This window comes from Nipponia nippon, unplaced genomic scaffold (genome assembly GCF_047370975.1).
Source record: "Nipponia nippon isolate SJK-2023a ecotype South Korea unplaced genomic scaffold, ASM4737097v1 scaffold_24, whole genome shotgun sequence".
Lineage (NCBI taxonomy): Eukaryota > Metazoa > Chordata > Aves > Pelecaniformes > Threskiornithidae > Nipponia > Nipponia nippon.
In genome coordinates this window covers 1,657,475-1,776,936 of record NW_028262341.1, presented here as the reverse complement: position 1 = coordinate 1,776,936, position 119,462 = coordinate 1,657,475, and the positions used below count along the sequence as shown (strand labels likewise).

Below are 119,462 nucleotides of genomic sequence, written 5' to 3'. Positions count from 1 at the left end.
AAAGGAATCACAGCACTCGTCATGGTAACACCCTGGTTTCACAGTAGACCTAACTTTGTGATATGAGTGGGTGCATTTTGCAGGGGGTTGGTATTGGAACATTTGGGGTTTATATCAGTATTAGAAAAAGTCTCCAAAGCTGAATAAAGTTCCATTCTCTGTCTAAATAAACAAGCATGGGGAACAGGCTTTTTTTGTTTTTTTGTTTTTTTTTTAATAAGGAATGTTGTCAGTCCTATTTTATTATGCGTAATAGAAGGAGGTGAAAAAAATCAATATAAGCACTGTATCTAACCTATTTAAAACTACAATCACAATGTTATCTGAATGCCTTACAACATTGTTTAAATCCAACAAGTAGACAAGAAAACAACAAATCTATGCAGGGTTTTTTATACATATGGTGAGAAAGTTTGCAAAGTGTTAAAATATATTTTCTGTTCTGTATGCTTCTGGTACAAGGAAGTGATGTGTAGAATACTGTATATTTATGAACAGAGCCTTGACTTATACAAGCAATAATGAACTTCAAAACATACAATGTATATCTTAAATATCCCCTAGAGCTGCTCATATAGTCAAATCCAGCACCTACTAAAGTTCAGCCAGCTGACTCTCTTTGACTCCAGTGGGCACTTGACTAAGCCCATGATAATTGTGAAGTACCTGACAGTCTAATTGTATTCATATGAAAAAAATCACATTGCATAGATTTAAACAGGAAGACATGCAATAACAAGACAAGTCACAGTATAGCAAAACCTTGTTTCTTTGGTGAAACAGAAGCAGATATAAAAGTTACAAAGATCTTAGACTTTCATTCACAAAAAACCAGACATTCACATTATACAATATACAAGATAATAATATAAATAGAGAAAACTATTATGTGCATTGTTTGGGGGTGAGAGGTGGGGAATGAACCGGCCAACACAGTGACGCATTGCCACGTTGAACGCACAAAGATTCGGTACACTTGATGGAGCAGTCGCTGCAATTTCTTAAGAGATGTTGTCTGGAACTGTTAATTGCTGTTCCCAGTGATATATGGCAACGTCACTCCATTGGCAGCTCTGCCTAGTACAGACTGTTACTTGTTGGCTGGGTTTCAATTCTTTTCCTTTCCCTTTCAACTTTTTGCATCATATCCCCACACTAACACAAAGGCATAAACCTCCCATCTGTGTTTGTATTTGTAATGTTATTTTAAAAGGTATATCATAGGGAACTTACTGTTCTTTATTTTCACCTTTTTTTTTTTTTTTTGTCCTGTGCCCAAAGGTGTGCAAGGCACTTTGCAGAAATAACAGTCCTTTCTGTGGAGAGGTCGTTTCAAACATTACCTTCTACACTTACTGTACACATCCAGGTCAGTCGTCGAGCTGACCAGTTTAAGAAATCATAATAGAAAACTCCTACGTACACACTGCACCAACTACAACCTATATTCTCTTTGTGCACACATTTCTTTCTAGAAAGCCAAGATTCTGATTCTTCTGTAAGTCACACAGTTCTCACCCATCTAACCGAAAACAAATGATCCTGTTTAGTAAGAATTTTGTTCTCCAGGGAAATAGCAGTTGAACTGAAAGATGGTTCCAAAAGTGGAGCTCAGGGGCTAATACTGCACTGGCGAGCTCTTTTAATCTTCTTTGCATGGGTAAAATAACATCCAATAAATTAAATCAGTATGGCTTACTTCATTTATTTATGTACGCTTCACAGCTGCAGCATTCATACACAAACATTCATTACTTTATAAAAAGATTAAAAAATGGTTATATATACAAAATTATTTACTTTTTTGATTTTTGTTTGTTTTTTACAAAAAAAATCCCCCAAACACCAGGTCTATCTCCATTTTAGAATGCAGAGACCTGTAATATAGACCTTGTGGTTAATGTCGTGAAAGTAATTTTTTTTCTATTTTTTTTCTTTTTTTTTTCTTTTTTTTTTTCTTTTCAAAAAAGTGGCCCTGGCTGATAAAGTTAATGTATTAGCACTTGAATTTTTACAGGCCCTCCTTGTCATACACAACTCCTCCATGCAGTCCTTTCTTATGAATGGTGAAGCTGGAATGGAGAGCAGGAAAAAAGTTCCAGATTGCAGTCCCTAGTTCATGCTTCATGCCACGTTTATGTGCTCTGTCTAAACTTTGCATCACATGGACACAAACTGTACCTTGGATGGGAATTGGCACAGTTCCCATTAAAAAAAAAAAAAGTCATGTAACTTGTGTGTTTATCTTCACCTGATAATAGCAAATTTCAGTCAGTGAAGTTATTTCAACCATTTCCAGCCTAAGTAAACAACATAAAAACAACGTCATAAATGACTGAAGACCTCTGAGGCCGTTCTAACCATAAATATGCCTGAAATTAGTGTGACTTTTCATTTTATATACAGGATTTTAAAAACAACACACAATTAAACAACATTAAAATCATCTTATTTACATTTTCATTGGTGCTAAAATTGAGCTGTTTAAATATTGCAGAAGGCTGGTATATATCATAAAATGGTCCACACCGATGGCATATAGAAAACTAATAATCTTTATAGGCTGGAAATGGTTTCCTTTTATCCCCATAAGCACTTCTCCTTTTTTTTTTTTTAATTTTCTGATTAACACCATATTTTTGCAAAATGCATTGTGAATACCGCAGTCCATAGTTTCAAAACAACTTGATAATACTCCTATAAGTGATAGAAAAGGCACAGAAAGTTATGACTTTGGCTGAAATGGTGGAAATTCCCATTCACCATTTAGCTCTCAGCGCCTTGAGTCCTGCCACGTCCTGATCCAGCGATGATAGTGTTTTGATGAATTTAATGGTGCTCCCTTTCCTGATGAAGAATGTTTATAGTAGTATTTCTTAGAGTAAGTCCTTTGGTATGTGGACGCTGCAATGAGAAGGAGGAAAAAAGGGAAATTAGTTTAAAATTATTTAAGTCTGAATGGACTGGCTACACTTCACATTACAGTTCCACTTATTCTTGATTAATTAGAGGGTTAACAAATTATTAACTGGTACTATGACCATGTTACAGACAGGAGAAACATCTCTTACACACAGTTAGACCACAGTTGCAGAAAGAATTGTTAGTATTATTAGGAACCTGTTGGTTTCAGGGGCTTTGTAAGAATGTTGTTGTTTACTTTAAAAGAATCTTAATGGTTTCTGTAAAAACAGAAAGGGAACATTTTCATTAATTTTGGAGGCCTGATGTTTTTTCCTACAGGTAGAGTGAGCAGTATTGCTGTCATAATTTGTCATACCAGATTTGCACTTCTCTTAAAATATATGTTTATTACTTATTAATCTTAAATTAGTCTATTGTTTCTGATCCAGCACTGGTTTGCTTTCAAAGAACTCACGATTCATGCAAGTAATTTTAGGCATATCCCATCTTCCATTCCCTTGACACCGGATGGTTGGAATATGACGCTGGATGAAACCATCTTTGCAGTGATATCTAATAAGGGAGTTGATCTCATAACGAGGTTTCATCTTCCCAAAGGTCTTTGCATTTTCCACAACAGGAGGCTGACCACAAGCAACTGAAAGGAAGAGAGAACATAAACCAAAACTTCAGTTTGCAAATGCACTTCTGAATATGGTACTGACCTCCTAACCCTGGCTAAGGGAAGATGTCAAGGGACCTCAGTTAGACTCCCAAGAGACGCATCCAAATAAGGACAGGGAGATCAGTCTTTTCCATAGTTCTCCAGTTTTGTAGACCAAATACGGTAATGATGAAAATTGGAACACAGCAGATGCTATGGGTAGTATTGCCTTTTTGGTTTAAATTTCTGATGTAAATTTGAGTCAAAAAGGTTGGCATACTCACACAAAGAAGTGATTTTCACTGGAAAGCTGCAAAACCTGAAAACCAGTGAAGTTATTACAGACATTTAAGAAAACAATACTTCTCATGTCTTCCTCAACAATAGGCTATTTAAAAGCACTTAGAACTGGTGGACCTGTCAAGGCCCAGAGAACATGTTAACAGAAAGTTGTAAATGGTAACTGGGAACAATGGAGCACACACAAGATTTTGGCTGCTTCTTTACTTTCCCAGTCTCAAGAGGCAGAGGCAATTCCTAAAGTATTGCTGTACAGCTCCTGGTAACAGTCAGGTTTCCTGTAAGTATCAGCTCTAACAGTGTATAAACCAAATGTGCTTTTCAGATTTCAGTGGTGCCATTAAACTAAATGGTTTTGGAAAAGAAGAAGACAAAGGTCAGCATTACTTGATGGGTGAAAGGTATGCTCAACTAAAGCTGAAAAGCTAACCACATACCAGTGGTGAGCTGCACACTCTTGACTGCAAACCAATATTCTGCTGCCCACATACTTCCCAGTGATGCCATCTTAGGAAAGAAGAGTTGGTAATATTTTCATGTTATGCAAGTAAAGCAGGCCTGCCAGGCACATGAATGCCTCTTTTGCTGAGATCTGTACCTAAGAAGAAATTTACCTGTCTTTAACCAAGAGTTTCAACTGTGTACAGTTTTGTGTCTGACTCAAGAACAGATTAGGTAGAGATGTAATATGTGGATACAGATGAAGGATGACTTTGTGAGGCTAACTCAGTTGAAGGCTCACTGTAGTCATCACCAGAGATCAGCTAGAATTTGTCATTTTAACTTTATAAAACAGGAATTTAGAGAATTATGCTATTGCTACTGGGAAGTTTGTACCTGTTCCTTTCTTGCAGGTATAGGTAAGGTGATAATTGCATGGTACGTCATTCCACTGCCCATTCTCATGCCATATTATAACAACACAGTCTTCTCCAGCAGAAAAGAAGCTGTCTGGCTGGTTCGGTCGCCAGTTCTCATATTGCTGCAGAAAAGAGGAGCAAAACCATTATTCCCAGTGCTGGAGTACATTTACATTCCATTTTACAGAAGAACACACAATATTACCTTTGGTGAAGAGCAATCTCAATTGTTTGATTCAGGCTGTTAAGCATAACCTAAACAAAGCTAGATTTATAATATCCTCCCACTTTATTATCAGATTATCTCAATGAGAAAAAATATTCTGATCTAACTTCTCACTTACTGTAAACTAATGTCAGGTGAACAAAACAAGGTAACAATTCAGTGCAAGCAAAATCTGATCCTAAGTGTGTTGAAACACACTCTTTCCTGCATAGACAGACATGAAGGGGAATGCCAGAAAATGCAGTAAATAGCCTATTACCCTCGTTAGTGCACGTCTACTAAATGGCAAATTACAGGCTAACTTCTCAGACTCAAATTATTTATTCTCTGACCTCATTTAATGAAGTAATTCAACGGGATGACGTGCAGAATTAGGTGTAAAATAAGTAAAGGTGTCAGAATGTACCCGCAGATCATTGCAGATTGATATTTCCATTAAAAAGGCCTAGGTGGCAGACTGAGCATATACAGCAGCCTTTCAGCTTTAGAAATGATGATCCAAATACTGCCTACTGTAGAAAAACTAACTCCAGACATCTATGAATAAATATGAATAAAACCAGAAACTGGCACACTAGTTTTAGAAGTAGAAATCTGATTGTTGGTATGTGACAAAAAAGAAAGAACCTTCAAATGGCTAAAAAATATCTTTAGCATAAAAAAAAAAAACGTTTCTTAGCCCTGCACCTGGGACACACATCTGGCATATTGATTTGGGCATCCACGCTGACTACATGCGGGTCTGCACTTACTTAGCTACACAGCTCTGCAGCTTTCAGCTCTTCTTCTACCTAAAGATATGCCCCTACAAAGAGCTGTGGATGCTGGCTGCTGGCAGGCTGTGCACGGCTCCATGCATGGGCTAAACCCACATTTATTCCACTGTAGAATGCACTCTTTCAAGCATGGGTAAGTTCATCATTGCACAATGTCATTTTTGGGGTGAAAATTAGGGAGGATTTAGTCATTTTTTTCAATCAATAAGCAGGAAAAATAGAAACAAAGGGAGTGGCACACCAATTGAAAATCTACGCAGTAGTCCTCGTTAGGGGACATATAGCTTACAGTCAGCAGAGGTGGGATAATCTTTATCCCACTTCCAGCTTCATCTTGATCCCAAATGAAGCACAGTAATTTGAGATTTGCATAACATTATGTAAAGAAAAGCAAGAAAAGATTTGGGAAACTATTCTTAGTGATTTTCTTTGGAATTTCTGTTGTGTCACTCCAAGAAGAATTTAATGAAGGATAAAATTAGATATCTGAATGAACTGGAATTCACATAAATGTGAGACATTAACCACGCAGCTAGCCCCTTGTATGGTCAAAATGACACAGTTTCTACAGTGCTTATAGTTTCCTCAGTGCTTACTTCTTTCTTTCTAGGGCTGGCCCATAAAATGTTACAAAAATTTAGCTTTCTATTTTCTTAACTTTATGAAATAACCACGATTCACTGACTGGGTGAACACATTTTAGAAATAAAGTTAACATACCCCATACAAGTAGTATTTACCTTACAATGAATCAAACTATGAAAAAACTGAGTTAAATACTTAACCTTTTCCTACCACGTGCCATCTTACCCATCACAGGTTTTAATTATCCAAGCAATTGAACAATCGTGGTCTAAATAAATTTGTTCTGCACTGAATTTATTACCTCTAGTAAAACATCCCCCTTTTTATGTGGAACTAACTTAATTCCATCTCTACATTTCAGTGTTTAATAGTCCTAAACTACAATACACACTAACTCATTTACTCAGGTCCAGAATTCAGCATTTCAAATTAGCTTATAAATCAGAGTACGAATTTTGCAAGCACAGTAGCCAAATACCATACGTATGAGTCAAATGGGATCTGCGATGTGGGGGGCTTCCTGCGACACCTAGTGAAAAGAAGAAAGGCAAGCTCTGTGCGTATCTCCTGAGCCAGCGAGAAGGAAAATGGGGAGGAAGGAATATGCCCATGCATAGTGTGCATTAATGTAACTCAGAGTGCTCCAAGACCTCTTTTCCAAAAGGGCATTTTGGAATGGCCACTGAGCCAAAGTTCTAGCACCTTTTTACAGCAGAGCTGGTTAAGGATGCAGGAGTCTGATCCAAAAAGGTCATGTTACTACAACATAGAAAGCTACTGCCTGCTAAACCAGGGATAGCTGAGTGCATGCCCACACTGAAGGCTTAGGCTTGCCAATGGTGCTGCACCAGACACCTGCTCCACCTTCTCTACATGGCGGGCTGTGATGCACCTTCAGGAGTACCACAAAGCACAAGGCATTGAAGGAAAATTGGTGTACAGGGAAGTCTGTATGTGTTGCAGAGGTGGGGTAAGCAGAAAGAAGTGATCACCTCTCACTTTCACCTCTGAATGGTAAAAACACAGCTGCTCGCTCACTCTCTCCCTTCCCCAGTGGAATGGGGGAGAGAACCGGGGGAAAAAAAGTAAAACCCATGGGCTGAGATAAAGTCATTTTAATGGGACAGCAAAGGAAGATAAAATAATACTAATACTAATGTTGATAAAAGAATATACAAAACAAGCGATGCACAATGCAATTGCTCACTACCCGCCAACTGATGCCCAGCCCATCCCTGAGCAGTGATTGCTGCTCCCCAGCCAGCTCCCCCCAGTTTATATACTGAGCGTGACATCATATGGTACGGAATAGCCCTTTGGCCAGTCTGGGTCAGCTGTCCTGGCTCTGCCCCCTCCCGGCTTCTTGTGCACTTGGCAGAGCATGGGAAGATGAAAAGTCCTTGACTGCTGTAAGCACTACTTAGCAACAACTAAAACATCAGTGTGTTATCAACATTATTCTTATCCTAAATCCAAAACACAGCACTATACCAGCTACTAGGAAGAAAATTAACTCTATCCCAGCTGAAACCAGGACAGATAGGCAGCAACTTCTCTAGCTGAGGCAATCCAATTGCTTTCAGAAATATGCCCAGACATACGGACACATAGAAAAATTAAAGAAAACATCCAGGTTAGTGGTAGAAAAGTTTGATCAATAACATCCTGACAGCAAAGGAAAGACTTCAACAAGCCTTGCAGCTGTTTCTTGTGGAAATGATACTAGAGAGCTGTTCGCTTCCATAGGGATCAGAGTGTGGGAATGAAGGATATTTAATGGCTATTGGGGGCATGTGAGCTGAAGGTGCTCAGCAGCCTGCCAGCTCCCACCCTAAGCACATAGACTCCACATGCTCTTACTTGCCTTGCCATAATGACTCCAAAATTTGTGTTTGCTTTGCTGGCAGGGCTGCAGCATAATGGCAAAGGAATATATCTAGGCCCTGTGGTTTATTCAGGAATGTCTGATATCCTCCAGTGTGGCTTGCTGTTACCTCACATCTGATATCATCATTGCACGGATTTATTTTGGCTGAATAACTCTGATTTTGCTGAGGTTTAATGCCAGAATTGCTTAGCAGAGGAAGTTCCAGACTGCTGAATTGCTTTCTTAGGTCTCCACCCAGCTCTTCTGTAGTTTTTCAATGCCTTATTTAGCCACTGATAATGGGATAATGATACAAAAAGATTCTCACAGTTTGAGTGGAATAAGTTGCTAGACAAATAAACTAATATTTTTGCTTTCCTCTTACAGATTACATTTTTGCATGACCATGAACATGATTCGGGTTTTCACTTACACTAGTGTAAATCGGGGGTGACTGCACTATCTCCAGTAAACCTACATCAGCAAAAAATTAATGGGAAAGAACCAAATCCCATAAGTCATGTACTGATTTGTGCTGTTTGTTTTCGAAGGTATACCTTACAATCTCTCATACCAAGTATGCTAAGTGTAAAGACTCCCCTGCCCTTGCAATAAGTGCAGTAAGTGCCTAAGATACTCTGATCATAATTATTCTGTTGGGAAACACTGCTCAAAATATCCTGACCAAGATGTCCTTTTTGAAGTGGCTATGTCATTGTATTGCCTATGTCTTTGTATTTCAATGCATTACAGTCTTTTAGAAAAGTATATTGTACAAAAAAAAAACCCAAACCAAACCAAACCAAACCAAACCAAACCAAAAAACCAAACTTCATTCATTGGTAACATGCACCATACAGGTGTGTTTAGTTTTTAAGATCACATCCAAAAAAGATCAGCCATATTCACAGATGAGCCAAAAACTGCTGGCATCGTTCCAGCCACCCTGCTGCTAGGTTGTATCTTCATGTAAACTGTTATTGTCTCAGCAGACCAATGAAACCACACTAAGGAGCACTGTGTTTGAATTGATAAAGCTCAAGACATCCTTTTGCCAACAACCAAGCTTCAATCAACACCTTTAGCAATACTCTTAGCTGTATCATTCATAAGGTACGACTTATGTTTCTGAAAACCTAAACAGATTCAAATGCTAAGTTAATACATGGAAGAAAACCGGCTATGACCCTTTTAGTCCTCAGCAGAAATATTTGCACTGGGTGATCGCACAGAGGGACCTAAAAACTATTACTACCCTGTTTTTTAAGCAACATTAACACAAAATATGTGAAGTTTTCCCCTGGATTAAAATGCAAAGCACCTCCAGACTGTACATTTTAGGACATACAATCTTAATTATGTACATGACTCAAAATATACTTCGAAGGAGGTTTGTCCCACTATACTTTTCTCCTCCAGCTATGAAGCATGCTTTGCTGAGGTGGCTGTGGAGAGGGAAGTTCAAAGCAATGCAGGGGGATAAAGGCTGGAAGCACACACCTTAGGCTCAGGCAGACACCACTGCACCAGCCACCCTGCAATGCTCTCTAACATCCATGATGGCAAGACACTTGGGTTTTTTTATCAGAAAACTGAGGTTTCTGTGTGACCAGGTAACTGTAGGACCTAGCCTTGGGGACAGGATTTTGGTCCCTGTACGTTCATTTGGTCCTTTGGAAGCCACACCACTAGTCTGTCTTGCCATCATTTCAGGCTGAGAACTGGAGCTCCTGTTATGCTCTTTATGCCATTAATTATACCATAATAATTAATTAATCTTTCTTGTACAGTTTTTTTGTTGAAACCAAAGCCTGCACTGACACATTGGATTTACTTGTTCTAACTTTCTCTGCTAAAGAGCACTGAAAATTTTCCTGCAGAAAGAGGGTAAATGGACCATGGGTTAGAGCTGCAGCTCAGATGGGGTTCAGTTCTTCAGGCTTAATACGTGGCATTAGACAATGCACTTGGCTGGCTGATTCCCAGTCTGTAAAACAGTGACAATGTATTCTTTTGCCTCACAGGAGGAGCTTGGATGTGACGGTTACAAGAGCCCTTGAAGACATTTTATTAAGTTCCACATTTTTGGGGAGGATTTCCTTATATGGCATTGAATTAACTCACAGCCATAATCTGCCAGTTGGGTGACAGGCTGACTTTTCACATAAATTAAATCTAAGATAGCCAGGACTATAGCAAGAGCTATAAAGCAGCTAACTTTATTAGCTATTCACTACTTTTTCTCATTCAGATGGCTGCTAATTAAAGTGAATGAGCATAGCCTTCCCTTCATGAACAAGATCCTACCTTGTGGGAGATTTGTTATTTAAATTTTCAGATAATCAGCCTTATTTGAGGGACTCATTTCCTTATTAATGAGTAATCCACTCAGCTTTTTCAGATGTTTGCACTGCCAAGGTGAATCTACGAGTAAGCAGTATCTCAGCTTCGTGACACTCATTTGGAAATTTCAGCCATTCCTTTATCTCCAAAAGGCACTCCAAGTGGCTGAGATCAACCACTTGGATTTTGCATTCCAAAATAGTCAACAAGCACTGTGTTTAATGAAGCACAACAACGTAAACTACTGATGCAAACAAAATTTACTGCTTGACTTCCTTACTGTGTAAAGGCCAATCATCTTTTGTACATAACTAAAGCTAGGAAATAATTTACTTGAAATACAACTATTTAGATTTACAGGGTTAATACTTTTCCTTCTGGGAAAAGGAAGCGTCTTTTCAGCATGTTTAAATAAGCTTAAAGTACAAATATCTCTTGGCACTTTTTGGCATTTGTAATTTCCGATGTGATTTTTATTTTCTTTCATTCTGGCTGCTTCCCTATCTGATTGTTTCTTAATGCAAGACTAATGAGGTGAATCAAAAAAAAAACAAGGAAAGATGTAGGAACTGGCTGACTGGATGCTCTCTGTTCCATTTCATTTTAAAGTGAAGCAACATTTCCTCCCTGGTATTTATCACTAAACAAGCTGAAACTACCACTGCAAAGCTTACTGGCTATCGTCCTTCCCCCTGCCCCCTAACTCTGCTAAGAATAGGAATACGCTTTTTTCACAATAGCAGACAACTTCTTAGAAATCTTTATCACGAAAGCCCCTGAACAAGTCCCTCGCTGTGGAGGTTCTGTTATAATTGGATAGCTTAACTAAAAATTACATTTCATTTTCAGTACGTCCTGGCAATTACCCAGTTTTATAGGTTGGCTGAACTACAACAAGATCAGCACAAGGTTACAATGAGTACATGGATCAGTTCAGAAAACTCTCATTTGTGGCTCATGGTGTTATACAGCACTGATTCTGTTACATGAGACACTCACGGGAAGTTTGAAAGGGATTGCATTTCCTTTCAACAGAAAAAAAATCAAACAGATTACTGTGAAGATTTGGCAATGTCTGAAATAATTCCATTAAGTTCACTAAGTATTCAAATGCATTTATACATTGGGGAAGACAAGAAACTACCTTACAGCATATGCTCTCTTTCACTTAATTTCACCCTAGTCCTGCAAAGGATTTTTCTGTTTAATTTTATGAACGAGAGCAGTCTGACAGAACTCACCAAAAGCACTCATGAGATTAGAAACTCCATTCAGTGAGTGCTTAAGCATATACTTTGCTTTAAAGGCATAGGTGGTGCCCTAAACTCTATAGGGTAGATCACATGCACAGTTCAGACACATGCTAAAATAACTTGCTGAAGGAGGGACCAAGCTAAGTGTGTTGGTAAATCTTTGCTGGGAGAAACTGTAGTCAATTTGAAGACAACTGCTATATTTAAACTTATCTACAAGTACACACAAAAATCACAGGTCATGATCCTGATATTTTTTTAGATCATAGTTGAATGGCTTCCCTCAAGCCCTTAATCTGGGCTTTATTTGCATGGGATTTGGGAAATGGGTAGGATTTGGATCAGGCAGGCACTCAACACTGCCCATTACAAAATCACACTGTGAGCAAAACAAACTCCCAGAAGGAGCTTTGCTAAGGACCATTGCAAAAGATTTCATTTGAAAGGGTTTTTTGGTAACAGAGCAGTGAGATGCACTGAAAAACTCTTTGATTTCCTATGCAACAGCTTGCAAGAAGAGGACTCTGAATAACATACACTCACATGTATATCCATGAATATCCACAAGCACTGATTGCAGATTGAATAAGCAATAAGATCTATGCAAAAAATAATTTGGGAAAGAAATCTAAGGAATACACATGAAACAAGTGAAAAAGGGTAGCTGATAAAGCTGAAACATAAAAGCACTGTCAGTCCTATCTTTTGAGGGGAGTTGATCATGTGGTGGAGCAGATGACTAGCTCTTTGACTTTTTTTTTAAACAATATCATAGTATGACTTTTCCATGAGATGCAGAAACCACTAAGTATGGCAAGAAGCTCCCACTAGATGGCAATGTCTACTCAGTACTGAGTCATGATACTAACTTTGAGTAGTTCCAAGATAATGATTGTTCAGAAAAGAGATCTCTTTTATTAACTCTTTAAAAGCTAATTGAAGCCAGTGGACACAACTCCATTGACTTTTATCTGCTCTGTACCAACTCTTCGTAGAGTAATAACTTTCATCATGGTTCACACACTGTATAGTTCAATTTTGTGGGTGTACTGTGTGTGCTGGGCTTTCAGGAGTCACCTTAGTACAGAGACTGAAAAACGAGTGGCAAAGAGCTGGTGAAATTCTCTTGCTAATGGGCAGGTGTTTTACTGTGGAAGAAAAGTATTGTAGGGTTTTAAATGCTGGTTGGTATAATACAAGTTCTTTGGGAGTCACACTAACATAATTATATATTATCAACACGATGCAAATTGCATGGGGTGTGACTTATTCTTTTTGTGCAAAACTACCAGGAGAGCCACTGAAAAAAGGAAAATCCTGCACTTTGTCATTTATGTCAACAATTACTGCAGGTTTGAAGCTGTCCAAGAGTTTAAGCCCAGAGCCAACTATAACGAGGCTCTGAAGTAACTGCTGACCCCCCAGGTAAAAATGAGACAAAAAACCACTTTGTCCAAGAGGCCCTCCTTACTGCCTATGACATACTGAACTAAAAATATACCTGTCGTTAATAACATTATATAGTTCTCCTCCATTTAAATGCAGGTCAAATGAGCATCTTAAAAAGAGGCTGTAATGACTGACTGCAGCACAAAACCAAAACATTTGGTAGATTTAAAATCTCCTTCTCCAAGGATCCTCTGGGACATGGGCACAATGAGCTTTTTGTTTGCAGCTGACTACAGTACTTTTTAGTTTGTTTGCTTTATTTAACCCTCAGAGGCAGGCTCCTTCCCTACAATACTCCATGCCTTTTGAAGGTCTTTGTGTTCAATAAAGTTACTCTTTCTGAGAGGGGTGCAGTTACAGATTTGCGCAAGTTAAAGCATTCTGATTCACTGACCAATAAAGGAAGGAAAAAGGAGGGCTTTGTTTTTGCCAGAATTAAACTTCTGTTTTGTTTTGTGTTTGTTTTTTTTTAATGTAGCTACCTAACACTGACAACCTGAGGTCCAGCATTGCAAAACACAAAGCATAAACGCTCCTATGCTGAAGGGAAGAAAAACTAACGTAGAGTCTCTGGACAGTTTTAAAAGTGGCAATATGCCCCATTACTTTCCTAGCTGGCAGCATTCTCCAAGTGACAGACAATCTGGCCACAGACACTAGCCAGCTCCTTATTACAGCACTAATCTTATGTAATGGGAGTGAGCTCACCGCCCTACAAAGCACTAATTATCAACAGCATTTTCCAAAGGATATGAATAACTCCCCTTGTGAGACGGAGGCCCAAGGCACAACCCCAAGTAGCTATATGCGCTTAATCCATAACATGAATAGCTCCAAAGGACTCCTTTACCGCTGTGCCTGCTCACAAGGGTCCTTAACAGTGAAATGCCAGCAATCCAAATACAATGGAGAAGCTGCCAAAAGCAACACCAGACTTTTTCTATTTGGATGGGTGTGCTTTACAGCTGTAAAAGTTACTGTTCACAGAACTAAGTGAACTATTTAAATTCAATTTCCCTAAGATATTTTCAAATGTCACATTGCGTTCACTCTTCCTTTGATCAAGCCAATTATTAAATGTCTCCACTGATAATGTAAGTTTTGTTTTTTTGTAGTTTGTATCACATCAGAAGTAGACAAAGATCCACATAGGCATGGACAAACTGTTTTCACACAGTTGTGTATTTAGGCCTTGCTTTCTTCTCCTGTATCACTCTGATTATTCCAAATGTATTTGTTTTTATTGCTTAGAGATTTTTATGATAATTGTGGGATGAAGACTGTCCATGATTCATCCACAAAGAGTTGTTCGCTATCATAGAAATGCTGGGAGAAAAGTCTACAGAAAAGTGCAAGAATAATTTTGATTCTGGAATTTTTAAAATGTAAACAAAGTCTTACTTATAGCCATTTTCATTCCTGTGTAGAATGTAAATCAGAGGAAAACTAATACTTTCCCACACCAAATGCCAACAGAACAGCCTTATAACTACACTGCAATAGAAGAAAAGCAGAGCTAACAAAACATGCTCTTTAAAACACTATATTATTTTCTTCTGCCTCTTGCATCTGTCAATGTAATCATACCTGAAATGTCTTGAACAGAAATTGGCTTGATTTTCAGAAAGTAATGAATAATGAAGCTCTAAAAACGTTGGGGTGCTGTGAGTTCTCTGAACACACTTTGGTACCTGCTTTCACTACCTTCACCTTTGAGACAAATTATCTGAAGTTAGGGACTAGGCAGATACGCCAAAGTTTGCAGCTTACAAATTCCCTTCCTACTGGTCCACGCAATCTCAGATGTTGCTGGTATTCTAAGCCCTTGCTTGTGGCAGCGGCCCCTAATCTCCAGCTCTCACTGAACTCGCACCACAAGTGAGGATCCAGGTTTCCTGAAAGAGTATTCATTTTTTATGTTGTACTAGCACAGCTGGAATCAACTCTTTTCCCTTGATATAGAAAGGGAATAGTTGCTGCTGCCAAAGTGTTTTTCATGTGGCCTATCAGCTCCAGAACACAAATCCACCTCTCCCAACCACCAGAAACACTGAAAAAGTCTTTCTTTCAAAAACAGAAAAAAGAAAAGAAAAAAAAGAGAGAGTGAGCAGGAACACACTGTAGATGAGAAAAGATTGCTTCCTGCCATACGGATACAGTACAGAAAATCAGACAAATGAGATTCATACAGGTGGCCAGCAATGGATTCCACAGTTTAGTATAATTATAGCTTATTTTGTTCTGCATATTGGACAAGGTAGCCTCAGCTTATCCAAGCAACTCCTTTGAAGATGTTCTCTGACCTTAGCCAAGAAGCTCCTAATTTGTTTTTTAAAGAAATTGCAAAAAAGACAAATATAAGCAACTTGGCTTTGCCAATAAAATTCAGTATAATGAAATATTACTTGGAAAGTAATTTGTTTATGGAAAAGTAGCACCTGGACTGAAAACTAAACTTTAGGGCATGAGAGGTATGACCCAACTACTTTATTCATGTTCTTTTGCACTTGTCAAGCCCAGTCTGTGTTTGGGATGTAGTGGGTACAGCATGCTGAAGAGGCATCTTTTACCAGGAGATAGTGAGACTTTATCTACACAACCCAATCCATTGCATAAGATTATGCTATTTTGCCTGAAAGGCAGGAAACTGCTGAGCAGTTTTAAATTAAAAAGCGTTTTACAATTAAGAAATAAACCTGCCAAAATCCCCTAAAAGCACACAGCTAACTATGCATCGAACACTTCAGTGAGATAGATCAAAAAGCCTCCTCAAATTTTCTTTGCAGGAACAGAGCCTACAATACTTTGATTTACGAGGGTGCCCATTTCTATTTTGTTAGGATAATTTTCCTTGACTTAAAAGTTCTTGTTATGGAAAACAGGTAGACTCAATACAGACACGGACAACTGTCACGTGGACCAAAATTTTAAAATACTATTCCTTGCTTTCCCACAGAATCTGATTGTACTTGCTTCATTATTCAAGACACCAACATTTTCCTTGAGGAACTCTGAGAATCAGAGCATGTATTTACAAGATCACTCTTCATTTATTCCAAGACTTACTTACTGGCATTATTTTTGCAAGTTAAATATAAATTCCAGTTGATACATGAAAAACATGCACAGGAATAGAGGGGCTTTTTTGACTGCTGCTGTTTTTGTTGAATTGCTAACTGCCAGTATTTTCTATAGGGGTTAAAAAAATGAATGCCAAGATATCGAAAGTGGCTGACTATAGTTAGTCCACCACTAGGCACCTAAATAATTGCCCTTGTTTTCAGTAAGGCTGTGAGCCTGTCAAGGGTACTCTAGGTTCAGTGTAGGTTTCCCAGTAAGAACGTTAATTCTATATGCTCACTTTTTAAAAATATTGGTTGCATTGTCCCACACGCCTTAACAAACAAACCAACCTTCCATCCCACTGAAGGGGCATGAACTGATCTCATCTGGACACTGCACAGAAAACTGAATGGCCCTTGCTTATCTGATTGGCGAAACTACCATCCACTGATTCATGAGGTAAGGGAAATTTCCGCAACCTCATCTGAGAATTTAAGCTTTCTCACATTACCAGACCAATGACAAAGGTGAGTTTATCACTCTCATCTCACATGAATTGACAAGAAGTGTCCTCAAAAAAAGCCCCCCCCTGTATTTTGGGAGCCAATGGAAGTGAGGCAGCACAAGATTTATATGCCAGGGCTACATATGACTACGAAGTCCACAAAAAATAGCTAAGGTGGGCATGTGTATTCAATAGCTCACTGTAGTTAGAAATAATGTGCAGTGCACTTGGAAGTACATTTGTTGGTTTTCATTAAGGAACTCATAAATGTGCTTTGTTCAACTATCATGTTTAATGGTGGCTGGCACTTAGCTTTTGGCATGAGCTGAAAATGTCAAAAACTGACTGATTTCCTTCCATTGAATTCATTGGTTGAAAAATCTTTTAGGTGCAAAGGAAAAAAAAAGGTATTTGATCCCTTTTCCAGAAATTGCTAATAAAATACATGCCAAGACCTGGAAAAAGAGTTCTTTTCAACATACTGAATATTTAAGTTGTGGGTTTCCTTATGTCCAGGGAAAATCAGTACCAAAGTAATCCAAACCTTGTTCCATAATCTCCAATGGTAGAGCCTGTGGTCCAATGATTCCCAGTTCTAGGGGTTTTCTTTTGGTTCAGAAAGAAATCTCATGGGAAAGAGAAATCACTAAAATGTATCACAGCTATTTCATCTGAGCAGTACTGGGTCAACTGCAGCACTGGGCCAACAATTCCATCCACAACATGTCTTGCTGTTGCTGTTCATTTGCTTTTTCTTTTAAGTCTACCAAGCATCAGAACTCTTTTTTTTAATCCAAAACCTAATAAAATCATGTAAACATGATTTTCAGATTAAACCAAGCTGTTATTGACAGAAAATTCAAAGATCAAGATAAATGTACATCATAAAAAAATAAAGATGAATGTACATCACTTGTAGATACATAGTCTAGCTGAGAGCTGGAGTGACTTTTCTGACAGTATCTCCAAGAAAACTCATATCAGGGGAATCCTCAGCAGACTTTACATTTTCCTTTGTGGAACTGTAGATAGATAATATTATTTTGGAGAAAGCATGGATCTGGGCAACAAAGTTAGAAACAGCTGAATTACAGATGCACCCTGATATGTAAAACACAAGAAGGCTATTTAGATTTTGGCTACACACAAGAGCTACCTCTAATCTCAGAAATTAAAGTTAGAACCTGAGTGTTGATGTAATAATGCTTATTTTTATGACCACAAATTATATTAACATATTTAATGCCATCATGGCTACTTACTGTTCACCTGCAAATACATAAATGATGTAATTTTTTGACCTACACAGTATTCAAATTCATTGGAACTTTAAGGCATCATCAGGGAAATATATTTGATGCATATGTTTAATTATGTTATTGTTCCTATTAATTACTAGAGAAGTAATAAATTGCTGTAACCAGAAGAGTGGTTAGAAAGTATGAAAACTAAGTTAAAAACTAGGGAGAGGGGGCAAATGAGGAAGCTGCTCAGAACCATTGTATCCAGAAACCATATGGAATAAGTTATAAGGGAAAGCTATTGAAGCAATGAACATAAATGATTTCAAGAGACACCTAAATTGTTTCCAAAGGAAGAGACAGAGGGAAGTTGTTAAAAAGAAAAGAAAAATAAAGTGGCAAAAAGATCAATCAAAAGAGAAATCTGTTGGACTGATGGTCTTATTCTGTTCCTAGAGTGTCCTCCTTTCTTAGAATTGAAAATTGAAGTAAAAATGTAATACCACATTTGCCCATTAGCCTGAATTAAAAAAACAGAATCTCAGCCCTAATTTTAATTTCCTTGAATTCATCATTCAGTGACACCCCAAATTTTTCTTTGGAATATATGCACATGTATCTTGTTTTACACTTCCCAGTGTAAGATGGGCTGCCCCTTCAGGCACTACATCTATGCCCTAATTTATCTCACCTAACTTTAGACCCCTTAGTGAAGTGTAGGCTCCTTGACCAACCACTGCAGACAGCCTGGACCACCCCTGAGCTCCAACCAAACATAAACCACCCTCAGAGGGTGCCTGTTACTGTCAGTGAGGTGCAAGAAGCCACATCAGGAGACAGAGAATGAACTCATCCAGAATGAGTACAGTTCAAGCCCATGGCCCACCTTGTGCTCCCAAAAATACATGAGGATAGGCAAGAGAAAACAAAGAAATGAAACTCTTCTGCTTACAACCTGCAAGACTTTGTGGCTCCAAGCACAAATGGGTGCATTGGTACCACCACAGATGCACTGAGCAATCAGTCAGGCAACAAAAAGTTTCATCATCTTTTTCCTCCCAGCTGTGCTGTCACCTGCCACACATGATAGTTTCCCCAAGAAACGGCTTATTTGCAACTCATTTTAGAGGACTTTAAACCTCTGGTTATCTACATGAAATGGCAATAAACAAAGCTTGCTTTATCCCAGGTGTCTTTCTGTGTAAGTTGCAGCCACGTGGTATGCAGCAATGATCATTGTGTGCATGTGTTAGCATGTGCATATGTGTGTCCAGATGCTTTCGGCATTAAGAATTTGCAACTGGAAAGGAAAATAATAGGCATAACCAGTTTGCGTTTATTTTTATGTAATGTTCTTCAATGGCTGTTAAACAGCAATAAATCACCTGTCCCTTCTACAAAAGAGACTGTTTTGAATTGGAAAGGGCTCTTTCCTGTATCCATCAGCTCTTTGATGTAGGTTAGTTAAAGGTGAGTAGACAGTGTTCTCTCTCTCCTTCTGTTGATTTTCCTTCTTGTTTTAAAGCAAAGAGGTATCCATAGCATCTTAAAATTTTATGGACAGATTATTGGTTACAGGCGTCCTGAACCACCTAAGGACGGCTGCTTCTCCATCCTAGCCGTAGAGCTGCCATACAGATTAGAACAATCTGCAGTAATACTTGAGAGGCTCCTTTGTGCACTCTCGCAGACCCAGCAAACGCAAGAGCTTGAATGCCATATCCTCATCCGAAAAATGCATTCTGCTCCATATACAGAAAGGAGAATTGCCATATGTGTGTCCTTCTGTAAGACCAGAAAAGCACAAATCAGCTCCAGCAGAGACACTGAAATTACAGTCTCAGATTCTTTGAGTTTTTCTCTTTGGAAGTTTTGAGAGCTCCCACACATACAATAATAACTAAGAATAAGATTTTAGAACTATACCGCAAAATATTAGCTATCCTGAAAAAAGAGTTTGCTGGCTGTTTGCTTGGGTGCATATTTAGTGACTGCATTTTTCCATGCAGCTTCCATCATTGCTGGTGGGAATTTGATAAGCCACCACAAAAAGAAATGAATGAGTTATTTCATTTCAAAGGCATCTTACCAGCGGGCTACCATCAGTCCAGCGGAAATCACGCTCAAACATCTTGTCATTGAGGCCAATCCACTGGTAGTCATGCCCAATACCTAAGGAACCAGATGGATATTTTTATTAACCTTCCCATAAATGGAAGAGATTTCACCAAAGAAAATAAAAAGAATTCGCGCAGAATGAATCAGACATCCTGTTCTGCAGATTCTTCTACTCATTATGCAAACAACTATTCACAGGCTGTTTTTCAGCTTTTCAATTTTAATTTGGGATGTCTATAAAAATGAAGATTCTCATGTAACAGTTTTAAACAATCCTGTCTCTTCCCTCCTGATGGCATCTCCTAAAGAAAACAGATTAGTTTCCCACCTGAGTGAGTATGAGGGGAAGAAAAAAAAACGAAAAGATTAAAATAATAAAAGCACGTATTTTAATCTACATTTTCCAAGTTGCGGTTAGGCTATGACCAGTGTTGTCTAGATTGTGCAACACAATGTACGGGAACCACTTCTTTATGCCTACCTAATACAATATGTGGTGGCATGGTCATTGATGTCAGGTGCACAAAAAATCTAAAACCTCCAGAAAAAAATGTTTCCTCAATTTCCAATGCCAAAACAACAGTTTGTGTTCTCTTCCTCTAAAATAAAGTATTTTCTATGTAAGAAAAAACAACTTAATAATGATAGGGAACCTGCACTGACTGCAAAAGTAAACATGAAAAACACAAAGTGTGCCTTGTAAACATTTTAAAAGTATGTTTTAAGATGGAGATGTAAAAGTTGAGTGATCAGGAGGATATTTCACTAGCTCTAAACCCTCAGTGACCACTCTTGTTTAGAGGAATCCTAACAGTACATACGGTTCACAAAGATCTGCTCCTCATGAGACAAGATGCTTGTCAAGTGTGCTCCCTGGAGACGGCATTCCCTTTCAGCCGTGTCCCATGTACGCCGGTGGGCAAAGTATTTGTAGCACTGTCCTTGGAACTTGTGCCAGCCATAATCACAGGTCTCTGTGTCTGGGACAAACAAATAAATCACATCTCTGTCAATGGGCATGAAACACAGGGATATTTCATGCAAGCAGATGGATTTTCTGCAGGGCAAAGGTTCAAGAAGATATCCACCCATCAAGCAGTACAAACAATCAACACTCATCCTTGAGACCTCATTACATTTTCAGGTAGTTCTGTTTACCCAGTTTCAGTACGAGCTGCAAGAATATTGCAACCAGCAACTTTGTGAGCTTCCACTGATCAAATTGTGCTGTATCTGGACAATCTCAGGAAGACATCTTCAGTCCATAACTCTGGATGAATGAAATGTCTGGATGTTGGACTGCAGTTAGTCTACATTTCATCTGAGTTTTCTGACTCTGTATATGGGATGGGAATTTTTACTTGCAGGGACAAATAGTTCTTTGAGTGACTTTGAGTTTTGGAAGAAACTGATAACTGAAAATAATATCAAGGAAAGTGCTTGCACAGATGCAAAGCTGCAGTATTATCTTTCTAAACTTACCCCTCCAAATCCTCCTCCAAAACCCATCTTCCTTGACAAAATCTAATTTAATAAACTTTAGGCATCAGTTTCTAAGGAAGGCTGGAAAGCTGAAATACAAAGTAATGAAATGCATATTGTCTGTGCTTGTATGAGGGATGGTACTGATAAGAATGCATAGTAGACAGAAGTTCACACCAGCCAGTATATCCTTTCATCTAAAGAGAAATAAACATGAGCCTTGGAACAGTAACAACCCGTGGATTTGACGTTAATTGTTTTGTCAAGGTTAAGCAGCTGTAAACAGAATAGATGGCAAGAAACAACAAAGTTCCGGTTCCAAGTTTGCTTCTGCACCAACACTGAGGGAATGAATTGCAGACAAAAATCAGTATTAATAAGATCAGCATAACAAACACAATGCCTGAATGTGCCTGAGATGTGCTTGAAAACGAGAAGAACTTGTCACTGAGAAGAGAGAGGTTTAGGGAGGAATGGGAGAAACAACAGGGAAAACTCAGACTGTTTTGAGTTATGGCAGATGAAATGGCATCACTTCAGCACAAGATTACAGCTTGTTCCGACTACAGCCGGTTCCGTCTACCCAAGTACATGATGGCTCACCCTAAAGGGCCTCATTTGCAGGATGCTTGAAGAACAGAAAGACAAAGTATGGCCTTCCTCACTCCATCCACCAAACAGGAATTTGCCACTTCCCACCAAATTTTATCAATCCCTAAACAAAACTGTGCCTGAAAGTAACTGTCTGGCCTTTCCAGACGTATAGATATGTTCTGGGTATGAAACTGGATTTCTTATTTTCAGTAAGTCAGTATAGTCAATAGTCAACAACATGCTTTGGCCAAAGGGGCTCTTTTGGCACTAGTGCAGAAAAAGCCAAGTATTACAGAATGTGCCAGCAGCATATGACTGCAAATTCTTTAACTATGATATTTCTCAGGTTTGAGCAGCTACCACCTGAAAGATAATTGTGGAATAATTTTTTCACAATACAAGGCTGGTTCTTAACTGATAGCAGGAAGAGGCCATTCACATCCTAAAGCACTAAAGTCTCAATTTTTTTTTTTAAGTTTTTAAACATCCCAAGATAAAAACTAGACTTTACATGTACATAAATGAATTTACAAGTGGAAACACATCACTTCAGAGGCTTACCAGAATTTCTCTGACAATTCCTGGCAACACTAACAACACAGCAGTCATTGTCTTAGGAGTCTGGTACCAAAATCGTTTGAAAAAGGAATGTAACCTATACTATCAACTTGTTAGTTTTTTATCTTTTCCCTCTTTGTATTCTGTATGAGGTGCAGGCTGCAGATACAGCTTTAATCTCTGGCATCTAGGCCATTTTAAAGTTTAGTCTGCCTTTGGCTTTCTAGAACATTTGTTTAACCACACGATGCTGACTAACAGTGCTATGTCCTTTGTGAAGGCACTTAAGATTTTATTATTAATCTTGTTCAGGGACTCCTTTGTCCCACAGGAAAGAAGTCAGATAATAACAAGCAGCATTGCATGCTGAGAAAATAATGGCCAGAGAGCATTTCCAGGCTATTCTAATCAAGCCTTCCCTGCCCTCTGCTAGGGAAGAAGTACATGATTTGAGGGAAGATCTGCTGAAAGGCAGATGAGGGAGGCAAAAAGGCTTGAAAACACAAAACCTAGAAGACTGGCTTCAAAGAATGCGATATAATGGCCTGAGCATGAATCATAAATAACAAAATTTCTCTTCTTAAGATAGAGGATGCCAAATGGTGACATAGGTATTCTTAGTTGAATGCATGCACTGCAGTGCACACACAACTCCTCTCTCCTATTCAAAATGGTATGGTGTTTTCAAAAAAAAAAAAAGTTGAATAACAACTTCTGCACCTGTTTATAGCCCAAATCTACAAAGACAGAAAAAGACAGGGCTGACGGCTACAAAATACATAGAATTTTTAGAAGGGGAAGAGAGGACTTTTTTGTGGTTTTTTTCTTTTTTTTTGAGAGGAGAGGTTGATGAGAAAAGGGGAAAAAGGAATGGAATGGGGAAAGGGAGAGTCAGGAGGCTAGAGGATGAAAATGCAATCCAGGCAAGTAAAAATGTGGGGACTGTTTCACCTCTGCAGTGCTTTGTCCTGACTGTGTGTATCTTACTACATTAACAAAGCTGAAAGGGTGACACAAAGGTAAGGGCTCCATATGGGTGTAAGTTTTTAATGCCTTTACTGAACCAGTAAGGTCTCACTGCAGGTGACTGTAAATTTTCTGACCCAATCACCTGTAAGCAGAGTAGGTGCAAGCACTTACTGAATACAATACTCCATGTTCATTGTATACTTATCCAGGGAGGTAATCACAGCTTTCTGTAACCTTATTCTAGAACATGATGGAAACACTGAAACATTTATGGTGTTTTAAAAGTTGTCTAACTAGTCCTAACATTTATGACAATTTACAGGCTTTTTCAGTGATGTGTGCAAGGAGTTACTTACACAGCTTCTGTTCTCTGTAACTGCAATGGTATAACAACATCTCTAAACATGGCATTAAAAAAAAAAGTTCTCTGTAGGTTTAATACATAGATAGGTACTGCTTTGTCAACAGCTGAAATAAGGTGCTGAGAATAGGTCCCTTGTCTTTAAAGAAATTCCATAAGAGGCTTAAAGAAAATAAAGACTGAAACACAGGTACTAGAACATAACGAGAGTCTTACTCAGCTGTGAATTTTATCTGTGACTTTCTGCCTTCAGCTAATGAACAAATGCCTGAGGCCCATTAGCCCACACATCTTGAGGAGAAACCATTTCTCTGGTAAATATTCAAAATAGTCCCTTCTCAGCTGAAAGACATCAGTTAGAGACCATCTGTTTTCAGAAAGTATCTTTGCACTGAGCCCTTCTCAAATACTTCCATCCCAAGCTACCAGGTCCTGGGAACAAAATGAATCAAATGAGACCAGAGTAATCAAAGACATTTGAACAATGAACTTGGGTTATAAAAAAACATTGTTCCTGATATGATGATTAAAAAAACTAGCTGTTTTGTTTTCAGAACCTGGAAGAGAACAGCTGGTTGTATTATCCCAAGGAAGCATGTCCTGTAACAAACACATACGTGCCATTTTGGCACACAGGTCCATGCATGCAGCTGCATTTGGTAAAAAGGCTAGCCTAGGTACGCCTGCAGAGATCCTGCAGCAGAGAGAGCCAAACCATGAGTTTAAAATACAAACACCATTCCTTGAAAGTAGGTAGACACCAGTTAGAATAGCAAAAAGAGGAAAAGAAAAGGAAACTCTAGCCAGCCAAGGAAGGAAGAGGAAAATCTAAACAGGTGCTCATCCAGTTCTCATAAAGAACACTTATTCTTGAAATTGAGGTTCACATTGGAAGTCTCTACCATTTTGTTGTTTCCCATGTAACTATTTATGCAGTAAAGTACTCCTCACCACAAATATAGATGGCTAGATAATGCAACAACAGCCGTAGACTTTCATACACCTCACTATTCTCTGCAGTTGGTTCCAACAGCCCAGTGTGAGACAGGGTATCAAACAACCCTCCTCTCCTCTTTTGCCAAACATGCAGCTTGCAAACCAATGCTTCAGGCAGCAAAATTGGGAGGATCTGAGCTCTGGGCTCATTTATCTGATCACCGAGTGCTCTCATAAGGGCTTTTCACAGAGGGATGACAATGGAAAGACGGATGGCTCCCCCAGGATAAGACTAGCATCAAGATCTATTGTAGCCGGCAGTCACCCTTTGAAAAAGTGTTTTTGGGATATTTCTGTATTTTAAGAAGTGATGTTAAAATGTCACCAAGCGGCATGCAGAATATGCATCTGTACTTTGAAAAAGTACATGTAGTAAGCAAAAAAGGGTATTATCTACGGAAGTACACCACTCACTTTTAGTCCAGTCTGAACGAGAAGCAATGCTGACTTACTGAGCTACCAATCTAGTTTAAAAAGGAAACACCCTCAGCTGCTCTATTTCCAACATCAGACAACTTTAGCTCTCTTCAGGAAGAAGTTCCTGGGCTCAGATTGTCTGCTGAACTGTTTCCACCTGGCAAGAAAAATGTCTGTCAGGGAGCCAATTACAGCTCATTGAGTCTCAGGATTGATTTCCCTCACCCTAGGTTAGATCACCCTGAAGGCTCCTCTAACTTCTATCACCTGCCGGAGCTCCCTGATGTGCAGCTGCACTGTCCTCTGGTCACATCCCCTCCTGATGCTGGCACAGGCGTAATACATCAGCTGAAGATTGCTTAGTCTAGAAAAGTCTCACAGGGACGTTTGTGAGAAATTCTGAGCTCTACATTTTTTCTACACCAGTGTCGTGGGACTAGGACATGGTGGAGTTGTCTTGTCCTTTGAGCTTCATTTCCAGAGGCAATGCACGCTCGCTATGTCCATTCCCTTCCATGGTATTTTGAACACTCAGCACCATGCTTAAGAAGGTCCTTCAGCTTGATTTTTTTCAAAGCTTTCTAAAATGAATAGTATATATTGGAGAGAAAAAAAAAAAAAGAGTAATGAAATATAATCCTGGTGTGTTCAACTCCACCTTTCCTGTGGCACTGAGGTACACATTCTGTCGTTCTGGCTGGTCTTTAAATCTAGTGAGGTCAGGACTGGTGCCTTGAAATAAAGCCTGCTTGCCAGACAACCGTGTGTGAATTGCCAGCACAGTTTTATTTTGTCTGGTGGAGTGGAAATTTGGCACTAAATGCTTTTCCCAAGTCCCAAACCACTGCAGGACTTTAAGTGGAGGAAATTTAAATTCCAAAGCTGAGTGAGCAGGGCTCTGGTTCTGATTGACAAACTAGGAAATGTTCCCATTAACCACCTAAAATGTGCTCTCAGGTTGGTCATAAAAAGTAGCTTAAAGCTACCACAGTACTCAGAGCCACTCGCTACTATGGATTTGCTGGAATGAAGGGGAGGAGGAAGGGAGTGAGAACACTTATTTCTTTTGTTGTGAAAACACTGTCAACTTATAATTTTGGAGAACAGATTCAGAAAGTCCTTTCAAATTACGTTAGCCAGACTACTGAAAAAGTTAAACGGTGAAAAGTGCTGGAGCTGGTCAACTTTGAGAGTCTTCAGCTCTAACAAACAAATCTCTATAGGTTGAGCTGGAAGAGTTTGCAAACTGCCTTTCCCTGAAGGTGAGAAATAAACATGAAAATACACAATATTAACTAAACAAATCCAAAGAGCTAGTTCATTCACCTGTGACCAAAACCATTTGGCTGAAGAAAAAGAAAAAAGTATTTTCATAAGCTTTAGAAAGTACTCTTTAAAACACCATTTCTTTTTCCCATGGAAATGCCTTCATTAATTTTACTGGCAGAACAGATTTTGCTACTCTATTCCTCCTCCTACATGCACATATTGAGTGAGCATCTTGCACTGTAAATATTTCTTGCAAATAGAGTGGGATTTCTTGCAGGCAATGTTCTAACAATTACAGGGACTTGGATGTTTAATCTGATTTCAGTTGTCCAGTTTAGAAAGCCTTTTACAACTTCCTTGTAATTGTGATCCTGCACCTACTTTTCCTAAAATAATCACAGAACAAGTCAATTTGACAATTCTGGGATAAAGTTGTCAAGCCTATGGTCCCCAGTGGATGGAGACATAATCTGGCATATTCAGTAGACTATTCCTACTTTCCAGTGATGCTTGTTGGAAGTGACAGGTTCTGATATGTCTTTCACACTCCATATAATTTTTTAAGACAGAAGCTTGGTCAGAGAGTAACTCTGCTCCCAGTCTTTATCCCATAAGCATCACTACAGTAATGAGAAAAACTCATCATGTGTCTTCCCAGTAGTTTGCAAGCCAATATAAGCAGGCTGTGCTTGCCTTGGAGCTACCTGAAAACTGTATGGCTGTTGTTATTTTGGCACAGAAACTGCGCAATATATCAGTTTATATTTGGTACAGCAGTAACGTGACTTCCAGTCAGGTCAGCATGTGAATAGAGTTTGCTCTCATCCATCTGCAAAAGATGGTGCAGATGTAACCTTAAACAAAAAGTCCTGAGCCACAAAGCATGTGAGTCTAACATACTCAAAAATTATAATTTCTCCTCATCACTGATGACTTCCCATAGATTTTGACAGTTTCTTCCGTCCCCTCATTTTTAAGGAGGCTTTACCTAGTTACTCCAGAAGGGTGTTGAAATGGAAACAGATGACCTCAATCACCACTGATTAAAGAATACACCTTACCTTGTTCACAGAGAGCACCTATATAGCTTGGCAGACACAAGCAAGTAAAGGTATTGAGGCCATCTATACATGTGGCTCCATTCCGGCATGGGTTAGACTGGCATTCATCAATATCTACAACATAAAGATAAAAGTGTTTTTATAATCCACCCACCTCCTAGAAGGGAAATGTTCTTCAGCCTTAGTCATATTTATTACTAGGACCAGTTCAATCCAGAAGAATGAAGTATTGCAAAAGATCCAAGTGACCAGTTTATTTGCATGATAACTGATTTCACTATGCACAACCTTCCTTTCTTTTCATCCACAAGCCAAGAAGCAGTTTCCTCAGGAAATGTGACATTACTGATCCACAATTTTATATCCTGCACTCTGATTCCTGAGTTAATTTCTAAAATCTAGACCTTCGATTCCTTATTGTGTAGCTGAGAAAGAAGTGATACTGTGCAATATGTGGTATTTTCCTGTACTGGTGGAAAATTTGACTTGAGTGTGTGACCATGGCACAAAAAATTCTCATCAAGTACTGCAGATCTCAAATATCTTCACGAATCTCCAATATTGGAAATCTTGTCATATACCATCAAACAGACTGCTAATTTCAGTCTGCAAAGCAGCGTGCCCCAGCATCTTATTGGTTTGCATTGCTCATTTCTTCCTTGTCTAATCTTATCAAGATAAGGACAAAGCATCATAAAGACAATCTCACTAAATGACCAGATAGTAACATTCATAGCCATGCACAGGTTTACTGCTGAACCTATGGCTCTAGAGTAAACAAATAACATTTCTCTCCCCGACTCCTCTGGCTGCTAAAATACCCTGTCTTCACCTTTTAAATTGGAGCACTAGTTCATGTAATATAATTGCTTCGTGCATGTATTTGGAGAGGTTATGAGCTAGTATGTCTTTTTATAACGATCATATGGTGTTTTCTAATGAGTGCTGTTCCTCTGAAACAATCACAGCTTAAATTTCAATGCAGATTTTGCAAACATCTTAGTCCAAACCAAACTGTTGGTAGTGACTGACTATTAAAATATAAGAAAGAATTTAAATATATCTACAAACCAACAAACAGTTGTGCAATTCTAGGAATAATTGCTGCATCATGTGAAAGGCTTTTTTAAAATATTTTTTTTTTTTTTAAAATTATTTAAATATTTTTATTTAAAAAAAACTACTTCTGCTCAAATTTTATGCTAGGTATTATTTATTCCAGTCATTTGGAAAGCTCTCAATTCAACTTTTTATGCCTTATATACAGAATATCCCTGAATCTCAAGTCAACGTTTTATGCCTTAGATTCAGAATATCCCTGAATCCAGGGCTAAAAATGTTGAGGTTTACTTTCTTAAGCACCACAGAACATATTTCTATATGGCAACTGGCCATGGAGTGTCTGACTCCCATTCATTAATAAGCCACCAAGAGTTCTAGGGGACAAGAAGTGCCTAGATTATTCTTTTATAATCTGAAAAGAAAAAAAAAATTATCTCTGACCTCTGGTTTGCAACCAGGAGGTGCCATATTCCTTGACAAAGAAGAAGATTTAAAATGCAACATCTAAAACTTTATATCTACCAGCAACAGCCCACTAGGGAACTACTAAACTCATCAAAATGAGCTAGGAAAGCAGAGAAAAACATTGGCTAATTATTTTTTTAATCACATACTGTCTTGCAGAACACAAATAAAACCATAGTAATCCTGACAATTATGCTGCACTGATATCAACCTTTGGGTGGGGTTGGGTTTTTTTCTCCCAAGCTATATATGATGAGTTGAACTCATTTTAGCAACATTGCATAAGTTTTGTTCTTTCAAATTTGGCAGGGAACTGTGTAACAGGAAAATCCATGCTGTTTATCAGGGAATGAAACTTATAACTTTTCAAAAGCCTAAACCAGCTCTACACTAAACAGCCAAGCTACCACTTTTGTCATACTTTGTCTTGCTGGTTGGACGGAAAAGCTGATTATTCTGAACAGTACTGGTAAGTCTCTTGAAACCCAGTCATAGCAGGTAAACACAGATGTCAGAGGCATCATCTTCATCACAGATTAAGAAGTCCTCAGCTAGAAGAGTTACCAAAATACTAATTTATACCAAAGATGTATATGATTATTACCATATTTACAATTTCCTTGAAAAAATATCAAGCTGGCATTCAGTGCTCAGCTTCCCAGTCCCAGTGGGATTAGTTTATTTTACCACCCTTTCAAATAATTACACAAAGCTCTTAAGAACTATCCCAAATATTAATGTTTATTTGGTTTTATCTGATGTATTTATGAATTTAATGTTATGAATTCTGGGTCATGTAGTTCACTTACAGTTCTCTTACATTCGTGTGTATGTACACATCTGTGCACTTTATGAGGAGAGAGAAAAGGGGTAAGTGGACCTCCTTCATTGTATTGTTCTCTTCTTAAGGCCTCACTGTAGAATTTTTCAAATGTCTATGTATTCTTCAACTTCAAAACATACCACTTCTGCCAGTCTCATGTATGAAAACTTTATACTCGACTTAATCAGTATCTAGATGGCATCAGCTTACCTAATTCACACTGCTCGCCGTTGAAACCTGGCAAACATGTACAGATGTAAAATGAACCACGTGGATAGCAGGTACCACCATTAAGGCAGGGATTGCTTTTGCATGGATCTTGGCCTGTTAAACAAGTAGAAAAACAAAATTGACTCTGTGGTTTCAGGGAACTGGTGTCTTTCATTTTTTGGAAGAAGAAATCTCTTTTCATTTCTGCATTGATGTTGCAGACTTTACTGTAGTTACAGAAACTCTATTTACATAATAGACTACTGAGAATAAGATACTTTTGTATAATAGTAAAGCTTATTTTCAGGTATCACTATTTTCAACTTTAACAACAACATGGAATTTACTATGAACCAATATAAATAATTTTCAGAATTACATTTTGTCATAGCAATTTGTACTATATATGGCAGTCATGATATTCTATTGAGGATTTAGTTTGCATGACATGACAATTAATTATAGCTGAAAACAGTTAAACATATGCAAAATGAATGGAAAATGATTTTTTTTTAACTGAACAGGGTTAGTTTATGTAGAATGATTGGGTACGCAGAACATACTGGCTGGCTGCTGTTGTTTCACTTTGTTATATTTAATCAATCAATGCCCACAAAGTCTTATTTCTTTGAAAGGATGTTTTCACACATGCATATTTCCCACTTGTCTTTCTTAAAAACATATTTCAAGAACAGAAATAAAGGTACTGAATACATTTGTAATTGAACTAAACATTAAGATAAAAGCTTACCTGGTGTGAAATCTTCAGTTGTTATGGGAGTTATCATTTAAATAGCTTTTCCTTGAAGAGCTTTATGCCTTCTAGTGATGTTTATTTCAACTGAGTTTAGACACCTAGGTATTTGCATTTGATTTAATGCCTAGGAGCAATCACTCACACAAACAAGTATGTACTAGATAACCATTTCTAAGTATTAGCTTCTCAGAGTTAGAGGAAAATCAGGAAGACAGTCTACTGGGATACAAGAAGAAAGCCCTGGCTTTGAAAACTTACAAAATGGGTAAGAGAGTTCTGTAACCTAAGTTAATTCAGAGACATGAGAGAAGTTTAGATTTTTGGTTACATTTTTCCAAAACAATCTGACTATGGTTTATGAAATAAAAGATAAGTAACATCTATTTTACCCTTGCAAGTTAGACATTCAAAGAAGTCTTTTTAAAGTACCAAGTACCCTATCTAGTCATCAAGCAGAAGGTTCAGTTGAAAGACCCCGGAAGAAAATCCCATCTACATAACTTTGGGATTGTAATTAAGTGGGCAGGATCTCACTTTGGAGGTTTTGAAAAGAACCTGATCATATCCATAAAATAGGGTGCTTGTTTTAGGACTGCTTCACTGAAAGTCCCAAATGTAGGGCTATGTTAAGCACCTAACGATGTTTATTGTGTATTTACTGTCTGTTTGTCCTCCTGCGGACTGGATATTTTCCCAGTAAGGATTTTCAAATTGACAGCTACCTGCATTATTTGAGGAAAAATAATAGAAAACTCTATAAAATTAAGCCAGTTCAGTTCTTTCCTCAGCTATATCTAGATAAAATATGAATTGAAGCGACGCTACTCATACTGACCCTACCTGCATCATCTGTGCATTTGGTGAAATAGTGCCTAATAACCATTATGTAAACAAAATACTGTGCCAAATGACATCGAACAAAAAGATCCGTAATTTATAAGAGACAGACACTGTATCAACCAGTTAAAGCTACAGACAGGCTGAAAATGTGAAGTCTCCATTTTCTCTTGTCTGGAAAGTTATCTTGTAGGTTAGGAGAAGTTAATTTTTATAGAAAATTCTGATCCTGAAATGCGCACTACATCTGCTCTCTAAGTCAACTGCAAGATGTTATAAAACAACCGTACCTATAAACCAATTGTATAAGTACTATCATCATGCCAACACAGAAAAGCTATCAAACAAAATTATCTGTTGGAAATTGGAAAATTAAATAATTACAGATGAATTCTCTATCATAATCAATGTTACCTTCCTGTCTTTTAGAACTGGCTGGTCACCTCAAGTCTGATCCAGAGCTCCACGATGCAAACACTCAGGAAAAGTCACTGAGCTTGATTTTTGGTACCCCCATCCTCCTTCACTTTGTAGGGGTTACAATCATGCTGATTTCAAAACTTGAGGCTTACAAGTTCTGTTGTTATTTCACACAGTGCTCTGATTGTCACACCTCTTACCAGAGTTAAGACACACATTTAGAAGTATCACAACAAACATATATGACAGTCATCATATTTGGAAGTTACCTGGAATTTGCACTGCTGTGCCTTCAACTGAACCCACACTGGTGCCAATCAGGAAATCTGATCCATTAGTGACTTCCGGAAGGGAAAATGATGAAGTTACAAGTTCAGTAGTATTTGGCTCCTCAGAGCTTATCGTTGACTGTTCATTTTGATACGGACTGTTTCCAGGGGCAGTGCTGTTTGTTGCAATGTTAGAAGAAATTGTTGTGATCTCCTCTTGACGAAACAAAGCTGACTGTGTTTCCGTGCTTCTATCCAAAGGTTGTGAAGATGAAGCTTGCATTGTAACTGCTTCCTGGTCAGGCTTAAATATTTCACTTTCACTACTTTTGGGTGAATCTGAAACAGGTGTGGAAAAAAGCCATGGGATCTCGCTTTCATTACTCCTGTCATCTTCTTGATGAGGGTTGTTCACTCTCCCTGAGGATGCTTCAACTTTTATTGTACTAACTTTCGAAACATCTGTGCTCACTCTTTCTCCAAAATTCAGAAAAGCAGTAGGCAAGACATATATTGATGGAGAATCTCCAGAAACAGTAGCTTCTTCCTCAACAGCCAAATCAGTTACAGAGGTTTCTGTTGCCTCTGTCCTGTCTGTTACAAGTCTATTAAAGTGAGGAGTACTTTCAGTAGTTGTGCTTTCTGAAACAGTCTTGGGAGAAAACTCCAGCAGAGAAGACTCTGTTCTGTCAAGAAGGTCTGTAGTGGGTGGTTTATATGTTGCCGCAATATCAGAACTAACCTCTTTGAAGGTTCCTTCTGATGAATGATTGGACTGATCTGAATCCTTTGACGATGATGTACTTGGAATGATTACCTCAGGATACTCAGATACTCCATTAACTAACTGAACAGTTACTGAGGATTTAGGAGTTTGAGGTACAGGATAAAAGCTCATTGAATCTATTTCTTCATACTCTGCTGATGCTGATTTTGTGTTTGTGTATACTGTAGGATGTTTTTCCTCATTCTTGCTAGATGATATGGTTGTCAGTTGCGATGTACGCTGTGTGGTGTCAATACTTACATCAAGCATGTCAGTTGTCAAAGCTTTTTCTGTCTCAGTAGTTAAACCTGGTGTAAGAGAAGGAACCACGGGCTGCTTATCATCCAGTTCTTCTTGGCCCATTCCAGAAAAGCCAGAGACAGAGATTGTTTCACTTTGATCTGCTATTACTTGGTTGTTTGCTGAAGTATGCAGCTTGTAGGTGTCTTCTGTTGTGCTTGTGACAACATGTTTAGACTCACGAGGCACATGAGGGCTTGCCAGTGATGGTACTGTAGGAAGGAAAATGCTCAGTTCAGAGAGTTCAGTAGTGATGAGAGTTTCTGTTGCAAACTTCATGGCATTCCCTGAACCCAAATCCTTGTTGTCTGATTTTGGTCTGTGCCCAGCTGTTACTGATTCACTGCTTGGCTGACTGGAAGTAGTCAAAGAAAGACTATCACCAGATCCAAGTGTCTTCTCTTTGGTTATGGAAAGTGTAGGTGTTGAATCATATTTCTCCCCTTCAGCTGTCACGCTATCATCACCACCATATGTTGATTGTATAAGAGGATTTGGCATTGTCTGCACACTTATTATATCTTCAGGCATTGATTTTGAGTGATCCATGTCTATAATAATTGTTTCTTCTGACGGGATTTGAAGTCGCTCTTCAATTAGTGTAATATCACCATAAACAGAAACATTCAATATAACACTTCTTTTATCATCATCAATCACGGGAATAATTTTCTCGTATATCCCAGTATCACTTGTTAGTTCTTCTGATGTAGCTGTCTTTGGTTGAACAGCAGATGGGTTTGCCATGATCTCTTTTTCTTCTGTAAAAAAGGATGCTAGCCCTGTGATCACAGTCTGTGATACATTTATTGGTGCCTCTGTTGTCATAACTTCAGAATAACCTTCCCCAGGAACACTAGATGAAGTGTTTAGTTCTACTTTTGACACGGGGGGTAAAGACAAATGAGTAAACATATCAGGAGATGATGAATCCAAAACACCAACCCAGCCAGATCCTTCTCCAGAGCTTTCAGGTAATACACTGCCTGGCATTTTCGTTGATGATGTTACAAGAGATTCTTCCATTTCAAGATCAGGAGTCCCACTCAGTATTACAGAAACAGGAGTTATGCCATCTTTAATCAGCAAATGTGAAGTTTCCTCTTGAGAAACAGCTTTAGAAGTAGCTGTCATCCTAGCTGTTTCATTTTTTCCTCTGCTATAGTTAGTTTCCTTATTGTAAGGTTCTTCAATCACAACAAAATAATGCGTCATCTCTTTAATCTCCTTAGAGCTGAAGCTCTTGGAACTCTCTTCTGCTAAAGCTGGGGAACTGGTGATCACTGAACTGGGGAACTGGTCTTCTGTTTCTGACAGCAGCTCAGTTACAACACTTGCAACTTCTTCATTAACTTCAGCATTTGATTCAGTGCTTCCTCTTTCAAAGTCTTTTGTCTTGTCAGTTGAAAGTTTGGTTCCCATATTTGCAGGATGAGAAGCTTGAGGACTTGAAGTACTCATGATTTCTTTGACAGCCAATGGCACTACAGAAGGAATAATAGCAAGGTCATCTCCCGATCCTTGTCCTGAAAACAATGGATCACCGATGAGCTCATTATTTGTTAGCTTTTCATCTTTAGGTGTCAGGAGTGATCTGGGAATATCTTTTGTAGGGAAAATATTTTGTACCAACTCCTCCTCTTGCTCTATATATGTAACTGGAGAGCTTATGTATTTCCCTTCAATCTTGACAGGCTCAGTTACTCTGTCATCATTAAATGGCAAAAGTATTTTTTTAATAGATTCAGTTGCTAATTCCTTTTCTTCTGAATACGGACTGATAGTTGGAATATTCAAAAATCCCAGTTGTTCATGGTTAGCCTGTGTACTTTTAAAGAATGGGTCTGTTGTTGTTTCTTCAGAAGATTCTATAGCTTTTGGTGAAATTCCCCTTGGCCTGTCTTCCCCAGAATGTATATCTTCCACCAAAGGAATCTTTGTAGTAAAATCTCTCACTGTCAGTTCATCAACTGTTTTCTCTTCCATTCTTATGTCTGTTACAGTTCCCATTGTGGTTACTTCACGTTCAGTACTTGTGACTAGCTCATCATGTTCAGTAATGAAGGCATGATCCATAGATGGTGTGCTGACAACTTTTTTGTCATACTTTTCTCGTGTTTCTGGTCTCCCAGTGGATGAAACTGCTGGTTTTGTAAATGACTCAATGAATGTGTCTGCTTCTCCAGATCCCTGATCAATGAATGAGAAATTACTTCCAAGTATTCCTTCAGTAGGTCCATTAGACATTAGTTTTGTGGTGCTGCTGTCACCTTTGAATTCTTCTCCAGAGCCATGCTCAATCAGGAGGATCTTGCCTAATGAGACAGTTGAAGAACTAACTTTTGCATTTTTGCTTTCTGTAGATTCAGCTGCTGCTTTTATACTGCCAGTACCATGTGTCATCATGATGTTGTGAGTGCTGTTACTAACCACTGATTCTGGAGATGATGTGACCTCACCTGTTTCTAAATCTTCAGTTTTAACTCCTGGTGCAACATGAGATGTTATCTCTTTTCTAGAATCAGGACTAGATTTTACTTCAGAAGGAGTTGTGTAAGTTGATTCTGTTTCCTGTTTTTTTTCTCTTGGGTTTCCTGTACTAAACACATCCTGGGGCAACTGACTTGCTACTCCAGGCTCCTTTGTCAAGCCATCTGACCCAGTACTTGAAACTGATATTGCTGATTCATCTGTTCTTGCATGTTCTTCATATTCTGTTGTTGCGTTCCTCAGTGAAGCATCATCTACGCTGTAAATTTTTCCTTCATGTTTTTTTGTTTGTGTTTCAGTGACAGGCCTTAATGGAACTGAAGTCAAAGTAGCAGACTCAATGATAACATCTATGTCTCCAGAACCTGGATCAATAAACAGGGAATCAGTGCTTACCACTTTTCTTGTGGTACCCCCTGAAAATATGTCTACTGGTTCTTCTGCTGATCCTTCATTTATAAAAAGCTTTTTCTCTCTCATGAGAGGAACAGTGGTGACTTTTTTGATTTCAGAACTTACGGTACCTGTTACTGGTACTGTTTTTCTGAGCGGGGTGGGCTCTTGACTTACAGTTCTGAATTCACTAGCAGTGCTCCCAAGTTCATTCAATTCCAGATTTTCCTCTGCAGCAGTAGCTGTATTTTCCTGACTTGAATAAACAGTGGTCTGTATTTCTTTTTCATCTTCAATGTTCTTTTCAGTTACAAGAGAGCTGGCAACTACTTTTTCTGTAATAAACTCAGACACAGAACTGGTGGCAACAGTTACTTCAGAACTTTGATCAAAAGCAGAATAAAGAGTGCTTATTCCTCTGGGCAAAACAGAGGTGATTCCTGAAATGGTTACAGAAATTTCTGTTGGCAGTAGTGTGCCAGAGCCCAAAGAAATATCTTGCATTGAAAGTGTTTCTGTTACTGATGTTTCTGTTGTCATGGCTGAAGTTATAGTGGTGTCCTCTTCTACATCTCCAGAGCCTTCTAGAACTATAAAAGAAGAAGCACTCATCTCAGGCTTTGCTGTATGACTACTTGTTTCCAGAAGATTTTCAACAGGGAAATTTGCATGAAGTTTAATAGTTGATTTATCATGATCTCCTGGAGCAGGCGTTGCCTCTTCTGGAATAAGGTCTTGCACACCTAGGCCTAACGTAGCAGTATCAAAAACTGCATCCAGAGAAGCAGTTACAGCAGAACTTTCCACAGTAAATGCATCAGGAGCAGAAGTTATACCTGAATTTTTTTCATCATCTCTCTTTCTTGACATTGTCACAATTTCTGAGAAGACAGAACTGGATAAATCAGATTCAGTGGAGCCATCTCCAGAAGATTCACTAGTAATCAAAAGCAAGTTTTTTGTATCTTTAGTAGAGCTCTCCTCAGTTCCATGCCATGCTACAGTCTCTCTATTTTTTTGCAGAGACTGCTCATATGAAGAAGTAATGGCTATTGATTTATCTGTTGTGGCAAGTTCTGACTCACCACTATAAACAGGTTCTAACATTGCAACATCTGCTGTCGGTTGTGTAACTTCAAACGCCCCTACTACTTCTCCAGCTTTGCTTGGTTGCATAGTACCAGAGGCTTCAGTTTCAGGTATTATAAATGTGTTCGTTTCATTGATTTGAGAAAAGGTTACATTTTTGGAATGTGCAACGCTTTCAATTTGGTCACTTCTCGCTTCCTCAGCTTTTGTGCTCTTAGGTGCACTAGTAACTTGTTGCTTTCCATTGATGAACTGCAAAGCTGGAGGAGTTGTAACGTCAGTAGTATTTTCACAGTCTTCCTCTTCTTCAAACTCTATAAAGTTTGGAAAGAAAGGATCCAGTATTATATATTCAGATGAATCCTGCACTGATTCTGAAGTACAGGGTTCAGTCTGAGCTGATTCTGCATCAATGTGGGGCTCATCTATTGCATGAGGAAGCATGTGGCGACTGAACAGATCCAAAAATTCATTCACCGGATGATCTGCAAAAAAAAGAGAGCTTTTCATAATCCCTAAGTGACACCGACAGTTGCGCATTATAGTAGACATATGAAGTACAAGAAATCCATAGGAGAAAAAAAAAATTAAAAAAAATTCAAAATTAAATATATTAAATTCAGTATGTTCTTCTACTGACACAAAGTTAAATGCTGCCACAGTGTTTGACTTTTGAGTTGAAGCCTTTGTGTACATTGAACACTGATTATGTAATACTGTCAATTGCCATGTGTGTTTAGTCCCAAACCCACACCTGAGCTAGCTTATCCTACACTATTCAGCAGAGATAAGAAATGGAGAAGATGAAAATCATTTTTAGACCAAAAGACTCTGGTCCCAACCTGCAGCAACTGCTTCTGTGGATTTGAGACACTATCTAACCTTTACTAAAAATTGAACTTAGGCAAAGCTAAGGAAAGCAAAGTCTAAAATAAAATAGGACATACATAATATGCCCCTGCAACTCCATTTATTCTCAGTATAGACTCATTCAAATTACTAGGAATACCATAAAAACTACACCAATTGCTCTATTCTTTACACTTGAACCCTAGGTCAGTAAATAAAGTCTCATTTTACAAAGTTGTTGCTATTTGGCACTATACAGCATTATGAAGCAAATAAGAAAAAATATCCCAGATTAAAAAATCAATCACCATTCAGACAGTAATGTGAGTAAAGTCCAGCTATTTTCTTTTGCTTACCACTCACTTTGAATTACTTATCCACTCCCACAGATCGCAAACCTCTCAAATTTTTTTCTAGGTGGCCAAGTAGATAAAGAGGAGGAAGGAAGGTCTAAGTAGACAAGGTTTTAGCTGCACAAGCCCTCATGAATTCCGTTAAGATTTATGATCCCAGATTCCACAGACACTTTTTAAATGTGCCATCTCAGCACAAACATTACTTCAAACCTTCTGTTCCAGACAATAGATGCTACCCTCATTAAAAAAAAAAAAAAAAAAAAAAAAAAAAAAAAAGGGATACAACAGACTCAGATAAAGCTAAATTTCAGGCTTGACTGACTGACTTGAAGCTGGGAAGTTTGTGAGTTTGTGCTGAAATCTTACTCCATGAATGAATCTTTCTTCTGGGTATATGTTTATAACTACTTTGTCCAAAGCAAAATTACTGTTTGCTGGTATAAACAGGTGTAGCTAATGGAGATTTGTCTACATCTGCCAGTAGAGGATCTGAACCAACATACAGGACTCCCATCTTACAGTACTGTCAGCAATGATTGCTCCCCAAAGAATATTTGCAGGTATTCTGGCATACCCAGTATATGACAGAGTGCAATTTTTAAGTAAATCTTCCTCATTAAAGCTATTTACAAGACGTAAAAAAATTAGAACCTGACAGGTAAAGTATTTCATTAGTTTGAAGTAATTCCCCTACATATGAACATCATTTAACCTCAGCGACTACTGAGCCCTCAGAGAGAGAGTAATCAGGTGATCATTCTGGAAAAGAATGTGTTAAATCACATTAACTGATAGAGCACTGTGAAAGGCTTGTGATTCTTTGGCTCAGGGTGCCTTGTGTGTGCAAATTGACTGCAACATGCGTTTTGAAAAGGTCATTGGAACTGTATTGAGAATTAATGGTCTAATATCTCACACTGTGTTTACAGCTAAACTCACAAAGTATTACTGAATCTTCATTTTGCTAAACCTCCAGCTGAAGAGTAAATGTCAACTTCAGGTCTGTTTTACAAAGAACACGTAATAAGGTGCCCTGAATCCGAGGCTTCGATCTAATTGTTAAACAATTTGGGAGAAACTAAGATCCATGCCAGCCTTAGAGAGAATAAATCACCTTCAGCATTGTGTATTTTCACTAAAATATTCAGTTTGTACAGTACTAAGCTCAGTGTTCCCAGTGCAACAAAAAAAAGGTTATTTTTAACCTCATTTCTGCCTGGCTATACTATATTGCCCCAATGCAGCCTTGTGTTCACTTTGTGCTATGACAGTTCTATTAGATGACTACAGAATTGAAACTCCTTCTCTCCCCTTCACATGTGTTTGTTGGGTGTTGTTTTATGCAATGCTTCTGAGGCAAGAATTTCTCCCTGTTCCTTCCTCCAGTAGGTTAGAAATATTTACAGAGGCTGCCCGATGCCACAGAAAAATATAGCTTCTGCAGCCATTTATTTGAGTCTTCCCAGATCTCCCTTTCAAATTTTGTTCAAGCAGAAAAGGAAGAATTTAGTTATTTGTCCAAGGTTTGCAATATGACATGGAAAAGCATGTCTAGGAACATCACTTTCAGAATCCACAAATTTTAGCAAACAGCAATGCTAGTCATACTGAGGAATCATATCTTCATAAAAGCAGAAGCTCTAACTGAGTGAGTGCAAAAATACATGGGAATTCAATAACTGAAAGGGGAATGGCAAGTCAAAGCTGCTAGGGAGCTTTGAGAGTTTCTGATTCTCAGTAAATTCATTATAAAATAACTGCACCAACATACAGAACCAGAGAACTACATATAGAAATGTGCATGGGCAAGAAAGATGGCTTGTACTGTGTGCACAGCTTAGGAAGGAATATGTATAAATAACGTGGCATATAGACTAATGTGACATAAGGATTAACTATGATTTCATACACAGCTTTTAGGACTGTGGGCACAAAGCATGTAGCATGCTTTTGCACAGAACTATACATTAAAAAAAATTATAGAACCTGGATGGGACTGGATAGGCTCTAATTTGTAGGAGGGTACCATGACTAACAAGTTCTGACCAGTGTATTATTTTTGTAGCAGTGCACACCTGGGAGTCCCTCAAATTACTAGCTCATGCTAAATCATTTATGGTAGGTAATAAATTTAATGAACAACATCTGTTCCAAATTCACCTAGAAGACATATACAAATTCTTACACACAGAAAGATCTCTATCAGACCTTACTTTTACTTTGTTAGCTTTTTCAAGATCTCACATGCCACAAAGATCCACATAAAAGAACCTTAGCTAAAGGTATGATGTTCCAATAATAAACTTTCAGGAGGCTCTTTCATTAAATACTAAGTGTTTTTGTGTTGGGCTTTTTTCCAAGAAAAAAATAACCAGCTTTTAAGAAAATAGTAAAGGATCCAATTGAATTATTTTTTTAATTGGAATTTCTTCTCCTTTCTAGAGCTTTGACTACTCAGCATTAGCAATCAAGATGCCAATACTCAGAGTTAACAGCTATGGAAAATTCTCTTAAACCCCAGAGATGTCCAATAATCTACATAACAATATAGCCTATATAACATATAACCTTGTCCTCTAAGAATAAGCAAGACATTAGGATGAAAACCTAAGTGCTACCATAAAATATGAATAGAGGAGGGAAAAGTCTTATCTGTTGAACTGGTTTGTTAGATCTGTAGGGCAGACACACGAGCACTTGCAATAGTTTTAAACTGGCTAGATGCAGGTGACATATGTTGCCCCTATTTATAATCATGTCCATTCCAGCTGCAGGTAAAGACATATGTACCTGAGACTATTAATAAGAGATGAAATGAAGACTTTAAAGGAAAGGAGTTTGGCTCCTCAATATGTTTATCAATAGTTCACGTATTTTCATGTAAAACAAGCCAAAAGGAGCACTTGTTCAAAGACATGCTTTGTTACTATGAATTCAAGAAAAAGAAAGTAAAAACAAGCAGGTAAAAAGTAGTAAACCCAAGGGTTGTCACTTCAGACTGCCAATCCAAACAAGTCCCAAATGAGATTTATCAGTAAAGCCTGTTACTGGGGAAAGTGATGAGATACGCACTGAAATAGAGATGGAATAGATAGGTGGATAAGTGTATATGAAGCATAGAGTATTTCTTAATCCATTTAATATGTCTAGATGTTTTAAATTACCTGTATGGAATAGGCATCTATCTCAATAACAGTCAACTATGTGTAAGAAATGGAAATCTCTCTGGCTACAGGGTGTTTTTAGCCACAAGAGGACTTGACTGTTACTACATAGAACCACAGAGTGAGCAACTGAGGTGACATAAATTTCCATTACAACCCTTGTAATGACAATTGGTTCTAAACCCACATTAATTTTTCACTGGATCAAATATAAAAGTTGCCTCCATGTTACTGATGGACAAGGTAACTTCTGCACATCCAAAAATGTGTAAAGTGTAGTAACATTTTTTCTTGAGAAGACTTTTAATATTCTGCAAAGAATCCTAAAGGGCTTTTCCAAGGTCATTTTTGAGGGGGCAGGCAGTAAAAAGCATTTTGTCTCTCATAAAACCTTCAGATAAGCAGCTGAAGAAGAATTAATAGGGAACAAAATAGAAAAAAGTTTCTGTCATTTTCCAAATTTTCAAAAACCAAAATATTTCATTCAGAAGACTTATGGATTTAGCATGGGTTTGTGAAGTCTCATTCAAAATGAGACTGTTAACATCTAATCTGGCATCCTGCAGATAACAGAATTTCACCTATAGATTCCTACAATTTGTCCATTTATTGCTTCAGAACAACATGCTGAGTTGTTTGTTGACTATCAAGAACCCATAACCACAAGACAGGTTAGCATGAAAAAAGAAAATAGTTTGCATTAGTCAAATTTCTTCCTGCACTTGATAACCAGAAAATTTTGGTTTTGGCTTCAACAGAATTATATCAGGGTGAATTTAGACCATAGTATGACTAAAATGTCATTAAAATATTGTATATATGTGTTTTTGTATCAAATTTCTGCAAGTGTAACATTTGGTGACTGTGAAAAAGGTAATGCAGTAGCTTGCAATGAAAAGAAAAAATGTTTGGCTCAGAGAGAAAACAGTAAACAATTTAACTTAAGATAAAAATTGAGAAAATCTCTTTTTTTTTTTTCCCTGTGCACACTTGTTAACTACTCTGTTTTCCATGTTAAGTCACCTTGTTTCTTTCCCACAGATATGTACTCTACATTTATTTTTATATGCCTCCTCTTCTTTACTACAGTTTGTCTGCACAGTACCACAGTCATCACCTCCTGCAGAAGACTTCCATCACACACATGATGATAAAATTGCACTCCCTGGCAACAGCCTTAAATGTCACCTCCAACTGTTGGACACTCTGATATCAAGGTCAGAGGTGTCTAGGACTAGGACCAGGGGACAAGCGAAACACCTAATATCTAGCAGTTAGCACAATAGTTCAGCTCATCATGGAAAAACAGACCATCAGCTTAGGTAAACTGTTAAATGACAATTCAAGTCAGATGTCTCAAGCTTCACAACAGCTATTGATCAGATCCTTACTCGTTCAAAAAATATTATTTTAAGAAAGTCATTGCAGGAACAGATTGTAAAAATCTGCTAAGAAAAGCACATTGATAGCAATGAGGACCAAAGCCAGACACATGAGTTGTCGTCTTCCTCATTTTTGTACATTCATAGTATTTGCTGCAGATTGAAGCTGTTATGAAAAGCGGATCCAAACAGACAATCCACAGAATAATTCAGTAAACATGCACACTGTGTTTGATTAAGACTCTCTGAATAACCTGAACAAATGGCTTTAATGTGTTATCTCAAAATCCCCACACACTTGTGGGACACTCCTGATGGGTTTGCAAAGGTGACCTACCAAGAGCAAGCCTAGAGTCAGCAGACTTAAATTCAGCCAACAGGTGTCTCCACTTCATCTGGCAAATATTTAGAGTCTTCAAAGTAGAAGAGGTTCGAAATGGTTTATTTAAACCCTCTGAAAGTCCAGTGAAACCTTGTATCTGGGCTTGGGAGAGGATCTAGCATGAGGAAGGACTTAAACAGCTTTATGTCATGTATTGATTCCCCTGAACCTCAGCTCTGCCAGGGACCAGATTTGCAGTTTGGGTGGATTCAAGCAGTTTTATGACTACGGCTTGCTGAAACTCTTCCAGAGAAACAAAACTCAACCAATTCCACAGGAATGTGTCAGTCTCATTGAATATATTTTGTTTTAAAAGCATACTGAAGAAGTAAAGAAGTGATCTGACAAGATGGCCCCCATACAAAAAAAACCTACTTAATTTTTTTTGTTTCAAAACCTTTGTATTTAAGGGCTTTTTTTTCCCTTAAAATATTACATTTAAATTGGAACAGAAAGCTTCAATTTTGCAGAAATAAAACATTGTGATAACATCTTTTGGGCAATTTTGTTTCATAGAAAAGGGATTTTTTTATTGTTCTTTTCATCTCATTTCAAAAGAAATAAGATTTTGAAATACAGATGTTTCCTGCTGAAGGAAAATTCCAAGTGTCAGCCTTCGGTACATGCAATTCCTCTAACTTGTGCCATCTTGTAATACCATTAACCTACCTAAGCACGGTCAAAGAGCAACAGTGCTTCAGGCATACCCCATTTTCCTCGTCAGGAAAAGGTGGGAATACTGCCAAGGAGCTGGTCTAAGGTGTTAAAGAAACATGGCTACTATTATACACACCTAAGTAACAGACAACAAAGAAAGGTCTAGAAATAATTAAATTTTTGATTATTTTAATCCTTCTACCTCACATTAACATGACTAGCATGTATGATGAGGTCCAGTAAAATCCAGTTCTTGATTACTATTCAGTCTAAGTAAACAAAAGGTTTTATTTAGTTCACTTAAAAATGCTCCCCAGCTGGACATATATTTCTAAAAGTTTTGTTAACTTTGGCTCCCTTTAGAAATGCTTAAGGATGTAGGGCATGTTTCAATAGGTTTATTTTTTTTACTTTCTAAATTTTATCAAAATTTATATTTTGTTCTCTCTCTGATAGTCAAAAGAGAAGTTTGCATTTTTTAAATCTCATCAGCAGTAAAATATATATATAAATATATATATATATAAATTGACCTTGCATAAAAATCTCAACTACTCAAGTAAATTTCTGGAAGAAAATATTTGAAAAGAATGATTTTTGCACAGCTGGCTGGGTAGGAGTTGAAAGTAATTCAAGGTGGGTGGTCAGTCTTGCCTACTCAAATTCACTTATCCAGTCTGCTTTACCATATTTGGGTGTCTCTGTTTCCATGCAAGATACAGCCCTGTTGAAAACCTGAGTATCAATTGCTGGCATGTTCCTAAACTGCAGCCTTTTTACAGCTATACCATTCCCCCAAGCTCCATCTTGACAGAGTTGTTGGCTATGACCAGAAACACCTGTGGAATGTGGATGTCGCTTATGCGGACATCTGTTTTGCACAGGGCTCTAGCCTACATGGCTGTGCTTAAACACTCCTGCCAAATTGTTAAGTAATAGACATGATGATGCAAAAACCATGTCAGAAATAAAGGAACCATTTCATTATAAAAGCATATCATGAAGCCTTCTGGCAATCTCTGGTGTTTCCTTCAGCCTCATTGCTTCCTGTGTTGCCCCCCTGACGCAGCGGTAAACTTGTTAAGAAAAAACAGATTGAGTAAAATGTCAAGTTGTTAAAAATGGCAGCCCTGCAGTGTCAAGTCTGAGCCCCAGCAAGTGCAGGATACAGTTCCCTGGATAATGACTGAATATTTGTCATACAATATTCTAAGGACAACTATTCCCACTTCCTTTCTACTTCAATATTTCATTAACAAAATGACACTCCAGCCAGCAGTGTCTCCTCCTGAGCGGGCCCTGACACGAGCATCCTTCCAATGACAACATTTTACTTACTGCCTACGGAGAAGAAAATTCTAAAACTCTGCAGGGCTAAACAACCCAAAACCAAACAGCTGACAAGTAATAAATCATTTTCGCCAGCTGCAATCCTAAACAAAGCAAAAAGACTGTGCAGTCACACGGTATCTGCATTAGTGGGTCTGTCGGGATATATATATATAAAAGTCCAACTCCACAGGACAAATCACCAGGTCAGGTGGTAAACAGAAGAGCTGGCTGGGAAGGAAAGCAACTGCTCACCAAAACAACTTCAGCCTTGATCTCATATGTGGTATTCCATGACTGAGGTGGAAACAGTGAGATATCAACGGGTCTTCCCCTTTCCTAGCCCACTTCACCACCATCCCTTGGTTACACTTACACTGTGTAAGACTGGGGCAACCTCAACTGCTTCTGTCATTGCACATATGGAACAAGAAGGAATCAGTTCTGGCCTTACTAACATGGGAAGAGAGTGTCCTCTGCCAGAAGAACCAACAAAAATTTGGGGCAAATTCAAAATACTACAGTTACAATGTTGAAGCAGATGTCCACCATTTGACTGCTCCTGTGGCTGCTCAGATGTGAAATGTCCTGTAATGGATATTCCTTCCCCTGTCCCTTTCTCCAGCAATGTCAACAATATTTGGCTTTAGGAGCAAACTTACAGTATACTCCTTAATGTGGCAGTTCTGGAAAAAATCTGGTTGATATCATATCAGTGTAGGAATAATAAAGGTTGGTTTACATAGTAGGTATGCTAAATTTTACTTTCTCAGTCAAATTAATTTGTCTCAAAGGAGGAATTTTATGTGGCAAAAATAAAACCAGAAAATATGCTGATGCTCAAGTTCTAAGACAGACAGCAGTGTTTATATATGTAGCTGTATTATTTATGAGAAGGGGGAGGAAGATAAGACAGATAAGATAGATAAGGAAGGAAGGCAGGCAGGCAGGAAGGAAGGCAGGAAGGAAGGAAGGAATGAACGAACGAAAAGAAAGAGAAAAAGCAAACATACATTTTCAGAAGGATCGTCCCTATGCAAAATGGCTTCATTCTGAATAACTCTGTTTAAAGAACTAAAGCTATGATGATGATTACCCCACCTGATCTACCCCACAACTCTCTTTTTACAGATATCTGGAGAAGTTTAGGTATCTATACTGCCACTTAAACATGATGCTTTTCAGACATTTTATCTCCTACAATTTTCCAAGCATCTTTCAAGTACCTCATAAGCACACTTTTAATTTAATGTCTGCACAAGCCTACTGGTCGTGCAGCCAGCACTCAAAATCACAGTTGATTAGATACACTGTTTGGCTGCAGTCCCTGCTCCTGTTGGGGAGATATTTAGAGCTATTAATCATGTGGCTACATACACTCATTCTGTCATGGCAAATCTTTTTTTAAGCTTCAGTTTTCTTTATTGAAATATGACCAAAGCTTTGCTGGAATAGTCCATTGTGGGGCAAATCACCATTGTCCTAGACCCATCTGCTTGTGGAAAATGACTTGAGTTAGTACAGCTGTAGCAGCAGTAACTCAAGTTACTACAGTATCTTCATAATATCTTAAATGCAAATATTTGGTTTAGAATATATGATTAGAGTGATTATGCACATAAATATTGACATACATAGAACATGGATTTTTGCACATAGATCTGAGTCTTGTGCTTTGGAAATATTTGGAAGACACAGAGTAGATTCTGTAATTGCAATTTTAATGGAGTATTCTTAGCATCATCCCTCGATTTGTGGAAAAAAAAAAAGTGAAAAAATTTGAAATTTAGTTATGGGGGTTAATAAACATGATTGCTTTGGGTATTAAAGATCCAAAGCAGCCTAGGGATAAACCAGATTCTCAGTTAAACCAACATAAGATTGTAAAAACCCCACTGCTGCAGATGGAGCACACTTATGTAAGTGTGCCTCTCTCTTTCAGACACAATTTTAGGAAAAGGACTGCAGTACCATGTGCTTGAAAGCCTTTCAAAAATCAAGTACTAAACAGTATTTTCATACATGATTTCTACCTGGATCAACTTTTGGGGTGCCATCAATCCTCTTACTTTCCTGAACTCTGCAGAGACATGTGAACAGCAGATGAAATAGAAAGAAGAGCAAAGGAGAAACGGATCTCAGAGGTCCTTTCCAACCTTAACGATTCTATGATTCTATGAAGCCTGATGCAGCAAATAGTCCAGAATAAGCTTATAACTGGAGCAGACTTATCTGAGAGCAAGCTGCAGTATACCTGTAAATATTTAACCATTTAATTGCTTGTAGCTGGGAAAAGACCATATCATGCATACAGAGCATAAGCTTCTTTTTAACCATGTAATTACATGCATATATAAAAATGAGAAATAGCTTCATTTTTCTTTTCAAAGCAGAATTTTTTCCATCTAGGGTTTTTTTTTTTTCTTGGCAAAACTAGATCATTTGTTTTGGAAAAATATTAATTTGTTTTTAGAAACACTTGTTTTTTGAAAAAGACATTTTTGTTGGACCATACTTGGGAACAAAAGTTTTCAACCAACTATAGCTAAAAATAGATGCCTAGCTGTGGCAATCTTGGTGCAGCACTAAAAAAACAGCATAGGAGGACAGACTTTTGACTCTAAACCTATTAACACAAACCCCATCCTATACTGACGTGGTTATATGGCTACTGACTCAGAATTAGTTCACATCTGACAGGCTCTGAATGTGGGCAGAATGAACTCAAAAAAAGCATATGGCCCAACAAGCCAAATAATTCAATTAAGGTAAGAACAAGTAAATACTTGAGTAACATTTTGGAGATGTAGAAATACTGCAGTTTCATTGATTTCCGTAGTGTTCCTCCTTCACATAGGGTAGAGTATATAACTAGCTTATGCCCTCTTAGGTCATCTGGTAATCCTGGTAACTCAATACCATCCTAAACTGCTATCCATTGCATGCAGTGCAATGCTCAGCAGTGGTTCGTACTTGGCAATGCTGGACTCCTACATCCAGCACCCACCCACAAACAGCAAAACCAAACATCAGTGTCTTTGTTACCTATTGCAAATTAGTAATTTCCAAACTGTGATCAGTTTGACATTAGTGCCCTTCTCTCTGATGGCATGAAATCAACCAAATTTAGTTGTTGGTCAGATGATTAGTCCCTGAAATTTTGTGGGAACTTTTACACTAACTTTGGTTTCTTCAAGCATGAAAAGGATTACCTGCACTAAGACAAAAGACACCGTGACCACTGAAAAGCTGTTTCCAGGTTCACTCACCACTACAACCCCATTATCACTATCTGGTTTGACCAGAGGATATATCCTGTGGTCTTTATCCTTGACTGTCAGTTGGACCAAGTGTACACAAGCATTTCCAAACGACTCAAGAATTTTGCTGGTAATATTTAACTAAACATGTCACTGGAATCTCACTACAAGCCTGAGTAGTAAATGCATGAGTAACCCAGGAATCATTTCACTTCCCACTTCCAAGAAAGGAAAAAAATACTTTAGACAAAATCCCACAATAAAATCATATAAAAAATCCCAATGCTACCCTGTGTACACATAGGCATATTCTTTGCTGTTATTTTGGCAAAAAAAATACATCAAATATGTGGAAATTCTTTTCCTAATGCCAAAAACCTCCCACTGAACCTATGGAACTCTCATTTGATGAGGTACTACATGAAAAATCCAAGATTATTGTTAAAAAAGTTAAAAATTAGTGTTCTTTATGCACTCTTTCAGCTAATGTTGGGTAATAAAAAAATAATGAAGTGCAGCAGAGGTAATACCAAAGCAGGCACGGATTGCTGAAAGATAAGATTGCTCCTGGTCAGGAACAAAATTCCAACTGCATTTCACCTCCTCAAGGATTTCAGCTCTAATCATTAATGAAGAGAAATTTCTATACAATTTTTTATACTGAGTTCTCCTCATTTAAGCAAATATAGTAATACGGGACTGGTCAGACAAGTCCTAAAACAATTCACTGAGCGTTTTTTAAAAACATATGAATTACTCCATAGAAAAAGATATATAATATCAGTCCCATGTTCCCAAAGGCGAGACAAAATATGCAGCAGGTGCTCTGAACACATCCTGACTTGTGCCAGGAAATAATTCACAAGTACCTTGAAAGACACCAGCAGGTATTATGTATATTATTGATCAAATTTATCACCTAAACACTTTCAAAAAGAGGGAAATAGAAAAAGACTAGCTGGATTAGCAAGGATTAATTCAATCATTAAATCTAAAATGTGCAAAGAATAACTGCAAAAAAGACCACTGAAAACTACACACTCAAAAAGAAAGGATAGCAAACAAATATTTGTAAAATGCTATTATCAGACTAATTATCAAGTGACCCATCTTAACGGAATGACTCTCTATTAAGATCCTTAGCCTTTGAGCCACTTATAAAAATATCTTTATTTACATTTTCAGGATCACATTCTGTATTCACTCAGAGTTTCACTGTATCCAATGAATCATTTCATGTAAAGTAAAATGGTATAGATAATATTTTCTGAAAGAGGCAAAAAAGATTATATCCATATGATAAGTACTAAGATTTGTTACAATCTGGACACATTCAGAAAACTTTGGTACAGAAACCTACTTTCCTCAAAAAAAACCCCATCTTTCTGAGTTTCCATGTAAAAGACAGCTCATCTTTTCTGCAATAGGATTTCTTAAGACTTTCTTCATGTGTAAACAAAACTTCTAAAAGGATTCCTCTCCTTCACAACAGAAGTATGAATAACTGCATTGTACCTATGAATAAAATTCCTTCATTTCTCTCATGAATAAACAGAGAGCTATAAGAAAGCTAGAAATGTGTAATCCCTATGTCTAGATCTGAGACGTTTCCTTGGAAACAATGCAAAAAACAGCACGGAATGTGTAGGCATCCTCTGAAAAGTATTTAATGTGAGGGCACTGTTCCTTGTATCTATGGAAGTCTATAAAGGAATGTGAAAAAAGAAATTATTGTTCTATAATAAGTCTTCAGGAAGAGCCAGCAATAGTGGTCTAAAGACTACTTATTAATTCACAGTCTTAGCTTCTTGTGAAACTTTCCAAGTATCAAGTTTCAGCTCTGTTGGAATGGGTTTGCTTTTTTTCTTTTCCTTAGTTTTGGAAAAACGAGCAGTGTACAAAAAGCTTGAATTTATTACAATTACTTGTTTATTAGGGCTTTCTTTCATACAGAGCATCATTGCTGTTGCATTTTAAATATGATTTATATGTGATGTTGTCCAACCTATTTTAAAAAGCCCTTCACAGCACCAGTACAACATGAGTATTCTAATATAGAAAAATTCCAATTGGTTTAATTAAGCAACAGGTCTATCAGTTTGGGTTAAACATGTGACACAAATTTGTTCTGAAGAAAAAATCACCTAATTATAAAATGAACCAGAAGCTGTAAATGTTATGAAGACATTCTGGTATCTACTATCCCCACTTCCCCATAACAATTCTGCTCTCAATCACCTCATTGGCATGACTACGGTGTAATTACACTGGGGAAGATGATATCAGAATCTGGCCGTGTTACTTAGCATTTAACACTTCAGTTACTCTAGACAAAATGAGAACTTGGCTGTCTCTATGCCAGGTTTTATGAATAACACAGAAAGTTCGGTCATCCAGGGCATGCAAATGACTTGAGTAGCTATCGGACATTGACAAACCTGTTTCATTTGGAAATGTGTTTCCAAACCAGTAGGAGGTTTTCTTTCTTAGCTGAACACACAAACCCAGGGCTCAAAACAAAACACTACCAGGAAGGACCGCATTACTAATTCAAACACTGAAATAAGAACATGTCCATTGACTTCAGTGCAGTCAGGGCAGTGGGGAATGTGATCTCTCTCCAGGGTTGATGAGGAGCAGCAGCTGCCATAGCCTTAATGTCGCCTGGAACATTACAGTTAATAAGGAGCCAAGCCCAGCCCTCCAAAATAGGAGATTTTGTATTGAATAAGATGGGAAGTTGGTTCAGCCCATGTAAGGCCACTTTTACTATTGCTTCAACATCCCACCAGAAATGCTTTCAGGTCAATCTAGTTGCACAATACCAATAAACCATGGCCACAGAACACCACGTGCAACTGCATACAAGCAGAAATGTACTTGTAAATTATATGGTACTTTGCTCATTGCAATGTTTGGGTAAATTTGGAACTTTTCTTCTCTTAAATGCATGACAGTGATATCAAGAACTAAGCATTTGTCAAGAAAGCTGAACAGAGTGCACAGGCAGGGAAGTCCTATTCATACACATCCACTTGGGCGTGTTATCGGTCACTGAATAAAGCAGCAGAATGCAGTGAATGCAAAATAGCACCTTTCCTTTACAATAAACTTTGATTTGAAATATGTCCTATGAATAAACAATAGGTTTCAGTAGCATATACTTTTCATTTGAGGAATAACAAATGGTGATTTCAGCACATAAAAGACAAAGTGTCCTCACCTTCAGCAGAAGTCTCTCTAACATAATAATTAATACACGTAATTTTTGAAAGGTACACCAAAAATTGCACATGTGTGTATTCTACAAAGAACAGTGTCCAGATAGATATTTGCCAGCGAGCATAAATAAAATAACTTAAAAGAGAACAATGTGGATACAGGTGCAGACAGATACAAGCCTACATGCTGCATGCTTTTAAGCTGGCTCTACAGCAAGTGAGGTGCTGCCTGGAAATGGTGTTGCGAGGCATGCTGCTTCTGTCCCTCTGCACCATCATCTGACCTGGTCATAGCACCACCCTGACACCCACAGCCTCCGGAACAGAGCTAGCGCCTTTCCTCCCAGCGTGCTCCCAGAGCACTTCTGCTCTCCCACACGCACATTCCCCTCAGAAGTCAGCAAAACGAAGGCTGAAAGGGGACATGGTTATTCTCTATAACTGAACAGAGAAACAAAAGTACCAAGGGATAAGTGTCAGGAAGAAAAAAGACCTATTCAAGCTAAAGACAATGCTGGCAAGAATAAACATGGGTATAAACTGGCCAAGAAGCAATTCAGGCTAGATATTAGAATCAGACTTAAAGAGAGCCATGATGATCTGGGACAGCCCTCCAGAAGGAGCTGTGAAGACAACAGGATTAAATGAATTTTAAGACAAGGCCTAAGATGGACCTTAAAAGACTCTATTCTGCCTTCTTTGTTAAGGTTTATGACTATGACTCATTACCATTCCACATTTCATTCAAATTTCACATGCCCTCTTACACTGCTAAGACAGAAATATGCATGTCAGAGAATTACATGTTGAAACACAAAGGTTTGTAACCTCTTTCCATAAAATTCCACATCTACAAAGCACAAGTTCCTGCAATTTTGTTCTGTTCAAAGCTGGAGGGGACAAGAAACCAGACAGAGCTGGTGTGAGTCCCAGGGTCCAATAACCACTTTGAAACATATTCACTGAGTAAAGACTTTTAAATGTCTCCAAAAAATGCAGGTGTGCAAATTAGTCCTGATACAGACAGGAGTTATGTTTCCAGCATCCCCTCAACCACTGTTAAACAACACCCCCACAAGCATTTTTCAGCTCATAAAAGCTTTATGAGCTGAAAAGTTCCTTCAGGTTTGTTTTGGGTTTTTTTTCAGCTGCTAATCCATTACCTTCCAGCAACAGCATCAGCCCTCACCACTACAATACATAGGAGCTATGAGCACATAAAAGGGCACGAGGTGGCAAGTTTTGCATCTCTGCAGTGAAAAACACACTCCTCTGTCCTATTTGATGCAATGGAAAGCTGCTAATGCGATAACACATTACAGTGCAGGGTTATTTTGCTTTCTCACTTTCACAACACAGTCACAATCCCAAGGGAATAGCCTGTTGTTCCACTCAAGTGAATGAAGTCCCAAGCTCTTTCTATTATGAAACCTGTGCCTGGTCCTTTTTGCAGCATGAAAAGGGATGTTTCCCCATGCACAAATATATTTTCCTCATTAATAGGAACACCTGCCCTATATCTGCCCATGTGCCATAGGCTGTCAGAAAAACCGTGCCTTATATCCCTCATTAATTTGTGCACCTGCCTCACACTTGCTTACATGGAAGTATATGGATTGTTTGTACCATATATTTTCTCAACGAAAACTGCTGTATTCTTGTACAAATAACCAGCTTAATCCATTCAGAGCTGTGTTCTTTCTTATCAGCACTAGAGTGCATTTTCCAGAATTTAAGCTAATGAGCTTGACCTTCCACCAGGACCCCAAATTACTTCTGTTTCCATGGGTAAATTTTTTTATCTAAAAGTAACTGAAACTTCCTTTATGAAAGTTTTAATTGATTGCATGCATTTTAAAAGCTAGGAGTATAACTATTTACCTCTTGGATGGCATAAGAAAAGAAGTCCTCTAGGAGAAACCTTTTCTGGTCTATAAATTTAAGGGCTTATTGTATTAAAAAAATGAAAATATTTAATATCAACTTTCAGTTATATATTGTACTACTTTATATTAAGGGGGCTGTGTGTGTCTAAGACAGCCTGAGATCCTTGCCACTATATTTAATTGAATTTAACCCAGTCAACATTCAATGTCTTTCAAGTGCAGCTTGAGTCTACAATAATAATGAAGAATAATATCCCCCACATTCCATACATCCATAACACATTCCATACATCGACAGCACATTCCAGCCATAGACTTCAAAGCACTTCAGCAAAGTTTGTGCCAGTTTAGCAAGGGTTTGAGACTGAGAAGAAAGGCACAAGAAATCCTTCCCGCTTCTCCCTCTACCAGCACATGGCCACAGGTGAACTCACCAGACCCAGAACAGCAATGGGCTGCTCTTTCCACACTTCAGCGGGAGGTAGGACACCCACCGATCACAAAGAAACTCCTGTGCTGCAAGGGGTACGCTCTACCTGCTTGCTGGGAGCTGCTAAAATTGTCTGCATCTCTCAAAACTCCATTTCAGAGTTTGGCATGACCCTTCACTTCCACATGCTCATAACTAACAAAGCCTAACAGGACCTCCATGGAGCACTTAAACATTATTATGCCTACGCTACGCAGATGGTAAATGGAGCTGCAGAGAGTAATATTCAGCTGTGTTAGTATAATAGCAAGTTTTTACTGTAATTAAGTGATACGGCTGATAGAAAAAAAACATGGTACCATATTTCTGCTGAGCCCTGCTTCACTATTAAACTGTTGCTTCTGGCAAAGGCTGACTAACAAGGAGGTGAAGAAAGATGAAAAAAAATTAATCTCATAAATCTTTCCAACACTTGTGCATACATAAAAAGGAAAATATATTCAGTTATACACAATACCTTTTATACAGCAAACCTCTCATTATTATTCCTATTTGAAACAGCTATTATTTGAAGGGCTTTGGAAAGCAAGTTGTCATTTCTTAGGAGGCACTTTTGGACTCTTGACTTGAAAATCATGAAGACCTTTGCTTATAATCCTCACTGATTATTCTATTTAAGAATGCTAAGCTATATTACCTTGAAAACATGCCAAAGCAAAGGAGGAAAAGCCTTTGTTTTATCAGAGAGATGTAATGATGAAAACTGCATTTCTTGTTCCCATTTAGCTGAGAACAAAAAGCGAAAGGTACAGTTTATGTACGACTGTATGACTGTGGATCAATTTTCAAACAAAGAGTGACAGAATAAGAAGTTGAACTATGTCCTAGTGAAAGGCATATGTTAGTAATATTTGCCAAATTCATTCCTCTTCAGCACCTCCTATGTACATTTTCTTCACCACAAAGAAAATTTATGGACTGAGGAACAATGAAGCAAAACTGAGCTTGAGAGGATTTTTCAGATGCAGTCTTTCATCTCTGAAGAAAGAAAAAACACTAATCCGAATACTCAGAATAAATCTTCAGCAGCTCTAACTTAACTTGTGGTAAGTAGATATAGAGTGCCTTTTCTCTGTGGAGAAAATTCCTCTAAATGGAGGAATATCCACTGACAGATTCTGAAAACAGAAAAATAAAGAAAACTCCTTTTGGACCTTGCAGTAGATACATGATAAATACCTTTCTTATTAAAGAGAATACAGATACTGCCATATAGAGAATTTAATAACATTTCAAGAAAAAGAAATATTTTTCTGTGCTGACAGACTAAATCATTCCTAAAGGCAGAATTTTAAGGATTTTAACTCTGCTTATAAACACTCTCACACATATGCACATCTATACCTGGAAAACACATGCACAGCTTTAGAAAGTTTGTAAAGATGCAGAAGACAAATCCAGAAGAAAGTCTGTCCTAAGGACCTGATCACCCAAGTGAAAGCAAGAGTAGCCATGAAGAGCAGCTATGCATTGATCCACTGTCCTTTAGATAATACAGCTTGAACTAATTCCTGATTTAATGAATCACAGTACCCACACCATTCTGGAAAAAAGTGTAAAATAAGACTCTCCTTGATGTATATGCAATTAAATCCTGAATCAGGTACTTTGTTCACTGTCTGAAGAAAACACCAAGTTTCCACACCCTCCCAAACCATCCTACTTCTTTCCGTCCACCTGGAACATGCAACTGCCCAGCACAGCCCACTCTCCCATATGCAATAAACCATAGTATAACTCAACAATGTAACAGGGAAAACTAGTTCACTATTACACAGTCCAACTATTAATTATTAAGCCCAATTAACCAAATTTTCAAAGGTACAAAAGTATTTAATATGTGGCATAAGTCTAGTCTTCAGAAATTACCCTTCTGTTCTGACTTACCGGACGTGTCTCATTTAATTGAGACTTCCAAGACACTGGCAACATCTAAAGCTTTAGACAAAAGAATTATAATATACCACAGAAAAAAGTAGTGTTTAAATGTTAAAGTAAAAGAACTATTATTTTCCAAAATAGAAGGTTAAGCTACCACTGATATGACTTGTTCAGTTTTACATCTTGTAAATATGAAGTAGGAAAATAAGCATAAAGTGAATAAAAATACAAAATCTACTGTATGAAAAGTCCAATAATGATATGGCATATCTCAAGGAAAATACTTCTGTCTTTTGATTTTGCAGTGAAACTCTACCAAGCACAAACCTGACAAAACCAACCAAAAAACTTCCATAAATTTTGAATTCTGTTGGATAAGTTCTTCAAATATATGGATGTTATGCCTGAGAATCAATGAGAAAACAGTTTCTTATATAACCATTCAAAAGCATTGCATATAGTTAAGGTATATAAGACATAAAATGAATTTTCAGTGTGTTCCTTGAAAAAAAAAATTATAAAATAACTGTAAAATAATTAAACAGAATGCAACATTGAACAGAACAGATATTTTGAGCTTTATCCTTTTTGTCAGTTCTTTTACATTTCATTTTAAAAAACAAGATTTTACCAAAACATCTTAAATAGTAGTCAGTTGACAGGCTTCTTTAATGTAGAATTGCATAGCCTTCAGCTCTTGCATTATGGAGATATATTCATCATAAAACTCAACATTCAGTAGTTCATTGCTACTTCAGGAGTTTCTGTTCTGGATACCCATGGAATTGAAGCTATATACACATGTACAGTGCCATTAGCTAAAAAATGCAACAAAACTAAAGATTATGTCAATTTGCATCACAGGTTCTGTAAAATGGACTAAAAGAATATTATGATATGCTACGAAAATGTGCAAAAACCCTTCCCCCAAATCACAGGAGGTCCACTTGTGGACACAGTAGAGTGCCTCAACCTTTTTTAGCTGACTACACTGTACATGGAATTGTTAATAGCTACAGACTAATGGAATGTTAAAATAATCTAGTGCTTCGTTTAGGACTAGTAATGCATGGAATGGAAGCTGTGAAATTAAAATGCTTGTTTCACAGATAGCTGAAGTTAAATCAGTGACTTGACAACATTAAATAAGAAAACTGGACTATAGCCATCATGAATTTTAAGAAGAAATAAAACAGTTTCATATTCATTCTTACATAGAAATTAATCTTACCCCAAACCATATCTATATATAACACATTTCTGAGTTTTTTTTAATGGATAGAAAAATAGACCTACCAATATTTAGTAAGTTGCTGTCTAGATAAAACTTGTACTTTGCATCCTTCAGTGATCCAAGAAACATCTCCAGTATATTCTAAAGTACACGAGTTTGTTATGATAAACTGTCCATTCTGATGGACTGCAGGTCTAAAAGGCAAAATCTTACCTGTATCATTGCCTGTGATTTGAATAACATACAATCTTATGTCATTTCCACTATCAGGGTGTGAAGTAGAAGGAGACACCTCTTGAGGTTGTAAAGCCTCTGTGGCCACCTTTGCTTTGGGTGGTGCAGTAGGTCGTGCAACTGCAGTAGCAGTTGATGCTGTGAAATATTCCTTATCGATTTCTGGTTCTAACATCTTTCCTGTCAGATCATCATCAGCAGTGGCTTTACTGGGAGAAACAGATTCATCAATTATGATGATGTCATTGCTTGTCACCTCCTCTTCTTCCTCAGGAATGATATGTGGTGACTTTTGAGTAACAAAAGGTTTGGATGCTGATGTAGGCTGAATTTTGTCTACAACACTAATGGAAGGTGTTGTTACATCGCTGAGAATTGTTGCATTATCTGTTGCATTAGCTGAAAATATAGCTGGTTTGATTTCTTCATGTTCTTCTGATATTCCTGAGCCTTCCAGAGTCTGGCTTGGAGAAGCTCCCAAAGTCAGATGAGTAATGCTTTCCACCGTAGAATGACCTGTCGGCATCATACGGGGAGGCAACACAGATTCCCAGCTTACTACCTCACTGGCTTCTTCCCTGGCAGGGGTTCCTCTGCTTTCATATGTCTTTGCTTGGGTACTCGCTGTTATAGGCATCACTTCAGTGACCTTCTCTTCTTGATCAGTAGCAGTTTCGACTTCTGGAGTCACTGTTAGGTGCAATGTCCTGGTGCTAGTTTCATCAGGTCCCAGAATGCTTCCATAATCTGTGAGCTTCACTTCAGGCACTGATACTTCTGTTGCTGGATATGTCTCATCATAAGCTGAACCTGTCTCATCCTGTTTTTCCTGAATAGCTGTTTGAGATGATTCAGATCCTGGTGCTGTCTTTTGTTCATGTATTTGGACAGATGTAACAGATAAGGTAGACTCTGTGGCAGTATCTGTTTCCTTATCTTGATCTTTCGTGGAGAGTTCCTCTGGGAACACCTCGCTACCTTTTGCAGTTGTTCCTGTTGCTTCTGTATGAAAGATACCATCAAAAGGAGTCTGATCAGTAACTGGCATATCTCTAGTGACCTCACTCACTACAATAACTGGAACTAGGGAAGCATCATGCTCTTTCTGTGGAACTGTAGTATCTACCTTTGTTACATCTGTAAATATAATAGATTCATTTGTCCCTCCAAAGCCAGATGATGGTGTTCCTTTTCTCTCTTGAAGTGTTGCCACTGACTCCTCCTCAGTTGATGTCGCAATGCTTGTCTGGCCTTCCTCTGTCACTGTGTATTTTGAGGCCTCCATTTCAGTAGAAACTTCTTCAGTAGGCTTTGCTACCAATGTTTCAGTAGCCTCTCTTTGTTCAACTTCTGGGGTAGGAATAGATGTTTTTAAAACATACCCTGATGTTTCATCTCCGTCATGTTCAGTTACCTCCATGACTGTGGGCATAGCAGTTGGTAATACAGTAACACTTGAGGAGCTAAAAGACTTTATTGTTGCACTACTTTCATCCACTGGTATTTTGGATACTGTGATCATTTCCAAATCCAAAGAGCTGCTTGTGTGGGAGACATCCGTAGTATCTCTACTCTGATCAAAATCAGCTGATACAGCTTCTTCATCACTTTTCGTTTCCGCTGGCTCCATGCTTGTCTCAGTTTCATCTGTAACTACTGAAATCGGAGCTCCTGGATGCTTTGTATATTCTGTAATTTGCCCTGGAGATGATGTAGGCTCCATCCCAGAGATACCATCTTCTGTATCTAACTCATGTATTCTTTTAGTATGAGATGACTCTTCTGTCATATACTCCTGATCTTTATCTGTCGGCAGCCACATGCCAGAAGCTGAAGGAGCCTGTGTGAACTTCTCACTTGCAGAACGTCGCTCAGATTCTGCTGTAACACTAGTAGGAATGATGGTTGTGGCATGAGGGATCTTAACATCCATTGTTCTCATTTCTGGCTCCTTTGCTTTTTCCTGCTCTTCTAAAACGGCTGATCCTTCCGTTTGCTGAGATGAGTGAGTAACAGATGTGGTGCCTCGTCCAAAGTTTTGTGGGGAAACAGTACTTCCTGAGAGAGCGATGGCCTCAGATTCTGTTTGATTAACAGTTGATACAGAAAAGAATACAGGTATTCCAGATGACATGGTAGGCTGCACATCTCTCAGGTCCTCTCTGCTTCCTTCAGCTGACGCCTCATTATCAAACAATGTTGCAGAACTAAATTTAATTAATGGAGTTGACTCATCTGCTGTAGAAAATTGTCCAGTAGTTACTGCATGCTCGTCTACGAGTGTCTCTGATGCAGCAGGCACATCTGATTCCAGGACGCTATCAGTAGCCACACCAGAAACGCTATCAGGCATAACAGTGTACATGCTTTCTCTGCCCTCCCCCTCTGTAGTAAGATCATACTGATCAGTGAACAAAGCTTTAGGGTTTACAACAGTTGTAAGTTTCTTGTCAGATTTCACCTCCATTGACTTTTTTGTGGGTTCTTTTGTTGAGTGGGCACCAAGATACATATTCTCTTTTGTTTGTGAAACTGAAGTCCCTGTCCTGGGAAACTCTCTCCGAGAAGCTGGTAACAAGCTATCTGTAGCTGTCATCATGGGACCCACTTCTATTTGTTCAGTCTGGTTATCAGCATCATGTTTTTGTGTATCTCCTGTTTCAGTATCTTCCCACGAACCAGTGGAACTCTTAGCTACAGCTGTGCTATCCTGAAAAATTACAGAGGTCAAGAAAGCGTCCTCAATGCTTTCAGACCTACCTTGTTCCTCGGGCAATTCTGCTTCAGAGTAAGTGTGCTCCAGTTCCAAAGCTGCAGATGTGCTCTCTGTTAGCCTAGGTGAAACATCATATTCAGTCCTTCCCAGTGTATCATAAGTGCTTATTTCGCCATCTGTGACAGTCTGAGGTAGAAGGGTGGTTAACTGAATGTTCTCCATAAGCACTTCCATTTCCCTTTTTTCCTCAGCCACGTCAGTAGTCATTTCTGTACCTTCTTCAGTCTCTAGGGTTGTTTCCTCCAAAGCAGGGACCTCTGTTTTGGTGACAGCCACTTCAGTAATCGAAGTCTCAAAAACAGGAGGTTTAAGAGTAACTTTAGCAGATGACGATTTCACACTGTCAGTTTTCAGAGATGTAATCAGCTTAACAGTGGTAGGCTCTGATATGATTTTCTTACCTTAAAAAAGAAAAAAAATGTTAAGTCAGAACATTCAGTCAGAACACAAACAAATGTTATTTTAATTCAGTTTGAATGATCCCAACAAAAAGTAAATGCTACACTGAGAAATAAGTATAAAGGTCAAAGCTTACAATGACATAAAATAACTCATTATAAAGCTGTAGAACATCTAACGAAGTCAGATGAAATGAGAAGAGTAGCAGTATTATTCATATTCATCGTTTATATAATTACCCCTAGAAGTCCTCATATTATACAAATACCCATCAAAGAGCTAAGTACCGATAAGGGAATATAAAAGTTTATTTCATGATGTCATGAATGAGTGGCACTGCAGACCTGTGGGTTTTCTTCAAAGCTTACTGTTGCATACAACTGAAATGTATAAAGGGAGTGAAATACCACTTTAGATTATTTTCAGCACATAATTACAAATTGCGAAAAGCAACCCTCACAGGAGTGAGAGCATGCTTAAGCAACAGGAACAAACATGCCATCAAAAAGTACTGTTTTATAATGCCGCAAGAGCTGCTGCCCTGCATTTAAATTATACTGAGAGAAATTTATTATGGGGAAAGGTGAGAACAGTAAACCATAAGATCATAAACTTAATACTCTAATGATGTTGATCTTTGGAAAACACTTCAAAGATATACATCTGAAACTCCTTCACACAAAAAAAGTTCTTCTATGTGAGTGCTGAACATGAAAAGGCAGAGTGTTGAACCCTCTGAATGATGGGAGGAGTAAGGGGGTAGCTATCCTAGATTCATCCAGTAAACCAAATTGTGATGTTTTAAAGAATCTTCCTGCCTTATTCCTTGTCCACTCCTTCTGCCACAGATTTCCATCCTATCTGATGAGGAAATATGTGCCAACAACGATGACACTGCAAAGTCTGGTATCAGATTTTAAACTCCTGAAGAAGGTGAGTTTGTGCTGAAAAAACAGGATTTACTTGGGAAAATCCCAGGGTGGAAATGTCTCCCCTTCTGCCAGTTCTTCCAGGTCAGTAATCTTCAGAAGGGCAATGGCAGCAGACAGGTAGAAGATGTGAATGTCTTAAATCAGTGCTGTTAATTGCTGAGTGACTGAGTCAACAGCCTTACATGGATGCCAGTTAAGAGCAAAATATGGTCCTTTAAATCACACTAAGCATATGAAGAATGCATTAAACAGATTGTGTATATGAGGACTAACTGCTTACCAGACAGACACAACTACACATATAGCTTCTTGCAAAAGAAAATATTGCTCAACTTCTAATAAAGCAAAGAAGTCTATTCCCCTATCATGCAGAAATCAAAACAGTTACAGTACCTTACAAGGAAATATTGAAGCCAAAGGCTCATTATTATATCTGTGAGTTAATAAAAGAGATCAAGAAACTTTACTCAATGTAAGGTATGAATACAGTTATCAGGTGAAAAAGTGAGTTCTGAGATTGCATTTTTACTGCCTGGCATATGGGGATGAAGATCTTCTAGATGATGGTGCAGCCTCTGACTGACTCAGGACTTGCAGGAGCTAATAGTATGAGCAAAGAAGAGGAAGAAAATAAATGAAAAATACAGAAAGACTCAACTTAGTCACATATTTGTGCAATGACAGTTTATACTCAAGCATATGCAGTATGTGTGCACAAATCAGTTCTTTTCACACACCCATGTCTAATTAGGTACCCCTTTGATATTTGTAGATATGAATTCCTCATGTGTAAGTTAGGGTCACGCAAATATTTGTTTAGTTTCACACACCAAGCTTTGAAAATGCCACCTTTGCAAGAGAGCTATTTGATTTACCCTAAAGTAGCTAGGCTTGCCAGATGATGGCTGCTTAAGATTTCTAGAAGAATGGGTAGATTTACAGAGTAGGAAAATGTGGAAAGAGCTGATATTTCAGCTTTCTTGAACAAGAAGTGAAAGTGAAAAGGAAATCGTGACGGTAAGAAAATATGACGTCGCTGTGTTTAGAAGTGGTGGTGTTCTTTGCCAGCAGAAGAAGGAATGAATTCTTTTCCATACCAAATCTTTTAGTGGTTTTACAAAGAAGACTTAGCTACTTATATGCTCTTTCTTTGTAGGTTAAAACATTCTGTTGAGCAAGAAGAAGTAAAGTTCTTGAAATCCCACTACGCAAAGCACAGCCTTAACACAAGTAACTTTTGTGTTTTGGGGTTCTACAACCTAAAGTGGATGTTTATTTCTCTTGTCAATGCCTATGTGGTCCAAATGTGAGATGGTGTTCACACAATCAAGTATCAACAAATTTTTACAGTTTTTTTCCCTCCCTGCTTGCATGAGGATGGTTTAAACCATGGAGTTTTACTTCACAACTAGGGAGTGAAGAGCGCACACAAGTAAGTTAGCACTGTCCTCCTGAGTGGTAGTTGGTAACTGTTAAATTTCTACCAAAGAATCTGCCAATTTGCCTTAACAGCTCTTTTTTATGGCAAAATGAAAAGGAGACAGCATAGTCTCATATTCTCCCCTTCATATTCTGAATTTGTTTTGCAGCCAACATCAAGTGCTCATTCAGACCCCAATCACCTTATTTTAAGTGACTATCAAGATCACTGTTTGAAAGAATATGAAAACATAATACCCACTAACAAAGCTAGACAAAAATGAGGGCATGAGAATAGATTTTAAAACTTGTGGGAAAAAAAAGGTAACTTTATTTCATCACCGTTGGGAAATTGTGTATACTTAATCACAACCATTTATGTAGCTTCCCGATTTCCAAGAAATGTATGGAAGTCACAAAAGTTCACATATTTATGCCTGAGATGTAGTTATTTGTTGTTCATGACTCATTATCTGCTAATTACTTGATAAAATAGGTACACATTTATGAAGTAAACCTGAAAAAACACCAAGTGTATTTGATTTACTTATATTAATAAGTGAATAAATAAATATTAAATTCATATATTGGTGTAAGAAAAGCACATATCTTTTAAGAGTTTATCAATAAACAGTCAAATTTTCTCTTGTGGAAACTGCCATGGGATTACCAGTGTGCAAAGAGTACTAATGGTTAAAATCAACTACAGGGCCTCTAAAACTGCTTTGTCATAAATATGATACATAAGATTTTTCATACGGATCATTCAGGTTTGCAACTTATTTGAGTGGATCGAAAAAAGATGCTTCTTCAAAGAGAAATCTATCAATGCTATTTCTTTTTCTGCGGGAAAAGAAAAAAAACAAAGAGAAGGTTGCTTTTTTAATAGACTGAACATCAGTTTGAACTGTCGTCCTCTCCACCCAGATGTTTTGCATTACTGTACTCCTTGCATCATGCATGCAATGTGCTATCTCTTTTGTCCTTCTTCTGATTCAAGACATGAGGCAGATTTTCCTAATAAAATTTACAAACAGAGTAGCCACAAGAAAGCAAATTATCTCACCAACAGCTGCTCATATCAAAGAGTATCTTGTCATTTTTTAACTGATTCCTTTTATAGTGAACAACCTGCATGAAGTTGATTTTGAATGGAGTCTATGACTTTGCAGAGATACTATATTTTTTCACTGTTTATTTTATGTTTTCACTGTACATTCAGGATATCTGAGTGTACTTTCTGGAGGAGAAAATGCTTATTTTAAAAATTATATGTATTATATATATGATAATTTATATATATGCATTTTCAGCATAACCAGTTCCACAAAATTTTTAACCATGTGTCTAACTTGAACCACTTGAGCAATTTCCCTGCACTCAGAAATATTGTTTTGTGTTTACATTTAGGTATGTACTTAAGAACCTGAAGGAACACAGACCCTACAGATAAAAAAAGAAATTGTTCTGAGTCATTGCCAATGGCCAAAACAACAAAAAATCATTTTAAGTGAGAAGAAAACCTGGAAATAGTGAATTCTTTCTGTGAATAACAGCCAAAATAAATTATTCCAAATTATCAGTAATGTTAAGACAGTCAAAATTAATGGTTTGACATCTTCCAGCCCATTTAGAGCATGATGTCTATGCAGAGAGATTGCTTTGCTTAATTTTTACATATTGTTGTATGTTAATTCCTGTTTGTGCATTGTTAAGTTTGTTCCATGTGTCTGTCCCTTCCCTGCTACCAACCCTGGCAGAGAGGACAGTCTTGAATGTTCCCCTGGCTCTAAGAGTTATGCCACCTGGAGTTTAAATTACTGGCAGAACTTCCCAAACTGGACAAGACTAAGAGTAAGAACAGATCAAAAAAAATAAAAATTTGTGCTCTGGGTTACAGACTGAGCCAGAAACTTCTCATTACTACACCACCTCAGTTCCCGCTCATTCACTCATTTCAGGAAGCAGAAAGGTGGACAGGGGATGTGGAGTTTGGCTCATTACTTATGAGATGAGTGGTAGCATAAGGAGGATTCAAAATATGATACTGCAGCTGTAAGAGTTTCTCCGTAACTTCAGGTGTACACTGCCATTTACCTACACTGTGTTTTGACATCAAAACATGAGCCAAATGCAATGAGAAAAATAATTTAAAAATCTAAACGCAGTATCCATTTCCACTTACAAAATATGTGCAATATCAGAGAATATGAATGTGATTCTTAATAAAAATAAATTTAAAAGCTATTGGTCTATCTTATTTGTATGGAAAAACTTAAAAACATGACAAAAGGTCATGCATCCCCTTCACACCATTGCCCAAGGTTCTTCTCTTCCAGCTAACAAAACAGCAGAGGCAGCAGCTCTATTAGCTCTGTGAACACAAACACTCCTAAGTAAAACCACTTGCTATTTCATAACTTCTGAAGTCAGGCAGTTAAAGGGGGAAGGATATGTTATCTCCTGATTTATCCACATGGAAGTGTAGTTCTGTGAACAAATTATAGCCTATCCATCTATCCACAAAAGAACAATAGCAAAAAGCATTTTTCCTTCCACATTATTTATAATAAAAATGCCAAAGAGGACAAAAAAAATTATCAAGCCTCTTTAGTCAGCTCTTCCTAATGAAATCTGTATCCCAGCACCAAATAAAAGCAACAATCTTTGCTTCCTGACTGCAAAAACCAATTGAAGAACAAAGAAAGCCAAGACTGTCACTCGGGTCAGGAACCAACAGCAAAAATCTTGCTGCTTTGCTCTCCCCACCTAGTGTGAAAGGAGGCAAATCACCCGTATGTCCCATGAGTGGTACCCAGTTCCCACAGCAGTGAGCAAAGGTAATAAAGAGCAAAACTACTTTATCTTTCCTGTAGTTGAACACCTAAAGGGATAGATCTTTTACTTCTTCACTTTGTTGCTCCTAATCCAATCCTTGTTACCTGACCCATTCAGTGATCCGAGGGAATAAAAGAAAAATGCCTTTGACTGTGTCCTCTTTTCTTTCTTCTTTTCCTCTGTCCACAATGTTTGCACTTACGGACTATTCTTAAGGAACCCAGTTTTTAATGACTCAGATAAATGCAAGTTCACTTCCTCAGGCAAAAGAAACATGTCCTCCTGAAGCTCCACCTCCTGAGGCTCCAAACAGTTGCCTCACATACATCAGCCAGATTGATAAATCAGGTTCTCTGTCCATACTTTATGTACCATTTAAAAGGTTAAGCTGCACCCAACCACCTCCTCCTCCTTCTCAGGGTGAGGTACTAGTGAGGTTTATGGCACAAGATTATCTGAAGTGGATTGAAATCCTCTTGCCATTTTCAGCATGGTCTGACTGACTTCTCAAAATTCCTTCAACATGCAACTGAAGCAGAGTGGGGCAAGAAACATGCTGCGAGCTGTTAGTGTGCACAGCCTCTGTGGTGTTTGTCTGTTGCTATAGACCCAGCAGAGAGCTTCAGGGATTTATTCCTCCTACACCTGGTCCAAGATATTACTGGAGATCTCTGCAGGTATGTAGGTCTTGCTACACTGCATATCTGAGAGAAGTACAGAGATCTACCTTCTAAGCAAAATAATAAAAGCTAGAGAATTGTTATCTGGTGGTAGCTGCCTCACTAAGGCAGCTGAAGCCCTTCGCATAGCTTCACCTTCACAGAGGGGAAAGGCAGCATGAGCAGAGCCAACAGCTCTGTATACACTGTGGCCAGTACCATGACCTTGAGATGCTTGCCTGCTCAAAGGCATTTTACCCATTCTTATACTGGACTGTGAAATGGTAGAGGACACTGGCTTTATTATGTTCAGCACTCTATTGTGTTTCGTTTTCTTCAGATAGACAATTTTGTTCTCTGGGTGTCACCACGCCCAATGTCTTCAGTATTCTGTGGGCATTCCCAACCTGAACAAAAATCTCCTGTAATGCAGTCCCTGACATCAGGCTGGAAATAATTTTCTCATCCAGGAAATAGCTGAGACATGTAGCTACCAACGGTTGCTGTGGAGAAGGACAGAACTGCCTAGTTATTCAAAGTTTTCCAAACTAAGTCACATGCAGCAAAAGGGAAGACAACATTTCTTCTGCCAGCTTTTGAGCTATGCCTAAAAATCTTATCCTTTCTGCTGCCGGACAAGTGGAGCACAGTTGATGTTTTCTGAGCCTTAGCTTGCCATAATGGTGGCTCATGCTGTAGGACCTCCAAAAGAAGGGGCTTTTTTCTCTTTCCCTGCTCTGAAGTCCTCCATAGAAGAACACTGCTTACAAGTTGCCTTGCATTACCGAACACCCCTGTCCTAGCGAAACACTCTTACTTGAACTGACAAGAAACAGAGGGTTTGTGTTGGAGGGGTTTTGGGGTGGGCAGGGGACATGTTTGCAGAGAGACAATTATTCTCCACTTTCATCTTGCAAAGGTCTGTCCTGCTACATACTATGAAGCTTGCTGCTTCCTATATTTCTTCTATAAAAGTGTGCTCTGATTTTGAGCTTTAGACAGATGAAGCATCAAAGAAAGAGGTCCTCAGTCACAACCAGCAGTTGACTTACATACACTCCTGATGGGGCTGTATTGAAACAATCAAAACAACGTGGACTCCATTCATGACAAACACATATGGAAATGCTGTCTCAGAACTGGAATTTTCCAACCTCCAGCTAAAATGAAATCATAATGCCAAACCAAAGTGGCATAACCAAAGAGAAACAACAAAGGTGCATGAAACAAAGTCAAAATGAAAGAGCAAATCTAAAACAAAATGGTCAAATCCAGTGCAAAATGGTCAACACGTGTTTCGAGTCAAGCAAAAAATGTTTTGCTGAAAGATTTGCCAAAATCAATACAGGTCTATGAAAGAATTCAGCATTAATAAATCAGTGTTTCTCAGCAAAACATAGATTTATGTTTCAAAAATTCAACCACCTCTGTGTATGAAGTTCATCGAGTTCAATTTTGTTGCAGGTATGTAAGACAAAAACTGCACACATTTTGATTAGTGCATTTCTGGAGTGCAATTTATTCTACAGATACTATAATATAAAATGCTCCACCCAAGGTCAGTTGAAGCCTGCAGCAAAATTCCCACAAACTTCAGTGAACTAGACCTGGCAAGACTGGGGGGCTGAGGGATGGAATTAAATAAATACCCTATAGCTCTATGCAAGAACTAACTATTAAATAAGTACCCATTAAAAATGAAAATTTTTTTTGCTGATACAATATTTTATTCTCTTACAAATAAATATAAGTATTCAGCAACAGTTGTTCTACCTTTTTTTTTTTAATTGTAAATAGAAATTCTATATACTAACACTTGAAAAACTTTTCTTCTGACAATGGCCTCCAAGGAGCTACAAGTACTTAATCATGTGTCTAACCTGAAACTTTTTCAAGCCCCATCAGATACATGATTAGGTACCTCTCAGACAAAAAGACGAACTAAAAAGTCTGGCAAAAGGCTTGGAGGGATGAGAGGAAACATGCGGATAATGTTTCAGAAACTCAGAGCCATGTGGTTTCTGTAGAGTAAAAAAACCTTGTGATCAAAGTGAAGAAGTTTTCTTATTTTTTAACAAGATTTTTAGATTTTAAATCATGTATTATTAGTCTGGGCCGCTTTTATTTTCATAAAGTCAAGACACTTTGTACAATATAATTTTGTAACCAGAACACTGCTGAAGTTAAAATCTTGAACTTAACCGTACTATTAAATGTTGTCCAGGTTGGCTGTTTTATTGAAACTAGTGCATATCATTTGTAAGTTGAATTTTCTGCTTGGGTTACTGTTTTTCATTAATTTTAATAAATGTGATTCCTTTTTAAAAGTAAGTCAAATGTTCAAAATATAGATTGAGGTTTCTTCTAACTGCAATTTAAAATTAATATTTTCCACCAAAGAGACTTTTAATCACAGGATAGGAGTGAAGACTCTAAGCAGGGCTACAGAAAGAGATAACTCCTTTCTTAAATATACGATTTGTCTTTGTAATGACCAGAACACATGCCTGCTTTGCCACAAATCTATTGCTTCAGAGTATGTGTAAATTCAAGCACTGGACTCATCCCTTCTGTGGCTGGGAGGCATTTGTTTTGGTGGCCTTACTCAGGGAGTGTGGTATTACGCAGCATGAGTAAAAGTGGCAGATGCAGGTCCTTCATCATTGCCATTTCACTTCAGACTAAATGTGCAACATGTGGCCATAACCCTCGAAGCTGAGTCAATGGGAACTTCACTAGCTTTCACACAGGATGCAGAGGAAACTTTACAGGGTTGCTGTAAAAAAACTGAGATCACCGCATGAACATCTGCGCTGCAGACCTTCAGTGCTGGTGCTACCTGGGTAGCTAGCTTAATCCTGCCCTGTTCACAGAGGCACTCTGCATTTTTCCCTTTAGTTGACTAAGATCTCATAAATACAGGTAATGACCTCCCTTCTTCCTTTGTCAGTAACAGAAGTTTTTTGCTGGTGTGACTGGGTACACAGGCAAGGAGGGAAACATAACAATGTAATGTGAGACACCTCATGAGCACAGTAAGAGCTATAAGCACTGCATTGGAGTTATGTGGAAAGAGTCAAGATCTTAGGGAGAACTGACACGGTGGGAATCGCTATGTAAAAGCTTCATATCAAGCTAAAAGCAGTCAGAGTTTGGGGATAGTGGACTTTATGTGATGGACTACTACACTGAAACTTTGAAATAGAGATACTAGTAAGTTTTGGAAGAAACTTCCAGACAAAAGACAATTTGAAGCAAGGACTTAAATTCAAGCCTCCTGCTACACTGTAGAACCATTTTTTAATTTCTGTCCCTTCTTCTGCCCCCAAAAAGGGACTGGCTCCAAGGGTCCAACAGGAGACTGTGACTCACTCTACAGCCGCTGCTTCAGGCAGCTGCTTGAGATGTAAAAGACCAAGATGCTAGGCAGCAAGCCTCATTACTCACCACTTGCATAAGTTTTTTAGCAAAAGCAATGATTCCTGTGAAATCCTGAGCACCTTCTGAGAGGGAGAGAGCTTTCAGTAACTTCTGAAATATGTGTCAGACGGGCACCCTGAAGGACGGTACACAGTTCAGCATTACACTTCTGCGTTTCCCTACACAAAACCAGATGTATTTGGTAAAACCTGAGTCATCTAGCTAGCAGTATTTAATTAATTCTGATGTAATGTTGACTGAAATCACAAACTGCTAGAGAGCAGCCCACTGTCTACCAATTTGTGTTGGTTCTGTTTAGTCTTTCTTTTTTCTTGTAAAAGGGTTGACAGTCATAGACCGTCTACTTCCTGGCTTGCAAACTGATGAAATATTTATTCTCCATGTATCGAGGGCAAGAGTTTGCAGAAAAAGCAGTTATACAAACGGCAACAACCCAATACTTATCAAGGATGTTTTCAGAACAAATAGTATGTCACTAGAATTTGTTAACTAAAACTTCCGGAAAGAACATTGAAAAGCCACATGTTGTCTGAAAGGGGTGAAATTCACACAAATAAACAGAAAGTTGGAATTTTTCCTAACTAAAGATTAGATTACAGGCAAAATGTCCGGTCCCTACTTCAGTCTTTTAGAGGAACTGATGAATTTCATCCTTATTAAATTCAATTTGACCCACAACACTTAAAACTGATCATAAACAATCTGGGGGAGGGACAAAAGGAGTGGTATGACAAAACTCTGCTCTGCAGATTAAAGCACATACTTCTGAACTTAACTAGTCCTTATTCCTGTATGCCGTTCCCTTGAAATCCATTAGGACTACTTTCACATGCAAAGTTTTGGAACATCTTACCCACAAGCAATAAAGGAAAAAAAAAACCAATCCTATTTTAAAATATTGCAGAGAAGAGTGTCTGAGAACAGCCAGACTGTAACGTTACACCAGATGTTGGAATTTGTTCTCAAGCAGTAAGGTTTGTTCATAAATGAGCCTTCAATGCCTGAGTTAGAAAGATCTGCAGCTGCAGTTGGTTCATCATCCACAAAAATGGGGACAGTACAGGCTGCATATTTCAAACAGTTCTGACTGACAGTCACAGGACTGAGCCCAAAAAACCTAGATATTCACAGTTAAAGACCAAGTTCTGAACTTTTAACTCAATACAAGCAGCCTTTACACCTTAATGTCAATTGTACTATTTGCAACCACAGGAACTTCCTTGAACAGAGAGGCTTACAGGAAAACTGTTGAGCGGTCCAACCTGCCTATGCTGCCAAGGAGGCTGTAAGTCTCAGGGAAGCAGGATGTTCAGCCGGGAAGAAGCAGTCTGATCTCTTACATGTGATGCACCTTCCAACAATATCAGCGTCCTCTTGCACAAAGAACACTCCTGTGATGGAGGGGATCTTAAAGGATAGAAGTAAGGTGATGGCATCCTCTTTTAACAGACAGAGACAGCTGGTCTGTGGTATTTGAAAGGGCTACACAGAAACTTATATGTTGCACATCATGAGATGCATGGATGGGTTTCTGGAAGTGTAGGGAAAGAGTAAGTAGTCATCACGAATGACAGACAGAAATGATGCCTCTGGAGGAGGCAAGGCAGATGAGACCAGGACCTCCATGGTGGTGGTCTATGAAGCACTGCCAGTTCCCGGAAGGCCTGGAAGACAGGCAGGGATGTGGAACTGAGGCACAGGTGAGATGACATAGGGAAGAGAAACTCAGGTACACCAGAAGCTGCTGAACCTTTTGGGACAAAGGAACCTATGCAAGGATAGGCTGCACCATAATAATAGCAGAGCCAGGCTGCTGGCACTGAAAATGGAAGAGGTTACAGAAGAATATTTAACCCCGAAGCCAAAGGAAAGCTGACAGATGTGAAGGAGATCTGGTTTAGACTGATGCAGCCTACCAGGTGAATGTGGCAAATGCTTGATGCGCCTCTGAAAATACCAGGAAGGAAAGAAGCAGCGGTAAGAAAGGTAATTTAGACCATCCATGTTACCAGCTGTCTGGCATGTGAAACACTGAGCGAGTTAGAGTAGAACTTACAACTGCCTTAGAAGCCTAAAAAATATGATGGGACAAAATGCCTGGAATCCAGAGATAGCACCCAAATTACGGGCATCTCAAACACCTGAAAATAGCCAGGCTTGTATGCAGTCTGTAAACAGCCTCTCTTGTTGCCATGACTGGAGACAGAATATCAAGTTAGATCACAGTCATCCACCCAGTCAAGTAGGACATTTCTTCTGTTCTTACATTCATTGACGTGACACAAAGATACTAGGGTTCACTCAGGCACCGAAATATGTAGCATCCACAGTCCCAGGGTGACTGTGGATATGGTGTGTCACTCTGTATAAAAATACTGCTTAGGCTGAAATCTTACCATAAAATTTTGCCTGTCTTTATCTGCCAACGTTACTTTAAGACATTTGTTTTAGTTCGGTTTTTCTCTCTTTTATGTAAAGCCATAGTGATAAAAGAATTTTTTAAAAACTCACACGCACCACAAGAACTGAAACAAAACACATATTAAAGAAGACACTTTTCAGGATTAGCATGGTGAGCATACTGAAAATTATAACTAAAAAAAGCTTACGTTCATAGCAGTAGGCATCAAACTTGCTATCTGGGTAAGGAAAGCCTGTTTGGTTCTCATAGCGATACAGGGTTCTCACCCCAAGTAAACCTCCACCACACTGGGGCCTTGCCACCGAGGCTGGGTAACGAACGCTGCCATCTGCCAGCCAGCCATAGTCACACTGGTCAAAGCCATTCCTCCAGGCGACATACAGGTTCCCAACAGAAGCAAGAACGCCATCTCTTTTCCGACACAGCTCTTTAGCTTCCTCAAAGGTGAGCTTCTCAGGGACTGAGACATGAACCACTTCATCTAGAGGAAGAAAACAAAGATAATAAAGACTAAGTATCACATTCCACCATCAAATCAGCTTAGTTCCCCTCTTCCAATATTTTTGTTCTTAAAACAATCAGATAGGCAGAAAATCAAATGTCTCAGATTTGAATATGAAAATGAGCCTACCACAAAGCATGAACATTTATATGCAAACTTTATGCGATGAAGTACACTGTGATAGGAGATTGAGTCCCTCCCTCAGTATCTAGGCAGAGGCAACAGCAGCCTTGAAGGTCCTCTGTGACCTCAGTTGGAGTAGACTTTGCAACTCAACCGCATTAATTAAATCCAGTCCAACAGAATTTATTTTCTCAGTAAAACAAATCATTTACATCTGCAAGCCTCCTACCTGACCTTTTTAGTCATCACTAGAATCTCACTTGAGACACATAAAAAAAGCAAATGGTCTTCACTGTCTGCTCCATAGCAGCTTCTAATGTCATATTTCCATCAGTCGTCATCTTGCCTCATGGGGAAACAAAGGTGAGGGAATGCAGTAGATATGTTGTGGGCAAAAAGCCCTTTTTGTGTGAAAAAGCTGAATTCGTCTAAAATGCTGCTAGAATGTTTAGCTTCCATGGAATAGTAATTTGTAAACAACAGTCTTCCAGCTGGAAACTGAAACAAAACAAATAACACATCTAATATTTTACTTCCAAGCTAAACCACCATTGTGGAGTTGGCTTGGTTGCCTCATTCACCCAAACACTATAAAGAAAATCAAGGCTCTAATGTTCATAACGTGGGAATGAAACAGTAAACCGACCCCTTTCTAATTTTTGCTCAGACTTCAGGTAGAACTGATGAGACCTAAAACCAGCGTGTTCAGCTCTAGAAAACAGACCAAATTCAAAATATTTTTTATGAGACACTTATTCTCTTCTTTAACTACAGTAGGCCAGAACACAACAGTCAACTGTTGCAGGAGAGCACTGCTTATTCATATTGGACATGCAATCTGTCTTACCTCTGCAGTTGTCTCAAGGCAACCTAGCAAAAGGCAGAAACTACATCACCCCAAGCAGTTTCATTCACATGAATATTAAGCTTGTTTCAGGCTTGAAAGGAATGCAAGTGTGAAAGGAGGCAATGTGCCAATTTTCTTTTTCCTCCTAGGTAGAAACTCTGATTTGTTATTACAGCTGTAGTATCAATTCCACAGTGTAAGTTTCTTTATACATGTTGTAGGGAGTTTCTAACTTAGAGGTAAAGGGACAGCACATGTTTACTGGACACATTTTAAGATAAGGAAAACAAAGAATCATTCACCCTCAGAAGAACCAGAATGCTTCATTCAGCTCTTCAGACCACACAGATAACATACTTTTTTATTAAACACTTCTGCAGAAGACAACTTTTTTTGCATGAGGGGGCAGATCTGGTATGATGGCCAATACAGTGGATGCAGTTATCCTACCACACCATCCCAATGAAACATCATGAAACAATGGAGCAAAGAAAGACCTCACCAGGGCAGCCCCCTCTGTTGTGAGGACACACAGCAGCCATGATGTATATGAAAATTAGCAGTTAAAATGATTGCAATTAAATAGCAGATAATATTGGTCCAGTTAGACAAGAAAATGAGACAAGTAAGAAAAACAAACAAGTATGATGGATCAAAAAGTAAATAATGTCAAACAATCCCACAACATTCTTTTGGGGAGAAACTTATTGAAAACATAGGAAAATGGGTAAACAGTGCAAGATTAATAGCAAAGCAATTTTTACATCAACTGATCTGGATCACTGCTTCCAAATGGAGCTTGTGCGTAACACCATTAAAGTTAGCTCTGAGCTGTCATCTGCACTCTGCTAAAGCAAGGAAATTTAACGCATGGCTATAAGACTTCGAAATACAGGGTTCAATCAGTACTTGTGTGAAAGTGGTCACTTTAGCTGGGAACTTGCTAATCCAAGTTGCACAAGAGCATTTCTACATGGAAATCTGCCTTAAATTTGTCTCGGAGTATACCTGTATACACATTATTGATAACACTGCACATTTAAAAGATGGGTAGCATATCTTTCTTTGTACTGATTCTGTTCTACTGACTCCACATGTATTTATCTGATTCATCTGTTAAAGTCAGCTGCTGTCATACAGATACCATCTTTGTCAAAGGGTGTTTTACCACAAAAACTAAATTATAAAAAACGTCATGTGCTTAAGGAAAAATGCAGCCTAACCAGAACAGTCCAATAAGTTAAGTCCAAAGTAGCATTCTTTGCCACCTTTGTGGTATATTAAAGAATTTGGAGGATAAATTCACAAAGAATGCAAAAAGGTGCCAGAGCCATCAGCAAAATGCCCTTATTGTCATTCCACCATATACCAAGTAAATATTCATTTATTTCAGGAACACTAGCGATAAGATAAAGGGTACGAAGATGTTAAAACATGGCAGCTTGCAATTGCTCTAGTTAATGAGTGTTTTGCTATGATTCCAGAATTTCTATTAAAAAAAAATCCAGTAAAGTGCAAAAGTCAGATTCCAAATAGCAGTCATTTAGCCTAGGAGATATGACTCTGCAATTTGTCTGTCTAGTTTGAAAATAAATTAAAATTCTGTATGACTGAGGGTGCATTTAATGTGCATAATAATTGTTGGGATGAAACGTAAAAAACAAAGCAAGAGCTTAATAAGGGCCTTGCTATATAAATCCAAAAACACTTAAAAGTTGTCCTGCCATCTTCCAAAACTATGTCACAAAGAAAAAAAAGAGAAAGGTTTATGGTTTTTGTTGAGCGCTTGGGAAGAAAACAGTGCTCAAAACACTTCTTCAGCTGGATGGCATCAGTTTGTTTTCAGCAGCTCTAAATTATGTGATGAGAAAGTTTGCACAACCTTTCCTGCACTTCTCACCTGGAGTGGACTGTGGGCATGTATACTTCATGCAAAGCAGACTTAGCACTTCAGGGATATGGCGACCCATACAGCACAGAGACAGCTAACCAGGAGCTGCTGTTTGTGTGCAGTAAGTGCAATCACTTGGTAGGTGCAGGGATGACATTTTACTCTCCATGTCACCTCTCTCACATGATTAGTGCTGAGACGCTTGCTCACCACCAGTCTCCTTGGTCAGAAAGAGATGGCTGCCAAACCATTGATATTTTGGGTGCATGTTCTGGAAGCGGTACTTAATAATCCCACAGCTCTTTATCCTCACAGCAATGTGGAAATTCAGTCTACCGTATGTGAAAAGAGCGCTGGTCCTACTTCACTGTCAACATGTCTTTTTCTCTCATAGTAAGAACTTGGGCTGGAAACCTTACTGTTCCCCAGTCAGCTTACACAAAAGCTGGGCGATAGAGCAGGCAGGACAGATGAAGGCATATGAAGAAAGGTGTTGATCGCTGAAGGAAGAACAGCAAAGAGCTCTGGGAATTTCCTCTGGCACTGCTAAGCACTTGAGGAAAAACTGTACAATGGAGCTTAGGTTCTGCTGAGTTCTTTCATGGACTCGGCCTCAAAACTGACAGAGGCTTTCAAGAGGCCATGGAAAAAGGATTTATGCTCCAATCCTGATTTCCAGCATGCCAGTCAATGTAGCTTAAACATCCTGACTCCTTCAAAGTACCAAAGAGAAAAGGATTTGACCCTTGCACAGAAACTTCCTCTAAAAAGCAAAAAAGTTAATGGTGAATCTAATAAAATGTATTTAATCCATGCAGTCTCTAAAATTAACTCCTATTTTTGGAAGCACAACGGGCTCCATATTTAGCAGGAAGATTCATCCTGTCACACTCTTACAGTATCTTTATTATGATGTCTGAAAGCACTTCAGTTTCCCAGCCAAAACACTGGAAACAAGGAAATTAAGAGAAAACTTGTCTGGTCGATAAACAAATGACATAGCCACCAACACCAGCAGGGCAGATTCAATTTTTGTGTGGGTTAAAAGCCATGTGCAATGTTTTTATAGCTGGAGTACACTCCGAGTAACTTAGCAATATTATTCAGGCAAACCCCAGGGCTTAGACCAGCAGATGAAGATAAACTAGTCCTACAGTACCAGGGGGTGAAATGGAGACCATGACAATGTTTAGACTGCAGACAATAATGTAATGTATATTATTGCTGGCTCCTGTTTAAAACCAAGCTTCAGGTCGAACATCCAGCCTCAGCAGTCAGAGCACTTGAAGAATCCCCAGGATTTTCCTGTTACATGTGTTTGTTTCGCTTGGTTAAAAGAGACACCTGATGAAAGTCATGCTTTTTCCCTCTCTTTCAAATATATCAAGATAGATGAAGAAACCAGTTTTTTCTCTTGAAGACAAAAGCTGATTCACTACAACCCCCAAGGAAAAAGCTTAAGATCTACAGACTTATCAGCCGGTTTTGTAGCAAGCTTCATTCCTTTGAAGGTTAATTCATTTATTCTCTCTCATCAGGAGACATCTCACTGAGCTGGGCATGTTTGTAGATGTGAATTTCATGAATCACACATCTTAAAAGCAAACACAGAAATAAGGGCAGGCTAGAACCATAGCTGGGGGTCAATACACAACATGTATTGACTAGGGCAGAAGTAATGAATCTCGATGTAAGCCCTCCAGCACAGACCTCACCAGTAATTTCTTTTTCCATAGATGAAAACACAATTAAGGGACTGGTGGGCTGCTACTTCCTAGAGGAGATCTTTGAGCCTAACTATGTGGCACTCTCTTCCCAGAGCAGAACATCATCTCCTCAACTTCACATACCATCACCCACCATGCCAGGCACAACAAAATGAGCTACAAGTCACTTGGATCTGGCAGCTGAAGGCATCACATGCAAGTCCATGACAAAAGTTTTACAGATGTCTGAAGGATTCTCCCAAACTGCAGAAAAGCTTAAGAGTGAGTCACTCACTGAATGCTTTTGACACATCTGGTAACACACCGACTGGATGGTGGCTGGTCAACCACCCGTGACATGTCCTCACTATTATCCAATCCATGTGAGAGAATGACAAATACTAAGAAGACATTTATATTTTTTTGGTTGTAATATTTTTAGTCTTTTTCCCCCATTTTGCTCTGCCAGAGCAACAGGAGCCTTCATTATTAGTGTCTTAACTGGAATTTGTTACTCACAAGCTTTACTTTGTGGTTGGGTGCTCAGATTCTACAACCTCCACTACCTTCAGCGTCAACTAAAGAAAGACATAAGAATATCCAAAATTATATTAAATACACAAAAAGCTAATCATTCCCATAGATGGAAATGCTTAACTCTAACAATTTTAAATAAAAACAAGACAAAAAATTTCCAGTACCTTTCCATCTTAGCTTCTTCATGGTATTCTTGCTTGAGAAGAAGAAACATTATCCCCCACTAAGAAATTTGCAGGTCTCCTTTTTTGAGCATAGTGGGTCTGTGGTGAACTCCATACTGTTCACTAGCTGTTTCTGAAATGAGAGTTCTTTCTGGAACCCACCAAGCTCATCAAGCAAAGATGCCCTTATGGGGATATTAGACCTCCAGGACTCTGTGGCTGCAGTTGCAGATCAGGGTGCCCTGAGTCAGGCATGAAAGATGTCCAAAAGTGACAAAATTTCATCTTTTCTGATGTTATATGGAACATCCTAAGGACATTCCCCACCTGCAGCTGTAACCTGATGTTACTGCTCCTTATTTTGTCACAGCCACATGGTTGGCAGTTCAAAGATCAAGCAGTCATAAGACACTGACATCATGATTTCCTTTTCCTCAGAAATATGGTATCTGTCCAAATCTTCATTTCTAGAACAAAATCAAGTGTGCCAAGAAGCAGGAATATTGTGGCCACTTTAAGGACTAAGGCATTTACCTTTGCACCTGGAGGACCACATGTCCCAAGAATTTCCATTTCCTCCTCCTCTCTTTCCCTCTTTGGCCAAAAGGCCCACAGAAAAAGGCAGTAGCAGCCACCAACAGGACTGCCAGACTGCTTGTGCACCAAAGAGGAAAGAGATACTGCCCACATCTATCCTTCCTCTCCACACATGCGTGAAGATAATGGAGACCACTACCCTCATCTTGAATACTCTGGAAAAAACAAACAGATACATTTGGGCCAAGACAGACCTGAAAAGTTTCATCTGTCTTCACCATAGGCAGCAGCCTTGGAGGCTACATATAGTTAGCCCATTTATTAATCCAACTCATGCTCCAGCATTCCCCCTCTTTCTCAAACTGCACAGACAAGACACCTTGTCTCAGCTGTAGTTCTCTTTGTCCATCCTGCCGCTGTTAAGGGCTGATTCTCTGACACACCAGACTAGTAAAGAGGTATCGTTAACAAAGTCACAAATTACTGTGAAACACTCTCTAGGACTGGAAAACCACAAAGACCTAAGCAGCTAGGTCCAACTTTAAAGCAGAAAGCTAGACAAGCTGAAGAAGTCTCTTTCTCTCACACGTTAGAACAAGCTAGTTGCTTATTTTTGATACACATCAGCAATGATTTAATTAAATTCTCCTGAATGTCTTAGGTCTATTCTATGCAAAACCATAGGCTGAACAGGAATCCACTGCATTTGACAAGACTGGAAGTGTATACTTTTCCCACAGGCTTGCTCTCAAGCATGAACAGTAGCATGACAACGACTATACCCTTAGAGAGCTCTGCTGTAGTTGCAAAGTGACACTGGTTTTTACTTATATAGAGAGGGAAAATGAACTTCGCATTCTTTATGATTCTTTTTTTTTTTTTTTTGTGCCTCACTCTCACAAAAATCATTTAGACATCAGGATTTTCGGATCTCCCCAAAGATGAGCTTTATCACATTATGACTTCAAATACAATGTCATGCATAAAAACCACCATGGCGATATTTCTTTTTTGGTTTACTCTATTTGGGCTCTCTACCCGTCTTGAGAACTCTTGGATCCATGATGCTGCATTAGGTCACACAATTCAAGGCTGGAGAAATGTCCAGTGTAAGCCAATGCAAAGGATGTGACCCTACCAGAGGCCCTGAAACAAGAAGAAAGGAAAAGACCCTTTTCTCTGCATCCCTGTTTTAAAAACTAATCTAATTGTGGCTCCAGAATCAGAATGGACTCCGGAAAAGATCTTTAGCTGCCCAAAACACAGAAGAAACTTCTCATCTGAAGCTATATGTTAGACTATGACTTCTTTATTCTTTATGATTCTCACAGAAATTTCCATGACAATAGCAAAACTGCATGAGACTAGGTGGAAAGTATTTAAAGGACATCTGGTTTTGTTTTTACTTTTTCTTCCCTGCATCACTGTGGGGGGGGAAACAGTGCATGGAAGGGAGACTGTATAATCTTCCCCACAGCCACCCCAAAATAACTTTCTTAGCATGAGTCCCCATCTGCATGTTACATATGCTTGTTAGACATATATGGCTTCTAACTGGCTTTGGCCAGAAGACAATGCTGCATGGGGTAGTTTGTGCTTTGGCTCCATACCACACACTCACAGCCCCTCACTTCATCAGTGGGCTTTGGCAAGCAGATCTCACTTTGTCTCCATTTCTGACACCACAGCACTGTCAAATCAATCACATACACACTTATCTGAAGACAGAATGGAAACCCCGCCTTCCCCATCACCCATTTGCATTCAAGGGGTTATTCCATAGAAGGCACTGGTGCAGACACCGCTTCAGTTGGAGGTGTTAAGAGAACCTCAGAGTTATACCCAAATATATTGCAGGTCAATCACTTTGGATTAAACTTTTTATTAGTAAATCATCTCCCACAGTTCAGGTATCCTAAATGTTTTTGTTAGTGCTTAGTACACTGAAATATGCAATGAAATATGAGGAATGTAAATCGGTTTGTAACAAGAGACCATGGCCAGTACCTATTTAATGATATTTTGACTCCAGATTCTTATTTTTATCACTAGGAGCTCAGAAATTTTAAATCCTTCCCATAATTATTCTTCCGTGTTTTTTAGCAAAACTCAAATATTTAACTTATAATTGTGCAGGTTTTAATTTATCTGGCTTTCCTCAGAACAAGGAAATGGTAGAAGTTCGCCTCAACAAGTGGTTTTAATTTAAGCTAATAGTTTGTGTTTCAAGGAGAAATCCATGTTTCTGGCTAACTTTGTGATTTCATATGGCCAGAAAGGAAGAAAACTGAAATGATGTTGCTCCTACAAATCCTTAGTGCAAGTACCCAAATCAGTACCGTAAATTCAATACATATTTATGTTAAGATGTATTGCAAGAATTCCTACCACCATTTATGGCCTTCTGGGGTAACATGCTAATAGCAGCCAACAGATCAATAACTGTTCAATGACTTCCATGATGACATTCTCATTATGGCCCAGATTTCGATATTGTTAATCAAGCACCATCTTATTCCATGAATAGTCATCCCACTGACACAGGCTTTCCAAATAAGGACCTATTTAGTGCAAGTAAGTCTAATAGATTTGGCATTGAATCAGAATAGGCTATGCAGATATGAACTTTCAAATTCACATGGAAAAAAGCATGTTTAAGGACAGTTCTACAGTATACTAAGTACCATGAATATCCTTTGTTATTAATGAAGTGTTGAGAGTGTTCATTACAAGAGAAAGTTCGTACCTTGCAGAATCAGCCTTCGGTGGACAGAGTAATCAGAATTTTGGCATAACCTTAAATCTTGAACTGTAAGTCTCCTACCAACATACGAATGTGTTACAAAACAGCAAACAAAACACAGGATCTAGTTTACTGCAATGTTTGCTTTCCAGTAACTTCTGTTGACATTTTATCTAATTCTCTGTTTTTTGTGGATGAGTGGTTCCAAAGTGTAATCTCATTGATGCTATGTAACTTCAAACAAGCTCTGCATTTGAAATTAACCTTTGTTCTTACAGAAACTGCTTCAGTTATATCAACAAAGCCATCCTGGTTCCTTAGTCCCATCTTGAAAAGGAAGTCTGGCTCAGAGACTCATGTTTCTGTGAAGGCACTGAAGAATAATTTATCCTGTGCTATACCTTGATGTGGTATTGTGTCTTCCTAACATGCATCTGTTTCTTTTCATCCAAACAGAATAAACTAACTCCTCTGCATGTCAGTGTAACATGCCTATGCCCTATATCCATAAAACCATCTCTCCTTCTGAGTCCTAGAAGTTATTTTCTGACCCCAATTCATTTGAAAACTTCTGAGAAAATAGGCAAAAAAAAAGGGGGGTGGGGGGGAATTTGCCATTAAAATTGATCAATATAATCAGAAAAAAAATTTCCTATGCAGCAGGTTGAGGCTGTACAGCTAATTGGCAATTATCTCGTCCACAGCAGTCACCTCTTCACAGCACATACATAGATAGCTTAAGGATGAGTTTTCCTATGTGCTCAGTGTTGCCCTGACTCTGCTTTCTTGAAGTCAATGGTAAAACTATAAAGGGAATTCTCCACTCTTCTCAGATTCATCTTACTGCCACAGTAAAGTGCTTCTAGTAGCAATGCCATTATCTATTAACATAACAAAACACGCAGCCATCATTTATCACACTGTTTTGTCTCACACCCTCTTCAGTGAAAAAAAACCATACAATATGTACCAGCCTAAGATGAAGTGTTCTCTCCCTAATTTGAGAGAAAAGATTCTAGAACATCTTCATAAATCCATATTCTGAGAATCATTTAGATAAAGGCTAGGTGAAACACACTTTGCCTTTGGGAAGGACAGTAATGAAACTCGCAGGCATCTTTACCTCCTGCAGAGTTTCATTCTGAATCTGTACCCATCTCTATGAGCATTCTGTTACCATACAATGGGCTTTGTAACCGTCCTGGAGAGTTTCAATGGATCCCAGAGGTGAAGTGGTCAATCATAGTCTTCAAGTCAGACCTACAAGCCCTTGTCCTTGTAAGTCTTTAACCCTGGTCCCAGGCTATGGAGCCTTTAAGATAAAGGCTGAAACTGCATTTGCTTTAATCAGTTTTCCACAAGAAGTTACTGTGCAAGGAAGAACGTAAAATGAACATGCATATTGTTACCTGGTTTGAGAGACCAAATCTCCCCAATATTCTGTGCTTGCTTATATTTCTTAAATGCTGAAAGTTACATATCCAAGCAGATCACATTACGGCAGCCCAGCTGACAGGCCACGAACACATGCATATGTTTAAACAGATCATCACCCACAACAACTGGACAGAAATGTATAGCTATCCAGTGAGACAAGGCAGTTCATAAATCTTGGTAAATGAAATTTTGTAACAAAGAAGAATCAATTAATATTCATGAGAAATTGAAATCCTATGCATGTGCATCTTCACCAAAGAAGACGGCACAGTCTCTGCAACCTCTTTGAACCTCGTGACCTGGTTCCAGGTTGTTCTGAGCACAGAACACTAGCCTTAGTGAAACAGGCTTCAATTTTGACTTTTTTTAATTTTTATTTTTAAAAGCTCAGTGAAAATAACTGACCCTGAGAAATTGCTGGCTCACATTCATCCAGGATAAGCTTCTCTATATTAGTTACACTTCTCTGTTCTTAAGAGGGAAAGGAACAAGGCATTGCTCTTCATCCAGGAACAATACAGATTAGTGAAAACATCTCTTTGTAAGCTAGGAAAGACCCAAACTGAATTTGAAAGCCTTGATTCAGAGATGATTTAGTATTCAATCCCATCAAGGATTGATGGAGGATCAATGTTATGAACTCTACGTGTTCAGATGTGCTGCTCACTGACAGATATAGATGGAACATAAGTAAAATTAAGAAAATGCTGAGCACTAACAAAATTCTGTCACTTAATTTTCAGAGTTCCCAAGCTTATATGTTCTTTGAGTCTTTGCAAGTCCTGTATTGCTTGTATTTTATAACTCTCCAAGCTGACAAGAGCACTAAACTAAATGCATATCAGTCAATGATCAGCCCAAAAGATATTTAATTATGAACTATAAGTATTTTGTTAGAAAGGAACAGTGAAACTGGTATGGAATAAAAACCTGTCAAGACAGAAGCAGTGTGACACACTCAGGTCACTACAGTAAATGGAAAATGTACTTTGGTCCTGGTTGCAACGTATTTCTGTACCAGAATGAAGCTCCTATGTGTATAACCAGCACAAAGCCAAAAAAAAACCAGGCTACAGGACAGGAAAGGCTATTTCTGCATTTATATTTTAAGTATACGTATTTAACTAGTCACAGTAATGTCTAAGCATAAGGATATCTGGTGTCTGGAACATAGCTATAGGCCCAGTGAAAGGACATAGTTAAATTCACTTCCAGAAGAGAGATTATAAGAAACAATTACAACATCACACCTGTAACACAGAGATTTGTGCATGCTAGAACTGCCCAATCACAGAAAAAAAATGCCGTATTTTTCGTTTTACCATCAAACTCTTCATTGAATAAAGACCAATCATAGACCCTAACCATGGATCACAAGGTACCATGGGGTTCACAATATGATCCATGGTTCACAGTCACCATGTGGCAGAATCATAATCCCTCTGCTGAATTACAGGTGTTTAATTAGCAGCTTTTGCAAAGACTATAGTTGTACTATGGAACTGCAAAGAATTTTACTAAAGAAGATCCAGATTCCTCACTGGGAAGTTTTTGCTTGTTTGCTACTTTTTGATGCTGAGATGCCCCTTTTTTAAAGAGATATTATTAAACTTGGATTGCAATTAAATATCTGTCTAATTTTTGCCACGGACATGTAAAAACCTTAATTACATGCTTCACGAACTGTAATACAGTTAGCACATGTCCTATATCCATCTTTATATATATATATTTTGTATATATAGTTTCTCAAACCTTAAATGCATTTCTTCAGAAATCCTTTTATAACATTCAAAAAATAAGATGCTTCAACAGCAACTTTTGTGAGATCTACTGCACTAACTATAGCAGCTTTAAACCTGACTGTCTCTTTGTAGACTCCACATTCTCCTTTAATTAAGGCCTGCTAGACCACAAACTATAGGTTCACTTCATTCAGCAGTTCTCTTCAGATTCAAAACAGCCAAAACTTATTTTACACAGAATTTCTTATTTCTTTGCCTTTTTACATTAGAATCTCCAGTCATTTTTAAATTTTGCAGTTCAGAGTAAATATGGACCTATCTTACCTTCCATGTGTTCCACATAGCAATACACATCATAAGTTTCATTAGGAAAACGGCGCCCATATGTTCTGACTCCTTTCTTTCCCATTTTATCTCCAAAGCAGCCAATTCTTGGATGTCTAATTGGATACCTGAAACGCAGCATGCTCGTATTATCATAAGTCAGCATTTTAAGTCTATACAGGCTAAGCATATTAATTTTGCAAAACTGTGTCAAGGGGCCTTTTAAACGTCTCACCTAACAGTCTGGTCAGACAACCAGCCAGCATCACATTGCTCAAATCCATCTTCATAGGCTGCTTTCAGTTGTTCTGGGCTTGCTATGACAGCACCGTTGTCCAGACAAGTCTGCTGAGCTTGTGTAAAATTCAGAGTATACCTGCTGGTTGCTGCACGATAGTGAAATACAACACCTGAAAAGACAAAAAACTTACATTAGTGACACATTTTGCATTGTTTCTGCAACCATCATCACATTGTAACTTTACCTAGGTATTGTTACAATGCTGAAAACAGATGGGTACAATAAAAATAGTAAAAGGCTAAGAGATATGCTGTAATATAAATGATGTCCCCCCCTCTAGTGGCTGCTACCAGTAATTATAGAACACCTTATGTTAATAATAGTTGGTGAAATTATATTCACTGCACACACAGAAAAAACTAATTAAACCATATGCGCATTTTCACTGCTGTATTACAAAAAATCGTGATCAAAAGGGAGAATGAATGCTAAAATATGTCTATGATATCACACATAGTTACCTGGACTCTTCCAGGTCCCAGCGCTGGTCAGCTAATTGCACTGCAGGCAAGGTTGCTTATGCTAACAGCGCTACCTGACATGTTGGCTTATTGGCCTACATGACACATCCAATTGCGAGTCAAACTGCGTGACCAGAAAAAGACTAAGCACACCTAGTCCTTGGAAAAAGTGGGCTTAAAAATAGACTTTCTGAAGCAGCCAGCTGCAGTAACTGCACGCAGAAGTGCCAATAGCGACTGGGGGATCCCTTGAGTGCTCGAGGTCTGCTAGCTGCAGTGAGACATGTGACCGATAGGGACACAAAAAAAATTGTGCTTTTGATGCAGATTTGATAATCGGTGATGGCCCTGATGTCTGCTCCTATGCATCAAAGCTTATTACAAATATAACATTTATAAATATATGGCTGTTGGTCAGTTTTTCATAACTATGTTTTCCTGCACACACTACACACGACACAGACAAAACAAAGCTTGCTTTTATTTGGGGCCTTTCTGGTTCTGGAAAGAATCTCGACAATTTCAAAAGTTACTTGAGCACGTCAGACATTTGGAGAGGGAGACCTAGAGTTAAGATGGTTTTGGTTAGGACAGGATCTCTCTAGAAGCCACATTCTGTTTTCTATATATACATAATTCCCACTGAATTCGGCAGCAGCTGCACATGCACACCTAAAACAAACCATAAAGGGCACCAACTCTGAAGGGGCAGAAAACAGATATCAAAATCACTTCCCCCCTATTGCCAGTGTCTTTTGGCATCAAAACGATGTGCCCTGATGATCTCTGAAAAATAACATTCAATCTCATTTATTGAACTCTAAAATCTTCAGAAGCATTGCAACACCATAAAACATCCACTACAGAGAATAGCTACAAAGCAAGAAAAATAAACCATAAAATGTTCCTTCTCTCTGATGATTTTATTGGAGTACTTCACGATGAGGAAATAACATATTGTAATACAGTTTGGGGAAAATGGTGGCATTGTAGCAATAATGAATTTAAAAACCAGTCTTTGTTATTAAAGCATTGTTGAAAGATGGAAGAAGTCTGCTAATTTACGAGTAAATAGAAATATGGGTAACTTAATAAAATGTTGATTCAAGAGGTTCCAACATACTTATAAATACTTTTTCTCATGCAGACAAATTCAGTAAAATTTTGCTACTTATCAAAGGCCTGGATATGGCCAATAAATAGAAAATACACATTTTTCTTCTTGTTGTCATTCACTAAGAAAGTTTCTGAAATTAAAATAAAATACGTTATTGGAAAACTACTCACAGGTAGGTTAAACCTCAATCATCAGACACCAATTTTATCAAAGCTACGGGCAGAGAAACAGGAAATAGAAGATGAAACCCTGGGAATCCCCATATTTCATCATTTAACATGGAGTCACACAACAGCTGCAGCCACTAACTGGAAGTTTACAGACCACTAGCATCCCCATAAAATGCCTTTTCAGAACCACTGACAGAACCCATCATGAGCAGTACTTCTTCCAAGCAACAGTGTAATTTCAGCTTCAAATGGATCCAAGCGGTATTTGGCAACAGTGACAAGTGAAGCATACACCCTGAAAAATTATGGCTGTGTTTATATTACTAAATTAAACATTCCAGGTGTCTGCTATTCAGTCATCAAGACTGTTAAATTGTTAGATTTGTTCACTGCATTATTTGGCCCAGGCCCCACAACACCCTTCCAAACAATTTCTGGGCAGACTTCAGGAGCTAGCAAAGACCAGGGACAACTTCCAATGGGCATCTTCATCCTATGCTGGGAGCCAAAGGAGCATAACAGCATGGATGGGAGCCACACTGCTCCAGACAGCCTCAGTGCTAAAGCACAGCCTCAAGCACATTTTCTTATTAATATGAAGTATCTGTACCAGGAGAGATTGAAAGGGAATGTCAGAGAGTGAGCTTTACTAGCTCCTGTATCCCTGCATTTTCTCTGTTATAGGTCATCCTCCATGGCCTGTTTAGGGCAAAATTACATACCATTTACATTGTCTTAAGATGTGCAAAACTTTATTTATACATATATGTATACATTTATACATGTCTGTGTGCATATTTTGGTTTTGTGTACCCTAAACAACACAGTCCTTTACCACATGTCCAACACAGAGCACTACCTCACAACATAAAAAGAGTTAGGCAACAGCAACTAATCATGTTTGGAATTTAAAAGCTTAAAATAACAAAAATACGATTTGGAGATTTTTTTTTAAAGCTGTGGTATGCATTAAAATACTTATTTTAATATATTCAGAATTTAGTAACATTGGTTGACACTGTGAGCAAGTTATCTGCTGGTATAAATGAGCATTACTATATTCAGTGGTAGAGTAGTAAATAAAAACCTGAGTTCAAGTGACCTGCTTGGTGTTCTGGGTCTAGAAACAAGAAATGGGCAAGTTTTACAGAGCTCACAAACAGAAGCGGATAAAACATTTACCCTGAATCATAAGTATGAACCCATAATAATATTCACAAGCTGGGAATCTGGCTTTACTGCATATTATAGCTGAATATATACAAACATTTTAAACCTTTTTTTTTTTTGTAGAGTTGGTGTTTCTGTAGGATACAATGTTTGACATTGTATAACTCAGGGTCAAACCAGAAATGCGCAAATATGTGAAGCAATTTGTTCATTTGATTTGTTGTTTTAAACGTAATTAAAATGTATTTTATATGAATTTAGATTAATTGCCTCTTTTTGTTTTTGTTTTTTTTTTGTTTCGTTTTGTTGGGTTTTTTGTTTATTTGTTTTTTCCAAGATTGCTTAACTGATCCTATATAACTACAACTGAGCACAAGAGCACTGCTTCTCAGTACAGCCACAAAAAGGTTCATTAACTTAGCAGGAGATGGGAAAATATTTTTCTGAACTTGTATTTTTTTAAGGCTCCCTACTGCTTAAATACAGGAGTGCATTCTCCACAACCAGCTCTCTTGTCTCTCTTTTCTTCCATGTTGGAAGTAACCACTGCCCTTCCTAACTGGCATAAGTTTGGGATCCCTGTGATATCTGAAAAAGGCAGGACTAAAGAGTTAATATCACCGCCAATTTAAAGTAGCTTTTGCAGTGCTGAGAAGAGCCTTTGGTCATTTGTAAATCCTGGAAAGGAACTTGGAGAATGCTTTGTTCTCCTCACCCTGATCCAAAAGGTAAACTTCACCTATTCTTAGAGTTGAAGGCTCTTCCATTTCCAGTGAGGAGCTAATGGACATAAAAGAGCCTCCAAGATGAATGGGAAGGAGGACGTCAGTATGTATAAGCCTGTGCAACAGCTGCAATAATTAGAATACCCCCTGGGGCTAAGAAGATTAAAGTGCAGGACTGTCATTGTTTCAGTTAGACAGAAAGAGAGGGGCAAAATCCATTGTCCGAGTTTTTGCACTTTAAAACATTTGTAAAGGATTTTTTTCCCTTAGTCTATTTCCTCTCTGAAAGAAAGGGCAAGAAAGGAGTTGTCCTAGGAACAAACAAAGCAACTGGAAAACAGACTACAGCAGTATAATGTTGTCACTGAACATCTGGCAAACAAAGTCAGTGTAATTACAGGAAGGAGTAGCGGTGTCTGCAAGAAAGAGCACTCACAGGAAAGTAATTTGTAGCATCCAAAAATTCACTTCTGTCTGAGCAAGAGAGAATGTCTTTTAATCATTTATATCTGTCTTAGACCAGAAAACAAAAACATAAAGTATTTCACTTTTAACGAACTAGGGCTTCCACAGGTTAGAGCCTGGTTCTGTGGTTTCACACCTTTGGGTTGCAACTTTGCTTTATTACTTGCCAGGGTATCATGCAGCAAAACCTCGTGGAACTGCAGGGGAAGGCCTCCTGATATGGCTAATAAATTACAGTTCACTAGTGAGCTCACTCTGCTGCAAGACGCACCCTTGGAGTCACATAAAGCCTGAATTTCAGTTGCATCACGCAGCAAAGATTATCTAAAGAGAAAAGATTATGATGGTAGTAGTTGTTATTCTGTTAATTTTTATGTTCAAACTTTAGCCATTGTGGTGCAGATCACTGAAATAACCCCCAACCCACTGCCAAAGCTACCACACGGTTTGGTGATCCTCCTTGCCTTTAATGCAGAAGACAACTCACATTACAAGTACATGCCAAAATAGAGGTTACAGGACCGAACACTGTATGAAAGGAAGGAGTAGGGCAGCATTTTAGGCTTCCTGCATGAATAATTTATTTGTGTTCCTCATTTGAGGTTTTGCACCCATCTTCTGACCCCTGTCTTAGGCCTTGGCAACCTGGGAAGCACAGGCTCGCCTTGCATCAGCAGGAACTGCCTTGCCAAACACCTCAGGGAACTTCTCATGGGGAGAAAAAGTGCATACCAACCCCTCTGCTTTGTCAGACCCAGTGCCTCCAGTGTTCCAGGGCCAGAGACTTCTTGCACTAACTCACATGTTGCTCCTCTGTGCAAAACCTCTGTATCTGTCCTCACAGAGCAATGCAGTTGCATGCAGGTGTACACGAGTTCCTCTGACCAAGTTGGTCCAGATAAGGAAAGCGATTGATGCTGAGCTCTACCTGTATTTTTCTTAGGGGGCGGACTTCTTTACTACATCTGTATTAATCTCTGAATACACAGTGGGATCACCTGGCCCATGCCGTTATCTCTGCACAGCAACATACTAGGTCACACAAGTGTTCACTGAGGCCAAGGCACTGCTATTAAATTAAAACTACTTAAAAAAAAAATACACAGCCTCCTCATACTGGGGGATGACCAACATCCTAAAACCAATCTAGCCATTAGTACTGGCCTCTGCTCTACCACCCTGCATGCGAAGGCACACCATGCGCTGCCTGGGCTCAGAGATCTCCCATCAAAGGTCCTCCATCCAGCCTGATGCAGAAACCCCACCAGCCTGCCCATCGGCTGCCATGTTGCCAGTCCCTACATGAGGGACATGGCAGCTTGATCAGAACATTTGCTTCCCTGTTCCTGATATGCATTGAACATAGACCCTGGGTCTTTCTCACCCAGAAATAAATTTCCCTCTCCCATCCTTTGATGGTCACTACCCATTGTGCTCTTTCCTTCCCAGCTACAGAATTCAGAGATTCCCTGGGATCCATGATGCAGGAGAGTAAAACACAAGCTTAAAAATGCAGCAGCCCATGTTAATTTACTTAGCAAGGAAGCACGGAAGTTCAACATCAAGAGGCAGTAAGGTTTCAAGACAGATAAATCTAAAAGATTAAATAAAAGCATCTCTTCACATGCCATACTTAAAAGATAATGAAGGGGAGTTCTGGCTGTAGAGAGAATAAATCAATTAGGTTGTCAACACACAATCTCTCAGGGCTAACAGCACAATTGAGTGGCAGCGTTCCCACATTGGAAACAACTCCCATTTATTATCATTATAATGCCTGCAAGAAAGAAGAGTTTGCATAAAAATGAAAATGTGAATTACCATCTACTCTGCTTCCCTAATTGCTGCTTCTTTCCATTAACAAGGTCAGTATTTTAAGGCTAGGATTTTCTTTACTGGCATTTAAAAAGAAAAACAAAACAAAACCAACTAAACTAAAAAGACTAAAAATGTCTCTCAGACTCACAGCAGAATCACACAGAAATTACCAAAATGAGACCCATGAAAACAGTGGTCTCCCAAAATATCAGTGAGGAAAGGATAAAGTGTTCTCACTATTGGTAAAAAATTTTCACTGACAAGATAAGAAAAAAGAACAAGAAAACTGGAAGGATCTCATTTGCCACTTTGATCCCTTTAAATCCAATCATCTCCAAGGAGGATAACAAAAATCAGCTCACGAGTGGTTTGTTCAGATTTTTTTCTTTTTAATTATACTTGGTTATACATGTTATTTTTTACTGCACAATATCATAGCACCACAAAAAACAAGAATTTCATTAAATATTCAAATATGTTCCAGAACAAAGGGTACTGTTACATTGCACTTCTAGGTCAGCTTTTTACAAGGTATCTCAAAACTATTTTATACAAGTGGACTTTGTTATAACTAGAGAGAGGGAATAAATGTGGACATAGAGAGCTACAGCAATGCTTTTATAAGATCCTTTCTGGGATGCAACTCTTGAAAGTTTGCTTTGCCTAAGGTCAGAAGTCTAGTCTAAACTAGTCATCTAAATCTCTCTAATCGGTGACCAGGGATATGGACTGCCAGAGAGCTCACCTCACCCAAGACTCTCATCAGAGAGGAGCTGAAGGTAGCACGAGCCTGTACGTTTAGATTAGACTAGGCACGTGACCTTAAATTGTCAAAGGCGAAATAAATCCCACCTTGACTTCACGTTTCCTGATTTCAGACTTGGCATCCAAGTCAAGGTTGTGAAATTGCATTCAGTAAACTATTAGCAGGCAAGCGAACACTTGGGGATGATCTTCAGAAGGTATTACCTGCTGGTTGTCAACCTCCACCTTGTTCCCAAATGCCTCTACTGGGATACAGTGAAAACCCACCGGTGTCCAAAAGCAGCTTAAAGTGGGAAGCTCAGTGTTAGCTACTGAGAAGGGAAAACCATCCTTCTTAAGTATTTCAAGGCTCCTGAGACCTGACATTTTCAGACAGCAGTGGCAAGGAAACAACTAAGAATGAAGACAAAATAACATTAAGGATTCAAAAACTGTGAGGCCAAGAACTCCTAATGTGAGACAGTTTGACTTGTGGGTTTAGTAACAGCAAGAAGGGTCAGAAGAAAAGTTCAAAACAGTGTAGAAATATGAAATTAGAAGAGCTGACAAAGGAAGAGTTGCTCCTGAGAAAAAGGGAAAATTTCAGAGGGACGTGCAGAGAAGGCAGAGAAGACAACACGTGGAAGTAGAAAAGAATACGAATGACATTCTGCATATTTCTCTTCTTGTAAGGAGTTGAAGCATATAACACTGTAATACTGTTAGATCTATTTTGAACATAAAAACATCTCTGTCTGAGAGGTCGATATAATTATAGCAGCAACCAGGGTGTAAGGAAATCATTTACCACTATTAGTAACAGGAAAGAAGGTATCTAGTGTGACAAAACTGACCTTCTGCACGAGCCTGCAGACCTGTTGGCACTGGTGCTGTCCCCTGCCTCAAGGACAGCTCTGCAGTTGCAAGTAATGAGCACAGCAGGCATCTGGCTGCCCCAAAACTTCCTGTGTAGGCTAAAATTAAGTGTTTCACTCCTCTATCCTACACTTTCACCAGCTATAAAATGAAAATAGTAACATATAGGGTACAGGTCAATCTAACCCCACTGATCTTAGAGATGAAATATGCAAAGCACCTGATAGCCCATGTGAATGGGTGCTCTCGCTTGATTTTGGGATTAATAAAGGCATGTAGCACAGCACGTAACATGGTTACTTGCAATATCAAAGGAACTAGATTAAGTGACCCAGCATGTCCTTCTAGTCCTACTTTGCTATGACTTTCCCAGATCAGATCCCCAGGACTGTACACGCAACCAAGTCATCCCAGTTAGTAACATGAACACAACCACTCTTATACCCGTAGTAAAAACAAGGCAGTTCAGACCTGGCTTTAAGCTGAGCTGTTTAAACAGAGTTCAAATCAAATTATTTCACCTCTGTCACAAGCTCATGATGCATATACATGTAAGCACTGCTCAGTGGATACAAGACACCATGTGAAGCCACAGTGTCTTAGTGATGTCTCTGAGCTCCTAGTGAACAGAATACGAGCAGCTATTGATACCCAAGTAGTTAGCATAGGCTTTTCCTATAACCAAAGCAAAGAAAAAGAGCTGAATTATGGCAGTTTCCAAGATCCTGCCATTCTTTAGAAAGATTTTACCTGTCAAAAAAGGATGTAGTAGAAATATCCAATGTAGAGACAAAGGCAACGTGGGTGATTAAACATGTATATCTTCCTTGTGAGTTACAACTAACTTAATCAGCTGTGGTTAAGTGATGGCTTAACCAGGAGTCCAGTTGTAGATACTAAAAATTTATGTATGCTCAAAAAACAAATGGAAAAAAAAATCTGTGCAGGATTGTCTAACATAAAGCCATCACCTCTGCTGCAGGAAGTCCACAGGTGACAAGTCTCTGACAGCAATAGAGTACGCAGAAAAAATGGTTACGTTTGCCATTTGGTATCAGCTATTGCTGCTTTCATTGGAACAGGACACTGCAACCAACAGGTCTTTTGTCTGAAATGGTACACACGTGAGTTTGGTTTTGGCCTAATTTGCGAGGAGCATAAATTAGGCAACGGCTGATTATATTAAAAACAAAATCTTCTACTCAAACCCTTTATAAATAATCCTATGGCAAGGTAAGAGTCAATGCTGAAGCATTTTGGGTCATAGCACTTAAATACAGGTTTGTCATAGTTAAAGAAGGCAGTTTTGTATTTACATCCCATCTTGGTAAAGCTAGTATTTATACTGTTGTTAGTAACATATAAATCTGCCTTTTCTGAACATCGGAAGTTCATTTGGCATCTAAAACCAGCAAATTAACTGGATATTTACATATAAATTATCAAATTTGTCTGTTGTGATAGCAACACAGAAAAAAATAGATGCACAATTATACACATCTTTTGCAGACAGTCTTGGTCTTGAGACTCAGGCAAAAAAAATGAGGTATTCAAAGTTTTACTGTTCACTTTCAATGACTAATACTAACTGTTCTTGCACAGCTTAACCTGGGAAAAACTGTATGCTACAGAGAAAATTATTCTTTCTTAGAAATCCTATTTTTCTTTCGCAATACATTCCATCACTGGTAAAATACAATCATTTGATGCAGTAGCATTTGGTTCAATAGCAGTTTTATACTCCTAACATATCTAAATGAAAGGATAGAAATGGCAATTACAGTAATGTTTTTCTTATTCAAGTTAGCTCTCCCAGTTAGCTATTATCCTACTGACAAAGGTTCCTTTGAAAAACAAACGGCACAGCTGTCTAAGCTTATCTACCTGGCTTCATTGATGCTGGAATGTGCTTTTTGTTTGAAAGTTTCAAATGAGGGAATGCCCGTAAAAAAAATGGAAATCCTGAATATATCTAGAACTCAAGTCCTGCATTGGTTTAAAAATACCCAAACAAACAAGCATACAAATCCCACAAAGTTATCATAATAACAAAAGAGCAATTTCACCTACTTCAGCAGAGCGATGCAAATGCTACTTCATTTGGCCATTTCTGAGAAAATTATTAAATTAAACTTAACAGACATAACAGTGTTGGCACTTAAAGAAACATAAATATTTCTTTCTAAAGCATTAGTAACATTTCTTCCCACACCTAAATTGCTCCACACAGGGAATTTTGCAGAAGCTTCCTATCTTGAAATAAAATGATTCTGCTTCACTTTAGGGTTAAGCTATATGATCAAGCAAGTACTACTTGAGCCAGAGTTATCACTTGTCCTGCATACTTTTAATCCACTGAAAAGCTAAAGCAACACATGTCTGCTTGGTACTCAGAGAAAGAGTGCTACACAAATGCATTTTATGTTTCACTTGTGATGAGCATAAAATGTGCAGAATAGCAAAACTGGCGATAATTTTACCAGGACTTCATGGGTTTCCCTGCAAGCACCAGCACCAGCTCCCCCCAGGAGAGCTGACCAAAGCACAGTGCTGAACCATGCTAGCCGTCAGCTCTGACGTTGCCGCAATTAACGTGGAAAGATCCGCGACACCATGCTAACCACAGGCAGCGAAGAATGCACAAAGAGAGTGTACAGAAGATCACGTCTCTCCAATTGTTACGACTTTGGGGTGCAGATTCAAAAAGAAAATACAATGGAAATAAAGTACATTTGGGACTTAATGGGGTTTTGTGGTTTTGTGTTTAAAAAACCCATAAAGCCTTACTGAAATGAGGGCAGATTTGAGCAGCAACATTCCTATGAAATCCTTACGAGTCTGATAAATGGCATTTGCTTACTTAATGTAGAAAATGGAGAATGGAGTGCACAAATAACAATCTAACAATGTTATTTTCCATTTGGGTCAAGATCTGGCTTTTTTCCCCTCCTGAAATTTTGACATTAAAGCAATCACGGAAAAGAACAGTTGCAGAAAGAAAATGGAGTATGTGAAATTTTCTTTCAATTAAAAAAAAATCTGATCAGTTCATCTCATTTCAGTGTTTTGCAGGAGCACTAACTACAGAAGCTAAAATATTTCCATAAATCATCAGATATTTTATTGTAGTAAACATCTGCTGCTTCTGGATATAGATATGTAGTCAAGGGAGCACTTGAAAAGGAATAAGGAATGCCAGGTACACTAGTTACTGGCAAGTAATGTTCAAACGGGGATTTCTTTTGCTTTTGCCATTAGGACTAAACAGTTTATTAAGTTACTCAGGCATTAATGCTTACACTGATTTATTGTATTTCCAAATTAAGACTATACCTTCAAAACCTTTCATTGAAACAATGCCAAAAGACTGTTCAAGTTAGGTTAAGCATATTGGAAGAATAATGCAGTATTAAGCTCACAAAAAAATCTTAGCCAAAGCTATCATTTCCAGCAGCAGATATTAATGTTTGTTTTGGGATTCAGTCATTTGAGTTCAATACTAAACTTTCAAAAAACACCTAAGTGCAAAGGAGTGCAAGACAGAATCCAAACTAAGGCTCATACGAGCTGGTACATCCACACAGCAAAGTGTTGTTCTAAGCACACAGAGTAATTTGGGTCCAGAATTTGGAGCTCAGGCTCAGTGCCAAACTGACGGGGCTATAGAGCATTAGGCTCCGGAGTGGTCTCTACACTGTACTTATCATGCTCTATAAGCAGCCTCTTATGAGAAAAACACCTATAGATCAGATGCTGCTTTTGCTACTTACATGGTTTTAAGAGTCTTGTCTATTCTATCTCTTTACATGTACACTTCTTCCCCTCAAAGTTTTGGAGGCTATTTCCTTATAGTCATGGCAAGCAAACTCTTAGCTCTGGATCCTCCACATGGAAGAACATTAGCAGCCACCTGCCTACTTGTTTTCCTGTATCTTCTGACAGATGGGTTTCCTCCTACCTACCCAACCTTTATTACTGGGACAAAAGAAACTCCTCCTTTGTGCTTGACATTCCTATCACAGAAAGAGTGACACCCAGTTTTGCTGGCATTATGGTTTTGTACATTGGGTGGCAAGATAGCCCAGCCACAGCTCCAGTAGCAAGGCACTTGCCTCTTTTCATCCTACACAAATAATTAAAGAGAAACTGCTTCTGTCTGCCTAGTCTGTCTTCTTGTAAGGACACTGACATTTTCAGACAGACGTATTAGTACAATATGTACCATGTTTCAAAAGGGCTGGTTTGAGCAAAATTCAGAGGTATCTCCTAAAAAAAAGTAAAAGAAAGAGCTTGTCTTGCAAAGAATATAAACCCAATCCAAGTACCAAACTACTCTGGGAATAACTGAACTGCATTTGTTCCAGGAATCAAGAGTAGTCTCCTCAAAGGTGTAAGTGAGAAATGAGAGAGCTATGGATTGGAAAAGATTCAGAAGAATAAATAAAAGACAGAAAGAGAATGGGAAGAGTGAACAGTTAAGGAAGGGCAAATTGCTGAAGATGCTCCTTTAAATGCTCTCTAGTTATATGTTAATTACTAACTTTTACTGTTTTAACTGGGATCACTGTTGACTACAAATGAAATAGATAAATCCTTACCCTCAACAGCCAACGATACAATGCCTTGTGTGTCTTCAACTCCGTACATAACATCACAGCGATACACCCCTGCATCACTTGCACGCAGCTTAGAGAAAGTCAGCGAAGCATCACCAGTCTCCTCTGAATGGGTCGGAACAGACACTCTGTCTTTGTAGCTTTGACCTATTTTGATGTTGCCGTTTTGGGCCACCAGGACTGTAGATTCTTTTGCATCTTTTCCACTTTTATCCAGTTCAACCTTTGACCATTTGATTCGAAGATACTCAGCTGCATAGCTGGAGGATATAGTGGGTGTGGTTGAAAAGAAGCATGGCAGGACTGAAGTCCCAGAGAGGGATCCCTTTACCAGGGTTTTTTTTTCTGCTTTAACTAGAGAAAGGGGAGAGGGGGAAGAGAAAGGAGAAGTCACATTAGTGAAACAGTGAAATCAGACACAAATACATTTCATTGTTATTTAATGATTCACAGATGTGCACAACCTGAAATACATGAATCTTAGCTGATTTGTAACAGGACTGATGAGTATAAGCCAAAAAAAAAGTTTGCACCAATATCCTAGGCTGCTGATGGAGCCCTTTTCTGTTTGGGCAAATTTAATTCACTGCTCTCTGACTTATTTTCTCCATTTGTTACAATTACCATGTTACTGACCTTCTTCGGAAACTGTTTTGAAATTTTAGATGACAGATGAACTGTAAGAGTTGTTATTTTACTTCATAGGAGGAAGACCACTCTGAGGGAAAGATGACGAGTTACCTCGCATCTATTGCTGGCCAAAAGCATGCATACAGGGGAGCTACTACACCTTCCCCTACCTCACAGTAGCTTGTTCATTTGCTCCTGTCCCAAGAGTAAAACATAGCCTATGACTTTTAATACATGACATCCCTTACTCCATTATTCTTTCAAGGGTTAACTCTTTCTATTGCATACATGCTGAAACAAAAGCCTTTCCAGTGAGATTCTCCCAGATAGTCATTTTTTTTAAATTATTTCCTTGTAGCCTCAGGGACTTTAACAAATTGCAGAAATAAAGTATTTCAGGATGTTAAATCAAAGAAGGAAGTAAAGAGCACAGAAAGTCCCTACTTGGCTCAGACTTGACATGATAGGACCTTTATCATTTTTTATGACATCTCCAGCTGCAAACACTTTACAGTGAAATGCTTCCATCTGACAATATCCTGAGGGGAAAGTTGACTACTGTTCATCCAAACTGCACACAGCAACTGCCTGAAGAGAGGATTTCTGTTAGATTTATTTTTTTATGTGATGTTACTTCACCACACATAATGGCTTAATGAAGATTAAAAGCTAATGCACAACAGTGTCTATGTTACCTCTTTCACTGTCCTGCACTCTAACATTTTTTAAAAGGTGGAACATGCTGATCATTAATTTGAAGTGAGCTAGGATTCATAAATTTTTGAAATACAATAACTTCAACTACTAGCCACCAACAGAGTGATACATGAAATAGGAGACATGAGCACATGAAAATTATCTAGTTATTTACCTATCATCAAAAATATCACCTCTCCACAGAGATTAGAAGATTCTGGGGGGAAAAAAAAGAAGGAAAAAAAGGGGGGGTGGGGGAAGGTAAAATTGCTCATTTAGTTGATTATTTTTAACAGAGACAGATGAATTTATAGAGGATAAAGTATTAATAGTATTATCTAAAAAGGTTCAACAGAACAGGCCAAGCATTTTAATAATAAAGTACTAACTAGAAAAAGAAACTTTTTGTTTGTTGGACTGACCAAGGAAGACCCAGAAGTTTGAATGGAAGTCCTCAGGTCCTTTCCATCCATGCCTACCTAACTAGAAATTCTTGGGAACACAATGCAGATACACTCAAGATGACTGTATCAAAACTGATTAGACGAGAGAGAGTACAACAACAATGGGGTAGTGCTGTGTCAAAACAGCTGCGTTGCACCCAAAGTTCAGCTGAAAAGTTCACATAGAACGGCACTGTCTGAGCACATTTACCAGCAAGATGCTCACTCTGTGATATTCATTCTTCCATCAACTCGTAAACAGACCGGTGATGGTACAACTCACATTTAATAGTCAAACCAACCAATCACTTCATCCACTTCAGGCCCAGACCTAGCAAGAATGTATTTGTAAAAAAGGGAAAGACAAAAACAGGTCCAATACAAAATTAATGACTGGAGAATTCACAAGGCTTGAAGACAAGCCTGTAGAAGTTACTGAAGACTAAAGATTATCTCAAAGGCTTTGATTGCATAAACATTTCTTTAGGAAAAAAAAATTTCCATTGAGGGTTTTTTTTTTTATTTCCATAAAGAAATTAAAACTCAACTCACCTAGAGTCAATTGATTGCTAAAACTAGAAAGGACTGGTTTTATCCTGAAGACATACAGTCTTGAATCACCACTGCCTTTTATATCACCTTTAATTTCTTGAAACTTCACTGAGTTACAGTGGGGTAGATATAAAGAAACAGACTGAATACTCAGTCCTATCAGTTCTGATGGAATTACTGCCAAATTGCACAGGTGGGAGATTAAAATCAATCTCAAAATATTTAGTATTTATTATGATCTCTTGTCATCTATATACATTATAGAAACTTCTTAAATGAAAAATGGCCTAGTTATAATTATCCTGACTGACAGAATTTTAATAAACTTTTGAGAATGCTGTTTCTGGTTATGACTGATCTGGAATATCAGCTCTGAACCCTGAGGAAACTTCCTCTTTAAAATTTGTGTCTTCACATCAGCAGACTGAAACCGTTGGCAAAAAATATGTCACTGTAATATGCAAACTAGATTTCTCCTAAATTCTGCTACATTCAGAATAAGAGACCATGTAGCTACAAACATGCCCATCTAACTGTAGAAATCATTACAAAACACTACATAAAAGCTTTGTTTTGACAAGAGGGGAGAAGGTTTTCCCTGCTGAAAAAAAAAAAAAATTTGGCACTGAAATGTAAGATTAAGTGATGTTCTTGCACAGTTTCAGAAAGTTTGATTTGTTGCAGCAGTCCAAGTTAGTTAGTCAATCAGAATTTACTGGCCAATGCAGAAAGCATCAGTATCTTCTGCTAATCCATGTACCCCTTTTGTTCCTTTAGCATTTTCCCTATGCTTATACTCCATATTATGTGTCCTTTTCAGCCACTATCAATGGTATGTGATAGACTATTCCTTAGAGGGGACATGGAGGGCAAAAATATGAACAAAACATTTTGTAACTGTTTGTAAATGGAACACAAGATGAAAAAAGCAGGTATTTGCCAACACAGTTTTATACCATATCTCCACCTCACCATGTAGGACCTACAATACTTATAACATCATGTACTCTTAAACAAGAGGATGATTTTGAAATGACTAAGCTGGTTGGCAAATAATATAAGGATTTTTTTCTGTTGCTAATTAATATGTATCACTCACGCATAATTAGGGAAAATACATAGACAATAAAGAAATAACATACACAGCTAAGTCCAAATCACCTCGCCACAAACATATATCTTGGCAGAACTCCCAGCAAAATCAATGAGAGATTTGTACAATATGATGGGACTACAGAGTTGGGCCAAGACCAGCACAATGCAGTCAGATTATGGGCAGACTCAGCAGATAGCGTGCCTTAGCAGTTGGGTATTTTTGTTGTCTTCCCCTGTTTAAATATTAAATATCTCCAGCACCAGAATAAGTAGCAGGAACAGAATGCAGAATGAAAACTTCTCCCATGCGATGTCCTGACAGAAGACAGTCCTGTCAGGTCTAACTTACTGGGTAGGATTTTGCCACAACTTATTACTGTCTTATTTTCTCCAAATCTAAAGCTATGGCTATGCATTTGTATCAGTTTATCATGGGGATGATGGCATGTGGCACACTCTTTCTTTAAAAAAATAAAAATTCCAGCTTGACTTTTCATGGTTTTTTTCCTCAGCAAAACTGCCTTAGGTCCTCCCAGTCTACCATTTCAGCGGCAAAGTCAACTTATCCTACCAATGACATATAGCTCGATATCTTTCTTTTGAAGTGGGAGACAAACTACAGAAGAATGTCTTGCTTGAGAACAAAGTCTCTTTCCCTAGAATTTGTACATTTTTTTCTGTTGTAAATGTTACAAAACCCTTAAAATAGAAATCTAAAGAGGGGGGGAAAAAAAAAAAGGATAGAATTCTGCCCTTTTGTATTACATTAACCATAATGACCAGACCAGTAGGTCTGTAATGGACAAGAAGTCTGAAGAAAATAATGTCCTACATGAAGCGACACTGCTTAGTGGAGCAATTTTGCTATTAAGCTTAACTGAACAGAATGTTGCTACTGAGTATGCAGACAAAAACCACATGCTTAAAGAATAGAAGATTCTATTTATTTTAAGCCAAATTTATGAGATAGAAAAAACTGAATCTCATTTTTCAGTTCATCAAAAACCTGCCTAGACATATGGTATACTGCCCTGCCTATCAGCAGCAATAGAAAGGATCAATGAAATTATGTGTTCTGTTAATCTGACTACTAACACTGAGTCTAAGAGAAGTCTTTTCATTAACCATAAATCTTTTAATGAAGATAATGATAAATTAAAATGAATGCACCACTTACTTACACAAATTTGTAGGAAACTTTGACAGCAAAGGTAACAGATTGAGACCCAACAAAAACCCTCACTGAGTTCTTTACCAGGTGATCTGTGGTCTGAGCAACCAGAATAAAAGAAGGAGGCATAGAGTGATGAAGAACCAACTACTTTCATATTCTGCAAGAAACTCACAGGAAGCCATGCCACTGTAAATATCAGCTGCAGAACTCAACATAACATATGCAGACATCATAGGCATGCACACATATATTTTATAGCACATATAGAACATAAACATGATCAGATAAACCGATGTTTAAACGAGTATATTATTCATATACCTTTGAAAGAACATATCACACACTGCAATCTAGGGGATTTATACTGTATTGTGGATTACAGGGCTTTCATGAAAGCATACTCACTCATGGCATGATAAACAGTCAATTAAAATGGATAAGATAAACACCAACACTGATCAAAATCACAAGGTCCAGCTTGTAAACTACAATATCCTAACACCAGCTAGCTCAAAGTGAGTAAATGCCATGCTAGCAGTAGGTGCAAACCTTGCTCATGAACTTCTGTCATTAATCCTTCATGTGTACCGGAGCAAACAGCAAAGGTCTTGCAGAGGGGCACTCCTGTGACCCCAGAAGCTTACACCGTATTTCCTGCTACCTTCCTGACACACATCTTCTGAGAATTTAAAGTCTTAAAGAAGCCATGCAAGACCATTCTCAATTTGCCCTCAAAGGAAAAATACTTCTGTTGCTACATAAAATCTAACGAGCATGCCATGCAAACATGCTAGGTATTTATGAATGTGACCATTCACAAAAATGAAAGTGGAAGAGAAAACAAAGACGGGAATAATGATTAGTGGTGAATGCATAAAACTTTGCATGCTTATATCTTGCTGTGTTCTAAATTAAGCTTCAGTTTTGTTACAACTTAATATTAAGACTGACAGATTCCAGGATTTATACTTCAAAACTAACTGCTGATTTTGACAAATTTCCCATATGACTCTTGAAAACAAAATTTTAAACTTTCAGAACAATTTTGCCTGAAAGTTTTTTAAAGGAAATGTTGCGATGCATCATATTGAAGTGACTATTCAATTAAATTTAATTAAATCAAATAGAGTGATCCAATCCATTGTGGGAATGGAAGCATGGGAATTTGTGTTTCATGAAAGATTTCAAGGATTCAATTTTATATTTGAATTCAGCATTTAAAAAGAAAAAAGTTGAAACTTAAGATGACTAACTCTTCAAAATGCAGAGATATATTTTAGAGTATTTTTAAACAAAAGAAACAGCTGTACTTGTAAAGATTGTCTGTAACCTTGTGACACTCATCCTCAAAAATGTTGTTACACAAACTGACTGACATTTCTACAAAACAGAAGGATATGAGTTGATCCCACAGACTCTATTGGATCAATTCCTGAAAAAGAAAAATTTTTTCATCTTTTTGTCTTCTTCACCACGGCCATACTTTGAACATGTTTAAGACTCTCTATGGCAAAAGTATGGCCCCCAACGTCAAAAATAAAACCCACAAAGTTCACAGTGTATTCTAGGAACATGATGGTCTTTCTGAATTCCTTCTGAAATATTCAGGCAAATAAGGACAAGACAGAACCTGGTCTATAGTCCTAAGAAGCCCTTACCAAGATGTTCATATGGAACTTGCTTAAGTACTAAAAATTCTACTCTGGAGACAATACAAGCCATTTAAGAGGTGATAAAAGGTGGAGTAAGTCAGGGGACATCTAAAGGTGCCATCTCATGTTCTACCACTCTAAAGATCCATCCCACTCCTTCTCACTTCCAGTGATGCATTCCCAATCCCTGAACTCTGCCAGCACTAGCATGTGCGCAAGGCAGTGAGTCAGATCAAAGGTCTGATCCAGTGGAAAAATAACCTGCAGGAAATGCCATACACTCTTTCAAACAAGTCATTTACCTGATTCAGCTGGCCATATACCCATATACTAGTGTCAACACAAAGAAAAGCACGAAAACTAGGACCAGGGGATGGAAAGGGGGCAGGACTATCCCACCTACTGCTAAAATGTATGTGGGATTAGACTGACCATGGAACTATGCCTTAAGTAAACATGAAAAGACTTCCAATAGGTGATAACAGAAATGTTAGATTTAAATTTCTTGTCAGATTCCTTTGCCTTACTTATTCTGTCTCCTTACATGTTCTCCATCCCAAGGTTGATTTTCAGGTAACAGCTTATCTTTAGACCTCTCCTCATGTGGGTGATGTACTACCATTTACTCCATTTTGAAGCTGACTAATTATTGCTAGCAGGTCTTCCTTTTCCTATATCTTAAAACAGACATTTCTGCCTTAAAGAAAGCTATAACTTAGAATCAGAGAGTGGTTTAGGTTGGGAGGGACCTCTGAAGATCATCTAGTCCAACCCCCCTGCCATCTTCTACCATATCAGGTTGCTGAAAGCCTCATCCAACCTGACCTTGAACACATCCAGGAATGGGCCATCCACAATTTCTCTGGGCAACCTGTTCCAGTGTGTCACCACCCTTATTGTAAAAATGTTCTTCCTTATGTCCAATCTAAACCTACTCTCTTTCAGTTTAAAACTGTTGTCCCTTGTACTGCTCTGGTAAAAAGTATCTCTCCATTTTTCTTATAAGCTCCCTTTAAGTATAAGTAGCTTATCAAATAAAAACTTCCAAGTTCACCGTTTAGACTTACATTGCAAGTGCATGACCTCTTCTGACAATCGCTTACTTTGCCTCTCTGAACGCTTCATACAAACAAATAATTATATGTCAGCTGTGGATCCAAGATCCATACATCAGTCCACACTTACAGGTATTTTACTAAGTAAAAATATGGGGGGAGAAAAAAAAAGCTTGACATTTAATAACCAAATCAGTCTCAGCCTTCCACAAATAAGAAAATGGAAGCTCAGTTTTAGTGGCTTGCCCCCTGCCTGAAACTTTGAGTCTGTTGTCCCTGAGGACAAGTCTAATCTTCCTGGCCTGTTTTATGTTTAATGAAGAATGGAAAAACGAAACCAGCTTTAAGGAGGAAGATATGGTAGGAAATAGTAAAGGATGGTGCTCCCAACCTGCTTGAGGGAAAACAAACCACTTGTTTTAGTTGGCTCCACTAAGCGCAATGGTCTTTTTCTTTATCTTACAGGACTACCTAAAGACTTTGCTAGCAACAATGTTCAAGCTGGGAAAAAAAATGAGTACATTTGATTTTCCCAAAGGCTAAAAACGGTTTGAGGAGTTCCTGGAAGGAAAAGAAAAAAAAAACCAAAAACCAAGAAAAGTCTTGCTTTGAGGCTTAGGAAAGCTATTATCCCAATTTTGTGAGTCTGCAGCAGCTGTAGGGACCTTTCCTTACTAAAGGTTTGACTCAAACTTCCAAATAACCATGGCAACCACACATGAATACATACTTCAGTGTTAGCATGTAATCACCAAGAGAAGTAGTAAGGGCTCCTCCTTTCCACCCAAATCAAAGACCTGCAGCTGCCCTAACATGTCCTTGCTCTGGACCCCAGCAGCCAAGGGACCTCCCACCAGGGCAGCTCAGGGCAGCCCCTCCACAGCAGTGGGGTGGCAGCCAGACTGCCCACTCCAGAGGCATGTCCCCAACTGCTCCTTGACAGATCACAGAGGAAAGCAGAAACTGGGGCTACTGGCTTCCCTTGTATCCCACTTGCACGTGGCAACTTTCACCCCAAATACAGAGAGGGTGTGAGCTGTGACCTATAGACCCAAAAGGCTGCTGTGGCATGCACATGCATTGGGATCTGACTGGGAGGTATGCCAAACCAGTATTCCTGTAGCCCCAAAACTCTGCAGTCTGGCTAGGTCTGTCCCAGGAACCTGCTCCTGCTCCTGTGCTGCCAGCACTGCTTGCTGGTCTTTCCATGGCACCAGGCTGAAGCTCCCATGGAAGGTGTCTGCCCTCCACTAAAATCAGCCCCTCTGTCACCCATCACCTCATCTACTGCAAGGAGCTCCTTAGTGGATCACGGAAAATGAAGGTGCGAGACATATTTGGCCAACAGGTCCAATATTTCAGAAGCATAGGTTAAAGGATTAAAACTCATTCCTGAATATTTGGAGAAGACAATATATTTTGTTTTACACAATGTAATCCCATGGCATTTTCTTCATTACTACTTGAATTATAGTAATGGCACTTACAAACCTCAGAAGACATCAGACAGGCATGCAAAAACCTTGTCAAAAACATCCCTACCCACCAAGCGTTTTCTATATAAATCAATAAGGCCATGAGGAGAAAAATGGAAACAAAGTTTGTTACACAGTGCAGCAAAGACAGTGGCAGAGGCAAGACCAGAAACTCAGTCTCCTGAATTTGGGTTGTTTCCTGAGTCCTGGGAAATAGCCTACCGACTGAACCACTAAAGTGAATTTTAATAAATGGTTCTGTGTATAACAGACTTACCTTTAGGTAGCATATATGTTATAACTAACGTAGAGTACATCCATAAGATACTTTTTATACTTAACAACATCTTGACCTACAAATAAAGAACAAAGGAGTAAGTGGTTAGTATTGCATTGTGTAGTTATCAGGTGTTATAACTCAGTACATCAGTATTTGTCATTGATACTAGAAGCAGTCATCTACTTAAAAAAGATGTTCAGCAGGACAGTGAATGACTCTTAATATATTAATCTCCTGCCATTTTATTCACTGGTTTAAATTTCTTCCTATACAGTAGTAGCAGTGTATAGGTATAATCCAATTACTTTTTCCTGGTGTGGTGTTGTCAGTTCAGATCCAACCTCTGGGTAGTTTTATGTCCATAACACAAACTACCCTGCCATTTAACAACAGCTAACAGCCCGGTTCATGTCCGAAAGGGCTCCCATGACAAACTTCTCATGAATTTTGATGGTGAGTCAATGTCCGCACTATGATCCTTCCCATCTGCTAGTACGTTGCCAGATGACTTCCTGCTTTCAAGTTTCCTCCATATAATATTTTATGGTGGAAACTTATTATAATGACAGTGTGTCCCTATCGAATACAGATTCATAATGAGTTTCAGATTATTGAGTCCAGAGTGACACTCAGACATGTCAGTTCCCTTTGGGTTTGCTTCTCACTTCCTTTACAGGCTCCACCTTCCAACAGATGAAAAGTTCTCCACATATATTGTACGTACACAACAATATATTGCACGTTCATAATGGTAGATCTTAATTTTTATTCCAGTTCTTAGTTACACACGTTGAATTTGTAAATATGCCAAAAATTTCAAAGGTATGCTAGCAAAGGCATTACAAGTCCCATAAACGTCAACTGCTCTAAAGGGTTTATAAATAGTCCCTCTTCCATATAGTTACACATATGTACTATCCAGACAACATAAGAAATAACTTTCAGCTATAGTTTGTCAAACACTAGCGTTGAAAAACTTTTATCACAACATCCTGAGTTTCCTGATACTGCTGTCAAAATATGCTACTTGGGTTCTTTACTTGGGCAAGTAACCTGAACTGATACTTTTTTCCTGTCCAAGAGAGATTACAGTTGAACCGCTTTGAGGAGCAGTGAAACAGAGACTTAATAGATATACATCTGTGTTATAACTATAGAACTTGTATTGCACATGTGTATTTTAGCATTTTTTATGTTAGCATTTTAGTTCTTTAGTACTTACATATCATGCCTTAGGGTTAAAACATTAACTAATACATTCAAAAACCTCCACGAGGTATATTGAACATGATAGCAAGACACACAGAGAAACATGTTCAGAAAACTACCGGTGACGTGTTCAATGTCAGGAAAGTTTTCTCCACAGCTTACAGCTGCAGCCCAAATTTCACATGAGTCTGTGTGAATTGGCATCTATCCTGTAACGGCTGAAGAGTTCAGAAAAGATGCAAAACATCTCAAGCCAAGCCCTTCCAATGAGGCAATCTCTAACATAACAGCATCATGTTAAAAATTCCACCCGAAAGGGCTAAAAACCCAAGAGCTTTTCATTCCCTATAAGTGGATGGCCAGAACCAGCTGGTTGCACTGGGAAACATATGCTGGAACCTATTCCCAGGGCGTGGAGGAAAGAATACAGCTGCTTTCCGTAGAGCAGACTGCATGCTGCCAAAGACGCCCCGTCTCTGCTTTGGCCATTCAATAGAGCTGAGTGTATAAGGTGATATCACTTATTTTGCAATATTAACTGCATGGAATTTGCACTTTTTATGACTGAGTACCAAACAAGAACCAAGACTTCTTTGACTTCATTCAGTTTGAGCCCTATCTGCCATAAAACTTTTTCTGAAGTCTCTAACACATACCCCTTACACCATCCAGCCAGCGTTTTATCTCTCCCTACAATTACACAAGACAAGCTGTACATGAAGAAAACAGAAGTGGCTAAATTGACTTAACTAACAACTAACAACTAGCTTGAAACAACTAACAACTAACAACTAACTTGAAAAATCTATACTGTGCCCTGGTATACTATGTATGCCCCAGTAATTCCCTGTAGAAGGTTGTTATGGATGAGGAGGTTGCACAAGATAAGAGCTGCACACATTGAGGTCCTTTTAATGCAATGGACCAGCTCTGAAATAGTCACGTGTTTGCTTAGATAAACACTTAAATGATCCTCATCATTACACAACATTTTAAAAAAATGAGAGGTCATGCTGAGCCTACAGATGTGGACAGACTATAAGGCCCTTCAAGCAACCCTTGTATCTTGAAACTGCTGGAAGCCTCAAGCACCAAAACCACTGCAGACTAGTTCCTACAGTAGTAACACAAGCACTCTGAAGAGAGCACAAAAAGAAGACCAACAGCCTTCTTCACCTTCAAAGGCGGTGAATGCTGGACCCGCCTGCAAGACAATGCGAAAGGTCTGACCCCTGTGAAAGCAGAGTGGCTCAAGACCTTCTTTTGAGATGTTCTGTCCACATGTGTTTCCCATGTGTCACACACTGGCTACATCAACAGCTAGACAAAAATCTAGAACAAACTGTTTACAAGTTTAGCTTTCCATGTTTACCCATACACTTTATCTCCCTCCTCCCCCAGAAGGCAACCTTGGCTTTCGGGACCAGAAACAAGGGAATCAAAGAAATCTGCCAAGAAAAAGAATAAAGAATTTTCTTTTTCCTGGAAGAGGGGCATGCCACACCTAAACAGGGCTGGTTGCATGTTGCAAACATCACCTGCTCCACTGCACCGGCCCTGACCAGGAGTACCTGCGTACCTGGCACATGCCAATGGGAAGTCCATTGCCCTCAGAAGCTCATTGCAATACTGTCATGACAAGAGGTGGTGTAACCACTCCACATTTGGTAAGACAACAAACCCTACACCGTAAGTCCAGAGTACAGGGAGGACCCCATCTTCCCATTCCTCTCCACTTTGCACACAAGCACAGAGCACTGATCCTCCGATGGCATGTTAATGACTGCATTACAAATGCAATTTGAGGAATCTTACTGCAAAAAAACTCACATCTTCAGCTTCCAGTCACTAGATGCAATACATACACCCACAATGAAATATGAAAACAGAAAGACAACTGTGGAAAGATAATTTTCAAGATATCCTGTGACTGCTGAACTCAACCATTGGTACAGAAGGTAGCATTCATGGCCGTGATGGCTAATTAGCCTTTAACTGAGTAGTGCAGGAATTACACCTGCTGCACCAATAGCTCAGATAGCTCAAAAAAATTGCGCTGTTTAAGCATGGAGCTTAATATGAGACACCTGCCAAGAATTCCCACCCAACTCTCGGAAAATCATCTCTCAACGTTTTCTTTTTCTAAATCTCCTTTACCCCGAGGTGCTTATCCAAGCAATGAAAAACATTGGGCGAAGGATCTGATTTTCAGCCCTTACACTCACAAGCATGATTCCCATGCAACCCTCCATGCACGAGGGTTTTCACACTCTGGTCCTTGGTGGGGTGCCATAAACATTCCCTGGGTTACTGAGTGCGGTTCCACTACAGCTGCCAGAACTACATGTGCAATTACCCCTGACACCCTCTCCAAACGACAGCATGAAGATCATAACGGCCTTACCTCACTCAGCCCCCCAGGGCAGCCTAGCTTAGGAGAGAGCAGAGCTCTGCAAACCTGGTACCAGCAATCCTCCTCAAGAGTCACAGGCAAAGCAGAAGCTGCTGCTTACACCTAGCACCCTGATTCCCATGCAGTGCTGCCCACATTTCCAGGCCACTGCTATCAGATGTGACTGCTCCTGCCTCCTCCTGTTTTGCTGGCAAAGGCTGGAGCTGACTGTGCTCCCTTGTAGCCTCCTGAGCAAAATCCCTGCTCTAAAACTGGTTTGTATTTCCCATTCCTGCACTCTACAATTTGCAAAGGCGTCTGCTGGCTGGCTGCCATACTGCCTCTCAGTCCGCTGTAATTAGCCAAAATCCTTCTAACCCTACCTTTTTCCACGAGCTTTTTTTTTTCCCCTTGGTGTCACTACACCTAGAGTAAGAGAAAGCTGTAATACTATGGACACAGTAAGAAAATCTTGCCAACTCAAGACTGCAAGACTTGAGTAAGTGTTTAATTTCCACCTTCTGTTAAAAAAGTATCTCACTTAATGTGACCAAACTTGGGTTGCCTGCTGGTTAGTTTCCAACTGGACTGATCTATTTTATTAGGAGCTACTACAGGCAGACCAATCTACAGCAGTAATTTGCACTACGTTTTTAAACCGTGTGCAACCCTGAGCACACCGTCTTTTAACAAAAAGATGCCAAGTCCTTGAAAAACTTCACATCTTTAAAAAACAGCAGCAGAGGTTCTCTCTGTGGGGAGAGAGCAGGGCTTCTATTTTTGCAGGCACTGCTACCTTCCCTTACCACAGCAAAAACTCGTAGGAGCAATAAGTTCTGATCAAATTCCAGCTCGTGTTTAGTTTACAATGTAAGCTTGATCTCACACCAATGCTATTTTAATTTAACCAGATGGGAGAACATCATGTCTCTCTGTTTTAAACTCCAGGTTAAAAAAGACAGTGAACTGTCCTGATGTGCAACAGACTAAAATCTACCATCCAAAAACTATTCCAAATTTCTCTGAAGTTGGGACAATGAGAAATTATATACTGTCATAGAGGTGACACTGTCTTTAAAGGCTGCCGCTTCTCAGGTCACACTGAGATTGATTCAGTACATGCTTTACAGCTGTATTGTGAAAGCTGGACATGTTCCTTAAACACGTAAAAAGCAGCCTCTGCCCATTTACCCTCCTTGTCTCCATAATGAAAGTCAGGTTCACATAAAAAAAAAAAAAGGGGGGGGGGGAACCCTAACAGAACCTGGCACTAGAGAAGTGAATTGAGGTTGCTGCTCCTACTAATGGGTAAAACAATAAATTACACAGCTTTTCAGTGAAACCCAGCAAGCTAGAAATGACCGATCCCAGATGTAGCACACATCTTGCTACCTTCCGAGCTCTGCCCGAAACGTTCACAGCTGCTATCCTTTCTCAAACGCACACAGTCTGCACTTTCTTTTGCTTTTGCAGTCCTTCATCCTTCTATGTCATCTGACTGTTAATTGCTGACATGTATCAACCTCACCGTAAGTGCTGCCTAATTAACTTTGCTAGTTTCACCACGTCTCTGCCATGTGATTAATTAGCCCACTGTGCTGCCACATGGTGGACTCAGCCTGCATTTGATTCATCAGTGGCGGCCGCTTAGCCCGTTATCACTTGCAAAGGTCCTCCTAAGGCCTCCGAGAAGGTCCTAGGGGCACCTGCATCATCGCTTCCTCACCACCTCCAGCACCAGCAGCCGCAGGGGGAACTCTTCCCACGCTGGAGCCTCAACAAGGTGAGCAGCCCTGCCTCCAGCCCCCAGTGCCGGCAGAGGCGCAGACGGGAAAAGTGACCAGAGCACAGCGTGTTCTGGCCTTCCTCGCTCTGGCAGCTGCCGAGAAGCTGCTGCCTGAGGACATCCCTCCCAGGCCTGCGCTAATTTATGCCAGAAGTGGCTCTGGGCTCTTGGACAGCCTCACAGAGAAGCAGCGGAAAATTGTCAGAGGCAGCGCATGGAGCGGAGCCCGCAGAGCTCGCATGCCTGCGGAGCCAGGCGCGCCCCGTGCTCCTTCCCGCCTCACCCCAAACGCGGCTCTGCCTCCTTGCCTGCCAGCCTGCTTTGCAGGAGAGCTGTGGACCTCTTCTGCCCCACCTCTCCCCAGCACCCGCACCACCGGCACGGTGATGGGAGCAAGAGGCACGTGCGAGGACAGGCAATGGGAAAAGGATGTAACGATGCAGCTCACGGCGCCCGCGGGCACAACCCTGCACCACCATCGTGGGGCTCAGCACAAGGACCAGTGTGACGGCTGGACGAGGGTTTCTTTGGCGCGTTTACGGGCTCGTCCAGCGTCGGGCATTAGCACTGGGAGCTCTTATCCCCCCCTCAGCTGGGCCCCGCGACGGCGTCCCAGCCGAGACCAGCGCCCCCGCGCCCGCCCGCCCTGAGCCCGCGGCGCCGGCGGGCCCGGCCGCAGGCGGGAAACTCGCCGGTCCCGCCCCGCTGTCAACCACCACCCGACGGGGGGCCATCGACGGTGTCGGCTCCCGCGTCGTTCCGGGGAGCGCAAGGAACAGCCCGAAACGCCGCGGCGACATTTTTTAAAAATTATTTTATTATTATGATTTTTTTTTCCCCCTCCTCTTGAAGGTGAGGGGAAACCGGAGCCCTCTGGCGGGAAACGAGCGACTACAGAAACGACCAGCGCGCCGGCTCGCCGCCAGGGGGCGCCGCGGTGCTGCCGCCGCCGCGCCCGGCCCGTCCCGTTCCTCGAGAGCGGCCGGGGCCGCGCCCGCCCGCGGCGGGACCCCCCGGCCCCGGTCCCGGCCCCGGCCCGCCGCTCCCCGCCAACCCGTCCTCCCTCCGCCCGCCTCGGACCCCCCCGGCGGATCCAGGACACGCCTGAGCAGCGGCCGTCGTCGACCCCCACAGACGAGGCCCCAGCAGAGCCTCTCCCCCCGGCCCCGCCCGGCAGCGCGGTCCCGGGGGCTGCCGGGTCCGCCCCGCCAACGCGCATCGTCGCCACAGGCAGGGCTCCCCGCCGGGCGCTGCGCCCCTTTCACTCCGCCAAGTCTTACTCACTCCTTTTGGGAAGGAAACTTCCCCTTTCGCTCAGCCTTTTTAAGCAAAAATAAGAAAAAAGAATCCACAAAAAAAAAAAAAAATCCCAAACCCTCCCAACATTTACACTTTTCCATCCTGGGACAGGCTTCTGCAACACGTTTCAACACTCATCCCTTTAAAAAAAAAAAAAAAAAAAAAAGAAAGCCATCGGGCTTAATCCCGAAAGCCAGTGCCCGGAGGTGGCCGGGGAGGACGTGACAAGGGGGACAATGAGGGCTGGCCCCGGCCCTCGCCCGCTCCCCGTCGCCCCTTTGTGTGGGGACGGTGCCCGGGGGCCGCCGGGATCTCCTCCGGGATGGCGGCTGCCCGCGGGGTCCCATCCCCTGCCCTGGGGATCCCGACCCTCTGCCGATGCCGGCCCCACACACACACCCACCCGCTTCTTCCCGCCGTCGAAACTCCCTTAATTCCTTCCACGATGCTCTCACTTTTTCTGTGTAAAACAAAGGCGAAATCCCGAGGAGCGGAGGGGGAAGGCAGTGCCCGTGCCCCGAGAAGCTGGCCGTGGGTGTAAAAAGGGGCGTTTTGCTCCACTGACCTTCTGATCCTCCTCCTCCTCACCCACCGCCCCCCTTTCAGCAATGAAAGTGTGGCTCAGAGGACGCCCCTGGACGTCTCCGTCTCCTCTGGAGAGATGCTGCCTGAGCACCTCAGCCCCGCTCTGCCCCGTGAGCAGCTTTCCAGGAACATCAGGGGAAGGGCGGGGGGGGGGGGGGGGGGGGGGGAAGAAGGGAAAAAAAAAAGAAAGAAAGAAAAAAAGGGGGGGGGGAATGGGGGGAACACACAAGAGCGGAGGAGACTGAGCACACGCCTTTCCCGGCGCAAGAAAACCTGGTGGCCGGAGGAAAGGTCCATTCTCGTCCCTCCTGCCACACGGGCGCTTTGTGTATTTAACACCCGTACGAAATAGCTTCCTCCTTTCTCCCTCCTGAGCCCCATCGCACACCAAGGTGCAGCTCTACCTTCCCGGCCATTCAAACACCCAGTACCAAAGACTTCTGTCAGGCATCCCACCCCAAAGTCTTTTATTTTCTAGTTTTCTTTGTTCTCCTCTTTGCACTAAGGGATTTTTGTGGGTCCCCGAGCATCCCTTCTCCTCTCCCCCCGCGTGTCGTTGAACTTACCCCAGGTTGTTTAAATTCGCCAATCATCGCTATTCTCTCCCGTTTAAGGTTTGTAGTTCAACTCTTTGTCCTTACAGGTACCAGCAGTAAAACAATCATTTTAAATCTTACACTAGGTGTTTGCTGGCAATCATAGGTAAAGAAAAAAAAAAAGAAACAAAAAACCACAAAAAACCAACCCGCATTAAAAGAGTTATAGTTACCTTAAAAGGTAGTGTATTGCAGTGATTGCAAAAAATCACAACGTGGTGGCTGGGCTAGTCCAGAGATCCCAGTGGCCGCATGAAAGAGTAAATCCCCTCGTTAGTGCTGGAAGGAGACGGTGGTTCCGGGGGTCTCCCCTTCTCCCAGAGCTCGGTCTCCCCTCCCTCCCCGCCGGCGAGCACCTGACTCCCAGCTGCGGAGCCTGAACCGAGTTGTGGGCAAAGGGAGCTCGGCTGCAAGTTCAAATGCGAGCCTCAGCCACCCATCATTATTATATCGTTGTACCGTCAGCGCTGCAGAGGAGGGGCGCTGGCTCGGGGAGAGGAGGGTTCACAAGCTCTTGCAAGAACCTCCTTGCAATTTGCAAAGCTCCCGCAGCTGCTGGGAGCAGGAGAGCCCCCAGCGCCTGCCTCTCTCCCCCCCCCCCCCCCCCGCGCTCCCGGGGACCCCCGAGGCCCCGCAGACACACACCCCCCCCAGGACCCCGCAGACACCCCCCGGAGCCCCGCAGACCCCGGCCCAGGAACGGCACCGAAAGTACCGGGATGGGTCCCACCACTCGCCCGGCATCGGCCCTCCGGGAGAGGGGCAAGCGGGTACGAAAGGAGCATTGTTCCCCAATTAAACAATTAACCGGGAAGAGAATGGAGAGACCTCCTCTAGCCCGGCTCCCGAAGCCGGTGGAAATGGGGAAAGTGACTGGGACCGAAATCCCTTTTTCCCTTTTGCCTCCTCAGTCTCAGCAGAGGTTGCAATGAAAGAATATATCAGTGCTTGTTCCAAACTTCCCCTGCCGGTGCCAATTCACAGGCAGTCTCGCATCAGCAGCCTCCCGAGCCAAGCTTCTCCACCCTAGTTTTATGCATCTCCAGCCACTTTTGTTTTTTTCTTTCTTTTTCCCCCTTTTTTTTAAAGATTAGATTCTGCATTTGCTGTCTAAACTTCTCAGAGATGAAGTCATAAGCAGAACTATAAACCACCCTTTTACAAGGGACTTTCACCAATTAATAAAGGGTCTGCTGTGCTCCTCAGGCAGCTCCTTTCCCAAAATGTACCTATCTTGGTATGTGGTAGACGCTTAAGGCACCCTTCACCAGGCACAAAACGCTGGTAAGAGCAGTGCCTCTGGCACACTCTCTTTCAGAGGAGCATGTGCCACAATCCCCCCCCTTCCAGGAAGGTGTAAATCCAGAGCCAGAAAAGAAAACCCTGGAGAAGTAGGTGTGTCTGATCACACTGCTCTGGGCACGTTTTTGGCAGCCGCAGGTACGACTGATAGGAAGAGGCAGGAGGAGTTTTCCCTCAATGCCTCTTGTTATTGTTCCACTACTCTGTCCCTGGAGTTATACTGACAGTGAGTTTGAGACATGCCCAAAGCCCTCGTTTCCAAAGACAGCCCTCAGTGCCAAGCTGGAGGAGCGGGAGGTGGAAGAGATGACAGCCAAGCAGGGGGAAATGGAGACCTGGCAGCTTAAACCAGATCAGGTTTGCGTGAGCTGTGGCTTGGGTGTGAATGGAGCTGGACCTCTGGGTGAAACCCTTATCTCACCTTCGCAGAGCTTGTTGGTCTTCCCTCCATTTAAGGAGGCTAAATCCGCAATTGCTTACTTGCTAGCAAGGGCATTGAAGAGAGGCTGATCCCCTTCTCCCATGTGAATGTAGGCAGCGTGCAGCAGCTTCCCTACCACGGCCACCCCCCCGGCACCAGTCCCTCCAGTTCCTCTTGCATGGGTCAGTCCCTACACAGCACGCGTGGCTCCTGGGCAATGCCCCATCCCAATAGACTGAACCTGCTCCATGTTAGGTTGTGAATTTCTCAATCTTTAAACCTTGTGCAGTGGAACCAGTTGACAGAAATGCAACTTGGTGCTTTCAAAGAGGCACCATAAAGAGTTGCAGGCATATTTTTCAGGCTTTTTGACCCAAATTCACACAAAGGCATTGCAGTTCATATTAAGTCACGGGAAGGGGGTTCTGCCAGCCTGGCCTTCCCTGCCTTGCCATGTGTAGACCGCAACCCTCACTGCTGAGGCTGTGCACACTTTGTCTGTACAATGTTGTGATGAAAGGAGAAAACTAACATTGAATTTCTCCAACATTGGTTCAGACAAGCCTCTTCAGCCCTCCCAGACATAAGGGGGTTGTGTGAGATGCACGGTTAGGGCTCTGTTCCCCCTGCCCATACAATCTCAGCCCCCTCTCAGGGCTGCAGACGAAACCCTTTGAGGACACATGCATAAGGTGGGAATCTCTCTGGAAAAATTTGGCCCTTTGCACCAGTCCCAGTGGCCTGTTCCCTTTTCTGGATGAAGTGGTGGGGCTCCTGCCACCACCCCAGGCCTCAGGAAAGGAGGGCAGGTCATACCCCGTGTCATCGGGTATCTCCCCTTCTCCAGGCCACTCTCCAGGACAAACGGGGCACTCGTAAATGATCAGGCGTCACAGTCAAACTGAAGGTTGCTCTGTTGTCCCCTGTAGCCTCCACCATCCACCCCATCTTTCCATTCACGGAGCTGGGAAGAAAGCGGAGGATGCAGAAACCACCCCATCCCCCCCGCTCCTCCTCTTCTTCCTCCTCCTCCTCCTCCTCCTCCTGCTCCCCGCCCGCCCGCCCAGGGCTCCCGCCGCCCAGGGCTCCCGGCGCCCGGCCCCGCTCGCCCCCGGCGCGGAGCTCCCGGCGCCCCCGCGGAGCCTCACGGCCCCGGGGCCGGAGGCGCGGAGCCCTGCGGCGGGGGGAGCCGAGCCGACCCCCCTCTCCCCTCACCTCTCCGGCGGGGGAAAACCGAGGCAGGCGACAAAGAGAGGAGGCAGAGGAGAAGCCGTGTGTTCCCCCCCCCCCCCCCGCCTTCCCCTCCCCTTTAAGCGTTAGGGGTGGTTTGCATTCGCGGTGGGATGGAGGTTTCTGGACAGGGGAGAGACTTTCGGGCTGGTGAGACAAAGGCACAGGCGGAGATAGTGAAGGTGGTCGCAGAGACCTCCTCCCCCCTTCCCTGTGCGGGGTGTGCTCCTGCCGCCCGCCAGAAATGTGGGGCCGGGGTGGGAGGGAGGAGGAACTCATCCCGGGCATCCCCAGCCCGGGACGGAAAGAAAACCCTGGAGGAAGGAGGGTGGTTTGCACTGGAGACCCTCAGGGCTTTTAAGAGTGGAGAGGAGGGCTAGGGAAAATGAGGAGCTGATCAAGCTACAAAAACAGACCTCTGCAACCCCTAGGTATTTTCATCCCGCTTAACTCTCCCCTTCTTCCTCGAGAGAGAAGGGTTCTGCCCTGAACCAAAACACATCCAGAAACGGGATCTCCTTTTCTCCTCTCATAGAGACCGGCAGACTTCCTCCATGAGTTATGTCCGAGGCCTGAAACATTGATTTACTGTGAATGTCAGATATTTTTCTTTGTAAATATTTCAGGCAAAGTAAAAACAGTAAACCTTTGCTCGGGCTGCCAAATGTCTCCCATGACAAATCATTGTTTTCAGATGTTCAGATTTGTGTGAGAAAACCCAACAAAGGCAAAATGTTTAGGCTTTGTCTCAATCCTAAAGCACTATCACTGAAGAAAAAAAAATCCTGCTACCTACATCGTAGTCCTGAGATGATGAAAAATACTATTTTCATTACACACTTTTTAAGCACAGGTTTTATGTTACTGACACAACAATGATTATAATTTTAAATGTGAAACACAGACCCTAAATGGTTCTTTATGAGAAACCATTGTTTTGAAATATCTGAAATTAATTAGACTGTGGCTACAGCCAATGTGCAAATATCAAACTGAACATCTGTGGCAAAAAAAGCTTCCCATCACTTGAAAGAATATTGTGAATCTGAAATGCAGTCTATCAAGGAAAAAGTAATTAGTCTGGCATAGGTTCTCTCAACCCGTCTCTTGTGGCTTTACAGTCACCTTTTCTTCGTCTTTTCCTATGTTTTTTTTCTCCTTTTTTTCTCCTGAGCTGCTGTGTGTGAAAAGCCTTACGTAAAAGTCAAGGAAATAATTCATGTAATTTAGATGCCAGCAGTACTAAGGTCAGTTCAGGCAAATCAAAGATCCTTGCAAAGTTATTCCACTTGGCCACTAGCTCTGAAGGTCTAACTTCCCATTCCCATCTACTTGCAAAGGGCTGTACCATGCCAGCTGTGCTGAGAATGAGTTCATCGGTCCAATTTTCCTCTTAAAGGTACAGAGAAGTAGGCTGCTTCCTGATTCTGCTGTGATTCAGTTATCTAAAACCCAATGTGTTTTCAGAAACCACAAAATCTTTCGAAACAATAGACTTTTGCAAGTTCTCAGATTCTGTGTTTAAGGAAAGCTTTTCCCAGTCCTTCTCTTTCCTACGCTTCAAGTCAAATATGTTTTTAGAACCAAATTAAAACTCTTCAAAGGAGTCAACCTTAGC

The 119,462-nt window shown here is 39.7% G+C and overlaps 1 protein-coding gene across 4 annotated transcripts; it reads right to left on the bottom strand.

Annotated features, from left to right (window-relative positions):
• Positions 1 to 214: 214 nt before the first annotated feature.
• Positions 215 to 115,193, bottom strand: VCAN (versican). Of its 4 annotated transcripts, XM_087761539.1 has the most exons (15): positions 115,065 to 115,193; positions 107,022 to 107,097; positions 97,955 to 98,326; positions 85,745 to 85,919; positions 85,510 to 85,637; positions 73,141 to 73,434; positions 58,047 to 61,244; positions 32,705 to 38,227; positions 30,422 to 30,535; positions 27,862 to 27,975; positions 20,976 to 21,134; positions 20,126 to 20,208; positions 4,706 to 4,850; positions 3,380 to 3,562; positions 215 to 2,904 (listed from the first exon to the last, which is right to left on the bottom strand). In XM_087761539.1, exons 2-15 carry the CDS (start codon positions 107,089 to 107,091, stop codon positions 2,774 to 2,776), a joined length of 10,689 nt encoding a protein of 3,562 aa, XP_087617665.1. In that variant the 5' UTR covers positions 107,092 to 107,097; positions 115,065 to 115,193; the 3' UTR covers positions 215 to 2,773. The 4 variants fall into 4 exon arrangements, with proteins under 4 accessions (XP_087617665.1, XP_087617664.1, XP_087617666.1 ...); XM_087761538.1 differs by lacking the exon at positions 115,065 to 115,193 and having other exon boundaries at positions 107,022 to 107,104; XM_087761540.1 differs by lacking the exon at positions 115,065 to 115,193 and having other exon boundaries at positions 60,828 to 61,244; positions 107,022 to 107,104.
• Positions 115,194 to 119,462: the final 4,269 nt, after the last annotated feature.

Excerpts from the sequence above, each read along its gene's own strand:
- VCAN (XM_087761539.1), bottom strand. The coding sequence starts at position 107,091 with ATGTTGTTAAGTATAAAAAGTATCTTATGGATGTACTCTACGTTAGTT. Across the intron at positions 85,638-85,744 it reads TTGTCTGACCAGACTGTTAG|GTATCCAATTAGACATCCAA; the intron begins GTGAGACGTTTA and ends GCTGCGTTTCAG. Across the intron at positions 73,435-85,509 it reads CTATGTGGAACACATGGAAG|ATGAAGTGGTTCATGTCTCA; the intron begins GTAAGATAGGTC and ends TTCTTCCTCTAG.